Source organism: Theropithecus gelada, chromosome 5 (genome assembly GCF_003255815.1).
Source record: "Theropithecus gelada isolate Dixy chromosome 5, Tgel_1.0, whole genome shotgun sequence".
NCBI classification, from domain to species: domain Eukaryota; kingdom Metazoa; phylum Chordata; class Mammalia; order Primates; family Cercopithecidae; genus Theropithecus; species Theropithecus gelada.
Genome location: NC_037672.1, coordinates 185232300 through 185376478, shown reverse-complemented (window position 1 = coordinate 185376478; position 144179 = coordinate 185232300). Strand labels below are relative to the sequence as shown.

Sequence of the window (144179 nt, the reverse complement as noted above, 5' to 3'; positions counted from 1 at the left end):
TGTCGCCCAGGCTGGAGTGCAGTGGCGCAGTCTCAGCTCACTGCAACCTCTGCCTCCTGGGTTCAAGCAATTCTCCTGCCTCAGCCTCCCGAGTAGCTAGGACCACAGGCATGTGGCACCACACCTGGCTAATTTTTTTTTGTATTTTAGCAGAGACAGGGTTTCACCGTGTTCATCAGGCTGGTCTCGAACTCCTGACCTCAGGTGTTCCTCGGGCTCCTAAAGTGCTGGCATTACAGGTGTGAGCCACTGCACCCAGCCTACTTTTATGTTTTTTTGTTTGTTCGTTTCTTCCAAGCTACCATTTCTCTTAATTATCTCCCTATTTTCCAGCTGAGCTATATATACTTATATATACACATACATACGTGAGCCACTGTGTCCAGCCTCTAGTCGATATTTTTACTGATTTCCAATCGCTGACTTACTTAATCTCAACGGTCAGATCTAACTGGAAGTCAAATAGAGCCCGTGGACTTGGCAGCAAGCGGGGGCTACTAGCCACACCTTGGAGAAAGGTCAGCGGCCTTGTGCTTACAGAAGCATGTGACCAGGAAGCAGGGAAAAGATGCTTCATATCATGGCTGAGAAGATCCTGCCTAGTAGGCCGGGCGCGGTGGCTCACGCCTGTAATCCCAGCACTGTTGGGAGGCGGTGGTGGGCTGATCATGAGGTCAGGAGTTCGAGACCAGCCTGGCCAACATGGAGAAATCCCATCTCTACTAAAAATACAAACATTACCTGGGCATGGTGGTGCACGCTGGTAATTCCAGCTACTAGGGAGTCTGAGGCAGGAGAATCACTTGAACCTGGGAGGCGGAGGTTGCAGTGAGCCGAGATTGTGCCACTGTACCCCAGCCTGGGCGACAAGAGTGAAACTTCGTCTCAAAAAAAGAAAAAAAAGGGAAAAAGAAAATCCTACCTAGTAAAGTTCCTCGGTATTAGTACTAACCATCTTGATGGAGATCTGAGACAGAGAATTTAAAATCAGTGTTTCTCTACAGCATGTGAGGTTAGAGAGAAGCTGCCCTGTGCCCGCTTCTCCTGCTCTCTCCACCTCACATTGAAAGCCCTAGGGAAGAATTCTCATTAATAAGCCATGCCATTGGCAGTTACTCTTCAGTACTCTATATTTTTCTAAATTTTTAAATTTTACCCCTTTTGTTGTTTTAAGTCTTACCTCTATTCATAATACATAAAAATAGAAACAAAAATAAACATTATCTTGAATATCCATTTATATATCTCTGACATTTGGAATTTGCTTCTTTGAAAACAATTAATGACATAAAAGGGCATTTGAAATCTTATTTGGTTTTCCCTATATTGCTCCATGTGGACTAAATGTTCTAGTTTCCCTTTTATTTTCCACATCATTTCAAGGGCATCATGTGAAATTGAAATATTGATTAAAAGTACATCATTTAAGTCAATTATAGAGACTAGCTACCTTTGCGGGTAGAATTACTCATTTTAAGTAGCTGAAGACAATCAGTACAGGAGACCATTTAGATGAGTAAATTAAAAATTTAAAAATCGGAATCCTATATTCACATACAAATCTTACTCCTTTTATAAGTCAAGACTTACTTATATGCTTCAACTTGCCCTAAAGGTCTACATGTAGTTCATAGATTTTAAATAATTATTTCATTTTACCAATATCTCCCAAGAGGTCTAGCACTGCAAGAATATTTGGGGGTCTGTCCTGTAAAAGTTCTCCAAACTTTACTACATATTCTTTTTCTGATTTAACCGCACAGATAGAGTTTTCTTTCTTTGAAACGGAGTAGAGTTCTTTCTTTCCCATAGCCAGGCTGGAGTACAGTGGCGCAATCTCAGCTCACTGCAATGTCTGCCTCCCAGGTTCAGGTGATTCTCCTGCTTCAGCCTCCCAGGGAGCTGAGACTACAGGTGTCCACCACCACGCCTGGCTAATTTTTGTATTTTTAGTAGAAGTGGTGTTTCACCATGTTGGCCAGCATGGTCTCGATCTCTGGACCTTATGATCCACCCACCTCGGCCTCCCAAAGTGCTGGAATTACAGGTGTGAGCCACCACACCCGGCATATAGAGTTCTTTCAGAGAGGAATGTGAGTGTAGTTTTTTTATTTTAAAAGGGGAAAACCTACTGTCACAGAATAACCAAGTCATGAGTCTATAGAATATTCCCTCAAAATATCACTATTGGTTAACTCACATAATAATGTTTAAATTAAATCTCTATTAATGATATCTTATAAAGGAACATACAGATCTCTGTGCAGCTATTTCCTTATAAATCACTTACATAGATTTTTCATGTCACCAGGAAGATAAGGAAAATCCTTCCTAACATATATAATTTAATTATGAGGCTTTGAGTCCACGAATAGAAATCAACTACCAAAAAACTATACTATCCCAGTAAAGTTACAATACCACAAAAGCTTTTACACAGTAAGCTTCATAATATAGCAGCCAGAATAAGCATATGTAAAATATTTTGACAAATAAAGTTCCAATTCTCAATCACATTCAAAAGAATGTACCTACATTTTTTATGTCTTAATTTTAGTTGAGTGCTTTAGGATAACTATTGGGTAACTGGGATGCATGCCACTTTCTACTGAAAATGAGAACAAAGTGTCCTACATGCCAGAGATGGCTTTATCACTTAAAACCAGAAAAAGCCTTAGACACAATAGACCTTTTTTCTAATGCCTGTGCATTGAATATCAACCACAAAAAAGCTGAATTTTTACAAAATTTAAATAGGAAATACTAAGTTTTCCAATAGGACACTTTATTTACCTGCATGATAATATATTTTATTTGTTATCGTATCATTAACTGACTTAAGAAGACAAAACCCAACTGATAATGAAATGCTTCAGAAAAGCCGTATCGGCCAGTAAAAGAAAGCTATTGGCAAACTTTTCAGAAACAGTTATTAGACAAAATTTTTTTCTTTCATATTCTGGTAATCAAATTAAATATTTGTTTAAGAAAATTCAGTTAATCTTTGAGAAAGTACCCGAAGGCAGGTCTATAGCCCACTCTGCAGAAATCAAATTACTCTGACTGAGAATCTGTCACAGTTTTCACATTTTTAATCATCCACAAACGTTACTGACTCTTTGAACTTTATCAGTATTTCATATTTGACAGGTGCATTTTTTTTTTAATTTTGGAAAGAGTCTAAAAGATATATAATCTTCTTTCCAGTAAGAGACATAGCTACATGATGCTGTGTTGTGACCTGAAGACATTTTACTGATGCTTCTTCTGTGTTACTTGCTCAACTTATATAAAGAAGAAACATTTGAAAAGTCCACTTGAAGATAGTTTTGTTTGTTCGTTTTTTGTTTTTGTTTGTTTGTTTGTTTTTTGAGACGGAGTCTCGCTCTGTCGCCCAGGCTGGAGTGCAGTGGCCGGATCTCAGCTCACTGCAAGCTTCGCCTCCCGGGTTCACACCATTCTCCTGCCTCAGCCTCCCGAGTAGCTGGGACTACAGGTGCCGCCACGCCTGGCTAATTTTTTATATTTTTAGTAGAGACGGGTTTCGCCGTGTTAGTCAGGATGTTCTCAATCCCCTGACCTCGTGATCCACCGGCCTCGGCCTCCCAAAGTGCTGGGATTACAGGCGTGAGCCACCGTGCCTGGCCTGAAGATACTTCTAAACATTTAATTTTTGGGAAAAGCTAACTTATTTATGCTATTCATCACCATTTATATAGGCCCAGCATCCTACTTAGAATTAACTACTAGGAAATGAACTTTCTTTATCACAATAAATGTCAACATGTTTCGTCTTTACGTTCATTATTAGAAAACTTGGAGCGACATAAGGTATTCACTACAATAAAAGAATCTAAAATAATGAACTCGTTTATTTGCTTTTTGAAAAAGAATTGTCTTGTTTTTACTGAAAAGGCATATGTAGCTTCAAATATACTTTAAATTTTTAATCTATCTTAACACTTTTTGTGATGTGGACAGGAACAGTGTAATTCATTTTGGTATGTATTGATCCCCGATTCTTACATAGTACATACATCATAAATAAGTGCAAACATGCATACGTAAATAAATAAGACTATATTTCTGTAATGGGTATCTTTAGAGAACAGTTCAAAATATTAGGCTGACAATAACTAGAAAGAACAATAGAGCTACATACAAGTAGGAATTATGACGTAGTTTTGATAAACAGTAAAATATTGCTAATGTGCAGAAATTTATTGTACAATAAAAGTGGCATTTCAAATCAGTGGAGGAAATGGTTTATTTTATAAGATAGATCGTAATAAACGAATTACTATCTGGAAAAGAAATAAAGTGAGATACATACCTCACACTTTGCCCTAAAATAAATTACAGATGTTAAATACAAAATATAAAGCTAAAAGAAATTGCGAAAAAAGAATTTTAAAGTTTGGAATTGGAGAAGGATTTTGTAATATGACAAAATGCTCCAATATATAAAATAAACATGTTTAATTGCATAAAAATTAAAATCTATATAAAAATAATTCCATAAACAATAGGAAAAAATAAAACTTCGAAAAAATTACAACTTTTACAGCTATGGGGTTCATATTCTTAACGTGTCCAGCTTTCATGAATCATTTGGGAAAAGACTAGTAGTCTGGTGAACAAATAGGAAGACCACATAGGAAACCTCAATCTCACTTATAAAGGAAAAGTTACAAATTAAAACTCAATTATATAACATATTTTATCTATCAGGTTAATACAGTTCACAAATATTGATGACATAGTGTGTTGGTGGCAGTTTGAGGAAAGCATGCACTTACATATTACTACGGAAATACAGATTTATATACTATCCACTGAAGCAATTTAGGAATATTTCTTAAAATTAAAAATGCATGATTTCTTTTGCCTAATAATTTTGCTTCTAGGAATTTATCCTATGGATATACTACACACATTCTAAATGATGTCTGCACAAGATTCACTTGCAAATACTTTAAATGTCCAACTGGTCAAATCACTTATGATATATTTTTACAGCCATTTAAAAGTCTATGGTAACTCTTTCTGTGCTGTTGTGGAATAAAGAGAGAGAAGAAAAAAGTGTGTGTGCATGCACATGTGCTTGTCTTTGTGTAAACAGATAAGTGATAAAAGAAAGGCTGAAACTAACGTGTAGGATGAAATCATTTGTGTAAAAAAAGAAAGGAAAACAGAACGAAATCATGCTCAATATCTTCTCTAGGATGTAATTGTTTGGCTGGACTGTTCACCTGGCTACCAGACACAAGGGGAAAACATATTTTTTTTTTTTTTTTTTTTTGACGGAGTCTCGCTCTGTCGCCCAGGCTAGAGTGAGCGGCGCCATCTCAGCTCACTGCAAGCTCCGCCCCCCGGGTTCCCGCCATTCTCCTGCCTCAGCCTCCCGAGTAGCTGGGACCACAGGTGCCGCCACCGCACCCCGCTAATTTTTTTGTATTTTTAGTAGAGATGGGGTTTCACCGTGTCAGCCAGGATGGTCTCTGTTTCCACCCGCCTCAGCCTCCCAAAGTGCTGGGATTACAGACGTGAGCCACTATGGTTGGCCCTGGAAAACATACTTTTCAATTATGTGTTTTTATATCTTTAAAAATGTGTGCCATGTGTGAGTGTAGGCATGTGGGTATTAACTTTAGTAGTATTTCTGATCCTTACTTTTAGATATTTACTAAATGTTGTTTATTGGAATTTGAATTACATTATTCTTACTTGACTACATTTGTTTTGTTGTATACTGAAAGAAAATTTGATGCATATCCATACTAATAAGTCTTACGTATCAAAGGGTATCAAAATATTTTTATAGTAGAACAGATTTTTTTGTTTTACATGATACCTACGTAACTCAGGAAAACATAGCATAGAATACATTACCCAGTTATTGTTTATTATGTATGTTAACTATGGCAGGTCGCTGAAGCTCCATTTCCTTATTGTTAAATAGTTAAAACTTGCTCTAACACTTAATATTGTAGAGTTCAATGATAAATGTCTGTAAAATATCTTCATCATCTAAAAAGACATACAAATGAAAACTATTGTTATGAAAAATGTAAATTTTGTAGAAGGAAAATGTAATAAAGTGTATTAGCTTGTTTTCACACTGCTGATAAAGACATATACAAAACTGGGAAGAAAAAGAGGTTTAATGGACTCAGTGACACATGGCTAGGGAGGCCTCACAATCATGGCAGCAGACAAGAAGGAGCAAGTCACATCTTACGTGGACGGTAGCCGGCAAAGAGAGAGCTTGTGCAGGGAAACTCCCCTTTTGAAACCATCAGCTCTCAAGAGACTCATTCACTATCGTGAGACGGCACAGGTAAGACCTGCCCCCATGATCCCATCACCTCCCAACAGGTCCCTCCCACAACACATCGGAATTCAAAATGAGATTTAGGTGGAGACACAGCCAAACCATGTCATTCTGCCTCTGGGCCCTCCCAGATCTCATATCCTCACATTTCAAAGCCAATCATGCCTTCCCAACAGTTCCCCAAAGTTGTAACTCATTTCAGCATTAATTCAAAAGTCCACAGTCCAAAGGCTCATCCAAGACAAGGCAAGTCCCTTCCACCCATGAGCCTGTAAAATCAAAAGCAAGTTAGTTACTTCCTAGATACAAGGAGGTATAGGCATTGGGTAAATACAGTCATTCCAAATGGGAGAAATTGGCCAAAATAAAGGGGCTACAGGCCCCATGCAAGTCTAAAATCCAGCAGGGCACTCAGATCTTTAAGCTCCAAAATGACCTCCTTTGACTCTGTGTCTCACATCCAGGTCACGCTGATGCAGGAGGTGGGTTCCCATGGCCTTGGGCAGCTCCACCCCTGTGACTCTGCAGGATACAGCCTCCCTCCTGGCTCCTTTCATGGGCTGGTGTTGAGTGTCTGTGGCTTTTCCAGGCACACAGTGCAAGCTGTCAGTGTATCTACCATTCTGAGGCCTGGAGGACAGTGGCCCTCTTTTCACAGCTCCACTAGGCAGTGCCCCAGTAGGGACTCTGTGTGGGGGCTCTGACCCCACATTGCCCTTTCACATTGCCCTAGCAAGGGTTCTTCATGAGAGCCCCACCCCTGCTGCAAACTTCTGCCTGGACAGCCAGGCATTTCCATACATGCTTTGAAATCTAGGTGGAGGTTCCCACACCTCAATTCTTGACTTCTGTGCACCCGCAGGCTCAACACCACGTGGAAGATGCCAAGGCTTGGGGCTTGCACCATCTGAAGCTATGGCCCAAGCTGTACCTTGACCCCTTTTACTCACAGCTGGAGCATCTGGGAAGCAGGGCACCAAGTCTCTACACTGCACACAACACAGGGACCCTGGATCTGGCCCAGAAAACCATTTTTTCCTCCTAGGCCTCCTGGCCAGTGATGAGAGGGGCTGCCATGAAGACCTCTGACATGCCCTGGAGACAGTTTCCCCATTGTCTTAGGGATTAACATTTGACTCCTCATTACTTATGCAAATTTCTGCAGCCAGTTTGAATTTCTCCTCAGAAAATGCGGTGGTTTTTTTGTTTTTTTTTTTTTGAGACGGAATCTCACACTGTTGCCTGGGCTGGAGTGCAGTGGCGTGATCTCGACTCACTGCAACCTCTGGCTTCCAGGTTCAAGCAATTCTCCTGCCTCAGCCTCCTGAGTAGCTGGGATTGCACGCACCTGCCACCAGGCCTGGCTAATTTTTTGTATTTTTACTAGAGATGGGGTTTCATTATGTTGGCCAGGCTGGTCTCGAATGTCTGACCTCATGATCTATCCACCTCGGCCTCCCAAAGTGCTGGGACTACAGGCGTGAGCCACCGCACCTGGCCAGGGCCTTCTTTTCTATTGTTTTGTCAGGCTGCAAATTTCTGAACTTTTATGCTCTGCTTCCCTTTTAAAACTGAATGCCTCGACAGTACCTAAGTCACCTCTTGAATGCTTTGCTGCTTAGAAATTTCTTCTGCCAGATACCCTAAATCACCTCTCTCAAGTTCAAAGTTCAACAAATCTCTAGGGCAGGGGCAAAATGCCACCAGTGTCTTTGCTAAAACATAACAAGAGTCATCTTTGCTCCAGTTCCCAACAAGTTCCTCATTTCCTTCTGGGACCACTTTGACCTGGACTTCATTGTCTATATCACTATCAGCAATTGGGGCAAAGCCATTAAACAAATCTCTAAGGAGTTCCAAACTTTCCCACACTTTCCTGTCTTCTTCTGAGCCCTCCAATTTTTCCAACCTCAAACGGTTACCCAGTTCCAAAGTTGCTTCCACATTTTTGGGTGTCTTTTGAGCAGTGCCCTACTCTACTGGTACCAATATACTGTATTGGACCATTTTCACACTGCTGGTAAATACATACCCAAAAATGGGAAAAAAAAGAGGTTTAATGCACTCACAGTTCCACATGGTTGGGGAGGCCTCACAATCATGGTGAAGGCAAGGAGGAACAAGTCACATCTTACATGGATGGCAGCAGGCAAAGAGAGAGCTTGTACAGGGAAACTCCCCCTTTTCAAACCATCAGATCTCATGAGACTTACTCACTATCATGAGAACAGCATAGGAAAGACCTGCCCCCATGATTCAATCACCTCCCACCAGGTCCCTCCCACAACACATGGGAATTCAAGAAGAGATTTGGGTGGGGACACAGCCAAACCATAACGTAAAGCATGTGTTCAGGATAGATCATGAGCAAAATTAATACAGATGTTCCTATTTCCCAGTTCCCTGGTTCTGCCTCTAGGCATGTGTCCTCACACTGGCCATGCATCAGATGGAAGCTTCACTGTACTACCTCTCTCTCTGTCTCTGCTTAGGAGATCCTGAAGAACTTGCCTAAAAAATTAATTGTACCTCTGTGTTTCTTTCAAACCTCTGTGTTAGGAAAAATAAAACAGGTTAATTCTATACTCAAGAAAAATGCATATTTTATTAGTCTGTTTTCACACTGCTGATAAAGACATAACTGAGACTGGGCAATTTTGAAAAGAAAGAAGCTTATTGGCCTTACAGTTCCACATGGCTGGGGAGGCCTCACAATCATAGTGGAAGACAAGGAGGAACAAGTCACATCTTACATGGATGGCAGCAGGCAAAGAGAGAGCTTGTGCAGGGGAACTCTCATTTTTGAAACCATAGATCTCATGAAACCCATTCACTATCATGAGAACAGCACAGGAAAGACCCGCCCCATGATTCAATCATCTCCTACCAGGTCCCTCCCACAACACATGGAATTATGGGAGCTAGAAGATGAGATTTGGGAGGGGACACAGAGCCAAACCATATCACATATTTACTTATTAATAATGATGAGATTAAACTTCTTAATAAGACATAGTATCCCTTCTTCTATAATCGTATCAGACTTCCAGGGGAGCTATTTTAGGGCAGGAGAGTCTTAAAGAATGAAGGAAGATGCGTGATTACCTTAGCTGACTTAAGAGGAACTACTTGCATGAAAGTAGTTAAGTTCTAAAATTGAAGCACATGTAGATAATTTTTGATACAAAAAAGTTCTATATGAATATCAAATTTGCTAAATGGAAATGACCCAATGTGATGAAAGATTGAAACAATATCACTATTTAAGTGTAACATGATTTTTAATGTCTTCCACAAAAACCTCATCTTACTAGTAATGGCCCTGGGGCTATGAGAAAGCCATACACAGTATTTAAAGTAAAATAATGTCTAAGTAATCTTATAATGTCTATTAGGACAAATTTTAACATAAGCTATACTATTTTAGAAAACCTGCAGAATAGGATATGCACAGTGGCTCACGCTTGTAATCCCAGCACTTTGGGAGGCCAAAGTGGGCAGATCACAAGGTCGGTAGTTCAAGACCAGCCTGGCCAACGTGGTGAAACTCGGTCTCTACTAAAAAACTACAAAAGTTAGCTGGGCATGGTGGCGTGTGCCTATAATCCCAGCTACTTGGGCAGCTGAGGCAGGAGAATTGCTTGAACCCGATAGATGGAGGTTGCAATGAGCCAAGATGATGCCACTGCACTCCAGCCTGTGCAACAGAGCAAGACTCCATCAAAAAAAGAAGAGAAGAAAAGAGAGGAGAGGAGAGGAAGGGAGGGGAGGGGAGGGGAGAGGAGAGAAGAGAGGAGAGGAGAGGAGAGGGGAGGGGAGAGGAGAAGAGAGCGGAGAAAAGAGAAGAGAGGAGAAGAGAAAATGTGCAGTATATTACCAAGCTCTTAGAATAGTACTACTCCGTGAGTGCAAGCAGGATTACCATTGAATGCCTGCAATGGAGCTTCCCTTTGGTAGACAGAACACATCATAGAGTTGAGAACAGAATAAATGTGATTACATTGATCGGATACATTTGAATTAAGTTTTAAAGTTTTAAATGTTTACTTTTCAGGATTGGCAGCATTTATCTGAAGTGTGGAAGTTTTGTTTTAGGCAGAAGGGTCCTTGGAAAGAAATTGGTGATGATGTCCAAATGCAGGATGACAGGGATGCACTCTGGCAGAAACGCTGAGGTTAGCGCTCCACCCGCTTCATATACTGTTATGATATACGTTGTGTCCCAATGACAGCCTCTTTTTCCCTCATTCTTATATGCACAAGCCAACTGCTTTTTACAACACCAGGCCAGAAAGGTCAGAAGAGCAATATTTAATGTGATCTGATGGTAGCAATTTAGATATTTAGCTAGTTTTCTTTGAAGGGAATGGGAATTGGGGGTCAAGGATGTTTAGCTTTTTTTTCCACTTATATGATGCTACACCAGAGGTAAAATCCTGCCCCAGAGGATATAGACTCATTCCTGTAATAGTTACTGATCTCTGTAATTTAGATTATTGATTTCTGAATCACATAAGACTTGGTTACGAAGACTACTGTGCTTATATTGTTATTTTCATCGTATCTAGTACCTCAGGTCAGTTTCTAAACAATCTCTGGCATTCCATTTTCCAGGTGATCCTTAGAACCACCAGCCAGCCCAGCATTGTTACTTATTTAATGTTCCTCTCTCAACCAGGTGGGAAGATGAACATCTGAGTTGGTGTTAAACAGAAACAGAAAATAGAGAGTTAAGTTGGTGCTATCTGTATTTTGCTGTTGTATGGTAAGCGTTTGCTATTCATGAAAGATGTGTCTTGAATTTGTACATGCCATTATTTTAGAGCCCTACGATGAGTCCCTAAGAGCTTAACATGATTCACCGATGTAATGGGTCCCACCTACAGACCAGCCCATGGGTCACACCTACTTGGGGCATTCACATACATTATCACAAGAAACTTATTTTAAAAAAAAACCTTGAGGCAAATAGTTTTAATACTATCCCAATTTACTTTGCAACATAGATCTCGGTGCTGCCTGTGAGATGTAGAAAAGGAATTTTACATCCTAAAATCAAAGAATGTGTAACAGACTCAATATTCATTTTTTATTTTCAGAGTAAAGTAGTTATTTAGCTTCTTCTAGTGATGAACACTTTGAGAATCTGATGAACTAAAGTTATCAGATGGTCTGATGCTCAGAGCCCATTACCTCTAAATTATAAAGATCGATAAATATCCCCAAAGCTTAGCAGTTGACATTTGTATAACATTTTCTACTCTTGGAGGGCCCTAGGTCTTTGTTCTTCCACTAAATATCAGTGTGACCTCCAGCAAATCATTGAACTTCTATTTGTCTCCTTTTTCTTATCAAGAAAAGTATGTGTTAAATCCTTTTGGCTCTAACATTCTATGGTGTTAGCTGCACTATCTTATTTGATCCAACATCCTTCCACTCCTCACCACTGTTGCGATTTCTGCAGATCCTGCTGACAATAACTCTTCCCTCTCTAAGTCTGGTTCACTCTGTATAATTGAGAAATGACAGGATAGAAGCAAGTACTCGCACCCACACGGTCTCACACCGTGTTCCCTGGCCCTCATTTAATACATACTTTTTTCATTACTTGGCCTTATTAATAAACACATTTGTTTTTACCTTTTCTCAGCAACCCTAAAAGTTTTGCAGAATATTTCTCATTGAAATCTCGAATCCTGCTAGCCTTCTGTGAGATAGTCACCTAGCTAGCAAGTAAACCGGGCTATCAGCTCAGTATTCATTCCTTCACTAGCTAATGTCTGTATATTCAGTATATGAATAGTAAAAAGAGAGTTTTTTAAAAAAAGGAAAATTTTGTTTCATTAGGAAGAAATAATAATCAGTTGATAAAGCTTAATACTTAAAAAATTTTAATGAACTACCATGTGAAAAATAACTTTTTTTTTTTTTTTTTTTTTGAAACGGGGTCTCTCTCTGTCTCAGGGCCTGGAGTGCAGTGTCTTGATCTCGGCTCACTGCAACCTCCACCTCTAGGACTCAAGCAATTCTCCTGCCTCAGCCTCCCGAGTAACTGGAATTATAGGTGCACGCCACCACATCTGGCTACTTTTTGTGTTTTTAGTAGAGATGGGGTTTCACCATGTTGGCCAGGCTGGTCTCGAACTTCTGACCTCAAGTGATCCACCCACCTCGGCCTCCCAAAGTGCTGGGATTATAGGCGTGAACCACCGTGTCTGGCAAAAGTAACCTTTTTTTTTTTTTTTTTTGAGACAGAGTTTCGCTCTTGTTGCCCAGGCTGGATGCAATGGTGCAGTCTTGGCTCACTGCAACCTCCGCCTCCTGGGTTCAAGCAATTCTGTTGCCTCAGCCTCCCGAGTAGCTAGAATTACAGGCACGCACTACCATGCTTGGCTAATTTTTTATATTTTTAGTAGAGACGTGGTTTCACCATGTTGGTCAGGCTGGTCTCGAACTCCTGACCTCCAGTGATCCGCCCACCTCGGCCTCCCAAAGTGCTGGGATTGCAGGCATGAGCCACCGCGCCCGGACTTGTTTTTCACAGGCACTGGGATTACAGGCGTGAGCCACCGCACCTGGTCTTGTTTTTTATGGGCATAGCAGCATTGTGCACGTCTGCATTTTAGTTACCTGCAAATATATCTTGGCCTGCTTTCTATATCCTTACACAGAGAGGGGCCTTAACAATGTTTTGGCCCCTTTTTATATTCCAAGTAGGAAATGAATATGCTGTAATTTATGCAACCAGATTTTTTCTTAACAGTGTGGGTATGGAAGCGGGCAGAAGGCCTCTTTGGTGCTATGATGCTCCCAGATAGTCAGTACGTTTGTAGGAGACACTAGATATCCCCTGCTAGACTGCAAGCTGGTATCGTGAAAGACAAAGCACCAAACCATAAAACGACATGTGGTCCACTCTGACAGCTTCCTCTCCTCTTGTACCATATTTGTACCCCTTCCTGGTGCAGAGTGTGTGCTGTCATGTCGTCATCCTGAATGTTAATATGAATGTCATTCACGTTGTCATGAATGACATGTCATCCTGCGTGAAATCTCTGGCTGTGAGAAAGAGGGAGGAGTTGTAGCAAGTGCAGAGAGACACGACCGGGCTCTAGGAAGCCTCCCAACTTCTTTAAATTGACCCAAACTGAGGATATGTTTCTGGTCCCGCTGGCTCCCACCAGACTCTGCTGGTCAGTGCTGACCCAGTAGCGAGGAGAGAACGCCAATGCTGATGTTACCCATTGTACACTCACCCGATTCACATGCTTTCGAGGACGCATTTTCCAGTTTCTCTGCTGTGCCGACACTTTGTTCATCACCCCCAGTTCTCACTAAGTTCTTATTGTTTCACTCTGAATTAACATCTTGGCAACAGGTTAAACAGGAAATAGAGCACAACACTGTAAACCCTGCTTCTGACACCAGCTCAAGGAAACGTTCAGTAGCAGGAGGGTATGGGAACAAAAAAATCACTTTTGAGTATTTGCATATTTAAACTATACAAGTTATCTGAGTTCCCCATTTGGACAAGCAATCCAGAATTATTGACATTTGACTCTTTGAACACTAAATCTAATCTTTTCTGGCCTAAATGGTCTCAAGATGTGAATGAAGTTTCATAGCAGTGATATAATAAATTTAGATGATTTCTAAATTCAAAAGGCTAGAATTACTATGTGAGAATTACAATGTAATTGCAAGAATGTGGTATCAATGTGTGAGGCTAAATTTTATTGACAGACCTGGAAAACAGTTACAATAACCATGTAAATGTATATAATGAAAACGTTGACCTTGTTTGTAAAACAGAGAACATGTGTGACACATATGTGTACCAGGAATGTGCAAAATACGAAGAAAGTTGTTCTGACTACAAATGTTTAGAATGCATAACTTTACAGATTCATGTATTCCACAGAAGTGTCACGGGTTCAGGTATTGTACTCATATATAATTAGATATTGTTGTATTCTTAAAAGGCTAACATTTCAGTAAAGTGTTTTCTTTTTCATTTAGTTGGAATAAAATTTGTTTCCTTTGCCCCTTCTTGACTCCTAAAAAAGAGTCATTCCTTACAGTGAATCCATCCCTTGCACATTTTTTTCAAAGCTATTTTCAATACTATTATCTCATTTTAGACATTTACATGTGATATACATAGTAGGGTGTGTGTTTTCATTTTACAGATATAGAAATTGATGCCCGAAAAGTTATGTGTCTTGCCTGAGGCACTAAAATCAGTATTAGAACCTTATTTTCTCTTTTTTCTGACTGAATAAATTTTCCACTGGGTTATACTGTGTTTTGGAATAGCATTTCATTATATATATAGAGAGAGAATTAGAATAGTATATGTATAGAGACCTTACATGTCTATCAAATATTATAGTTAAAATCTACTATTTGAGCTATTGCAATAAATAGTTTAGATTTTATTTATTCACTTCTCTTTCTCTCTTCTTGTATTTCTCATGTATGCCCCTTATACCTATATTTCTCTTAAACAATCCATTTTTCAGATAACATCTATGTTTCACTGTATACAATTTTATTTTCTTGGTTTCTTTCCCTCTCCTTCTGCTTTATCATTTTTTTAAAGAAAAATCAAATATCCCAGCCTGTGTCTTATCTTTCAGCACAAAAAAAAAAAACTAAACATTTGCACAACTATGGAATATTATGTGACTTTGATTGGGGATAGTATTTAGTCATATTTTAGAAGACAAAGATAAACGTTTTATCAGAACAAACAACCCAGGAAGTTGAGATAATATGCAGAGAAGTGTGCTTGAGATAAACACAATACATATTGTTACTAATGATACAACTAGATCCATAAGGAAATGCCTCCTCAGAATCACAAGGTATTTTAAAAATCACACCTGTAATCTCCATTAGAAACAGATACCCATAACAGGATAAGCTGGGCTTTCAGTGAATTTTATGTATTTTTTCTCTTCAGTCACCTCCAACATCTAGGACAATATCATTTTTTACCTGAACTGGTTTCCCTAATTTCATTATTACTTGTCTCTAAAATATTTTTTATACTGGCCCTAGGATGACCTTTGTAAATTGAAAGGTGATCCTGTCACTCTTCTTCAGTTATACATCTCAGCATCAGGCCTGACTCTGTATTCAACTTTCCATCAGAATGACTCAATGTGTGTTGCAGTCATCCTGAACCAATGGTTCCCGCTGACTGGAACACCCTCTCTCTTCCGGGACCTTATGCTATCACCTCCCACGTGGACATCAGGTAATCTACAACCCTCTCTCTTCCGGGACCTTATGCTATCACCTCCCACGTGGACATCAGGTAATCTACAACCCTCTCTCTTCCAGGACCTTATGCTATCACCTCCTACGTGGACATCAGGTAATCTACAACACCTTTCTCTGAAAAATACAGCGCGGGTAGAGTGTGCTGGTAACACACAGAGTGATTCCCTGTCTTGTACTTTATCTCACTAATTGGGATTATTTGCTTGTCTTTGTACCCACTTGGCTATAAGCTCCTCATGAATACGCAATGACTTGCTCATCCATATATCATGGGATCTAACAAATACACATTCAATAAATATTAGATTAATGAATGAATGTCTATAGCTACATTTTATTTCACTGTTATGAACTGGGAAAACCTTAGTAATTACACTTGCTCTCAGCATCATGGACATTGTGTGTAGAGAATGTAGGTCACTTCTGGGCAGTTAAATTTGTGCATATTTATGAGACAGAGAGGGAGAGAGGGAGAGAAAATGAGGGAGGGGTAAAATTAAAATAATACATGTATAGATACCTTGTTTCATATGTATACCAAATATTATAGTTCAACTCTACTATTTGAGCTATAGAAATACATAAAATAGTTATAGGTTTATTCTAACTCTCAACTTTAGATGTATGTTATATGCATTATATTTCCCAAATTCTTTGTTTTTTTTTTTGTTTGTTTGTTTGTTTGTTTTTGAGACGGAGTTTCGCTCTTGTTGCCCAGGCTGGAGTGCAATCGCGTGATCTCATCTCACTGCAACCTCCGCCTCCCGGGTTGGAGCCATTCTCCTGCCTCAGCCTCCGGAGTAGCTGGGATTACAGGCATGAGCCACCATGCCTGGCTAATTTTGTATTTTTAGTAGAGATGGTGTTTCTCCATGTTGGTCAGGCTGGTCTCAAACTTCCGACCTCAGGTGATCCGCCTGCCTCGGCCTCCCAAAGTGCTGGGATTACAGGTGTGAGCCACCGCACCCAGCCTATTTCAATTTTAATTATAACACAGAAGACACTAAAACCAAAGGTAATAATACATGACTTAATAATATAATACATTGAAATAGCATAAGACAATATATTTTAAAACAGGTATTTATGGCTTAATAATAGTATTCCCCATCAGGTTTCTGTCAGGGCCAAACTGAAATTAGTAAAATAATATCTACTTTATGGTAGAGCACTGATAAAACATTTTCGTGACTGATGATAAATTTGAGCTAGCTTCCTAAAAAACAAATTATTCAGCTACACAGTGATGTTCCCAAAGACCACGTTTGCTGATCCTGGAGTTCACTACTAGACAGATGCTAAATAATAATCAGGTCCTAAAGCCAGAGAAAGGCACTTAGGTTGCCATATATTAATAATTGGAGAACTTTAAGAATGACAGTAGAGGCTGAGCTTTAGTCATCCTTCTTGGGTAGGAATGGAAAGGATAATTAGGAAGGCTTCAAACAGTCTGTCTCTGTAAAAGTTTAGTGTCCTAAATGGGGGAGAGCAAGAGCATCGAAAGCTGTTTAATGGCTTCGGTGAACAGATCTAATCAAGCAAGTTTCACCCTCTGACACAAATCGGGTTTGGCTGATGAAAATTGAAGCTCCTTTTGCAAAGAGCATTTTGATTCTTGCATACTTTTCACCTGTTTGAACAAATTATATTGCTAAGTAGTGATGTACCTGCTTTAAATCACTTGGCCTTTCAAATTTCTTATTCATTTAGAAGCAAACTGGAAATCTTTTCAAAGTGAGCCGAAAGATAACATTTCAAATGTTTATATTAATTTTATAACTTTTCCATAAGTTATATACAGAAATAATAATATTCTAATATATATTTTATATATATATATATATTCAAGGCAGAATCTTGATTTTATTTGAAAAACTAAGTCATTCAATTGTCAGAGGAGCCTTGAACCTTGCAGCTGAATTTCTGAAATCTTGAATCTGAATTTCTGAAACGTATCACTATAGCTTCTACTGAATTATGTATGTCTTTCAGATATTTTCAACTAAACATGTTTACAGAATTTTCATTTTATTAGAGCAAATAAAACCCCTTATCTGAAGCTTTGCTTTTTGAGGTTTCAGTTGCCAGAAGTCAGCATGGGCCACAAATAGGTGAGGACAGTACAATAGTATACTTTGAGAGAGGGAGACCACATTCATATAATTTTATTACAGTTTTTTATAATCATCCAATTTATTAGATACTGTTAGTCTCCTCCTGTGCCCAATTTGTAAATTAAACTGTATCATAGACATGTATGTATGAGAAAAAAGATAGTACACATAGGGTTCAATACTATCCGGGATTTCAGACAATTACTGAGGGTCTTGGGATGTATCCCCACAGATAACAGGGGGCTACTGTATTCTACTCCAAAATAATACTTATCAGCATTAGGAAGAACAAAATCAATTTGAGTTAATGGAAGGAAATCACTCACCTTCAAAATTTGGTTATCTGCTTTTTTACACTATTGGCAACTTTAGAAGTATGCTCCTGGTTTGTGAGCAAGACAGCAATAAAATCAATTCCAACTAGTACTTGACATAACTCAGACCCAACCTGGAAATCTTACGGAGAGCATCCAGTCACCTCGAGCCAGGCCAGCCGCTAAGGGACCTTATCTGAGCACCAGAGTCACACTCACGTCCACGGATCCCGGGTTCCGAAAAGTGTCTCTGCTACCTTGCGTGATCCACTCAGCACGCTCAGGAGCTCAGACCCATGAAGAAGGAAGCATCTTAAAAAGTCTTAAAAGGACTATTCATTCAAACTAACCAATGCTGGCGATTTGACTATTACACTTTAAGCTCTCTAATAATTTTGGATGATGTACAGAATGTTCAGACTTACTACATTTATTTAAAAGTTGTAGAAGGGCTTTCCACAGGTCCTCAAAAATAGGACAAGGCGATTTTGCAGAACCACTTCAGTAATTTTCACCACGGCACTTACTGAAAATATTCAGGTTGAGAATTGTTCCTGTGCTTTTCTAATAAAGAGTAGTCCCTAGTACATAAGTGTGTCCTTCTTTTCTTCTTCTGAAAAATATAGGCAGGAAGAGACCCTTAACAAACTCTGTGTGTGTGTGTGTGTGTGTGTGTGTGTGTGTGTGTGTGTGTGTGTGTCTGCATACACCTTAGAAACACCTATTGGTTTTAGTTTCCAGGAGTAAACTAACGCTGTGGAAATCAGTAAGTGATACTGTGCCATTCCCGTCTGACATGGGATGTCAGTTGAAAGCTTATTGGATTAAGCAACGATTCAAAGAAACACAAACACACGTGCAAAACACACTAAGGGAAAGAAGTAAAGAAGAAAAGAAGTAAGAGCAGAAATTGCTTTTCTGTCGTATTTCCCATATAAATTAATGAGCTATTGTAAAGTTCCTAATGGATCTTTGGATAGTAGGTCTTATAATCCCAATAAAATATTTATTTCACTACGAGATTTGTTATTATTTTCCAAATTTACCAAGATTTTGCAATGGTGCTTTCTCTTGCTGCTTCTTGAATGTGACTTATGGCCTCTTTATTAAATTTCATGTATTTCAAATACATTGATAATTAACATTCAACTGATACCTGACCAAAATCTCTAAGTGTGATTGTCTATAGGAATAAGAATAGTATTTATTCTAGATCAATTATTTTTCACAGGATGTGATCTATTAAATGTTTGTTATTGCATTTCTTCCAAAATTATGAACAAAATGCCTGGAGATTTCCTGTTAGTCCAATTTTAAGAGTTGTGAATGTTTTATAAGCTACTTATTCTCTGCCTTTCTAATGCTACTAAATAGCTTTAGAGCACACTCAAGAATATTATCCTTCTCTTACTTTGAGTTAGGATTGCTTAAACAAAGAGCTACACAGAGCAGTTTTGGAAGTACTAAAATCCTCCTTTTTTTAATTATTTATTTATTTATTTATTTATTTATTTATTTATTTGGACAGAGTCTCACTCTGTCAACCAGGCTGGAGTACAGTGGCACAATCTCAGATCACTGCAACCTCTGCCTCCTGGGTTCAAATGATTCTCCTGCCTCACCCTCCTGAGTAGCTGGGATTACAGGCGCACGCCACCACACTTGGCTAATTTTTGTATTTTTAGTAGAGACAGGGTTTCACTATGTTGGCCAGACTGGTGTCGAACTCCTGACCACATGATCCACCCACCTCGGCCTCCCAAAGTGCTGGGATTACAGGCGTGAGCGACCGTCCCCAGCCTAAAATGTTCATTGAGGCTAAAAATACTTCACCCTGCCCCATGTTGTTTTGAAGCTAAAATAAACTTCCTTAGCAGATCTGAAATGTCAGCATTGGTATGAGTCTTTCGAGAAAACAGGACATAGTGTCTCTAGAATATTATCTAAGTAGAATAGATAGTGTATATGGGGATATCTGTATAAACTCTTCACCCAGATAGCCCACTCTAGCTGGGGGCGAGTCTAGCAATTAGAAAGCTTTTTGATATTTTGAATATAAATCCTCACATTTTCTTTTACATTCCCTATGTCTTTCTGTCTTACTTCCCTCTTTTTTTCCTTCTGTCTCCTAGTTCAGCGCTGTCCAGTCCTTCATTCCACCACCATGTGGCAAAACCCTGTCTCTACTAAAAAAAAAAAAAAAAAGTTAGCTGGGCGTGGTGGCAGGTGCCTGTAATCCCAGTTACTCGGGAGGCTGAGACAGGAGAACCTCTTGAACTCGGGAGGCTGAGGTTGCAGTGAGCCAAGATTGCGCCATTGCACTCCAGCTTGGGAGACAGAGTGAAACTCTGTCTCAAAAAAAAAAAAAAAAAGAAAGAAAGAAAGAAAGAAAAAGAAAAAAAGAAATGATAAGGGCAATGTATGGATTAAACTGAATGCTTAGGGATCCAGTTCCAGGAAGAAATGCAGGGAACAGAGACTGGAGGGCTCTGAAAACTGGGTGGTAGTTGACGCATTAAGGAAGAAGGCAAGATTTTGAAGTACTACCAAAGTGGAGGAGAGCATCCTGTTTGCCTCCAGAATTCTCCGGCTTGGATTGAAGGCAACTTGGAGACAGGAGCCGCCCTTCTAGCTCTGGCCCCAAAAGCTCAGAGCTGGGAGGGCCATCCACCATCCCAAGTTCGCATTCGTCCCTCTCCTCTCTCAAGCCACGTTCTGCAGGGTGGGGACAGTGAACGCAGCAGGTGGAGGGAGCCTGAGCTCCAGGGCTGGGGACCTCTCTTTCTGCTGAGGTGGTGAGGAAAAGCCTGGCTTCCTCTTCTCTGTATCTCCTTCTCAGAGCAGCCGCAGTTGCAGGATGTGTACAGCAGAGCTGAGTAACTAGAAGCCCAGCTTTCTGGCTAGAGGATCAAAATGAGGAAAGGAGAAGCTCTGGCTGGGCAGATCCTAGAAAGGGAGGAGCTTGGGAAGACAGCCTCACAGTGTGGCTTGGGCAGAGGAGCGGATCAATGGCACAGGATAAAGGAACTGGAAATAGATCTGCACAGGCACATTCAACTGAATTTTTTAAAACGAAAATGCAAAGCAATCCCATAGAGGAAGATTAGTATTTGCAACAAAAGATGCTGGGAAAATTAAACACTGTAGGCCAAAAAAGAAAACATACAAACAAAAAGCTAGACCTAAACTTCACACTTTCTATAAAAATTAACTCAAAATAGATCATAGATCTAAATGTAAAATGTGAAACTACAACATTCCTAGAAGAAAACTCAGGAAAAAAATCTTCCTGTGCAAGAGTTAGACAAAAAGTTTTTAGACTTGACACCAAATGCACTGAAAGAAAAAAATTGGTAATATGGACTTCATCAAACTTTCAAACTTCAGTTCTAAGTAGGGCTTTGTTAGGAGGATAAAAAGTTAGCTATTGCTTGGAAGAAATATTTACAAATCACATATCTAAGAAAGAATTTTTATCCAGACCATATAAAGAATTCTGCAACCTCAACAACAAGAAAACAGGCCAAACATTTGTTGACACCTCGTCAAGGAAGGTATAGAGATAGCAAATAAGCACAGAAAAAGATATTCACCATCATTAGCCATCAGGGAAATGCAAATTAAAGCTACAATGGGACATAAATGCACACCTAATAAGTGGCTAAAATAAAAATACTGACAGTACCGTGTGCTGACAAGCACGCAGAGCAGCAGGCTTTCTCATGCACTGCTGATGGAAATGGAAAACGGCATAACCATTTTAGAAAGTGGTATGGCTGTTTCCTACAAAGTTAAAAACATACTTACAGTGCAATCCAGGCCTCCCGGGTATTTATGCTACAGAAGTGAAACACACAGTCACACGGGAATGTGAACACAGATGTTCATTGCTGCTTCACGTGTAGCAGCCCACAACTTGAAACCACTCAAACATCCTTCAACCTGTGAATAAACAGACAAATTGTGATACAAAACAAAACAAACTATCAATGCAGACAACAACTTATGTGGATTTGTAGGGCTTTATGCTGAATGAAAAAAAAAATCTCAGAATGGTGCTGCCTGTATTACTCTAATTATGTACTTTTTTTTTTTTTTTCCAGAGACAGAGTCTCTCTCTCTCTCCCCCAGGCTGGAGTGCAGTGGCGTGATCTCAGCTCACTGCAAGCTCTGCCCCCCGGGTTCCCACCATTCTCCTGCCTCTGCCTTCCGAGTAGCTGGGACTACAGGCGCCGCCACCACGCCCGGCTAATTTTTTGTATTTTTAGTAGAGACGGGGTTTCACTGTGTTAGCCAGCATGGTCTCGATCCCCCGACCTTGTGATCCGCCCGCCTTGGCCTCCCAAAGTGCTGGGATTCCAGGCATGAGCCACTGTGCCCGGCCCTTACATACCATTCTTAAAGTGTAAAATTAGAGTGTGAACACCTAGCAGCTGGTGCCAAAGGTCAGAGTCAGGGAGGAGGTGTGACTGAAAGGACAAAGGATTATCTTTGTGCTGCTCCTTTCAGTCACACCTTCTCCTGAGACTGATAAAGCAGTTCTGTGTCCCGATTCTAATTGGGACCGGGTGGTGGTGGCTGAACAAATCTACAGAAATCTGTGGAAACATCTTTATCCAGAAAGATTTTCAATGGAAGACAGAAAAAGAACTATCCACACAACACAAAAGACAGAAAGAAAAAACTGAACTTAAATGCTGTTGAAATCTGTATGTACATGTGTTAATAGTATTGTACCTATTAACAGCTTCCTCATTTGGACCATGCACTGAGGTCCTGGAAGATATTTTCATTAGGGGACATTGGCTTAAGAATACGCCAGAATTAAGTCTGGGCACAGTGGCTCATGCTTGTAATCCCAGCACTTTGGGAGACTGAAGCAGGAGGATCATTTGAGGCCAGGAGTTCTAGATCAGCCTGGGCAACATAGCAGACCTCATCTCTACAAAAAAATGGAAAATTAGCTGGGCGCGGTGATGAGTGATTGTAGTTCTAGCTACTCAGGAGGCTGAGGCTAGAGGATCACTTGTTCCTGGGAGGTTGAGGCAACAGTGAGCCATGATCACACCACTGCACTCCAGCCTGGGAGACAGAACAAGTCAGTTTCTTAAAAAAAACAAAAAAAAGAATACACCAGAACTCACTATAACATTTTGCAATGTCTGGGAGGCAACATATATTTCAAAAGAAACGCTACAATTTTTAAAAAAAAGAAAGGGAAAATGAATACTTAGGGACAAGTGAGAGTCTACCACACTCAATAAAAATGACTTTACTGAACAACAAGGTCACATTTTCAATTTTCATATTCCCCTAACACTTAGTACAGCAGCTTGAACAAAATTGCATTTAATAATATGTGAATATCAGAGAAGACCAGGTAATTTAAAATTAAATTGCCAACTGAATATCTTAGTAGGATACCAAATAGTAATTATCCTATTATCACCTTTTTATTACTTAAGTTTAGTTTTTTAAGTTTTACTACTTAAAATTATTAGCTTAATTATTAGGTTCTTTAAAGTCAGTATGTTACTACATGCTTTTCCATTTCTGAAAGAATTCTTCTTAAGAAAAAAAATTAGTTGAAAATTTAATATGTCTGCATTAACTAATCAGATAAGATAATCAAATTTTGTGAGGAACAGTTTACTCCTAAGATTCTAATGCATCATGTTAAGCTTTATCCACAAAGATTTTCAAAGGAAGACAGAAAAAAATCTATTTCATATTCAACATTCTGTCAATGACTCCATATAAACTTCTCTGAAATGAAACATTTTCATTTTCAGACCATGTGAATAACCGGTTGAATATGGACACTAAACCCTGACCTCTGGTCCTGAGGTGTCTTTCACGTGTTTCAGATGTGATTGATTGCCTGTTGAGTTCAATTATTCCTCCAACGCCTGTGGGATTCTTAAGAACCCTAACATTTGCAGGAAGTGACCTTACTCCCACTCCATCAGGCAACAGCTGTCAGCGATGTTTCTGTGGCCCACTCTGTCAGACGAGAAGAGGATTTATCAGGTAAAACCTCTGTTGTTGGACAGTGAAATTGCAGGGCTTCATTCTTTTGAGACTCTTATTTTGGCATTAAAGAAGATTCCAGGAGACAATAACAAAGACAAGTGTTAGTGGTTACAATGTGAGATTTATAGATGGTGTCTACGTCCTGCAGTAGTGGAGACAGTTGGAAGATATATAAATCCTACAAATCCCACATTTTTGCTGTATTAATAAATATTTGAATGGGAACTAGGAAACATTTTCATTGTCAATTACTTGACATTAGACTGAAAATTCCTCATGGACAAAACCTCTTATGAATCCAATTGCCCCAGCCTTATGCACACAAAACGGCACTAGCTTGGAGGCCTGAATGGAGTTACAGTGGTGATCAAACTAATGAGAGGAAACCTGAGGGGAAGGGGGTTATCAGTGGCTTTTTCTCCCCAGCACATGAAATGTACATTTAGATCATACTGTTCAGTTTCAACTCAGGTAAGGAAGAGTAGCCTAGGTGAATATGTACCATCTCCATTAAAAAGTAATCTTAATGCTTCTCTTTCCTACCCCTGGTTTTCCTCAAGCATTTGGTGTTCTCTGTCTACCTGTCACGTTGATAACTAAGCTATTGAAATGTATGGCACATGTAACTGGCACAGGTTTCCTTGACAACAGAGTAGGTCTCCTTCCTCATAGTCCATTCCCAGAATGAGGGTCCAGGCAGCAGCTCTCTGAAAATGGGAGTGGGGAGAACAGGGGCTGTCACCTGTAGGGTGACTGACTGAAGAGCAGCAGCCTGCAGGCTGGGAGTCCACAGAGTTTCCAGTTTCAGGAGCACTTTTATCTGTGGGCCAAGGCCTTGAGTGCATTTCCTCTTCAAAGAGAGCTGCTCTTCACGTGTTTTATTTTTGCCTTCTTGCCTTTTGAGGAAGTTCTGCATTACCTGAGGCTGTGCTCAGCCTTCTCTCAGAGTCCAACATCCACACCAGGAGCTTTCTACACGTAGAGCACCTGCTTTACTTAGAGGACAATTCTCCAGGCTTCATTCTGAGGACACAGGCCAGTGGTAGCCAGGCACCATTTTGAATCAGTACCAGTCTTTGTCCTGTAATTTCTTTCTACAAATTTGAGTTATACTGCTTTACAAATTACATCTATATCCGCATGCCATTGACTTTATTTTCTGAAAGGCATTTCTAATAGATGCCTGGTATTCTATTTACTGTCAGTACCAAAGGTTATTTAGTCATGCTCCTGTTAGTGAGCACTTAGGACTATCCCCAACTGTATCATATTCAACATTGTAATGAAAAGCTTTATATAGAAATAGTTGCCCATCTATAACTATTTCCTAGAAATGGAACTGTTGTTACAAAGTGAATGAACAATTTGATTGTAACACAGATTGACAAATTGTATTCTAAGAGTTTATACAAAGTTACCCTCCCACTAGCAGTCTAAGAGTCTCCCTTGTTCCCCATTTTCTTCTGTTCACTTCAGTTTGGATTTTCTCCCCATCAATTGTATCAGTAGAAAATAATATCACTTTATTTAGACTTTTTTATTTAGACTTTTTTATTACTTATACAATTAACATTTTTGCATTTATAGGCCACTTATATACAATTTGTGAATTGGCAATGCTATCTCCTTTTTTAAATGGAGAAATTATAGTTCTTTATACTGGTTTGTAAGAGCTCCTTATGGAAAAGAATATTGACACTCTCAGTCTTGTTTATAATAATGTTTGTTTAGTCAAGTCTATTTATTTATTTATTTATTTTGCTTTTCTGTTTTAAAAATACGTATTTCACCAACATCCAGGCTGAGAGTGAAACCAAGAGCATAACCCCAGTTACAATAGCCACAAAGAAAATAAAATACCTATAGGCATACAACTAACCAAGGAGATGAACGATCTCTACAAGAAATACAAAACACTGCTGAAAGAAAGAAGGGATGAGACGACACAAATAAATGGAAAAATATCCCACACCCAAGGACTGGAAAAACTAACACTGACCCAATTGTCCTACAGACAGTGTTTTTTTTTGTTGCTGTTGTTTTATTTTTTTTGAGATGGAGTCTCTGTTGCCCAGGCTGGAGTGCACTGGTGCGAGCTCAGCTCACTGCAACCTTTGCTTTCTGGGTTCAAGTGATTCTCCTGCCTCAGCCTCCCAAGTAGCTGGGACTACAGGCGTGCACCACCACACCCAGCTAATTTTTGTATTTTTAGTAGAGACGGGGTTTCACTATGTTGGCCAGGATGGTCTTGATCTCTTGACCTCGTGATCTGCCCATCTCAGCCTCCCAAAGTGCTGGGATTACAGGCGTGAGCCACCATGCCTGGCCTAACAGTTTTTTTGTTTTTTTTGTTTGTTTGTTTGTTTGTTTGTTTTTAATAAACATAGTAATTGACCCTTCTGGGCTTAAAGCTTGAAACTTGTATTTGTTTTATCTGAGTTCCTTCCTGAGAAAATGACTGTCAGGCCTGTCACAAAAAGTGTCAAAGAACTGAAACTCACTAGATCATGACATCCAGACAATGAGATGCTTGACCCCTCATTCATCACGATTGCTTCCTGACACCTCCCTAGTTCCTGTTTTCTTACACAATATTACATTCCTTCCCTGCTATATAAACCCCTGGTTTTAGTAGGTCAGAGAGATGGATTTGAGACTGAGTTCTTCTCTCCTCTGCTGCAGCACAGGATTAAAGCTTCTTCCCTGGCAATATTCGTTGTCTCAGTCATTGGCTTTCTGTGCAGCGAGCAGCAGGACCTAGACTGAGCACCTGGTGTTTTGGTACCAAAACCACTACTGTCAAAATGGCCATATTTCCTAAAACACTTTACAGATTCAATGCCATACCTATCAAACTACCAACGTCACTCTTCACAGAATTAGAACATTCACTTAGAAAATTTACTAAAGTTAGAAAACTATTCTAAAATTTGTATCGAACCAAAAAGAGCCTGAACAGCCAAAGCAAGCCTAAGCAAAAAGAACAATGCCAGAGGCATCACTCTTTCCAACCTCATACTATACAATAAAGCCACAGTAACCAAAACAGCATGGTGCTGTTGCAGAAACAGACACATAGACCAATGCAACAGAATAGAAAACAAGCAAATAAAGCTACATACCTACAACCATCTGATCTTTGACAAGACCCACAAAAACAAGCCACAGGAAAGAACTCCCTATTCAATAAACACAGCTGGGATAACTGACTAGCCATATGTAGAAGAATGAAACTGGACCCCTACCTTTCACCTCATATAAAAATTAACTCAAAATACATTAAAGATTTAAATGTAAGACCTCAAACTGTAAAAATTCTGGAAGGCAACCCAGGAAACATTCTTCTGGACATCAGCCTTGGCAAATAAATTTTAGCTAAGTCCTCAAAAGCACTTGCAACAAAAACAAAAAATGGACAAGTGGGACCTAATTAAACTCAAGAACTTTTACAAAGCAAAATAAACAGAGAGTAAAAATCAGCAGAGTAAATGGACAGTCTAGGGAATGGGAGGAGATATTCGCAAAGTATGCACCTGACAAAGGCCTAATATCCAGAATCTACAAGGAACTTAAACAGTTGAACAAACAAAACCCAATTAATTCCGTTAAAATACGGGCAGACATGAACAGACACTTCTCAAAGAAGACATACATCAAATGCGTGAAAAAATGCTCAGCATCGCTAATCAGCAGAGAAATCCAAATCAAAACCACAATGAGACACCATCTCATACCAGTCAGAATGTCTATTACAAAAAGTCAAAAAAACAGATGCTGGCGAGATTGCGGAGAAAAGGGAACGCTATACGCCGTTAGTGGGAAGATAAATTAGTCCAATCCACTGTGAAAAGTAGTCTGGAGATTTCTCAAAACTTAAAGCCACCATTTGACTCAGCAACCCCATTACTGGGTGTACACTCAAATGAAAATAAATCATTCTGCCAAAAACACATGTACACTCCCATGTCCACGGCATCAGTATTCACAGTGGAATCCACACAGGTGCCCGTCAGTAGGAAACTGGACAAAGAACATGTGGTACATACACACCCTGAAATACCATACACCATAAAGACGAATAAAATCATATTCTTCACAGCAACATAGATGGAGCTGGAGGCCATCTAAGCGAATAAATGCAGAAACAGGAAACCAAATACCACATGTTCTCACTTATAAATGGAAGCTAAGCATTGAGCACATATGGACATAGATATGAAAAGCAGTAGACACTGGGGACTACTAGATGGTGGAGGAAGGAAGAGAGGAAGCGAGATTAGGTTAAAAAAGACCACCTACTGGGTACTACACTCACCACCAGAGTGACGGGATCCACACTTCAAACCTCAGCGTCATGCAATAGTCCATTGCAACAAATCTGCCTATGTACCTCCTATATCTAAATTGCAAGTTGAAATTTTTTCAAAAAAGAAAAAACCCTATACAATAAAAAAGACATATTTAGTTTGAGATAAGTCGAATATTTTCTGGTATGTTAGTTAATTTAGAAAAATGTTTCACTGATTAAGCCATTCAAATATTATTTTAGTTTTGCATGCAATATAAAAAAGGGACTCTGATGTATGTGTATCTTAAATATTTATCCAATTTCCTCTCACAGTTTATTAAATTTGTCATCATTTTCCACATGTCTAAAATGCCACCTGCACACTATACATATGGCATACATATTAATATTTTTCTAAAATGTATCTTAGGTTCCATTGACCTATCTATTCTCCAACTAATGACACTTTTAATATTGTAGGTTTTAAAGTATATTTTGCTAATTGCTTTTTGGTTTTGTTTTTGTTTTTTGAGATGGAGTTTCGTTCTGTCACCCAGGCTGGAGTGCAGTGGTACAGTCTCAGCTCACTGCAACCTCCACCTCCTGGCTTCAGGTGATTCTCCTGTCTCAGCCTCCTGTACTGAGTGCACGCCACCCTGCCTGGCTAATTTTTGTATTTTTAGTAGAGACCAGGTTTCACCATGTTGGTCAGGCTGTTCTTAACTTCTGATTTCAAGTGATCCACCCTCCTCGGCCTCCCGAAGTGTGGGATTATAGGTGTGAGCCACCATGCCCAGCCTACTAACTGGTTTATAATTCTTCTTTTATTGTTCATCTTTTCCACATTTTTTCTCAATTATCCTCTATTTATTTTTTCCACTTAATCTTGAGATTACTTTGTCATCTTAAAGATCTAGTGTAGATATGAATTAGAATTGCATAAATATTAATTAATTTGGAAATAATTTACATCTTTAAAATATTGTCACATAATTTAATGGTGTGTCTCTCAATTTGTTTTACTAGTTGCATTTTTGTTATTAAAATCAGCTATTTTTTATATGTCTCAACATATTTCTTGTAAGATTTGTATGTATTTTATAATTTTACTACTATTGCAAAAACAGTTTCTATTCTCCCTTTATATTTTCTATTTCCTAAAATTTCCCACAAATTATAGTAATCTGCTTAAAATCTTGTCATGTGATATGGTTTGACTGTGTTACCCGAATCTCATCTTGAATTTTTACATGTTGTGGGAGGGACCCGGTGGGAGGTAATTGAATTATGGGGGCAGGTCTTTCTCATGCTGTTCTCATGATAGCGAATAAATCTCATGAGGTCTGATGGTTTATAAAGGGGAGTTTCCCCGCACAAGCTCTCTTCTCTTGTCCACCGCCATGTGAGATGTGCCTTTCACCTTCTGCCATTACTGTGAGGCCTACTCAGCCATGTGGAACTGTAAGTCCAATAAACCTCTTTCTTTTGTAAATTGCCCAGTCTCAGGTATATGTTTATCAGCAGTTTGAAGATGGACTAATATATCACGGTTTTCCACTGCAGTTAGGAAATGATCCAAACTTCTTCCCAAAGAATGAACCCTGCCCACCTCTTCATTCTCAGACAACACTGATCTTCTTCTCACTTACTGCTTCCAAACACAATAACCCACTGTGGGGCTGTGCAACTCTTTTCCTTCAGGGTCTGTGCACCCCCCACACCTTAAGCCCAGTTGATCTTTTCCTAGTTCCTGTGGGTGTAACTCTCTCTCACCCAATGTCTCAACTTACAAGCATCTCACTATCAAAGTCTTTCCTGGCCACCTGCCTATATTAAACTTATTCCCCCAGTAATTCTTCATTATATCACTCTGTTTTTCTTCACAGTAACTTTTCAGAACTGGTAACTATAGGTTTACTTGCATATTTTCTTTCTCCTCTTACAGTTCACGATAAATGAAGCTAGCATTGAAAATAGGATTTGTGGAAAAGAACAAGACAGAGCAGGGGATATGGGGGGACAATAAAGCAAGACAGCCAGAATCTACAAAAATTAAAAGAAGAAAAAGTCAAATTATAGCAACACTAGTGCTACTCTATTAACTGTTCTTGTGTTTTGCATGGTTTTATTGATGTTAGCATTGTTGGTCTGTATTTGGATTTGCTTCCTTAGTTTGAGTGTCTAGTTTTCCTTTTTTTTTCTTTTTGAGATGGAGTCTCACTCTGTCGCCAGGCTAGAGTGCAGTGGTGTGATCTCAGCTCACTGCAACCTCTGCCTCCCGGGTTCCAGTGATTCTCCTGCCTCAGCCTCCTCAGTAGCTGGGACTACAGGCGACTGCCACCACGCCCAGCTAATTTTTGTATTTTTAGTAGAGACGGTGTTTCACCATGTTGGCCAGGATGGTCTCGATTTCTTGACCTTGTGATCCACCTGCCTCGGCCTCCGAAAGTGCTGGGATTACAGGCATGAGCCACTGCACCCAGCCTTGGGTGTCTAGTTTTTCTCAGATGTTCTCAAGGGTCTTGTGGTTGGCAAAGCATCCACAGTTGCACACTCCCATACCTGCATGGCACACTCACGTAACTACACACAGACTCACTCGGAGCAAGAGAAAGAAGGGCAAAAGAAGGGATGAAAACAACCAACAAAACAGAAGAAAGTACTATAATTAGGAAAGGAGAAGTAAGGAAGGAAGCAAGATGAGGCCAGTATGGATGAAATAAATGGGTGGAGAAAATTATATGGGGGGGATTCATGATTCCAGTTCATCGTCAAAGGCCTGGAACAAGTATTTGAATTCTGACTTCTGTCACTGAAGTCTATACTCTTAATAGATATGCTATTCTAGTTGTACATTTATTGATTTATTTATTTAGCAATATTTACGCATGGTATACTATCAAACTGTGTAAAAAAGGACACTAATAAGGACCCATCCTGCCTTCCAAAAAGTTAACTTGCCATGACTGAACTTTATAGAAAAAATGTTTAGGATGTTTGGTTATCATTTTACAGACATGTTTTGAGAACCTTATGTTCTAGGCACTATGCAGGGCAGTAGAAATACAAAATGATAGATGATAGATGATAGATAGATAGATAGATAGATAGATAGATAGATAGATAGATAATACATACATACATACATAGATCATAGATACATAGATAGATGCATAGAGATGATAGATGATAGAAGATAGACAGATAGATGATAGATAATAGATGATAGATCGATGATAGATGATAGGTAGGTAGGTAGGTAGATAGATAGATAGATAGATAGATAGATAGATAGATAGATAGAATATAGATGATAAGATATAATTCCTATCCTCAAATGGCATACAGAGTGGCAAGAGCATAGATCAGGTTACACAGGAGAGATGAGAGCTCATGGGAGGAGCTGGGTGTGTGCTGGGTGGTATCCTCAGTGGCTTTCTTTAAAATAAGGGCTTTCTTTAGAATAAGGGCTTTTCTGACTCAGCAGTGTGACTTTCGAGGTCAGCAGGGTGATAACAGCATTGCAGAAGGAGGGGGAAGAGATGGCAAAAAACATACAGAAAATATAGTACACCGGGGACACAGAGAGGTATTTATTATTGCTAGAGACAGTTCCATGCATGATTTTAGGACAAACCAATACACTAGAAATGAAGGCAGTGTCAGATTATGGACCCTCTTGCTGGACACACACAGAAATTCTGCCCTAATGTCTACTTATTAGTGAGTCATTGAAGGCTTTAAAAAGTCTACCATTATGATCAGTGTTGCGTGAAACTTACCTCAGATCTTTCTCTGATAGCAGTGGGACGGTGTGTATCAAAAGGCTAAGACCAGGTCGGAAAGCAGGAAGCAAAGTTGTGAACATCATCAGACATTCGGGAGCTGGTCAGAGGGTGTGCGCGTCTGAACTCAGTGTCCACCCTCCCTTGCAGGCTGCAACAGTCTTAAAACGGTGCCAGTGGGTTCTCCAGAGCTACAGGTAAATGTGGTTTTGCCCTACACTCAAAACCCACTTGATATGTCTCCCTTTTTCTGTTATCTCGTGTCATTTCTGTATCTCTGCTCAGACCTTTGAATAGCTGTTTGACTGCACTGGGTTCTCCATCTTGCCTTTGCTCCGTAGATATCCCTTTGAATAATCTGTAGTTCTATGCGACCTCCAGCTAGTACCCTCTTACCCAATATCCCATTTCAGGAGGGAAACCTTATAGGTAATAGCATATAAAAATTTTTAAAAAGAGAAGATCATTTCTTAAAAAGATACTAATGATTGGGGTATGAGGAGGCTGGTGAATGAGAAATGGTAATTTTTATAGGGAGGGTAGAGAAAGCAGTTACCTCCTGCAATTCTGCCCAGGACAACACGATAAGAGATGGTATCACTCACTGATTTAGAAAATGCGTAATAAAGAATTGGCCTCATACTTAAGGATCAGAAGTTCAGTTTTGTGTATGTTAAGACTGAATTGCCTTTTGGTGATTCCCTAAAAGGCAGTTAAATATGTGAAGCTCTAGAAAGAGAATTGGGAGTAAAGAACATGTTAGCGGTAGTTGAACCCATAGCAATGGATGAAATCACTTAGATAAATCTCATGGAAGAAGAAGAGGGGAAAGCCATATATAGAAATCAAACTGTGCAAGTGTGGGCAAAGGAAAGGGAGCGCAAAAAAGTGTCTGACAAGCAGTGGTCAGAAACTCAGGAGTAGGAAAGCGATTACCATCCTAAAAGCCAACCAAGAAGAGAGTCCTCAGAAGGAGGGAGTGACACACAGCATCAAATGCAAACAGCATGTAAACTGCCACGTGTTCCTCAGAATAGGCCACTAGAAAGTTCCATCGGTGACACGGGAGAAAGGGCTTTCTGCAAAATCGCTCAGCGAGGAAGCTGGATTAAACGAGAAATGATGAAAGGAGGTGTTGCAGGCTATTCTTGAGATTAGACTGCCCGCATTTGTAGGTTAAAAGGTTGAGGGGGAAAATGTTTATCGTTAGAAACTAAAAAAGATGTTGTTTCTATATTGAGTAGCATAATCTATCTATGAAGCAGAGACTGAAGATTTGGAAGAAAGTGAGTACCAGGAGAGGGGCTGTTCTCCAGGAAGTCCAGATGAGATACGCAGAGAACAGGGTTGGAATGACCCAAAGGCGAAGGGAAGGACGGCAGCTCCTCTCAGGCATGAGGAGTGATTTGGCGCTGATGAATGGAACGATGGTAGCATCTTAAAGGAGAAGGATTTGATCTTTAGCAATATGGGGTAAGAGAAACAATGTTTTATCAGTCTTAAATCAAAAATAAGTTACAGTGATGAGAAGCATGTCATTAACAGACTTACTCATTTATTCAAGTCACATTGATTATCTACCACGTACTGACACTACTATTTAGTCATAACAGTTAACATCTCACCTATAAAATTAATGAGAATTAATAATGAAAAATTACATTTTAAAATAATAAGTCTTTCATGTGATGAGTGTTAACAAAAAAGTAATATGAGAAATCAGGTTTGATGACATATTTTTTATAATTTTTTTATTGAAAAATAAAAGTTGTATATATTTATCATGTACCACATGATGTTTTAAAATATACACACATTTTACAATGGCTGTATTGAACTAAAATAATTCCGATACTATCTCTTTCTTTCATATTGTTACCACAAGGAGGAGAGTTGGAGCTGAATGCTTGCTATTTGCACGGAACTCTGTGCATCCGGTCCTCAAGTACAACATACAGTCATAGGCAGAGTGAGACATCTGAAATTGTAGAAATGTCTGAAATAGTTGCTGGCCCAAAACTACTCTGATGAGAGAACAGATGGGTGACAGCCTGGAGTTTCTATAAGCAGTTAGGAAAAATAGTCAATGTTAGCAAACAACATCCATAGTAACAAGCCTGAAATCGCCAAGAGAATATTTTTCATTACTGATGTGTAAACATTTGCCGAAGTTATGACGAGCAGAAGCTGCTTCTCCTAACCTTGTGGTGCCCACTCTGCTGAGTGTCTTTCCGAAAGCATTTCACTGAGCTCAGGGTACCTGTAAAACATCTCGTCCAGGAGCCTTACTTTATCAAAGAATATATGACACTTTATCTAATGGGGTGTGCTTCCAGGAAACGTGTCCCCAGTCGTACACGCTACTTCCTTTCAGGTTCCTGAGGGAGACAACAGAAGAAAACAAAATATTAGTGGATTCATAAGAATTATCACAAAAGCCCCAAAAAACAAAAATTCATTTTGTTTACAAGGTAGGATTTGAGAACAGAAGAACAGTAAGTAATTATTCCTGTTTGTAATGATATTATGTGAATTCCCCTTTTACCGGTTTTCTACTGATACTGGAACAAAGTACTACAGACCTCGTGACACAAACCACCAGAAATGTGTTATCTTCCAGTACTGTAAGTCGGAAGCCCAGCAAGGATCTCCTGGGCTAACATAAATGAATTAGTTGGACTGTGTTCCCTTCGAGGGGCTTTAGGGAGAGTCAATTTTCTTGCATTTTGTTTCTGAAGGCCAACAATGATCCTTGGCTCAAGGCCCCTTTCCTCCATCTTCAAAGTCAGGACTGTTGTATCTCTCTGACCATTCTCACATCAGCACATTTCCTTCTGACTCTGTACTCTGATTCCTTCTCATACCTTTAAGGACCCTCGTGATTCCACTGGCAGGACCATCTCCCTATCTCAATGTCATTAAGTTTAATTACATCTGAAAGTCCCTTCTGTCATGTAGGGTAACATATGCACACGTTCTAGGGAATACCCTGCCTACCACGGCCCCATTGCTTAATTAAAAAGTTGATAACAGGTGAAATGGAAAAGATACAAAAATAATTTAGTTAGTCTCAATTATTTTAACACGTATGTTAAATGTAGATTTTTATCACTGGGATCAAACCAAGCTGTATATTCTATGTGGCCTTTCAATATTCTTCTACTCAAATAACAACTACAGAAGGTAAAAAGCATACAAAAAGATGGTGTAGGAAATGGTCAGTGCACAAGACCAGAAATTGCACACCTGTGTAGTGGTATTGGCTTTCTTATGTGCTGTGAAATCTCGGAAAAGTCATAATTTTAAAGGTCTTTTAAATATGGAAAGTGAGGGGTATTATGCATCATTATCAGCGTATACAAAGATACTTTATAAATATAATTTCTCACTCTGCCCACTCAAAACATTATAAAACTCACATGAGAAATCTGCATGTGAAAGTTCGTTGTAAATTGTAAAACACCATCTAATTATGAGGGATTTGTAAAAATCCCTTGTAAATGTTTTTGAAAGCTTTTCACATGTATTAATTATCATTGATTCAAAGAGAGTTATAATGTATGTAGGACAATTGTTATTATTCTCTTTTCAGTTATACAGCAATTGAGACTGACAGGATGTTTGCTGTCCCCAGCCAAAATAGTAACAGATTTGAGATTCCAGTGCTCCCTCAACGGGATTCTTCACCTCACCTCCTGGGTGTGCGTTCCTACATCCGCTTGTAAATTAAGGGATTAAGCACTCAGGAAAAAAGCACACAATATAATTTCAGTCCATGATTGAAAGCTTGGCCTCTAACAAAATGAAGATTTAAAGAATCATGAGAAGGAAAGGGACTGCCAATGTGAGCAGAGGAAACTCATCAAGAATGACTTGACAGGAAAGAAAAAATTTTAGATGTAATTGATTTCAAAGATTTATAATCAGCCTATGGGTGGGCAGAGGAGTGGACCAGTAATCCTGACAATTTGAAGTTGGATTTAGTGTTTGCTTTGGTGTAGGGTTAGAAAAAATTGTGTAAAGTGTAGAATTATGCCAGTATAATGGTATCTGTTGTACAATGAAGAAAAATTCCCACATGTTGTCACAGAAGTATAAGATGCTCAATAATAATGAGTGACTAATTATCAGAGAAATGCAAATCAAAACTACAATGGTATATCACCTTACTCCCATTCAGATGAATACTACCAAAATAAATAAGTAAAATCACAAGTATTGACAAGAATATGGACAAATGGGGACTCTTGTGCACTGTGGGGGTTGTAAAATGGTTAAAATGGTGCAACAGCTGTGGCAAGTGAAGTATTGAGGATTTACCTAAAAAGATTCAGTTACTTCTTTTTTTTTTTTTGAGACGGAGTCTTGCTCTATCGCCCAGGCTGGAGTGAGCAGCGCGATCTCGGCTCCCTGCAAGCTCCGCCTCGCGGTTCCCGCCATTCTCCTGCCTCAGCCTCCCGAGGAGCCGGGATTACAGGCGCCGCCACCTCGCCCGGCTAATTTTTGTGTTTTTAGTAGAGATGGGGTTTCTCCATATTGGTCAGGCTGGTCTCGAACTCCCAACCTCAGGTGATCCTCCTGCCCCAGCCTCCCAAAGTGCTGGGATTACAGACGTGAGCCACCGCGCCTGGACTCTTTTTTTTTTTTTTTTTTTTTTTTTGAGACGGAGTCTCTCTGTGGCCCAGGCTGGAGTGAGCGGCGCCATCTTGGCTCCCTGCAAGCTCCGCCCCCCGGGTTCCCGCCATTCTCCTGCCTCAGCCTCCCGAGTAGCTGGGACCACAGGCGCCGCCATATCGCCCGGCTAGTTTTTTGTATTTTTAGTAGAGACGGGGTTTCACCGTGTTAGCCAGGATGGTCTCCATCTCCTGACCTCGTGATCCGCCCGTCTCGGCCTCCCAAAGTGCTGGGATTACAGGCGTGAGCCACCGTGCCTGGCCAAGACTCAGTTATTTCAATGTAATCATTTAAAATCGAATGGGGGGTGTATTTTAAGTAGACTCCCTATTTAAACTGAAGGGAGATAGTTGAAACTGGAAGAAACTGTAATATTGTTCATTGAAAATTCTAAATTATTCAGCTATCTGTTGAAACATTGGCTTAAAAGCTATAGTGGTTTTCGAAAAATTGAATATGATCTAGCAATCTCACTCCTGAATATATGCCCAAAACAATTAAAAACAGGGTCTTGAGGTATTTCACACCTATGTTCATAGCTGTACTATTCACAACAGCCAAAAGGTAGAAGCAACCTGAACGTTCATCAGCAGATGAGTAGATAAACAAAATGTGATAAAGGCACACAGTGTGATATTATTCAACATCAAAAACGAAGAAAATTATTTCACATGCTATAACATAAATGAACCTTGAGGACTCTGTGCTAAATGAAATAAGTCACTTACAAAAAGGCAAATACTATATGATTCCACTTATATAAGGTATTTAAAGTAGCAAAATTTATTGAAACACAAGGTAGAATAGTGGTTACCAGGGTTTGGGGAAAGTTGAAAAGTAGGAATTGTTGTTCAATGACTATAAAGTTTTACTTTGGCAAGATTATTCACATGAATATACTTAACATTACTGAACTACACACTTTAAAAAGAGCTCAAATAGCCAAGGCAATCCTAAGCAAAAATGACAAAGCTGGAGGCACCACATTACCAGACTTTAAACTATACTGCAAGGCTACAGTAACTAAAACAGCACAATACTGGTACAAAAACAGACACATAGACCAATAGAACCAAATAGATAATCCAGAAATAAGACCAGACACCTAAATCATCTGACCTTTGACAAATATGACAAAAACAAGCAATGCGGGAAAGAACTCTTATTCAATAAATAGTGCTGGGATGACTGGCTAGCCATATGCAGAACTGAAACTGGATTCCTTCTGTACAGCATACACAAAAATCAGCTCAAAATGTATTAAAGTCTTAAATATAAAACCCAAAACTATAAAAACCCTGGGAAATAACCTAGGAAATATTATTCTGAACATAGGAAGTGGCAAAGATTTCATGACAAAGACACCAAAAGCAATTGCAACAAAGCACAAATTAACAAATGGGATGTAATTAAACTTACGCCGGGCGCGGTGGCTCAAGCCTGTAATCCCAGCACTCTGGGAGCCTGAGGTGGGCGGATCACGAGGTCAGGAGATCAAGACCATCCTGGCGAACACGGTGAAACCCTGTCTCTACTAAAAAATACAAAAAAATTAGCCGGGCGAGGTGGCGGCGCCTGTAGTCCCCGCTACTCGGGAGGCTGAGGCAGGAGAATGGCGGGAACCCGGGAGGCGGAGCTTGCAGTGAGCTGAGATGCGGCCACTGCGCTCCAGCCTGGGCAACAGAGCAAGACTCTGTCTCAAAAAAAAAAAAAAAAAAAAAGAAACTATCGGCTGGGTGTGGTGGGCTCATGCCTGTAATCCCAGCACCTTGGGAGGCCGAGGCAGGCAGATCACGAGGTCAGGAGATCGAGACCATCCTGGCCAACACAGTGAAACCCCATCTCTACTAAAAATACAAAAATTAGCTGGGTGTGGTGGCACATGCCTGTAGTCCCAGTTACTTGGGAGGCTGAGGCAGGAGAGTGTCCAGAGTGACACTCCAGGCTGCTGTGTGGATACAAGGACTCACTCTCCTCCTATTGCAGACATAGAAAGGGTCCTCCTCATAGACACAGCCACCAACCTGGAGAAGTAAAGGAGAGTGAGGCTGGGCACGGTGGCTCACACCTGTAATTTCAGCACTTTGGGAGGCCAAGGTGGGTCATGTCTCTATTAAAAATACCAAAAAATATTAGCCAGGTGTAGTGGCACATACCTGTAATCCCAGCTACTCTGGAGGTTGAGGCATGAGAATCACTTAAACCCAAGAAGCAGAGGTTGCAGTGAGCCAAGGTCACACCATTGCACTCCAACTCCAGCCTGGGTGACAAAGTGAGACTCTGTCTCAAAAAAAAAAAAAAAAAGAGAGAGAGAGAGAAATGAGAGAAAAGTAGAATATTGAAGATTTATCTGAAAAGACTCAGTTGTTCCAAAACAATCCTTTAATATCTAATAGGGAGCTGCATTTATTTTAAATACACTCAGTATTTAAACTGAAAGGAGACAGTTGAAACTGAAATATTATTAACTGGAAATTCTAAATTATGCAGCTATCTGCTGAAACATTGGCAAGAGCAGGTCCATGGTAGAGAATAACAAAACTGTATCTTCTGTGGATACCTAAGTGGAGTGCATGTTAAATGAGTATTCTCTGTCTCAGTTTTGACTGAGGCCCCAGGATAGGAACCATCAATGCTACTCATATTGCAGAACCATCTGTGAATCCATCAAAGCAGACCTTGCCAAGGAGGTGGCTGGGAATAATTTGGGGACCCCTAAAAGACCACTTGCCTCCATTCTTTTAGAAATATTGGAGAGGAAATTAGAAAGTTTTTTTGTGGGGAAGATATCGGTATGCTGCTGTTCCACTACTGGGCCTCCAGGACTTTTCTGAGGGACAAAGGTGCCTGCTAGGGATTCACTTTACTTCTGTGTCAGGAGATGATGGGTCTGTGTTAGTCTGTTTTATGCTGCTGTAACAGAGTACCACAGACTGGGTAAATTACGATGAACAGAAGTTTATGTGGTTCATGGTTCTGGAGGCTGGAAGTCTCAGTGCATGATGCTGGCATCTGACAGGAGCCTTCATGCTGCATTATCTCATGATGGAAAGTGGAAAGGCAAGACAGGGCAAGAGCAAGAGCAAGAGGAGGCTGAGCTTGCTTTTATAACAAACCTACTTTCTTGATAATGAACCTGTCTCCACGATAATGACATTAGTCCATTTATGAGGGCTCTGCCCTCTTGAAGGTCCCATGTCTCAAAACTGTTGCACTGGCAAGTAAGCTTCCAACACATTCAGACCAAAGAAGAGTCCTCAGATCCACCCAGAGATGCCCCCTGTGGAGTGGGCAGATACGTCTCATTTAACCCTTTGTTGTGACTTGCTGGCACCTGTTCCTAGAGCCCATGACCCTGACCATTTGACATGCATTTGAAGTCCTTACCAGTGGCGTCCTCTTTATTGTGATTCTAGATGTGGCAGACAGGAAGAGACAGAAAGTATGACAGTTTGGGGTTCATTTTAGATGTGCTACCCAGGAAGACTACCCAGAAGGACTTGTCAAGAAAAGGGTGAGTCAGCAGCTTCCTAGGAGCAGAGGGAGGAGACAGAAATGGTTGAGGTAAAGAGATACAACCCTGCATTTCTAGCACCATGACCAGAATGGAAGCAATACTTGATTTCCTGACTGTTCAAGGGCATATGCTCTATGTGACATGAGGGGTAAAAAGAAAGGGTTCAATTGTTAAAATTCAGCAGTCACTGGAGTTGAGCATCATGGCTTACTTGGTTCCTGGGGAGGAGAGGTGTGCTGGCCTGCCAGGCTTGCATTGCACAACTAGCATTTCCTGGTCTCTCTGCCCACTAAGAAAGAGCTAGAAGAAGAAAGGAAAACTGCAGCATTCAGAAAGTGGAAACATTTACAGAAGCAGAGATTTTACTATGCCCCCCAAAGAAAAAATTGGTAGACTGAAAACAGCTGCCAATGTCCGCCATGTGAATTAGCATGAACCACCCCAATTAAACAGAGAAATATTTCAATGGTGATTCCAAACATACATATTACATCGAATGTGTTCATATAAATTTTAAGTAATCTGCTCTCCAGAAGGCACTAAGGGCTGCTTTGTACAGCACAAGAAATGGCCCTGAATGCCAAAAAGTTCTTTCAAAAACCACAAAACTACTTGATATACAGCTTATCTGAGAAAGATTTCCACAAGGTATAAACTGAATTCCTTAAACACGCTGCCAATAGACGAAGCAAAATAGTGGTTTAATAAATGCTGCATTCTTTTCTATAAAAGTATATCCAAAAGAAAAAAGTTGGAAATTAAAGATGTTATATTAAAATATGCCATTGTAAGTTGAAACATTTTTGCATTAAATTAAAGAAATTCTCATATTCAGAGAAAGAAGTATGTGAGATATTATCCATAAAGTGGCTGATATGGCATTTTGAATTTTAAAATTGGGTATAAAGAAAACAAGTTATTTTAACTTCAAAATGACTATTCTTAAAATTAAGCCCACCTTATACACAGAAGACTTGGAAATTTAGGGCCCATCAACAAAAAGGGAAAAGTAGATTTATTCAATCAGTCCACTGGTTGCATTTGATTATTTTACAAAAATTTAAAAATCATTAAGAATTGAGGTTGTCTTTTAAAAAATCATTCCTGCAAATGTGTGTAGAATTGTGATGCTATCATGCTACCTAACTTCAAACTATACTACAAGGCTACAGTAAGCAAAACAGCATGGTACTCGTACGAAAACAAATATATAAACCAATGGAACAGAACAGAGGCCTCAGAAATAACACCACACATCTACAACCATCTGATCTTCGACAAACCTGACAAAAACAAGAAATGGGGAAGGATTCCCTATTTAATAAATGGTGCTGGGAAAACTGGGTAACATATGTAGAAAGCTGAAACTGGATCCCTTCCTTACACCTTATACAAAAATTAATTCAAGATGGATTAAAGACTTAAATGTAAGACCTAAAACTATAAAATCCCTAGAAGAAAACCTAGACAATACCATTCAGGACACAGGCATGGGCAAAGACTGAAACACCAAAAGCAATGGCAACAAAAGCCAAAATAGACAAACAGGATCAATTAAACTAAATGGCTTCTGCACAGCAAAAGAAACTACCATCAGAGTGAATAGGCAACCTACAGAATGGGAGAAAATTTTTGCAATCTACCCACCTGACAAAGGAGTAATATCCAGAATCAACAAAGAACTTAAACAAATTTACAAGAAAAAAACAAAACCCCATCAAAAAGTGGGCAAAGGATATGAACAGACAATTCTCAAAAGAAGAATTTATGCAGCCAACAGACACATGAAAAAATGCTCATCATCACTGGTCATTAGAGAAACGCAAATCAAAACCACAATGAGATACCATCTCACGCCAGTTAGAATGACAATCATTAAAAAGTCAGGAAACAACAGATGCTGGAGAGGATGTGGAAAAATAGGAATGCTTTTACACTGTTAGTGGGAGTGTAAATTAGTTCAACCACTGTAGAAGACAGTGTGGCGATTCTTCAAGGATCTACAACCAGAAATACCATTTGACTCAGCGATCCAATTACTGGGTATATATCCAAAGGATTATAAATCATGCTACTATAAAGACACATGCAAACGTATTCTATTCTGGCACTATTCACAATAGCAAAGATTTGGAACCAACCCAAATGTCCATCAAAGATAGACTGGATTAAGAAAATGTAGCACATATACACCATGGAATACTATGCAGCCATAAAAAAGGATGAGTTCATGTCCTTTGCAGGGAAATGGATGAAGCTGGAAACCATCATTCTGAGCAAACTATCGCAAGGACAGAAACCAAACACCACATGTTCTCACTAATAGGTGGGAATTGAACAATGAGAACACTTGGACACAGGGCAGGGAACATCACACGTGGGGGCCTGTCATGGGTTGGGGAGCTGAGGGAGGGATAGCAGTAGGAGAAATACCTAATGTAAATGATGAGTTGATGGGTGCAGCAAACCAACATGGCACATGTATACCTATGTAACAAACCTGCATGTTGTGCACATGTACACCTATGTAACAAACCTGCATGTTGTGCACATGTACCCTAGAAATTAAAGTAAAATAAAATGAAATAAATAAAATAAAAAGGAATTGTGATGCTAAAAGAACTTCCAGATGTAGTTCTGGACTTACGCTTCCATGCATGCCAGCACCGCATAACAAGAATTTCCATCTAGTGCAGATTTGTTTACAACAATGCTTTCTCGGGGACTGCATATGCGTTTGTCTTTTATGGACTTCCGGAATGCCAATGTGGACAGGCTCCTTCCAAGACTGGGAATGTGCAGGAGTCCACTGCCATGGGGACATCGTTCAGATAACTATCCTGAGACTTACACGAATCATACCAGAGTCTCAGCAAATACTTAGCAGACACTCACTGTATCTACTGCCTTGATCATTTTGATGTCCCAAGGGTAACCTGACTGATTTTTCTGAAATACAATTCAACACTCACATCCTCTTCTGTCTCCAAAAATAAGGATAAAACTCTTGGCATGCAAAAGAAACAAGTATTTAGAGGCCCTAAAGCCAGTCTGTAGCAAGCCTGAGTTCTGGAAAGTTAATATACGAAGCCCAAGACCAGTAGGGTACCGCGGTACAGACCAGCTGAGAGATTCCAGAGAGATTTCACAGCAGACCTTCAATACATAGAGAAACACACCGATGACCAAATTCTCCTCTATGAAGAGTTTTATCATTTATTACCTAGAAAGCAAGCTATGCATTTCCATAATAGCATAGTCCTCTGAGACTGGGATCACTGTGGAAGCATGTTGGATGAGATTCAAGTTCTCTGAACTGGGTGTGCATTGAAAGCTGTGGGACATTTCATTTAAAATTTAAAAAGCATAAAAGTATAATTTTATACTTTTAAGAACCATGGATTGGAAGAGTTACTTTCCTTCCACAGTAAGTTATCTTGGCTAAAGGAAGCCTTCAGTTGGCAGGACCCATGGTATCACAGATCCATTCCCTTTGGCGTAAATATCTAAAATGTTTCCACTACCCTTGGAAACCAAAAAATCTGTGAAGGCAGGATGGAGTGGAGAAGAGGAAAGAACTGAGGAGATTCTGCTATTATTAGTTTTTAAATCTTGGTTGATTGCTTTCCTTGATTTTGTTTTGTTTTAAAGTAACTTCACAATAAGTAATAGAAGAAAAAGTATATAACTTAGGACAAAAGAAATAAAAATGATATTCAAAATAAAATTTTGATCAGAAGCAGATTTCCCCTCCTAGTACCAACCTATATTGCATATTTTCATATTTTAAACATGGAAAATAACTATATCTAATAATTATACTTACCAATAACTGTCTTGTGTCAAACAGAAAAAGATGTAAGTAAACTGCATTGTTCAGTGTTACTGTGAATAGTTAGAGAAAAATACTTTTAATAGAACAATGATTCCTAGTTTCATAATTTAAAAAAAATTGACAGTAGTCTTGAGCACCAAATAAACTTAAGTTTAAAGTATGACATTAGGTTCTAAGGCAAGTGAGATACCCCAATCTGCCTTTGTGAATAGAATCTTTAAAGCATGTTTCTATGATTTTTCTTAATGTGACTGATAATATTTTAGAGAATAAACATAAGTAACTTCACTAAAAATTAAAAATTCATACAAAAGTTACCTCGTTCACATAATTTTTCATTCAAAAAATCTGATGAGTAAAAAACATAACTTTGCTCTTGAACTGCAATTTTTCCAAATATTTAACCAACAACAATCAAGACTTTCATTTTATAAACTTGGAAACAAAATCAGCACACCCCAAATTGGTGATGAGAATACAACTTCTGTTATTTATTGCATAAGATTATACTCAGATATTGAGACACATGTAAAGTTCCACCTTAATGAACATAATGGATTAAGAGACACAGCATTCTTATGGCATAATGCACCAAATTTCATAATGTAAACCCAAATTATATTTCAGATTCTGTCTCTAATAAGTCACATGGGATAAGCAATTTACCACTCTTACTTACTTTAAAGAATTTATTATCTCTTCTTCAGCAACCCAATCCCAGAGTCACACTTTGGGTAATTTCATCACCTACTTTGCCTTGCCTCTTCTCAGTCTCCTTCTACCTTCCATATTTCCATTTGTTCTCCATGAATCCACTAAGTCCTCCAACCTCTTGCCTCCCTCCATTTTCTCCTAAGCTGTCAAGCCCCATTGCGTTCCCTTGTTTCTGCACTCAGCCAGGACCAACACACTACATATTATTTCATCCAAGCACACCCAAGAACCCTTGATATCCTTAGTCCTTGCCTATACTACTTCTGAAAATTTCCAGTCCTGGAGCCAGTAAAGTGTATTACAAATGGAGAGTTTTCTGATTCACTTAGGCCAGGTTTATATTTGCCTCACCATTCAGCAGAGTACTTTTCTGCCACGATTCTCATTGATTCCCCATAGAGTGGTGACAATACTGTATCGATTGCAAGGGGGCAGAAATGAACCATGTGAGCTTGTGCCCACATTCTCCAGTGTCGGATATGACAGCTGCTTAATCAAGAATAGCACTTTTCTACTTCTTTTTAAAATTCTCAGGCTGGGCGCGGAGGCTGACACCTGAAATTCCAGCACTTTGGGGGGCAGAGGCGGTGGATCATGGGATCAGGAGTTCAAGACCAGCCTGGCCAAGATGGTGAAACCCCATCTCTACTAAAAATACAAAAAAATTAGCCAGGCGTGGTGGAGGGCGCCTGTAGTCCCAGCTCCTCAGGAGGCTGAGGCAGAGAATTGCTTGAACCCGGGAGGTGGAGGTTGTAGTGAGCCGAGATTGCGCCACTGCATTCCAGCCTGGGCGACAGAGCAAAACTCTGTCTCAAACAAACAAACAAAAATTCTCCAAACCTGAAGCACAAGAGGAGCAAGGCACACACCCTACGGCTAACAGTGCTATGACAAAGGCATTGCTTCCAGAGCTGCATTCTTGACACGGTGCACAGAAGAGGATGTTTATTTGATTAGTTACCATCTTTTCTGAATGTCTTCAGCTACCTTATCAAAGCTTTTCCTTCTCTAGTCTCTTACCCTCTGTCAGCGTTCTGTAAGTCTCAGCAGGTGTGTTTGACATATATTTTATAAAGATGACCAGGACAACCTTCAAAGCATCATAATATCTTCCTGTAACCAGCCCTAGCCATTGATGAATCCTACAACCTTCCACTGCTGGTGTCTTCTGAAGCTGCAGGAAAGGGTCCGTGTTAAGGAATCCGTGTTTATTGAGAAATATATTTCTTTCTCTTATAATGATTGTCATTCTCCCTATTTTTTATATCAAAATAGTTGAATGTATGTAATATTAGGAGTTAGGAATTTTCCATCTGAAGTTTAGATGTTGTTTGGATAGCTCTACAGTATTTGCAGGGTCCATGGTAGGAATGAATACAGCCCAGCAGGGAGGCCTACATTTACATGCGTGAGGTTTATATTTGTGCATTGAAAACACAGAACACTATGTACATTTCTGGTCCGTAAAATACCATTTTCAAAGACATAAGTACATTGAAACTTAAGGTATAATTTTGATGATAGCCAAAACATTTGAGTGTTTGGTTCTCTTACGTGCGTGCATCATTACATACCAAATGAACACATTATGCAGAGCGGGGACTGCAAATATAGCCTGGGGGCTGCCCACGGTCTTCTGACATGCTACCTTCTGTTATTCTACTCATTTCACAACTCTAGACTCTAATGACTCTCTAAATGCCCTTTTGAGGGATGATTGATCAAAATGAAAATGGCAGCCCCCATTCCCGGCTGCATGGGATGATACAAGCACGTACGGCCAGAGTAACAGGGCTAGGAGGAAGAGTTCTGTGCTGCCTTTCGGAATTTGACCCTATTTGAACTTTACTCAAGCTTTACATACCATGGGCTTCCCCACTATTGAAAAGGAAGAAAAGAATGCTGAGTAATGACTTCATGTGGAAAAACAGAAAAGCAGACACTTCTTGGGTCTGCATTGCCACCCGGCACCTGATTTCTTCTCCGATCATTGAGAAGCTTGGCATGTAACAGTCCACAAGCAGCAGATAAGCTGTAATAATACATGAAGCAAGTAGAGCCAATTAACCAGCACATACTCTGTGTTTCTGCTACTGTGGCCACATGCTGGGTTATCATCTAATCACAGAAGGATCAAGGCCACCACCATTAAGTAAGTGCATCTCTAAGGTCATTTTGGAAGCCAATTCAAATATCTATTTATGGAGATAGCCTGTCATAAATGGTGTGATTATATTTCTGCTTGAAGTCTGTACAAATTGTAATAATCTAAATATATTTATAGCTTCCTGAAAGAATAAAATACTATTATATATATCCTGTCTCTGATATCTCCTATGTAGACAAAAAGTTAAAATAGGTGAGAGAACTGACTTTAAAATAACGTAGGAATCACTGTGAAAAATATCTGACAAATACAAGGACATCTGGGCCAAACTGAAGAAGTACAAAGAGCAAAAACCTTACCTTTTAGACACTGAACATGGCACCAATGTCCCTGAGACCTCCAGGGACCTGAGAGCCCAGAGAATAATATCCTATAATTAGAAGAGAGATTTAGGGGTGTCATGATGCCGTGGGAGAAGTGGAGAGCATTGCTCTGGAGTACTCCATTCTGAGAGAGAAAGAGAAAGAGGAGGTATCGGATTTAAGGGAGACTCTGCAGGTTATTATAATTCTTTACCTCAACACAAATCCCAATTCAGAGGTCAAGCACAGAGAAGAAAAATTGCAAAATTGAAAAGAGAACAAAAACTGCAGTCAGCTTTGCATTGACCAGAAAAAACTGAGCTGAAAAAAAAAAAAAAAAAAAGGCTGTGGATTGAAGAGCTTCATTGAGAGACATGCTGACATTTTGTCTGAGGGCGATATGCACAAACCGAAGGAGGCTGTAGCAATCTGCAGAGAGACCTGTCCCTGGAAAACCGACCCAAGTCGCTGTGCCCATCACTGACAGACTGGATGAAGAAAATGTGGCACATGTACACCACGGAATACTATGCAGCCATCAAAAAGGATGAGTTCATGTCCTTTGAAGGGACATGGATGAAGCTGGAAACCATCATTCTCAGCAAACTAATACAAGAACAGAAAACCACACACCACATGTTCTCACTCATAAGTGGGAGTTGAACAAGGAGACACATGGACACAGAGAGGGGAACATCCCACACTGGGGCCTGTCAGAAGGTGGGAGGCTAGGGGAGGGACAGCATTAGGAGAAATACCTAATGTAGATGATGGGTTGATGGGTGCAGCAAACCACCATGGTACGAGTATACCTATTTTGTAACAAATCTGCACGTTTTGCACATGTATCCCAGAACTTCAAGTATAATAAAAGAAAGAAAAAATAGACCCAGATCATTCCTACATCCCACTGAAGTATCTATATATTAAAAAATAAAACTTTTTTTTTTTTTTTTTTCGAGACAGGCTCTTGCTCTGTCACCCAGGCTGGAGTGCAGTGGTGCGGTCTCCGCTCACTGCAACCTCCACCTCCCGGGTTCAAACAATTCCTCTGCCTCAGCCTCCTGAGTAGCTGGGATTACAGGTACGCACCATTACACCTGGCTAGTTTTTGTTTTTTGTAGAGACGGGGTTTCACCATGTTGGCCAGGTGGTCTTGAACTCCTGACCTCAGGTGCTCCCAAACTGCTGGGATTACAGGCATGAGCCACCGTGTCTGGTGAAGAAACAAAACATTTTAAAAGAGATAAATTAGAGTAAATATGTACAACATATATTAACAACAGAACTAATTTCGTGATAAATTAAAATTTCCTGAAAGTAAGGAAAAAAAGGTTATTTAATTATAAATCTGGTCAGAAGAAAAAATTAGGCAAGACACATAAAGGTAGTACAAGGGGGCCAGACGCGGTGGCTCACATCTGCAATCCCAGCACTTTGGGAAGCTGAGGCGGGCAGATCATTTGAAGTCAGGTGTTCAAAACTATCCTGGCCAACACAGTGAGACCCCATCTCTACTATAAAAAAATACAAAAATTAGCCAGGCATGGTGATGCACGCCCATAATCCAGCCTACTCGGGAGGCTGAGGCAGGAGAATCACTTGAGCCCCAGAGATGGACGTTGCAGTGAGCACAGATTGCACCACTGCACTCCAGCCTGGGTAACAAAGTGAGACTCCATCTCAAAAAAGGAAAAAAAAAAAAAATGTAGTGTAAGGATGGGCACAGTGGCTCATGCCCGATTCCCAGCACTTTGGGAAGCTGAGGCAGGATGATCACTTGAGCCCAAGAGTTCGAGACCAGTCTGGTGTTCTCTAAAACAAACAAACAAACAAACAAACAAACACACGATTAGCTGGGTGTGGCGGCTCATACCTGTAGTCCCAGCTACTCAGGAGGCTGAGGTGGAAGTGTAGCTTGAGCCCAGGAGTTCCAGACTGGTTGCAGTGAGCTATGATCATGCCATCGCACTCTAACCTGGGCAACAGAGTGAGACCCTGTTTCAAAAAAAAAGGTGGTAGTATATAAGAAGATGATCTCCATTCAGAAAGTGAGATACGTTCAGTAGTCGTGTATGAGAGGATGGTAATCCTCATTCATAAACTGAGATCCATTCATTTAAACATTCATGAAGCTTATTGAAGTAAGCCATTTGGCAAAGAATCCCGCTGCGTGACCATGTTAAACAGGTTGTGGGACAATGGGCACTTTGCTCTTCTACTGATATTACCATGTGGGGATGGAAACTGAAACAGTTTTGGAGAATCGACTTTGGAGACAAGTTGGTTATCTTTTATCCAGGATTTCACTCCTAACAGAAGCTGGAGCTACCCTTGGAAAGAGATTTGTTATTAAAAATTATGGTACATTTTTGCATTTGTATAATAATACAATATATTGTCACCAAAAACTAATTAGGCAAGTATATATGTAATATATACGTAATACTTGTGAGAGTATAGATATGTGAGATATTTGAGATATTGTTTAACTTAAAAAGTAATTGTCAGAGTGTGTATAGAGTAGTTCATTCATGACAAATTTTATATTGCTATATATAACATACTTTCTATGTATAGAAAATAACTGGAAGTCCGGGCAAGAAACTGTTTCCTCTGAGAACTGGAATAAGAGTAAAAGGGGACATTTGTTTTTCACTTAATCCTTCTCTATTCTGTTCCAAAAATATTTCTTACCAGCATACAAAACCCTCAGAAGAAAAACACATTTTTGGAAATATTTGATGTACTTAAGATAATTTTAGGAAGACATCCTTAAATATTACTATCTTTCAGTTTTAGAATTTTTGTCTGAAGTCAAACTTTGAGAAAATAAAACACATTAATGTTGAAGTTGGTTGTCTCTACTTAGACATATAGATGCATATGAACTAGTTAACTTATGTAAGTGATGAAAGTAATAAATTTGATAATATTTAGATAAACTTTTTTCTCTTAAAGAAAAATATATTTTGCTGTGACAAAATATTTAACAATAAACTTTTATTTCTAATAATCTTCTGTGAATCTGCAGCCATTGCAAGCCTGTTTTTATGGTAATAATATCCAAACAAACAAACCAAAAAATATAGAGCAGGACCAGGATTTGAAACTTAGCACACTAATGATGAAAGTCTATTAAACTATAAAATCCCAGTAGAAAAATGATACTATATTAAAACATGGTACTGTATAAAAATTTGTATTTATTTTACTTTAAAAGGGAAAACATGTTAAACCAATTGATTTGCTAGGGGCGCCGGACTCTTGCTTTCTTCTGTTCCAGATAGGTTATTTTAGAAACCCCTTTTACAAGTGACATTATTTCTTCATTACTTTAGAAATCATGGCAAGAAGAGTTTTTGTTTTGTTTTTCTTTCATTTTTTCTACTTTTTTGTAAACCACCTTCATTGTGACTAGGTGTGACATGAATCAAAGAGGAGTCGTGCTGAATGAAACTCCTGGCACGGGCCTCTGGATTTTACAAAAAACGTAATAAATAATAATCCTACTTCTCACTGGTAGCACTTGCCATATGATGAAATATACTACATTATTCCAAACAGCAGAAAGTCTAAGTGTCTGCATCTGCTGAATAATGAAATTGAGAAAGATACATTAAGAAATACAAAACAAGTGATGACATTTAAAACATATTTTTATTTAGTTCACATATATCTATTACCCTCACCAGTTTTTTGTGTTTTTTTGTTTTTGTTTTTGAGACGGAGTCTCGCTGTGTCACCCAGGCTGGAGTGAACGGCGCCATCTTGCCTCACTGCAAGCTCCGCCCCCCGGGTTCCCGCCATTCTCCTGCCTCAGCCTCCCGAGTAGCTGGGACCACAGGCGCCGCCACCACGCCTGGCTAGTTTTTTGTATTTTTAGTAGAGACGGGGTTTCACCGTGTTAGCCAGGATGGTCTGATCTCCTGACCTCATAATCCGCCTGCCTCAGCCTCCCAAAGTGCTGGGATTACAGGCATGAGCCACCATGCCTGGCCCTCACCAGTCTTAATAATTATTATTATTCCACAAAATGAGTAAGTTGAGGTTTTGAGCATGTCTGATGTTACACAACTAACAAAGAGCAGGACTGGGTCTGTCTGACCCCAAGCCATCTTAATCACAGGGCCACATTCATGGAGGTGAAGCCTTGGTCTACAAACCAGTAAAATTCCACCTTAGTTAATAGGAAAACAAGAACTCAAAAATGCTTGTATATATTCTGATTATATGCCAATTAAAGTTACTTTTTTTTCTTAAAGATCTTTTCTCTTTATCTATTGGGTGATCAATTTTTATCTCCCATGTCCCATATTGGTATGTTATTTACTATGCCTTATACTTTTTTCAGAATAAATGATGCTTAAATGTCCAAATTTTGGTATGTTTTGCAAATAATGCAAATTTAACTATGAATTAGAGAAAAATGCTTTAATCATATTTATAACTAGAACAAACTTTTAATTAATTACATTTAAATTTCCAGGATTTTTTTTAACTTAAAAAGTCCATATAGGCTGGGCGCGGTGGCTCAAGCCTGTAATCCCAGCACTTTGGGAGGCCGAGATGGGCGGATCACGAGGTCAGGAGATCGAGACCATCCTGGCTAACACGGTGAAACCCCGTCTCTATTAAGAAATACAAAAAACTAGCCGGGCGAGGTGGCGGGCGCCTGTAGTCCCAGCTACTCCGGAGGCTGAGGCAGGAGAATGGCGTGAACCCGGGAGGCGGAGCTTGCTGTGAGCCGAGATCCGGCCACTGCACTCCAGCCTGGGCGACAGAGCGAGACTCCGTCTCAAAAAAAAAAAAAAAAAAAAAAAAGTCCATATAATTCTGGACTAATTATGCTAGCTGATTGCCAAAATCTACACTGCTATTAACATGCCTATGCTAATTTTTTTAAAAGTTCATTCACATGGACTATCACATAACATTCTTCTTGAAATAATCGATTGTTGCTTCTTCCTTTAAAGAAACTGGATAAATTCATTGCAACAAAACATTTCTATATAATCTGAGTAATAGTTGACACCAAACCGTGTCAAATATGTACAGAAGTGAAAGGGGTATTTAAGTGTGATTTTCCTAAAAAGTAGATATCTAAGTCTGTACAAATAAAATGAATATTTCGAAGACTTACTTATTTGCTTCCAGGCATCAGAATTAATTACCACAGTCCATTTTATGAAGAGTCAACACCTTTCTTGATGTATAAAAGCAATTCAGCGTGAATAAAGTACCCAGTGTATACAGAACATTGACACTTGGGCCAGACAGAAGTGACCAGCATGATTTCCAAATGATCATTTTTATTAGATAACTGAAGTATTATTAAAGAGAGTATTCCAGTCTTTGAAGTGTGTCTGCCAAACCAGAAGCCCTGCCCCTTTAATCTGCATTTAATTATATTTTCTTAATGGCCCCTTGGTCTGCTCTTTCTCATAATTAAATAATTTTATTAGTTGTAATGCATCATGAATCTAAGCGTAATTCTGGATGTGAAAGTATCACTAAGAGGTATCTCAGCTTCATTCTTTTCCAGGTTGACTCAACATAATTTTAGCAGTTGTGTTTGTTTTCAAAATACATCCTGAATACACTTTTATAACTTCTGGAATTGCATATTTGTCTTTATTTTCTATTCCTACTTTACTAAGCACACCTTTAGATAAAAAAATCATGGCAATTTTTTCTGCAGCATCCTCACAGTCACCCTATATTCCATTACAGTGGGCCTCTCTATTGCTGTCTAATGAGTATAACTTATCACACTCTCTATTTGGTTTTGATTTTGGAAATTTCTGCACGGTGAAAGTTCTTGTATTTGGGTTTGCTTATTTGAAATCACCAAATATTCACTTAAAATAATAAAAGTCAAAGCATGTTTTATGAGTATTCAAAATGATGGAATATACTTGATAATTTGGACTAATCTTACGGAGTAAATTTGTCTTTGGCATAATGATCTCAAGATTTTCCTTTACACTTAGTGCTGTCTTAAAAAATAACACTCTATTACAAAACAAGATTAATCAAAATTAATATAAATTGGCCTAAACTTATTAAACTGAACATTTTACTGTTAAGTAAATTATACTTCAATGTTAAATTCACCCATTCTTCCACCCACCCATCCACCCATCCATCCACCTATCCCAAGTCTTCTTCACTGGAGACCAGTCTTTGATCACAAGCCATCTGGGAATTCCACTCAAACCTGCCTCTGCGTGTTGGACAGTGTACACTACTGGTGGCAAGTTACTAGCATCTGGGGAGTCTGCTGTTGGCTCTGTAAGCTTTATTCTACTCAAGGGAAACCCCTCTTTCCTCTTGGCCACACATGTCCCCAAGTAAAGGCAGCCTCTGCATCTGGAGTCAGGTTGGGTGTAGTTCAAGGGAGGGGAGGATCTTCAATTGGCTGCATTTTCATAGACTTTTTTCTCTTCTTCAAGGGCCTCTATGAAAATTCGTATGTGAGAACTGCATGCACCTTAAAACCTGGGACTCAGTCACAACACCTTATAAACCAGTTGGCCTCATTGGTATGTTTCTTGTTTTCTGTCTTTCCTAGTCGAAATTGTTCTTTTTTATAGAAACAATATACCTTCTTAATTTCTAGCTTCATGCTAGATTTCTCTATCTGTCTTATTGAGCATGGGGTATATAAGAGCACTTAATGATCAAAAATATAAGTTAAATAAAAGATAATGCAGGTTTTCAGATGAGAAAACTAAGAGTCAAGTACTTGAAGTGCATATACATAACTAGAGTAGCATTTAGAGAGAAAAAATACTAATTGACCTGATATTATAAATGTATTTTTACACTTTTCAAAGTGTGCACACACCACACTTATGCACATAAAATTTAACCGACATTTGCATATGTGCCAAATGTTACATGCTTCATAAATATTAACTCATTTAATCCTCATGATAAACTAGAACACAGATACTATTATTAGGCAGCTTTACAGATGGAAGTGTGAAGAGATTTGCCTATGGTTATGAAAACAGTAAGTGATTTGAACTACTATGTCATACTGAGTATCATGATCTAGAAAAAGGAAGCTCACAACATAGGCCATATAAATATTATCATCTCCATTGGGGAAATGTAGAAATCCAGGCAGGGAGCATTTAAACGTTTGGCCCAAGGGTACTTGAATAGATCGGAGCTAATCCAGGAACCCATAATGAAGGTTAGTTCTGATTTCTGTCCAATTTCTTTTCCCAGTATGTTATATTGCCAAAGATTCTGCAGTTTTGATAATCACGCCAAGCAAATATGAGTTTGTTAAATTATTTCTCCAAGATATAATTTATTGATATTAAATTTTAGCATTAGAATAAATGTTTATGAAAACACAACCAGGATTCAAAATAAAAAAACTTAATTTAGTACATAAATGATATGAACAAAATGCATGAAGTACCAAGCTTCAAATGCAGTATTTCAGATCAATAGTTTATACCATTTTAATTCAACAAATGTCTGTTGAATGCTTAATATACTCATGGGCTATAGAATAAAACTAAAAAACAGAGGAAATATAATCCCTGACTTAAAGTTACGAATCATCAGACAAGCACATAGAATTCTATCATTTTTTTTTTAATCTTGGGAAGGAAAATGATTTTGAAGACACTCAGCAACAGGTATGGTTTAATATAGGGCTTGGATTATTTTTTCCTTTCCTAGTTGTACCATATAAATAACAATGAAATTGACGTAAGAAAATATGGTGTTGAATCACAATATATGATCTTAATCAAATCCTGTAATCTCTTTTATATTCAAATCATCCATTGTTAAAATATGATTCATAACGCTTACCTCAAAAGTTAGGAAAATAAAATACTATATAAAGGATTGTGTAAACCACAGCATACTGTGGAAACTAAATTTGATTATCTACGTGAAATTAATATTTATATTTAAAGCATAGAGACCTATTTGTAGTCAATTACACCTTGCTATTACCTGAGGAAAATGCAAAGGAAGATTCATTGCAGTGACTTGTGGAGAGTCACAGGCCATGCCGGAGACTGTAAATACACAACCTCAATTACTCGTCATCATACCTCTACAAATGGTCATTGCATAATATGAGGAAGCTGAGTGTCAACGTGACTCTATGACATCTCTGAGGCCATAGCATTAAAACATAGCAGAACTTAGGTCTCATTTCAAACTTAGGTCTTTCTAGCTTGTAAAGCTCTTTTCCATACCTCCATGCCGACTCCGCAATTTGTGCTGGCTGAATTTCTTAAGACGTGTTAATATTTTAAGTGTGATAAAATATACCTATATAAAAGTTACATAAGTTATCTGAGGTCAGGAGTTTGAGAACAGCCTGGGCAAAATGATGAAACCTCATCTCTACTAAAAATACAAAAATTAGCCGGACATGGTGGCAGGTGCCTGTAGTCCCAGCTACTCAGGAGGCTGAGGCAGGAGAATCGCTTGCACCTAGGATGCAGAGGTTGTAGTGAGCTAAGATCGCACCACCGCACTACAGTCTAGGTGACAAAGCGAGACTCTGTTTCAAAAAAAACACAAAAAAACAAAGTTATAAGCTGGGCGCAGTGCCTCACGCCTGTAATCCCAGCAGTTTGGAGGCTGAGGCGGGCAGATCATGAGATCAGGAGTTCAAGATCAGCCTGGCCAACATGGTAAAACCCCGTCTTGAACTAAAAATACAAAAATTCGCTGGGCATGGTGGCATATGCCACACGGGAAACTGAGGCAGGAGAATCTCTTGACCCAGGAGGTGGGGGTTGTAGTGAGCCAAGATGACATCACTTCACTCCAGCCTGGGTGACAGAGACTCCATCTCAAAAAATAATAATAGTTATATACATTATCATCCTAACCATTTTTAAAAGTACAGTTCAGTGAACATTACATTGTTGTGCAACCATCATCAATATCCATCTCCAGAACCCTTTCAATCTTGTAAAACTGAAACTCTAACCATTAAACTTAAGAACCCACCATTGCTTCTCCACCAGCTGCTGACAACCCCATTCTATTTTCTGTCTCTATGAATGTGACTACTCTAAGTACACTGTGTAAGCGGGATAATTAGCCAAACACCAGGAGTTCAGTCTAGGTTCTTCTGCTGGCTGCACAGAAAGCCAAGAACTGAGACGATGAGTATTGCTAAGGATGAAGGCTTTAATCGGGTGCTGCGGCCAAGGAGATGGGAGCTCAGTCTCAAATCCCTCTCTGACCAACTGAAACTAGGAGTTTATATAGCAGGGAAGGAATGTAACAATGTGTAAGCAACAATGTGTAAGGAAACAGGAACTAGTGAGGGGCAAGGAAGTGATCATGATGAATGAGGGGTCTGGCATCTCATTGTCTGGATGTGGTAACTGGGTGAGTTTCAGTTCTTTTTTCTGAGACCGAATCTGGCTCTGTCGCCCAGGCTGGAGTGCAGTGGTGCGATCTGGGCTTACTACAAGCTCTGCCTCCCGGGTTTACGCCATTCTCCCGCCTCAGCCTCCCATGTAGCTGGGACTACAGGCACCGCCACCTCGTCCGGCTAGTTTTTTTTTTTTTTTTTTTTTTTTTTGTATTTTTTAGTAGAGACGGGGTTTCACCCAGTTAGCCAGGATGGTCTCGATCTTCTGACCTCGTGATCCGCACGTCTCAGCCTCCCAAAGTGCTGGCATTACAGGCTTGAGCCACCGCACCCGGCCGAGTTTCAGTTCTTTAATACTTTTTTTTTGAGAGGCCTGAAGGTCATTTCTTGAAGAAGGAACTCAGAAAAAACAAATACAAGTTTCAAACTTTATTTGTTTGAAAACAAATTTCTATGTTCATCGAAAAATTTAAAAAAATATATGGGACTACTGGGTCTGTTTCAGAATCATACGGTATTTATCCTTTTATGACTGGCTTATTTCACTTACCATAATGACCTACACTTGTAGCATGCATCAGAATTTCCTTCCATTTTAAGGCTGAAAAATATTTTATTGCAAGTAAATGTCGTATTTTGTTTATTCCTCCAGCAACGAACACTTGGCTTACTTCCACCTTTTGACTATTGTTAGTAATGCTGCTTATGAACATAGGTGCAAAAATATCTGCATGAATGCTTCTTTTTAATTATTTTTGATATATACCCAGGAGTGAAATCACTGAATCATATGGTAATTCTATTTTTAATTTTTTGAGTAACCACCGTACTGTTTTCCATAGTGGCTGCACCATTTTATCTCCCACCAAAAATGCAAAAGTTTTCCAGTTTATGCACATCCTTGCCAATGCTTATTTTCTGATTTTTTTTAATAGTAGCAATCCTAATGGGTATAAAGTGGTATCTTAGTGTTTTGCAAGTCACGGTTTTGACTCGCATTTCTCTAACAAATAGTGATATCAAGCATCTCTCCATGTGCTAATTAGCTATGTGTGTATCTTCTTTGTAAAAATGTCTATTCAAGGCTTTTGTCGATCGTTTAATTGGGTTGTGTGTTGTGTGTATGTTTTAAGAGTTCTTTATATATTCTTAATATTAACTCTAATCAGTTATATTATTTGCAAATGTTTCCCATTTTGTGGGTTGCCTTTTCACTCCGCTGATTATAGCCTGTTCTGCACAGAAGTTTTTAACTTTGGTGTAGTCCAATTTACTTTTCTCTGTTATCTATGCTTTTATTGTCATACCAAAAAAAATCATTGCCAAATCCAGTGTCACGAAGCTTTCCCCTTATATTTTTGTTTAAGAGTTTTATAGTGTTATCTCTTATGGGTTAGGTCTTTGATCCATTTTTAGTTAATTTTTTGTATATGGTCTATGGTAATGGTCCAACTTAACTTTTGCATGTGATTACCTTATTTACTCAGGACCAGTGGTTGAAAAGACTGCCCTTTCCCTATTGAATGTTCTTGGCACCCTTGTTGAAATCATTTGACCATGTATGTCAAAGTTTATTTCTAGGTTCTCTATTCCATTTCATTGGTCTATATTCCTGTCTTTATGAGAATAACCACTGTTTTGATTACTGTAGCTTTGCAGTGAGTTTTTAAATCAAGAAGTATGAGACCTCTAAACTTTGTTTTTCTATTTCAAGATGATTTTGGTTATTATAGATTCCTTTAATTTCCATTTGAATTTAACAATGAATTTTTCCATGTCTGCAAAACAGGTTTGAGATTTTGATAGGGATTGCATTGAATCTGTAGATCATTTTGGGGAAGACTAACATCTTAACAACATAACTGTTCTAAGTCATGAATATTGATGTCTTTCCACTTATGTATATCTTTCTTTTATAGTTTTCAGTGTACAAGTCTTTTGCCTCAGTGGTTAAGTTTGTTCTTAAGTATTTTATTCTTTTTAATGCTATTGTAAATTGAATTGTTCTTAATTTCCTTTGAGTTACTCATCATTAACATATATATAAATGCAATTGATTTTTGTGTGTTGATTTTGGGTTCTGCAACTTTGCTGAATTCATTTTTATGTAACAGTTATGGTTTTCTACACATAAGATTATGTGATCTGTGAACAGAGATAAATTTACTTCTTCCTTTCTCATGTGGATGACTTTTATTTCTTTTTCTTACCTAATTACTCCAGGTAGGACTTGTAGTCCTAATACTAATTAGAATAGAAATGGTGAAAGAGGGCATCCTTGTCTTGCTCCTCTTAATCTTAGAGGGAGACCATTCAGTCTTTAACCATTGAGTAGGATGTTAGTTGTGGAGTGTTTATATTTGGCCTTTACTATGTTGACAAAGTTTCCTTCCATTACTAGTTCGTTGAGTGTTTTGCAGTAAGAGCATCTTGTCAAATTTTTTTTTCTGCATCAGTTGAGATTATCACGTGGTTTTTGTTCTTCATTCTGTGAAAGTAGGGTGTTACTTTGATTTTCATATATTGAACCATTCTTGCATTCCAGGACTAAAGCCCACTTTGTAATAATGTAAAATCTTTTTAATGTCTTGTGAATTCAGATTACTAGTATTTTATTGAGGATTTCTGTATCAGTATTAATCAGGGATATTGGTCTGTACTTTCTTTTCTTGTAGTGTATTTGTCTGATTTTGGTATCAGGGTAAATCTGGTTTCATAGATTGAGTTTGGCAGTACTCCCTCCACTTTGCTTTTTATTAAGAGTTTGAGAAGGATTTGTTTTAATTGTTCTTTAAATGTTTGCTAGAATTATCCAGTGAAGCCATCTAACCCTTAGCTTTTCTTTGCTGGGAGATTATTACAGAGTTAATCTCCTTACTGTTAAGTCTGTTTAGATATTCTGTTTCTTCGTGATTCAATCTTGGCCATTTGTTTCTAGGAATTTGTCCATCTCACCGAAGATGTTGTTTGTATAAAATTATTCATAGTCCTCTTTTATAATCCTTTTTATTTCTGTAAAATTGATAGTAATGTCTCCTCTTTCACTTCTGATTTTCAGTTTTTTGAGTCTTCTTTCTTCCTTAATCATTCTAGCAAAAAATTTCTCAATTTTGTTAACCTTTTTGAAGAACCAATTCTTTGTGTAAAAAGTTTTTTATTTAACTTTACTATTTTGTTTTTATTCAAATTTATTATCTTGAAAATACATTTGCATATTAAAATATACAGCCAGATGCAGCAGCCTATGCCTGTAATCCCAGCACTTTGGGAGGCTGAGGCAGGCAGATCGTCTGAGGTCATGAGTTCAAGACCAGCCTGGCCAACGTGGCCAAATCCTGCCTCCACTAAAAATCAAAAAAAAAAAAAAAAAAAAAAAAGCTGGATATGTAGTCCCAGTTACTCAGGAGGCTGAGGCAGGAGAATTGCTTGAACCCAGGAGGCAAAGGCTGTAGTAAGCCGAGACTGCACCATGGCACTCCAGCCTGGATGACACAGTGAGACTCTGTCTCAGAAAATGTGTGTATATATATCTATAATAGAACTAATCATGCATTTAGTAAATGGCACATCCATGATAAAATACAAGCTTTCCTAACTTAAATACCATGATCTGTTCACCCAATATGTGTCTGGAATTTATTTCTTCCCATGGGTTCCTGGTCTTGCTGACTTCAAGAATGAAGCTGTGGACGCTCACAACAAGTCATACAGCTCTCAAAGCTGGCACCTCCAGAGTTGTTTGTTCCTCCTGGTGGGTTAGTATCTCGCTGACTTCCGGAATGAAGCTGCAGACCCTGGCGGTGAGTGTTACAGCTCATAAAGGTAGTACAGACCCAAGGAGTGAGCAGCAGCAATATTTATTGTGAAGAGTGAAAGAACAAAGCTTCCACACCATGAAAGGGAACCCCAGAGGGTTGCCTCTGCAGGCGCCAGTGGTCAGCTTTTATTCCCTTATTTGGCCCCACCCATGTCATGCTGACTGGGCATTTTACAGAGCACTGATTGGTCCGTTTTTACAGAGTGCTGATTGGTGCATTTACAAATCTTTAGCTAGACACAGAGTGCTGATGGGTGTGTTTATAATCCTCAAATTCCCCACACGACTCAGAAGCCCAGCTGGCTTCTCCTCAGTATGTAGTTAGTTCTAACTCCACTTTTAGAACCTTAAATATCATATTTAATATAACTGACGGTAAGGTAAAAGATGAGGTTGTTTAAAAAGTAAAATCACTACTCAGTGAACATGCTCACTTTTAACACATAACTGGGACAACAGAGAATTATGAAACTACCCTGATATGTAGATCCCAGGGAAGAGGAGGGACCAAGAAGTTAGAAAGCAGGTCAGTAAAAATGTTCCTAAAGACAGACTAAGTGTAGACTAATATGTACATAGGGGGATGGGAGAGGTTGATAGGACTGTGTTTGCCTCTGCCATTTTGGGGCTCCATCCCCAGTACCACTTTTCTTAGCAATAGTGGATTTATTCCTGTGAAATGTCAGTTTGTTCTATAGAGCAATTTCTCTCCAAAACTTTATAGACATCATTTTCCAGGATAAAATGAATAGTTACAGAATAAGTATTATAAGGCCAAATCTGTTAAACGCCTCTTAAAAATCAGGCAAGCCTCCGTCTATATGTGTATGTGCCAGACCTGTCATTTCTATCCGTATTTGTCAAAGGATTTCCAGACTATTAGCATACTTGGCATTCGTTTAATTAACACTGGAGCTTGTAAATCAAAGTGAAGACTTAAATGTATCCTGTGAGACTCATGTTTCTCACTGCTGAGAATAACTGCACTTTATAAAGAACTGAAAATTGGCAACTAAGAGTACAAATTTGGATAATTTGACAATAGTCGTTATGCCTATTAATTATCTTTTAAAAAATACATAAAATATTTTATTATCTACAATTAGGTGACACAAATTTTATAGAATTGAGAATATTGATCTTTTTATCTTAAATTTTACGGATTTGGTTTATTTTCATATTACCCAGCAATTATATTTAAAAGCAGAACTTAATCCTCACTCACAAAATCATACAATCATTTAGTAAGGAGGAAGACTAGTGGTTTTCTTGTTCTGCTTTGGAGAGATCTACCCACTGTTTTAATAGAATCTTATTTAAAAACCTCTTTAGTAACCAAAATTTTGCTGCCTTTTTTTTTTTTTTCCAGTGCTAAGTCATTTTAAGGTCAGTTTTGTACCTTTTATCAGATGGGCATTCTTTGTTTCTATTAATAACATGTTCCCTAGTTTTGTGTGTGTGTTTTTTTTTTTTTTTTTTTTTTTTTTTTTGCCACAGTCTCGCTCTGTCACCCAGGATGCAGTGCAGTGGTGCAATCTCTGGTCACTGCAAGCTCCACCTCCCAGCTTAAGGCGATTCTCCTGCCTCGGCCTCCCGAGTAGCCAGGACTACAGGCATCCACCACCACGCCTAGCTAATTTTTTGTATTTTTAGTAGAGATGGGGCTTCATTATGTTGACCAGTGTGGTCTCAATCTCCTGACCTTGTGATCCACCCGCCTCCGCTTTCCAAAGTGCTGGGATTACAGGCGTGAGCCACCAGGCCCTGTCCACGTTGTCTAGTTTTTTGAGATTTCATAAATGTATCAGCCTATCCAGTTTCCAAGCCTTTGTGCTGCTCTGTGCCAGCAGGGGGCGCCAGTGAACCCGATCCAGGGGTATCATTCAGTCCCAGAGCCTGGCGTGAAACAGCCTGGAACGTGTGAGGGAGGGAAACGAGCTTGCTCAAAGATCACTGTCCCTTAGATCTGTTCTTAGGGTTCAGTGGGGCAAATCACGGGACCACCATTCTCCCAATCATCGAGCTTGGGCTCAGCGTCCTCTTTTCTCCTTTGGACTCATATGTCGTCGGCTCTAATTTACCGGATATTGCCTTCCTCCTAGCTGTTCACATTGCCATTGTCTTCACCAGCCCCTGCTTGGCACATAGCAGTAAACACTGAACACATCTCCCTTCTTCAGCTCTATACTAACAGAGTTCTATCTGTATTTGTCTCTAATCAAGTCTTCATGCTTCTTGGTGTGGATTCTTTCTTATTCTTAATTTTTGCCTTTATTAGTTGGTTGGTCTTATTGTTCTTTGCAAAACACAATATGTTTACATTTGAAAATTAATTACCAAGTTGAAAATCAAGAGTTTTGCATGAAATTCTAGATTTTTAGGTTCTTAAAATGTAACCAATTACCCCCATTTTTCTGTTTTTGTTTGTTTTTTGTTTGAGACAGTTTTGCTCTTGTTGCCCAGGCTGGAGTGCAGTGGCACAATCTCAGCTCACTGCAACCTCCACCTCCCGGGTTCAAGCGATTCTCCTGCCTCAGCCTCCTGAGTAGTTGGGATTACAGGCACCTGCCACCACACCCAGCTAATTTTTGTATTTTTAGTAGAGACAGAGTTTCACCATGTTGACCAGGCTGCTCTCTAACTCCTGACCTCATGATCCGCCCACCTTGGCCTCCCAAAGTGCTGGGATTACAGGCATGAGCCACTGCACCCGGCCCCAAGTACCCCTATTTTTCTACGGGTGATTTAATTATATTTTTCCTTCTCTGCTTTTAGTTAGCTCTGCTGAAATGCAAATATAATCTCTCACTTCTCCCTTACCAGACATTGCCTGCACAGCAAGTTCCTCTAACTTCATGCTCCAAGACAGATGTCTCCTCCAGAGCTGACGGTGGATTTACAGACCGAAGCATGCGCCCATGGGACTCTCACCTCCAGGGGCGTGCCGCAGAACTGCCATCCTCCAGTGGTGACCTAGGAACTCACACCCACCAGGACAGCATGTCGAAAGCATACCCACTTGGCTAGTTTTACAACTTAACTCTGCACAGGAAAGTGCCAGTTCAACTGCCTGGTAGTGATAGGTGACAAAGTGCTAGCTGCCCTCACTCTCAGGGCCTCCGGCCTTGGCTTCCATACTGGCAGCGCTTGGGGAGCCCTTCAGCCCGCCACGGCACCACGGGAGCCCCTCTCTGAGCTGGCTGAGGCCGGAGCCTCCTCCCTCTGCTTGTGGGGAGGTGTGGAGGGAGAGGCACAGGTGGGAACCTGGGCTGTGCTCACAGGCCGGTGTGAGTTCCGGCGGGCGCGGGCGCAGGCTCCGCAGGCCCTGCACACTGAGCGGCCTTCAGGCACTGCGGGCCCAGGGCAGTGAGGGGCTCAGCAGCTGGGGAGGTTGCGCAGGGTCCTCCAGCAGTGCCTGCCCGCCTGCGCTGCACTCAAGTTCTCCCGGGGCTTAGCTGCCTCCCTGTGGGGCGGGGCTCTGGACCTGCAGCCTGCGGTGTCTGAGCTCCTTCCCCTGTGGTGGGCTCCCATGCGACCTGAGCTCCACGTGACCTGCTTCGGGGCGCCCAGTTCCATCCACAGCCCAGGGGCTGAGGAGTGCAGGCCAGTGGCTTGGGACTGGCAGGCAGCTCCACCTGCAGCCCCACTGCAGGATCCACTAGGTGAAGCCAGCTGGACTCCTGAAGGGGATGGGGACTTGGAGAACTTTTATATCTAGCTGGAGGATTGTAAATGCACCAATCAGCACACTGTCTAGCTCAAGGTTTGTGAATACACCAATTGGTACTCTGTATCTAGCTAACTCTGTAGCTAGCTAGCACTCAGTGACTCTGTGTCTAGCTCAAGTATTGTAAACACACCAATCAGCACTCTGTCAAAACAAACCAATCAGCTCTTTGTAAAATGGACCAATCAGCACTCTGTGTCTAGCTCAGGGTTTGTGAATAAACCAATTGGTACTCTGTATCTAGCTAACCTAGTGGGGATTTGGAAGACTAGCACTCTGTGACTTTGTGTCTAGCCCAAGGATTGTAAATGCACCAATCAGCACTCTGTATCTATCTCAAGGTTTGTAAATACACCAATCAGCACTCTGTGTCTAGCTCAAGGTTTGTAAACACACCAATTGGTACACTGTATCTAGCTAAGTCTGTATCTAGCTAACTAGCACTCTGTGACTCTGTGTCTAGCTCAAGGATTGTAAACGTACCAATCAGCACTCTGTCAAATCGGACCAATCAGCTCTCTGTAAAGTGGACCAATCAGCCAGACGTGGGTGGGGCCAGATAAGGGAATAAAAGCAGGCTGCCATAGCCAGCCAAGGGCGACCTGCTCCGGTTCCCTTCCACACTGTGGAAACTTTATTCTTTTGCTCTCTGCAATAAATGTTGCTGGTGCTCAATCTTTGGGTCCATGCTGCTGTTGTGAGCTGTAGAGCTGTAACACTCACCGTGAAGGTGTGCAGCTTCATTCCTAAAGCCAGGGAGACCACTAACCCACCTGGGAGAACAAACAGCTCCAGACGCACTGCCTTTAAGACCTGAGACACTCATCACGAAGGTCTGCAGCTTCACTCCTGACAGCAAGACCACGAACCTGCCAGAAGGAAGAAGCTCTAGATACGTTTGAATGTCTGAAGGAACAAACTCCGGACACACCATCTTTAAGAACTGTAACACTCACCCTGAGGGTCCGTGGTTTCATTCTTGAAGTCAGTGAGACCCAGAACCCACCAATTCAGGACACCGTAGGTAACTGACCAGAGCAGGGGGACCCTGCCCTTGCTCGTTTCCTCCCTTACCATATGAAAATGCCCACTTTTTGTAACAGAGGAGAAGCGGCACATTCAAGGGCAGGATGCTTTGCCCCTTCCCCCAAGCTAGCTTCAGAATAAATTCACTTATTTTGGATCAGATATCCCTCTTGTGAACTGGACTGTACGTGCAGTGAGCAAGTAACGTGCATTTCAATTACAAATTATAGAAGACCTGGCCACTCAGAGTAGATGGCCTCATCTAGTTTCATATCAGAGAGAGCAATGAAAGTTTCTGCTTTTTAAAGAAATAAATAAACGGCTTGTCTTGAGACTAGGAGAATCGGGCATTCTACCCCTTTTCGGCATGACTTAAACTTACTACCAATGTAAAGACTTACCTCGTTCTTGGATACAAACAAGCTCTGAAGAGCAAAGGCTGCCTGAGCAGCTTATTGCACGGAGGAAGCAGGAGAAAAGATTATGTGAATATCATGCAGGTTGCGATGAAGAATAAAAACAGGAAAGTATCAATCGAAGATGTGATTTTCCCTATGTAATCAATAATTTAGTCATTCTTACTCCATGAGGCAGGGTAAGTACAGAAGAAGGTAACAGTGGCCAGAAGATTCCCTTTAGTAGACATCTCCTCAGGGATCTGTGAAGACAGGAATCTCAGCTCGTGTTACGAATCAAAGGCCATTGATGACCATGGTGTCTGAAGTTGCCAATAGCCCACCCCTTTAATTCTCATAATCACTTCAATTGTGCTCATTGTATGTAGTTACTGCTTGTCTCCTCCCACAGAATGTTAAGACCCATGACAGAAGAGACCATATCCATCTTTTTAGAAAAGTCCTTGACCTTATAATACTTATTCAAAAATGGTTATGGAATTGATGAATCCTACAATCTGAAAAAAAGTTAATACTCTGTCTTCTGAAAAACAAAAACAATACAAAACAATACAAAACAAGTGCATTATCTTCGATGGCCTGCAGTATAATCAATGGCCTGCAGTATAATAATATTAAAAATTCTAGCATTACTTTCCAGGTCTTGAGGACCTGAATGATCTGTTCCAAATCTAGTATCCTATGTTTCTTTCCAAATCCTTCTGTCTAGACATCCTGTGCTCCAGCTGCAGAGAGCACTTTCATTCCCTTGGCTTATTCTTTTTTTTTTTTTTTTTTTTTTGAGAGGGAGTCTCTCTGTCACCCAGGCTGGAGTGCTGTGGTGTGATCTTGGCTCAATGCAACCTCTGCCTCCCAAGTAGCTGGGACTACAGGCACGCGCCACCATGCCCAGTTAATTTTTTGTATTTTTAGTACAGACGGGGTTTCACCATGTTGGCCAGGATGGTCTCGATCTGACCTTGTGATCTGCCCACCTTGACCTCCCAAAGTGCTGGGATTACAGGCGTGAGCCACCGTGCCCGGCCCAGGTTATTCTTCTAAACTGTTCAGATCATCTCACATTGCATCTTTTGCTCATGCACTCTTTCGCTTAATCTTTACCTTTTCTCTTCCACATCATCTTACAAAAACCACCCAGATGGCATGTTCTCACTGACATTTCCACCATTCCCCTTAGAATGAACCTCTCTCCTCTGATTTCCTGTGGTATATCACAACATGCATTTTAATCTTTCCCACACTTACTGCGTTGTATTACTCTCTCCTCCATCTAACTGGAAACTCATTGTGAAGAGAGAGATTTGGATATCCATCTTCCTATTTACTTGCCCAGATGTCTATCATGGTGCCTTCCTTATCCCAGGAGGACGATGAACATTGGCAGGCATGCCCAGCTGAAAGCTGATGCAGCGAGAACACTGGCAGGCATGCCCAACTGAAAGCTGATGCAGCGAGAACATTGGCAGGCATGCCTGGCTGAAAGCTGATGCACCGAGGCCTGCTCCATGCTAAGGCTGTAATTCTTCTCCCCAAGAATCTTCATTCTGGTCTTCAAGTATGCAAGGTAAACAGTCAGTTGTAGGCAATAATGTCATGTGACTTCTTCTGTAATTCCTCCTCCTTTTGTATCTATTTTTGTCTGGGTGGGGGAGGGAGAAAGGTGTGTGAGAAACTCAGGCCCTGATGTCACAGTTTGCTCTTCCTTTTCAACACCACTCATAGACCCCAGGTCCCAGTGCCCAAAGAGTCTCTTTCTTTTGTCTACTAATTATTAACTGGGGATGCAAAGCAGAATCTCCAGCTTGGGGCACCCAGGCAGGTGTCCCCTGTCAGAGTGACATTTCAATAGTACATGTTATGGTTTGAACGTGTCCCCAAATGTTTATGTGTTGAACACAGGAGTAAATTCATTATGGGGTGAGTGGGTTTGTTATAAAAGTGAGTTCAGCTCTCTCTTGCAGTCTCTCTTACGTGCTTTCCTGCACTGCCGCCTGGCACCGTGGAAGGATGCAGCGAGAAGCCCGTCACCAGGTGCTGGCCCCTAAATCCTGAACTCTCAGCCTTCAGAACTGTGAGAAAGCAAATTTCTGTTTATTATAAATTACCCAGTCTGTGGTATTCTGATATAGCAGCGCCAAGCACAGACAGCGACAGCACTCCTCTGTCTGAGCGTCCACATTCTCCTCCCTGAATCCTGATGAGCATATTGTCTGTCCTCCCTCAGGCACAAGTGAAGCAGCCTACACTGTGACACAGTGGCTCCTGGAGGGAAACATGGAGCAGGGAGCCCCTGCGTGTGCTGCTTCACAATCCCCAGGTGCTGGGAAGCACTGACAAGTAAGATCAGAGGGACAAATGAGAACATGGGGACAAGCTGTCAGATGAGGGACCTATAGCTCTGGAATTGTATTTCTGGGAAACTGCAAGCAAGCTGTGTGTGTGTGTGTGCGTGCGCACATGTGTCTGTGTGCATGTATTTGAAAGAAAATAATAATAGAGAAATTCAATCATACTGGTATCTCCAACTGCTTCAGAGTCTGTAACTAGACCAATGATAATAAATGATAAAGAACTACCATGCATTTATTTATTCAAGAAACATTTACTGAACACCTGCCCTCATTCAAGTAAAAGGCTTAGTGGTAGGAAAGTCATATATTAAATAAATTCAATTTTTGTTACAAAGAAATACAAGACTGCCATTAGAGAATACACAGGGGACCTGATGTGTCTGCTCTGTGAGGGAAGGTTCTCCCTAAATGTAATGTCTAAGATGAAACCCGATGGACAAGCAGCTGTTATGAGAGGGAGGATTAGAGGAACATTACAGTGTAGAGGAAATCTTTGTATCAAGAGACATTTTGAGGCCGGGCAAGGTGGCGCACGCATGTAATCCCAGCACTTTGGGAGGCTAAGGTGGGTGGATCACCTGAGGTAAGGAGTTCACAAACAGCCTGACTAACATGGTGAAACCCCATCTCCACTAAATACAAAAAAAATTAGCTGGGCGTGGTGGTGCATGCCTGTAATCCGAGCTACTTGGGAGGCTGAGAGTAACTGGGAGGCGGAGGTTGCAGTGAGCGGAGATGGTGCCATTGCACTCCAGCCTGGGCAACAAGAGCAAAACTCCCTCAAGGAAAGAAAAGGAAAGGGGAAAGGGGAAAGGAAAAGAAAACACATGTTGATCAATCAATAGAATTTTACTGTGGTTGGAGCAGAAAACAAGAAGAGTGATAGGATTAATGCAGTGGGTAGGACTGGAGCACGGAAGCTGTTCTGGAATGGACTTGGTCTGTATCCTCAAGGAGATAGGGGCCAATAGAGGATGCTTAGCAGGGAAATTAGAGGTGCAGGCTTGCATTTTTAAAGCTAAATCACTATAGCAAGGCAAGAGAGGCAAGAGGACAAAACTAAAATTATGTTTCAGAAGTTGAATAGCAACATAATGGCAGAGTCTGTGTGAACTGCAATGCCATTCAAGCCTATTTGCTTTATCATATTGTAAGTTATGTGTGTCCTTTTATATATATATATATATATTTTTATATATATATATATATCAGATTAACAGTATGCTTGCTTGCTTGGCTGCAGTACTAACCTCTGAAAATGTGTACTCAGTCTGCATACATAATATGGTAATGGAAAGTTATTAACAGAACTAGGTGTAGGTGAAATGTTTTCTGAATTTTCCTCTTGCTTCCTCTCAAGATTATGATCCAGTTTCCCTCATCTAATTTACCTGCTCCACTCATTCATATGGATGAGAAATCTATTTAATTTTTGAGCCTATGCATTACTGATTATTTGTACGCTTAAGGAACCTGTCCCAGAAACTCTTCTGCTCAGTGTAAGGGTCAGATAACAGCTATGAAAACATTACTGACTGCAAAGAAGTACATGTTTCCTGCCCAAGAGAAAGAGCGCAGTGGCCCCAATTCAATCTCCTAACATAGCTATTAGAAAAGAAGAATGAGTTTTCCGCTCAGAAAGTATTCTTTCTTCTCAATAGCTCACTCCATGGCTAACTGTCCACTTTGTACAGCAGAAGTTAGTTCTATCCAAGTACTTCAATTTGGCAGAACAGACTTTAAGGCCAAAATAATTTAGTAAAAAACTTCACTAACCTTCCATTTAATGGCAGGGAATATTGAAGATCAATTGATAAAAAGAAACATTATAAATGTCAGGTAACAACTATCAGGAATTGAACTGTGCGATTTGTTAAGGGAATTCATATATGCCTTATTTCTTCTTATAAACTGAAATTCAGCCACATCTCAGACTTGTAAAAATAGAATTTTAAAGATTATAAGATTTATAATAAACAGAAATTTCAGAATAGGAAATATAGAATCTCGAGACTGAAACAAATGACCACTAGTCCAACACTACCTGATATTTCAGTCTTCTTACAGGCATTCTAATCAATCGGTAGTTTTTCCTGTGTTTAAGGATTTGAAGTGTCAGAGGTCTCAGTAACTTCAGAAAAGGACTTCTAGAGAGAGCTGCTATCTCTCCAGTTACCCCCGAGATCAAGCGAATCGAGTCGGCTTCCTCTGGACCAAACAGTCTCGTGGCAGACACACCCCACTCTCCACCTGGGCCACACTGGACACGGTAGTTACTTCTCGTTTCATCCTGGCTGTGCTCCTGCGCATGGAAACTTCATTTCTTCCCTTCAGCTTCCTTGATTTCGCCAGGCCTGACTTTTAATGCTTACTGTAAAAGCAATTAACAGGATTTGAAAGGTCAATGGGAAGCAGAACTTCAAGAGCATTCTCTAAATACCAGCACCCCGTGAAGCGGTTTGAAAATGTGCAGGGTCGCCCTAGAGACACTGTGACCCCAGTCAATTATTAGGGGGATTATAAGAGTCCAAACAGCATTTATCAAACTGACAGAAAAAAACAAAACCCTGAACTAGTACATACCTTTTATAACAAGTTATTTTAGTAGAAGAAATTTTGCTTTTGAAAATGTGGAATGAAACTACAGGTTCATTTCTCTGCTTGGTCAGAATATGGGATAATAATGAAGGGGCCACTTTTTACAGAAGCTTTCCAATAGCCTCACTTGCTACTGCTCCTCCTTTTCACCCTGACTCCTACACCAACTCCAAAGATAAATTCCCAGCCCTGGGCAAACAGTCTTCCAGAGGGTAGCACCGTTACAAGAAGCTAGAACATATCATAAGTGCTTCCTCATAGCGTGGCCCTCGGGGACACCTGATGTGTGCCTTTAGTGTCAATTAAAAATTCCCCTTCCATCCTATAGCACCCATAGCCTTGGATTATTTCAAATTAGACCTGCTATTTTCCCAATTGAAAATGGGGTACCATCTGTAGACACTTTTTTGTCTTGTTAGCATGGTATAATGATGTAATGAGAATTGCTGGGTTACAAATGCATAGATTCCTTTTATTCTTTTTTTCTATTTGATAAAATTATCTCAAGAGAACGTCACTAACACTTTTATTTCCTTTGGGGGAAATAGTTTATCTTTTTACTGATCAGAATAGCTAATTTCAACTTTACTTTGTCATCGTCCTAGTGTCTCTTTAAGCTACTACAATCCAGTACGTCCCTGATACCCTCAGTTTACTCAGTAATTGTGATAAGTTGAATAGAAACAGTGCCTTCATCTCAAAAACTGTTTAACATTTTACTGTTCAATATACTACTCATGGGAGTACCAAGAAATAAGATTTTAGAAATCATTATCAGAAGAAAGATACTCATCAAATATATAACCGTTCTTAAGGAGAAATGGTGGATTGATTTTTTTCTCATTTGAAGCATTGACTCTAGACTCATTTATAACAAAATGATTTATTTATCATTGCTGAGCAGAGGAAATTGCTTTTTAAAAAATCAGCACTCCTTTATTTTCTAGAATAATCACAGTAGCATACAAGACACTGAGACTTTGCACTGTCCCCTGAATTCTCGTCTCTAACCTCCAAACCTGCCATTTCCCTGGGAGCTTTAAGATCAGCTTGAATTGACATTCTCAAGAGTTGTTTTTCTGTCTTTTCCCTAATTTCCTGAGGTTTCTGTATGTATGCCTAAAAGCCAATAATTGTCTTGAACAGACTGACGTAAAAATAAATGAGATGTCTAAAATTCATTTTTATCTCATAAAAGTTACACCTTGTCAATTAAAACAAATATTCCTTTTCTGTGCCAAGAAAACATTTTCTGTTACATTCACAATCTGCTTCAACTGCCATCGGGTACAAGAAAAACCTCTAACAGATGGAAATTGGTAAATGGCAATTGCAACCAGAGCTGACTACATGAATAACAAATGGAAGATGTATTCTGTGGGTTACCTTGGAAGGCAAATATGGTTATGAGAGCTTTGTACCATGTTGTGACATCGGTTCTGAGAATAAGATTGAGGCCTGCAAATTGAATCAAAGGAAATGTTATATATATGTAAATGGATGTAATATATATACACATGCACACACACATACACATCGTGTATATATGTATATGTATGTATATATATATATGTGCATATGTGTGTGTGTGTATATGTGACGTGTATATATATCACCCTTTAGCTCACATTTCATAGTCATCAAGGTTGTCAAGACCTTTCTGTTGTTTTTAGAAATATTTTGAATGAGTAAAAAAGGTATGACAATGTTCAAAGCAGGAAGGATTATACAGTCATCCTAAATTTATGGGCTGCAATGTTTTTACATTAATCTTTAACCTCACTTTTCATGAGAAAGGGACAGAAATATTTAGTTGGGTAAATGCAGTGATTATTCTTTTTCTAGGAGCACAAACTGCTGTAAACTTGGGGCCTAGAGAAAGGCTTAGATCACAGCCGTTCTCGGCTTTGATTCCGGATGTTTGAACAGACTTAGTAAAGTGAAGTCTCTGTCCTCTTTCAGGGCAAAACCATAAAATTGTCCATCTCTGCTTTTCATTCCTCCCCAAACCTGCTGCCTGTTGCTCCTCTGACACTTTTCTTTCGAGTCTTCCCAGTACTTGCCTAAGAATGCCAGTGGCAAGAGGCGTGCATCCCATGAAGAACAGTCCTGGGTGAAAGCTGGACTGGTCGGGGAAGAAAGCACAGGATGCATTTCCTCCATTTTTTTTTCCTCCATTCCTTTTGCTTTTCCCCATTCACCTGTGCTTCTGTAATCACAGCCTGGAGTTTTTAGGAATAAAGCAAGTAGTTACCACTGCTGGTTACACGGACTGGTCCCAACCCGAATTCTTTCCTACCCTTTCAATGAGAGACGCATGTCTGGGAGAAGGGACTTGACAGGAGACACAGGTTTACTTTTCTCCTAGGACCTTTTGTTTGTTTTCAGAAATTAAAAAAAAAAAAAAAATGCTATTATTTTCATTGACCTTTAAAATGGATTCAGTACACTCCTATGAAGTAATGGAACACAATTTGGGATGAAAATTTCTCCAAGTGAGATTCAAATTATCATTATGGCTGTCAAGGATTTAGAAATTAGGTTTTTGCTGATTGCTGTTCAATCGTTCAATCAACAAAAAGGTATGCTGGGAACATAATGAGTTTTCTTAACCTCAAACTGATGATGAACATCAGTTTGTTTTTTATGTTTTTGGTTTCACACAACATCATAATTGAAGAGATCATCACAATCAAAGTATTTTTGCATTCAAAATCATCATCATCAACATCATCATCATCATCAACACTTAAGAATACTTTTTCAAACTTTATCATGCTTTTCTATCCATGCAGTACCCATGTATGCTGAGTCACACTGATAACTCAACAGAGCAAGCCCTGATTTTCCCTGTCATCTCCCTATGCTGAGTCACACAGATTAACTCAACAGAGCCCCTGATTTTGCCTGTCATCTCCCTATGCTGAGTCACACAGATAACTAAGCAGAGCCGCTGATTTTCCCTGTCATCTCCTTATGCTGAGTCACATAGATTAACTCAACAGAGCCCCTGATTTTGCCTGTCATTTCCCTATGCTGAGTCACACAGATAAGTAAGCAGAGCCGCTGATTTTCCCTGTCATCTCCTTATGCTGAGTCACACAGATTAACTCAACAGAGCCCCTGATTTTCCCTCTCATCTTCCTTGGGTTTTGTTTTTCAGTTTCTTCCCTTGAACAAGTCTCCTTCTATTTGCAGGGGCCCCTCCTGTCCTCATGCTGTTTCCTACCTCCCCAGATGCCCTCTGTGTGCCTCATCCCATCTCTCTGTGCCCCTCACAGGGTATTGCCCAATGGCTCAGCAGATAATGCTAAACCAACCTGTGCTTTGTAGAGCTTCATAAATGTGCAACCTTGCTCAATTGTATGGTCCCAAGTGAATATTTTTAGGAACCTCCTTATATTCTATGTTATGTTTCCACCACTGCATCTGGGAATGATCTGCTAGACGGTGGCAATATTCTTTATCCAGCATCCTCCCCCATGTACAGCATATGTGCACCTGCTCACACACCTCACAAGCACACTTAACTATAGGCCATAGGAAAAACTTTAATTCGTAGAAATGCGGACACGTGTTATAAAGATTCCATGTGTTGATTACATGTAGACAATAACATGCCCATAAATCATATCTCCATCTTGAAGTGACCTAGCAGCAGCACTGCTCATCCTCGAGTGACAGAGTCTACCTTGTCCTCAGTACCTTATCCGCAGGCCTCTGCTCTGTTCCGTGACTGCCTATCCTACTCTTCACAACTTCTGAAAAGGTTTTGCTGATGGTCCCCTGGAGCTGGTGCTCAGTTGTCCTTTGTCTGTGAATGGCCTCACTTTCCTAAAGTTAGCCAGGATCAAAAAGCACTTACTCTTAGGCCAGAAAAGAATGAAATGCCTCGGACCTCATTTTTCTTCCCATTGCATCCCAAAAACAGACAAAAACGCAGCCTACGGGTTATGTCTTCTTTTCTTTCTTTGTTTCTTTTCTTTCAAGTTTGTTGTTCAACACCCAATGTTGAATAGCTCCCACTTGCAATCTGCCCAGCACTGTTTTACCAGAAAATTCCTTACGTGTAGATTGATAAAGACATTGCGGCCGGGCATGGTGGCTCAGGCCTGTAATCTCAGCACTTTGCGGGGGCCAAGGCAGGTAGATCACCTGAGGTCAGGAGTTCGAGACAAGCCTGACCAACATGGAGAAACCCTGTCTCTACTAAAAATACAAAATTAGCTGGGCGTGGTGACACATGCCTGTAATCCCAGCTACTCGGGAGGCTGAGGCAGGAGAATCACTTGAACCCGGGAAGCGGAGGTTGTAGTGAGCCAAGATCATGCCATTGCACCCCAGCCTGGGCGACAGGGCGAAACTCTGTCTCAAATAAAAAAAAAAAAAAAGAAGACATTGTGCTATTGCTATTCTCCCTAATAAATCCCTGTTATTTTAACAAGGACTTTCTTGAAATACATAACTTGAAACACAGAGGCGTGTCACTAATGGTGGATATTAGTTATCACTTCCAGATAACGGGAAGTTAGATATCCACTTCTGGATAATGATGGGAAATTAGATACCCACTTCCAGATAATGGGGAGATGTTAGATATCACTTCCAGATAATGGAGAGATGTTAGATATCACTTTCAGATAATGGGGGAATGTTAGATATCACTTCCAGATAATGGGGAAGATGTCAGATATCACTTCCGGATAATGGGGGGATGTTAGATATCACTTCCAGATAATAGGGGGATGTTAGACATCACTTCCAGATAATGGGGGAATGTTAGATATCCCTTCCAGATAATGGGGAGATGTTAGACCTCACTTCCGGATAATGGGGGAATGTTAGATAGCCCTTCCAGATAATGGGGAGATGTTAGATATCACTTGCAGATAATGGGGAGATGTTAGATATCACTTCCAGATAATGGGGAGATGTTAGATATCACTTCCGGATAATGGGGGGATGTTAGACCTCACTTCCAGATAATGGGGGATGTTAGACCTCACTTCCGGATAATGGGGGATGTTAGACCTCACTTCTGCATAATGGGGGGATGTTAGGCTTCACTTCCGGATAATGGGGGGATGTTAGACATCACTTCCGGATAATGGGGGATTGTAGACATCACTTCCGGATAATGGGGCGATGTTAGATATCACTTCCGGATAATGGAGGATGTTAGATTCACTTCCGGATAATGGGGGGATGTTAGGCATCACTTCCGATAATGGGGTGATGTTAGATATCAATTCCGGATAATGGAGGATGTTAGATATCACTTCCGGATAATGGGGGATGTTAGACATCACTTCCGGATAATGGGGTGATGTTAGATATCACTTCCGGATAATGGGGGGGATGTTAGATATCACTTCCAGATAATGGCGGGATGTTAGATATCACTTCCAGAACACGATCCCTCCAGTGAGGGTGCGTCTAACCCTCCCCTGCCCAGCATGTTGCCATGGCTCCCTCTGAACCTTCACCTACAGAATTCTCCTGAATGGGAAATTTCTTGACACATATTATAAAGATTCCATGTGTTGATTACATATGGACAAGACCATTCCCATAAATCACGTCTCCATTTTTAAGTGACCTAGCAGCATTCTCTCTTTCTCTCATGTCTGTAATATTTATTAAAGACAGCAACCATATTCCTCTGTGACATCACATCATCATTTTGGTTGCTGTTGTGGTTTAAAACCAACTTTTATAACAATTCTTTAAACTAATATATAAATATTAACAATCTATAAATATATAATATAAATAATATGATATAACAATATCAAAGATAGAGAGAGAGATGTCCCTCTGTATGCATGTGCGATTTGTTCCAGGACCTCCTGCTAATATCAAAATCCGTGGATACTCAAGACCCTGATATAAAATGGCACAGTATTTGCATATAACCTATGCATATCCCCTTGTATATTTTAAATCATCCTTAGATTACTTATAATACCTAATACAATGTGAATGCTATGTAAATAGTTCTTATACTGTGTTTAGGGAATGTTGACCAAAAAGGTCTATAGATATTCAGTAAAAATAAATTCTTTTTTTACAAACTAACAGCAAAGAAAATAAACGTTTTACACCAAAAAAGAGTATTTTTCGCCACACAAATAAAAAATGGTATATATATGGTGTGTATATGTATATATACACGCACATACCATATGTATACCACATATATATGCACCATAAATACATCAAATACATATATACATACACACCATATATATGCACATATATGCACCATATATAAATACAAATAAATATATATGGTGCATATATAAATAAATATATATGCTGCATATATGTGCATAAATATATATGGTGATAAATATATATACAAATATATATATGGTGAGGATATACAAATCCTTCTGTATGAGGCCAGTAAGAAAATCTCAACAATTAAAAAGCTCATTTTCAGTGGCCAATTAATCACAGAGCAATTTTAAAACTATATAAAATTAAACCTACACACATATTAGAAATACAGTCCAATTCACTTATAAACCCAACAAACTTTAAAGTGGATACAGAAAAATTTTATTTACAGGCTTAAAAAAATACATATTAAACCGATGTACTGTTGTTTAAAGAGTATCCACAAAATTCTCACCTCAATGTTTCTTTGCAAAAGAAGTGGAAATCTATAATCCAAAGACCCTTTTCAAAAATGAGCGACTGATAAACCCGATAGATTTATAGCTTCTGTAACATTTCATTGATGTTGTGAATTTTCTTGAGCATTATATTTTAATTAACTTGCAAATGCAATTTTTAAAAAATATTTTTATCCTTGGTTGGTTGAATCCATGGATGCAGAACCATATGGAGGGCCGACTGTGTGTTTTTCACCACAGAATATGCACCTGTTAAATTTAATCGCTATTTGAGGCAGATAGATACCTTCACACCTTCAAATCACACTGTGTAGGTGGCCTCCTGACTTACCTACATGCTCAAGCACTACACAGAAAGTGCTGGTACTGAGAAGGCAACATAATGAATTCTAATATGAAAATGCACAGCCACTTAATTAGAATAGTCATATTTATATTCACCATATACCCTAAGAAAACTGACACAATAGAAATATAAACTGACATATTCCAGGACGCCCCCCCCCCCCCCACACACACACACTGGTCTTTCTATATTGTCAGTTTCATGGAAACAGCAGAAATGGATGAATAATGTAAAACTGGGTCGTATTTTTTTAACAGCATGACGTAGAAGTATCTCGTAGTGCTTGTGTCTCTTGTGCCCAGTTAGGAAAACAAAGCCAATTCTAAGCATTTCAAACACACTGGATTTGAACATTGATTTTAAGTATTACAAAAAAGCAGCCAGGCAGGAACAAGAAGGGGATGAGGCTCCCCAGAGATTGGTACCCGAGGAACTCCTGTTAGTAACTGCAGGATGCCACAACCACTCCTTGAGCCAAAAACAACCCCAAAGAGCAATGGTGTGACCCTAAGTCCACGCGGCTGTGGGCTGAGGATGCCAGAGCTCCTGCTCTAGCCGCTGCCGGCTGCAGTGAGCACTGCCGCTGCCACTTCGCAGGAAGCCGGGAGCTCGCGCTCCTGATACAGCAAGAGCCAGGGCCCAGGAGTGCGGGTGCTTGTGAAGCTGTCAGAGCGGCCGCTGCTGCCCTTGGAACTGTGCTGCCTTAGAGGGAACCCGGGCTTGCCTCCACTTATCACTGTGGTTACTGCTGCCAAAGGCACTACCAGGAAAAAAAAAAATGACTAAAAATACGGATTTGCCCTTTCTCCCACCTTCCCATTTCTTGCCAGTGCCTCCCATTATCAAAATCTTATTAAATATCAGTCAGAAGGGAGTCTGGAAAAGGTAGCTTGCGGATATCCAGTCCCCCGTGATAAAGAAAGAGCACAGAAGGAGGGTGCGCCGACAGACCAGTCACTGCCCTGCCGCTGTGGGTGCAGAGCTCTGCAAGCAGACAGCTCGGTAAGAAGCCTGGACACGGGCCCCTGTGCCCAGATTCCAACTCATGTCACTGCTAGATGCTTTTTTCTATTTCTGTGCTCCTTACTTTTCTCTCTCTTTTCTCTCTCTTTTTGTTACCATGCTCTATCCCTGAATCCACCTAGATTTCCACTCTTTTTTTTTTTTTTTTTTTTTTTTTTGAGACAGAGTCACTCTGTGGCCCAGGCTGGAGTGAGCGGCGCGATCTCAGCTCACTGCAAGCTCCGCCTCCCGGGTTCCCGCCATTCTCCTGCCTCAGCCTCCCCAGTAGCTGGGACCACAGGTGCCGCCACTGCACCCCGCTAATTTTTTTGTATTTTTAGTAGAGACGGGGTTTCACCGTGTTAGCCAGGATGGTCTCGATCTCCTGACCTCGTGATCTGCCCGCCTTGGCCTCCCAAAGTGCTGGGATTACAGGCAGGAGCCACTGCACCCGGCTGGATTTCCACCCTTGTTCAGGAACTATGTCAACCACTCTAAGACCCCTGGAGGCTCACTGACCACTTGCCACATTTTCTCTTACTCTGTTGTCAAGAAAGTAGGTGGATCCTCATAGTAACTGTAGTTTTTGTGGATCCTCATGGAAACTGTAGTTTTTCTTTTTTTACTTTATCTGGTTGGTTCCCTCACAAGAAATCCACCTTATTACTGACCTACCTCAGTACACAATGTGAATAGGGTTAACTACATCATAAATTGTAAAAGTAAGAACAATAGACTTCGAAAGTTTTCTTTGTAAGTGCATGGCACCAGTAAAGGAGTGGGAGAACAAGTTTAGTTTCTGTAACTCTTTGGCCTGTAAGCCATACATTTCAGTACACGTGGTTATGTTATTTTTTCTCTTGATGGTAAATGAATGCTTCAAAAAAACATATCACTCAAGGGAGTTGAGAAAAGGAAATTAAGACTGTTAGAAAAGGACATTAATATTTACTGGTAACACTGAAATCAGAATTATATATTAAAATGAAGTTTCTAAACTAATTTCCATATTTGACTAGAACAAAAACAGCTTCTCTGCAAGATAATACCACACGTTTCCAGAGCTCGTCCAGGATTCATAACAGCTGCATGTTTTGTTGTTTAGAATCAGTATTTTGGTCACTGCATAATTCAATACTTTAAAAAATTGTTTCTATTAAGCAACATAATAAAACAAATGCTCATTTTTTTTACATATCCAAAGGCCTTGAAGAATTTTAAGCAAAAATAGAAGGAAGGAAAATTATAATAAACAACGGCAATATGTTCATTTCCCATATTTTGAGGTCCACCTGTTTAAATGTTTCCAAAGCCATTAAACACATCTGTTATTTTTTCCTCTAGATAAACAAATTATATGAAAAGGTAAATATACGGTTTCTAAAGCCAATTCAGATAGGATTTTCACACTGGGCACTTCACTTCCCTGTGTGCTTCATTTTCATCCTCTACAAAAATCGGTTTCTCTTATTTACCTCTCTGAGTCCTGTGAAGTGTTCTTGGTCCGTGTAATGCAAAGACAAGGCCCACCGCCATCCCTCAGTTAATAATGGGCATGATCATTAGAGTGGGAGCAGCAGCCAGGGTGGTTCTCCATGCAGGCATTCACGCATATGTCCTCTTTTCATATCTTTCATCTTGTGGAGTCTCAACAGGCTGCAGCTTCTCTCACTAGAATATTCAAAAGAGCATTTAAAATTAGGAGGTGGTCTCTAACGTGCCTTGTAGCTCTAATATTCTGGGAATCTTTGAGGCTGTATCCTATACATGGTTATTTTTGTTTTATTTCTATATAACTATTACCTGCCTTCTACCTGTAAAGATATTCCACAATCAGGAACACATCATTTTTTTAGGTATAAAGCAAGACTCCTGAATGGCATGCTTGCATCAGCATTTAATAAGCGTCACCTTGATACTAATTGCATTAAACTTCTGTGGGGAATGTTCTATTTAATATCACTGTGTCATCTACATGGGACCCTGTTCTATTTTGCAGAACAGTTCTCATTATTTCACTGTGTCCCTCCCCTCAAGAAAGAAGACCTGGCCGGCGCAGTGGCTCACGCCTATAATCCTAGCATTTTGGGAGGCCGAGGCGGGCGGATTACTTGAGGCCAGGAGTTCAAAACCAGCCTGGCCAACATGAGGAAACCCTGCTCTACTAAAAATACAAAAAAAATAAAAATAAAATAAGCCAGGCAGGGTGGCGGGCACCTGTAATCTCAGCTACTTAGGAGGCCGAGGCAGGAGAATTGCTTGAACCCAGGAGGCAGAAGTTGCAGTGAGCTGAGATTGTGCCATTGCACTCCAGCCTGAGTGACAGAGTGGTCTCAAAAAAAAAAAAAAAAAAACCTACTGTAACTCAGTTACCAAACCAAAAATGTTTCACTCTTTATTTTCCTCTTCCTCATATCCAGTTATCCCATCTGTTCCAATTCTAAAGGAGCTCTTGTAAACGCTTATTTTTCCATCTGCATTGCCACCATCCCAATCTACACCACACCATCTCTTGCCTAACCTCTGCCATTAGTTTCTTAACCTGCTCTTGGGTGTCTACTCTTCTTCCCCGATGATCTCTTCTCCACATGGTAGACAGAAGAATCTTTATGTGAGTGAGTCTGACTGTGTCATTCCACATCTGAAATTATCCAATGACTTCTCACGGGATTTAAAATGAAGCGAAACTCTTGTCCCACGCCCTATAAGGCCTCATGTAATCTGACCCCGCACGCTTCTTTACTCTCTTCTTAGGCTGCTCTGCTCCACCCACTTCGCCAACTATATTCACTCAGTGATTCGCAGTCTTTAGACTAGGCTGTGATTTTTCTCACATATTTCTATCTACACTGTTCACTGCCTCCACCATTACCACCCTGATCCATAACACTACCATTTCGTGACTGGCTACCCAATTTCTTATCTGGGCTTCCTGCTTCTATTTTTCCACATAGCAGCCAAAGTGACTCTTTCAAAATGTAAACCAATTTATGTTGCTCTCCTGCTAAAATCCCTCAATAGCTCCTCATCACATTTAAAATAAGATTCAGTACCCTGACCCTAATTAACCAAACCTCACAGACCTCACTGGCTCCTCCCGGCCTCCGCTTCCTCCTGTGGCCCCCGTTCCGCCACCCCGCAGCCACCTGGACTCCCCACGGTTCTTCCACATAGCAAGGCACCTAAGAACCCCACTGCTCCCCCGCCAGGAGCCCTCTGTCCCAAGACATCTTCAGGGCTCTCGCCTTCATGTCAGTTTTCTATTCAAATAGCATCTCCTTAAAAAGACCTTCCCTGGCCTCCCCAAAATCCTTACACTTCCCCCAATCACTTCATCTTTTTTTTTTAAAAGACCTTTATCGAGGCTGGGCATGGTGGCTCTTGCCTGTAATCCCAGTACTTTGGGAGGCTGTGGCAGGCAGATTACTTGAGGACAGGAGATCAAGACCAGCTTGGCCAACATGGTAAAATCCCATCTCTACTAAAAATACAAAATCAGCCAAGCGTGGTGGTGCACATCTGTAGTCTCAGCTACTTGGGAGGCTAAGGCAGGAGAATCGCTTGAACCCAGGAGGCAGAGGTTGCAGTGAGCTGAGATCGTGCCACTGCACTCCAGTCTGGGCAACAGAGCAAGACACTGTCTCAAAAAGGCAAAAATAAAATAAAAAGATCTTTATTGAGATGTAATTTACATATCATAAAATTCATCTAATTTTAACATATGATTCAATGATTTTAGTAAACTTGCTAAGTCTGCAACCATCACCAGAATCCAGTTTTAGAACATTTCCATCTTTGCAGTAAGTTCCCTCAGGCCAGTCAGCAGCAAATCCCCTTTCCCTCTCTCAGCCCTGGGTAAATGAAACTGACCCAGGGGTCTCACAGATATTTTTTGATAAATATAGGAATTGACCCTTCTAATCTTAAAGCTTGAAACTTGTATTTCTTTAAACTGAGTTCCTCCCTCAGAAAATGATCATCAGGTCTCTCAAAAAAAAGTATCAAACAACTGAAACTCACCAGATCATCGCATCCAGACAACGAGATGCCAGACCCCGCATTCACCATGATGGCTTCCTTGCGTCTCCCTAGTTCCTGTTTCCTTACACACAGTTGCATTTTTTCCCTGCTATATAAACTCCTGGTTTTAGTGGGCCAGGGAAGAGATGGATTTGAGACTGAGTTTCCATCTCCTCAGCTGCAGCACCTGATTAAAGGTTCTTCCTTGGCAATACTCATGGTCTCAATCACTGGCTTTCTGTGCAGCGAGTAGCAGGACCTTGACCAAACCCCTGGTGTTTTGGTAACATAAACACTCATCTGCCTTCTTTTTCCATAGATTTGCCTTTTCTAAACATCCCGTATAAATAGAACGGTTAAAATATGTGGTCTTTAGAACCTGACTTCTTGGTATATTATACTTAAATAACGTGTTCAACTAATTCTATTGAACATCCACTTTATGCCATATATATGCAATAAAATATATATAAAATATTACATATATATAACCCCATGCTCTACTGAGGAGAATAGAGTGAGCAAATAATCATACAAACAGTGTCAAATTTCATGGAAGTTTCATGATGCTCTGGGAGCATGGCTGGGAGTGGGGAAGGCTTGCCTGTGGAGCAGTATTGGACTATGACTGAAGAATAGCAGTTACCTAGGCAAAGGGCAAAGTGTTTCAGATAGAGGGATCAGGACATGCCTAGTAACAGAAGGGAGTGTGTTTAACATGACTCTGGAGAAAATACTTGGCTGGAGCACTGACAGGAAACAAAGGACGGTGGAGACAAGGCTTTCTCATCACTTTCTATCCCTGTATGTTTGTTATTTCACTATTGTTTCCAAAGTTATCACTAGCAGACATTGCAGTGTGTATATACTGTTTACATCCTTCACTACAACATAAGCTCCTTGAGGGTATAAACTTTGATTTATCACTATTATTCCAATATTTAGAAGAGGGTTTGCCATAATAAGCATTCAATAAATACTTGTTGAATGAAATATTCAAATAAGAGACTGGGGAGCCCTAATAATTAACACATTAAGAATGCAGACATTTGTTAATTAGAATAAATTAAATAGCTACTGAGAGCCATCTTATGCAACATCTTAATACATCTAAGCTATGTTCAGATGAGAGGAATTCAGTGAAATAATGAATTTGGGGGAAAAATACTAGCAGATTTACTTTTTAACTAATAATAGACTGGAAATATTTAAAGTATAATGAACTACTTAACATTGGTATATGTTAATAACTTATTTAAATGTATCAATGATTTTTGTTAGTGATAGCTCTTGAATACTATAGTTATTTCACTCTTTTTTAACCTCATAGATTAATTTCATAAATGCAATCAGCTGAATGTAACTTAATAAAGATGTGGCTTCCAACATTTATATGTTGTCAGGAAGAAAAAAATGACTTTCTCAGTTATTTTTATAAAACAAGATGACTTTCTGTGGAGTAATTCTCTTGAAAGAATAAGTACTGGGTGAATAAAATATGCTAGAAATATGTATCTATTTCAAACATATATTTAAATAGGTTTTTTTAAATAATAGGCCACATTTTAGGTCCATGGATTTCAATAGATTTTTTCTTTAGAAAAAAAATCAAATTTTTATGACTTCATTTAGTTTTAATAAAAATACTTTAATAAAATCATATTGTATAAGGTCATTCACACTATATTGATGATTGCTCCAATTATGAAACCTAGCCAAATTTAGACAGGTTTAAAATAAATCAGTGCTTTTAAAAAAGTAAGCCTCAGTTGTACATTGTGTTATAAACTGAAGGTCTTATGTTATGGAAACAAAGATGTTACTTCTCAAAAACAATGTAATTATCACTTCAAGGTGGCAAGTAAATCTAGAAATCAGATTCCACTGAGATGCTATAAAAGTTCTGCTTATCACAAAATAAGTCAATAGACTCAAAATAGTCTGTAAACAACAGATCAATAAAAATGCCTTAAAATGCCATTTAATTGATTCCAAAGTATTTCCTGAGGACTTTCTTCTTGGGAAAAGCTGCTTGCTTTAGGATTCCAAACAAAGGGAGCCCGGAAGCTGCCCGGAAATCCCTGAAGGTACGTCTGGAAGAACGTGCTCTCCGCGGCTGGGTGAACAACGATGTTGGTGCAGAATTGGAAATGCTCATTTTTGAAAGGGACCTGCAACCAACCATTTGATACCAGCACATTCCCTGATATTCCCACTAAATATCTAGTTAGTAAATTCTAGTAAGAAAAATATCTTCCTCCAAAGGACAAGTTAGACCTTTGTATAGTGTCAATAGTTAAAAGTTTTTCTGTATAACCGCAAATCATGTCGTCTCCAACCATCCAATCTATTTTTACCCCTTAGGGTCATTCAGGAAGAAAAATAAACTCAGCTTGGGGACGGACTAGTCACTGGAGGTAAAGGAGAGAATGGAATCTAGGGTGGCTCTTAGATTTACAGCTTGTATTTATATGAGACTGTGCATGGTAAATACGGTTTTTTTAAGCGGCATGTGTTATAGTTGTCAAATTTATATAAACATACAGATTGATGCATTATAATTCTGCCTTTAAACAAAGTGCTTAATGCCATATTTAAATTGCAAATGTTGACTTCAATCGAATCTCCTCATGTTAATAAAATATTAGGAACTCTATCAAATATAATTCTGATTATGATAATATAGTTTTTCAGAAGCCAAATTTTCTTCAGGTCCAAGAATCCTACAGCACGTGTATGAGGAATAGTTCTATCTTAATAGATACCTTTGTATCCAGCAGAAAAGCATCCACATGCCACTTTGCAGTAAGTATCAAATAAAAATATAAAGATGCAAACACTTCACACAATGCAATGTCCTTCCTTGATTTTCTGTGAAGAAAACTATACATGTGTTTGTGGACTAGCTGTGTATATAATCAGGTTCTAAAATTAACAGAAAACAAAAGAACTGAGGTGCAAACAGGGAAAAGGGAAAACAGACAATGCAAGAAAAAGCTGAGGATGACAGCAGGGAAGGCTGTCCAAAGTGACACAAGGTGATAGCATGCCTCGGTAAGAATGCTGAACCGTAGACTTTAAAAACAGAGAGAGCCTCTTCTGAAAGTATACAACTTGAGTATCTGTAAGAGTGTGCGTGTGAATGTGTTTGTGTGTCATGACAGTGAATAAGGAGAGTTCACACACAAAAATTTGAAATTAATTGTCCCTATAGTATATATTAGCCTGCTATTGCTGCCATCATACATTAACACAACACCTATTTATTATCTTATAGGTGCCATGAGTGAGAAGTCTGAGTACAGCATGGCTTGACTGGGTTCTCCATATAGGGGCACACAAGGTGCAAGTCAAGCTGTCAGCTGGCCTGGACTCTTCTTTGGAGCGTCTGAGGGACAACCTGCTTCCAGGCTCATTGAGATTGTTGGCAGAATTCGGCTCCACGGTGCTAAAGGAGTGAGTGTCCTCATGATTTTGCTAGCTATTGGCTCAGCTTTTGAAGCTACCCACTTTCTGTGGCTTTTGGCCCCCTGTATCTTAAATGCCAGTAATGACATCTCCAACCTTTTCACTTATAATCTCTGATTTTCTCTTCTACCCTCCTCTTCTGATGTTTAATGAGCTCGTGAGATTAGATCCAGCTCACCTGGATAATCTAGGTTAATCTCCCTATCCTAAAGTCAACTGAGGAGTAACATTAATTACATCTGCAAAGCCTCTTTGCCATGTAACAGAACAGGACGTAACACTAGGTGGCTGAGATCACGAGGACCAAAGCTCTGCCTACCACAAGGTAGCAATACAATATGTTAAAGATAAATCAGCATGTTCGTCAAAGGATGCAAAATGTCATCCAGACAGCAGGGACAGGTCTAAGAGATCTGTTGTACCCCATGCTGATATACTTCAAAATTGCTGAAAGAGTAGGTTTTAAGTGGTCTCACCACAAACAAAAAAATAAGTATGTGTTTAGCTAGATTTATCCATTTCACAATATATATGTATTTCAAAACATCATGTTAGGCCAGGTGCAGTGGTTCATATCTGTAATCCCAGGGCTTTTGGGAGGCCAAGGCAGGAGGATTGCTTAACCCAGGAGTTTGAGACCAGCCTGGGAAATATAGGGAGACTTCTATAAAAGGGCTCTACAAAAAATAAATAAATACATACATAAATAAATAAATTATCCAGACACAGTGGTGCATGCCTGGATGGCCCCAGCTACTTGGAAGGTTAAGACAGGAGAATCGCTTGAGCCCAGCAGGCAGAGGCTGCCGTGAGCTGAGATCATGCCACTGTACTCCAGCCTCAGTGACAGAGCAATACTCTGTCTCAAAATAAAAAAAAAAGAAAAGAAAAAAGAAAAAAACACACACTGTGTTGAATGCCATAAATAGACACAATTATTATTTGTCAATTGCAGTAAATAAAGCACATGTATATTAAAAAAAGACAAATCAACAGTGCAACAGAAGGGACTGAGAAGGGACACAAACATAGAGGCACGGTAGGACAGTGAATAAGAAAAGCAAAAAGCAAGACTGACCTCGACTCAAGTGCTGCCTGGGCCACTTATTATCCATGGGACTCTGAGCAAGTTATGCAACTTCTGTGAGACAGTTTTCTCAGGTATCAATAAAGCGTAATGAGAACTATCTCACAGGACTATTGAACACCAAGCAATAAGAGCTCAAGAAATAATAAATACTGCATCGCTAGGTATGCCGCATGGTTGCCTGACTGCTCTTCACTGGGGGCACAAAGCTATCTTTTACAGTTTTGCTTATAATATCTAGAGAACGGAAGCATGCTTTCATTTGACATGGATTATTTGGATAAATTGTCTTAGATAGCTATTTGGTTTGAAATGTATAGAAGACTCATTTTCTTACTTGTGGTTTTATTGTTTCCTAGTCTCCTAAGATCATGGTGTGGTAAAAGATCAACTATAGATAGGGGCAGCATGAAGCAGCAAATAAAAATTGACTTGGATAGATTGAGATTTCAGTCCTAGCATACAATTATTTTCCTAGTATGTTTGAATAACTGATTTATTTTCTGAGCCTCACACCTCATATCTGTAAGACAGAAATAACCAAGCATCAGTGAGCGTAAAATCTGTTAATATATATAAAAGCAATTATAGTCTTAAAAGTGCTGTAAAACACTGTTGTGATGATGTGGATAATGGTGGTGGCAGTAGTACACTTTATCTGTGTATCAATAGTTGGGAACTAAAGAATACAATTTTTTTTGCAGGGGGACGGAATTTCACTCTTGTTGCCCAGGCTGGAGCGCAATGGCTTGAGCTTGGCTCACTGCGACCTCCGCCTCCTGGGTTCGAGCGATTCTCCTGTCTCAGCCTTCTGAGTAGCTGGGATTACAGGCATGTGCCACCACTCATTTTGTATTTTTGGTAGAGACGGGGTTTCTCCATGTTGGTCAGGCTGGTCTCTAACTCCTGACCTCAGGTGATCCGCCCTCCTTGGCCTCCCAAAGCGCTGGGATTACAGGCATGAGTCACCGCACCCAGCCCAGAATGCAATATTTAATTGAAAAATTCACTGGATTTAAGAGCATACTCAAAACTGTGAAAGGAAAGATCGATGTACTTGAAAATATTGCAACAGACACTATCCAAACTGAAGCAAAGTGAGAAAAAAAAAGACTAAAAATAAAATACAAACTCAGTGAACAGTGGAAAAACAGCCAGCAATCTAACATACATGCAAGTAGAGCCTGAGAGAAAGCAAGAGTAGGATGGGGAGGAAGGAGGTAGGAAGATACGGAAAAGAAAATAGCTAAATATTTTACTGGTTTAATGAAAGCTATACACTCACCAATCCAACAAATTCAGCTGACTAAAATCAGGACAAACCACAAAGAGAAGCACCACAAGCTATATCAAAATGAAACTACTGTAACCTAGTCATGAAGAAAAAGCTTGAGAACAACTGGAGGAAAAAAACGTACTGCACACAGTGGAACAAAAATGAGAATGACTGAAATTTATCAGAAAGGAAGCAAAAACAAGGGATTAGAATTTTACTTTAAAAATTTTAAAAACTGTCAACCTAGAACTGTAAATTCAGCAAACAGCAACACCATCATTCAAAAATAAGGATAAAACAAACTTTTTAGAAAAATAAAGCTGGGGTGATTTCTCAACAGCAGACTTTACAATAAATGCAGAAATAAATTATTTATAATAAAAGAAAATAATATCAAATAGATACTTGGATTTACAATATACAAAAAAGATAGAACACAAGAATGCTACCTTGGGGGTAAATGTAATTTTTTTTTATCATTTTAAAAAAATTATTTAAAATAAAATTAACAGTTAAAGCAAGACAAAAGTGTAATGTGAAATTTATAACATATGCAGAAATAAAATGCATGGTAATTCTCAAAAAAAGATAAGAGAAAATTGGAAACATTCTCTTATAAGTTTCTTAATTATTATCAAAATGGGTAATATTATTTGAAGGTACATTGTGATAAAAATGGGCAGGAGACAGAAGGTACACTGTTTAATGGTCTTATATGCAAAGTGGTAAAATATTATTTGAAAGTATATTATGATGAGTTAAAGATTGTAAACCCAAAAACAACATTTATAAAATAAAATAAAGAGCTGTAGCTAATAAGGTCATAGTGTACAAACATTAAATAATATTCAGTCAACATGAAAAAAGGTGGACACCCAAAAGAAATAAGAAAAATATGGAACAAATAGGAAATGAATAGCAAGATGGTAGATTTAAACCCTACTATGCCCATAATTACATTAAAGGTGAATATTCTAAATACTAAATTTGAAAACATAGATTTTTTTTTTCATAGACACAACATTCCATCTAAAAGAAATTCACTTTAAAAGTAAGAGGAAGAACAAAAATGTACTACATAAGTTCTAATAATAAGATATCTAATTAAATCAGGAAAAGGAGGGATGTCAGGGTACAGAAAGCCATTTTATAATCGTAAAAGTGTTAATGCATCAAGAGGACACAAGAATCCTAAATGGAAGCATCACATAACAGCTTCGAAATATATAAAACATTTGATAGAAATGAAAATAAAAAGACAAATCCAGAATTATAGCAACAGAGGGCAGAGAAGGCAGAAAAAAAACAGTTAAGAAGAATTAATGTATTTCTTTTATGCTTTCCAACTCCCTTCTGGCATAAGTTTTCAAGATTTTGTAGTTCCATTGATGTACATGGTATCTCTTCCCAGAGCAGATCTTCAAGCCAAGAACAACTTAGGCAGAGGTGATTCTGGCTACAAAGAACTTTCAGGAGATTGGCGGGCTAGATTTCTTAACTTTATCTCGGTTTGCCATGCTAAATCTTATGGTCCCTTTCCTTTATAATCAGTTGCTCAGCCATTGCCAAACTAAATCAATGGAATTATGCATTTAACAGGTACCGAAACTACACAATCAATGTAATTAGTTTTGATGTTTTCTCCTTTGTGTAGCTGATTTTCAGATATACAAGATATCTTTTAAGATCACCACAGTGGCTTTCTAATTTTCCACCTGCATCTTGAGTGGAGATTTTAAATCCTAAAGCTTATCTTTTGGTTTTCCTTTCTATATGTTTTCCAGCACAGCCAAAAGCAAGCCTTCTACCACATCATGCAGTCGAAAGCAAAGAGAAATTAGACGACGTCTTCTCTGCTCCATTGCTCCTTTGCCATTGCTTCTCTGTGGACAGCTGCATCCCTCTGCTAATTCAGGTACTCCTGGATAGACCCTCACAATTCCGGCCTCATGGAACTTCAGTAATTCTATTTCCACATGCTGTCACTGCAGCTCTGAGTAGCGCAACATCCCGTGTCTTTCCTCAACCCTGCTTCACTTCTGTAAGTAGTCCCTTTATCACATTCTCTTTAATAAACTATTTGAGTGACTCCAGTCTCCTGTTGTAGCCATGACTGACAATCAATTGGCATCAGGAGTTGGTATTCTCCAGATGGGATCTGCATCTGAGTCACTCATATATTAAATAAGTATATAAATAACTTCTTTGTTGAGGAAGTCAGCACTGACAATTTGTGGCATGCAGTGACATCTTTACTAGTCAAATTATTGGCGGAAACAAGGAATGGGATGCAGATAGAGGGCGAGTGTTTGATGATGAAGGGGCTGTTGAATTTGGTAACTGGCCAGGCCAATAAAGGTGATTTAACAGCAGAATCTAGATAGGATGCTTTTGGAAAGATCCTCCTTATGGTGTAGAGCAGAGTAGAGAATTACAAGATATAAAATGTGAAAGGGCCAGGCGCGGTGGCTCACACCTGTAATCCCAGTACTATGGGAGGCCGAGGCGGGCGGATCACGAGGTCAGGAGATTGAGACCATCCTGGCCATCATGGTGTAACCTCATCTCTACTAAAAATACAAAAATTAGCTGGGCATGGTGGTGTGTGCCTGTAGTCCCAGCTACTTGGGAGGCTGACGCAAGAGAATCTCCTGAACCTGGGAGGCGGAGGTTGCAGTGAGCTAAGATTGGGCCACTGCACTCCAGCTTGGGCAACAGAGCGAGACTCTGTCTCAAAAACAAAACAAAAAAAATGTGAAAGGCTTTAATATTTTTGCCATGTTGCTAACTGAAACAATTCAATAGACTTTTTCACAGCATCAGCAAAAACTAATATATGTATATAGTCAATGGCCCTTTGATATTTAGCTACACATTAGACAAAAAGGATAAGAATATATTTACAAGAACTTGTGAAAACAATACATTTTTTCTCACAGTCTATGTGACCTTTTATCTTTATCACATTTTCCACATGAAAATAGTCTTTAATCCAAATTTTACTGGTGGAAAATCATATTTATATAATTTTGCATTGTCGTTTTGCCTCATAGATGTAAAAGGAATGAATAAAAAATCATTTTAGGTATCTTTTAATACCAAATAATTACGAACTATAATTCTTTTCACCATAGAATTGGTACGGTAACTCCCAAGTTAGAAGTTAGAGATATTGTTTCTAGGACTAACCAAACTTGCTTATTTGTTAAGACATTTTCCTCAAACTGGATAAATTCAAATGTGTGGGGGGGGGTTTCAATTTCCACAAATATGACTGACTAGGTATCTTGCATTTCTTCTGATTTTTATTCATATAACACATCAAAATGCTAAGTTGGGACACACAAATGGGCTTGCATAACATGTAAAGCATGGATGAGCCTGCATGAAGGTGAAGGAAGTCCATGTGGGCAGGACCTAGGCAGGGCCACAGCATGAGGAGGAAAGCTAGCATTGAAGCCACCAGACTCCCTGGGACCACACCCAGTGTCCTGTGGCCTAGAGTTCAGACCTGAGACCATCTGCACAAAGCCAGACCCCTGAGAATGGAAAAACAATCTACCTAACTCCTGTCTCCATTTTCATAAAGATGGAGAAAAAGTAAAAACTTCCCCCCTGCTGATGTGGTACCCACTGGGCTGCCATGGTTGGGAACCTCAGTCCATACTGTTTATGTGGACCTCAATACACAAGCCAAAATTGTAGTATAAAGAGGACCTGCGTCTACAGTGCCCAAAGGGACCAAGAAGAAACAAGCACAAATCCTGCGAAGGAACATTCCGACTGACAGCTAGCTGAACTACAAAAACAACGAGCAAAGCAAGAACACAGTGGGACGCCCTCAATGTATTCAGAGAAAATAATGGGCAATGAAGAATAGTTTATACAGCTAAAGTATCTTTCAAGAATGAGGACAAAATAAAGACAAATGAGCAGATTTTGAAAGTGTTTACTTCTAAATAACCCTCAATAAAAGTTTCTAAAGGTTGGGCTTCAAAAACAAAGAATAGGGTCCCATAAGGAAGGTCTGAAATGTATCAAGGAAGGGAGATAAGGAACACAGAGTGGATCTAACTGACTCTTGCTTTTGTTCAGTATTAAACAATGTCTAATTTGTGAGTTATAAAAGCAAGGCAGAAATTTTAAAACTACAACAATTGCAGATGTGATTTGAAAGGAATGATAAGAAATAAATCATTCTAAGGTCCTTGAATCTGAGGGTGAAGAAAGTAAAGACACTGATCAACTTTAGGACTTACGTTTTATACACACATTCAAATTTTAAGAGTGACTATTACAATAGTATAACAAAGGACATAGCTTCCAAACAGTAATGGAGACGTAAATTAAATACTCTCTTCAAAAGGAGCCATGAGGAAGGGGAACCAGGGGACAAGAAATACAGGAAAAGCAAGACACACAGAAGGTTCAGTAATCTCATAACCAAGACTCATATATATAGTGCTCTGAATATACAGTGCTCTGAATTTTTCAGACAATGTTTGAGACGTGTTAAATAAACCAATTCATTTAATGCTCACAATGAACTTGTGAGGTGGGTACTATGTCCAGTTTTCTAGAGAATTTGTCTTACTGGATTGGAAAATAAAAACCTGTCCACTTAGAAGAGACTTACCTAAAAGAACATGAGATCTATGTTGTTGATTCATTTGCCCATGTCTGTGATTTGATGGACATTTGGATTGTCTCTCATTTGGGGCTATGATGAATCAAGCTGCTGTGACCATTTTTAGGCAAGTATTTTTGTGAACCCGTGTTTCAATTCTTTGGGACAAATATCGAAGCCTGAGAAACCGTCAAACAATTCTCCTAAGTGGTTGCACTGTTTTATAAACCTGGTCAGCAGCATATGAGAAGTTTTGCTGTCCCATATTTTTGCCAAATTTTATTACTATTGGGGTTTAAATTGTAATTATTTTAGTGTGTGAATGGATAAATTGCTGTGATTTTAATTTTCATTTTCCTGATAACTGATGATGTTTAATCTGCTTGTGGGTCATACATCTTCTATGGTAAAATGTATCTCAATCTTTTCCATATTTGTAATTTTTCTTTATATTGTTATTATTTAATTGCAAAAGTTATTTATACTTTTTGGATACAAGTTCTTTGTCAGACATATGTTTTACAAATAGTATCTCCCATTGGTGGTTTGAATTTTCTTATGAATATGAACTTTAAATATTTATATCAGAACATCAAGACTATGTCATATTTAGGCCACAGGTGGCGGCTCACGCCTGTAATCCCAGCACTTTGGGAGGCCGAGGCGGGCAGATCACGAGGTCAGGAGATCGAGACCATCCTGGCCAAAATGCTGAAACCCCATCTCTACTAAAGTACAAAAATTAGCCTGGCATGGTGGTGGCGCCTGTAGTCCCAGATACTCGGGAGGCTGAGGCAGGAGAACGGCGGGAACCTGGGAGGCGGAGCTTGCAGTGAGCCGAGACGGCGCCACCACACTCCAGCCTGGGCAACAGAGCGAGACTCCGTCTCAAAAAAAGAATATGTCATATTTAGAGATAAATTTAAGAAAATAGGTGGAAAATGTCCATACTGAAAACTACAAACATTGCTGAGAAAATTAAATTTCTACATAAATGGTGAGGTATACCTTTGTGATTGGGTTGGAAAACTCATTATTTTTAAATATTAATTGTCCACAAATTAATGTAATAGATTCAATGCAATTCCAATCAAAATATCAGCAGGATTTTTGTGTGGAATTTGGCAAGGTGATTCTAATATTTAAATAGAAACACAAACAATGATAGAATAACTAGAATCTTATTTTTTTAAGTAACAGATTTCCATCTTTATTAATTTTACTTATAAAAATTCCATTCAGTGTATTAACAATATTCTTTGATTAAATTAATGAAAAACTATTTTACAGAAGCTCTATAGAGGTACACGTTCTTTAACAGATAGAGCAAAAGGGCATAAAAGTTCAAGCAGCCAATAACTGGAAATTGAGGAACTTATGGATGCTTTTGCTGAAGCTAATGTACAGTAAATTACATCTTTGTGTAAATGTAAAATTATTTCTATGAATATAATATTATACTATTTTGTCTTTTTTTTTTTTTTATGAGATGGAGTTTTGCTTTTGTTGACCAGGCTGAAGTGCAATGTTGCAGTCTAGGCTCACTGCAACCTCAACCTCCCGGGTTCAAGCGATTCTCCTGCCTCAGCCTCCCAAGCAGCCAGGATTACAGGTGCCTGCCACCACTTTTGTATTTTTTAGTAGAGATGGGGGTCTCACCATGTTGGTCAGGCTGGTCTCAAACTCCTGATCTCAAGTGATCTCAAGTGACCCACCCACCTCAGCCTGCCAAAGTGCTGGGATTACAGGTGTGAGTCAACGCACCTGGCCTATTTTTTCATTTTTAACTTTAGCTTTTATTTAATATTTTTATTGAAACAATGTGATTTAATTATCAAATATTTATATAGCTATATGAAACCAAATCAGATGTGGCCCCACAGCTCCTCTTCATGCTGCTGCTGGTCGCCATGTACAATTCAGGGAGGAGGGAAAAGAGATTAGAGACAATGAGTGCTTCTCCTTTTGCTCAATATCATTGATCAAATAATTTGTCTGCGCCCATATAACAGGCCTGAGAAAATGGTGTCGTTTTATTAGCGGTAACTTTCCAGAATCGATAACTTTGCTAATGAATATAAAAGCCTGGGTGCCTTGCAGCCCAAATTCATGCAATCGGATGGCTTGCTGTAATCAAGCACTGGCATTAGCGTTCTGTTAGGATGAAATAAGTGCTCCGTAATTTAGTCCTCAAGTGCTTCTGGCATTTCAACTCTTTGTTGGCATATAAAGCATACATTTCTCCTGTAGTAGTAAAAAGTAATTTATTGACTTTTAAAAAAAAAAAAAACTTTCTCACCTGTGATGAACAGACTATTGGCCTCATAAGCCTTTCTATTCAAACACTACTGGGCAGAAGCTGGCTTACTCAAATCTTAGCAAATTGAAATTCAATCCAGATCAATAAGGTTTTTTTTTTTTTATTCAATTTGGTTCTGGAATGGAAATAATCATCACATTTTATAATAAGTATGTCTAATTTCAATTTTCATACTCTGCATTTATTCTGTATAATCAAGCATAACTGCTGTCCTTGTTCCTTTGCGCTGACAAATTCATAGGATAGATGCGTGCCTAGCAGGTAACTGCTTGGGAGGTAGTAGGGAAAGACTTCTTAGACATAATAATGAAAATTTGATAAATGTCAACCTAGAACTTATCTGTGTCCCTAGGAATTTAAAACAATTCTATTTTCTCATCGTCTACATAGGTAACAAAAATGTATGCATAATGGTGCATTATTTTACTTAAACAGCAACTAGTTTGTCTCTATGAAATGCTTCCAACAGAGAAAAATATAAAGGACTATAAATTAGATGAAGTAGTTCTTACCTAAAATATTCTATGATGGGCTGTCAGAATTGAAGTAGTTAGATACATTGTATCAGTTAGCTTTTGCTGTGTAACAAACCACTTTACCTTACTGGTTTAACATGACAACCATTTATTAGCTCATTCTATGAAAGCAATTTCAGCTGCACTCTGCTTGGATGTTCTCGTCTGGGCTAGACTCACGTGACCATCTGTGATAACCTTGGTCAGCTCGTGGATCATCAAAGACCACCTGCCACTCAGATCACTGGTAGTTAAACCAAGGTTGGCTCAAGGTTGGGCACAGTGGCTCACACTTGTAACCCCAGCACTTTGGGAGGCCAAGGAGGGCAGATCACCTGAGGTCAGGAGTTTGAGACCAGCCTGACCAACATGGTGAAACCTTGTCTCGACTAAAAATACAAAAATTAGCCGGGCATGGTGGCGGGCACCTGTAATCCCAGCTACTCAGGAGAGCGAGACAGAAGAATTGCTTGAACCCGGGAGGCAGAGGTTGCAGTGAGCCAAGATCTCACCACTGCACTCCAGTCTGGGCAAAAACCAAGACTTCATCTGAAAACAAAAACAAAAACCAAACAAAACAAAACTACGCTGGGCTCAGTTGTTGGGGGCAGTCATCTCATCTTCCAGAGGGCTGGTCGGAGCATATTTGCATAGTGGTCTCAGGTCTCTAAGTGTATCAATAAACAGCCTCAGTGCATGGTGCTTCTCAAGTTGCTGCATGTCTCATATTTGCTAATGCCTCATTTGTCAAAGCAATCTGGTTTCCAATCCCAGCGTCTGTAAGAGGATACCACCAAAGTGAATGGAGACAGAGAGTGAGAGCAAACTGGAGTCACTGCTGCCATCAGCCTGCCTCTGCCTGCACTGTCGCACGAGCTGTTCTTTCAGCACTCCCTCCTGGATATCCGTAGATGCACCACTTCCTCATTTCTAGAGTTGGGTCGTATTTGTGAATATCTCAGCAGCCTTTGCCTAATTCCTGATAACAAAATAAAGTTACCTTTATGAAAATATTTTAATTACCTTGCTATAATTTAGAAGTTCCAAAATGTTTCTAATATATTAATTTTGAATTTTCCGTTTATTCTCTAGCTATTTTTCTAATTCTGTATTTATGAGACCGTAACAAGATTTCCTACTTATTTTAGATATATTTGCAACATTCTAAAATTATTTCAAGTTTTGACTCTATTTAAAATTGCAATCCCAAACGATGTAGTTCCTCTCCTCCTTACCTTTTACTATTTTCTTCTCATGACACTCATCCTCCTTTAAATTCTCTGTAAACTATTGTGTTTATTGTCTGGTTTCCTCACATTGGGATGTATGTTATTTATACAGCCCGAACCCTGAAATGCGGCCATTATTTGGTATGTGCTCACTGGATGCTTCTAGAGGTGAATTAAATTGAGCTCTGCCAGAACACCATATACAAACCAGATGTACTCAAAATTCATTCTTAAATTTAACTTAGATTGGATAGAGTCAGGCGTTGTAACTCAGAAGCTTATGAAGACAGTTGACTTCCTCTAGAGAAGTCTTGATAACTATTCTTTCCCCAAATAAACACACAAATTATAAGAGTGATAAGGAAAGAGAAATCCAGGGTAAGAAACATGTATATATTCAGACATACATGTACATGATGTTTAGCTTTATGTGTCCACTTGACTGGGCTAAAGGATGCCTAGATAACTGGTAAATCATAATTTTTGTGTGTCTGTGACTGAGGGCCCAAATAGAGCAAAAAGACAGAGAAAGGGAGAATATTCTCTCTGTTTGAGCTGGGACATCCCTCTTCTTCTGCCCTAGAGCACTGGTGCTCCTGATTTTCTTTTTTCTGTTTTAGAGCTAGGGTCTCTCTATGTTGCTCAGGCTGGTCTCAAACTCCTGGCTCAAGTGTCCCACTTCAGCCCCCCAAACAGGTGGGATTACAGACACCAACACCACACCCAGCTAGTGTGGTCGTCCTAATTTGTGGGCCTTTGGACTCAGACCGAATTGTATCACCGGCTTTCCTAGTTCTTCTCCAGATCATGGGACCTCTCAGTCTTTAGAATTATGGGAGCCAAGTCCCATAATAATCCTATAATAAATCTCTCTCTCCCTGTCATTCTTATGTGTGCTCTCTCTCTCTCTCTGTATATATACATGGAGTCATGTGTCACTTAACAAGGGGGGATACATTCTGAGAAATGCGACGTTAAGCAATTTTGCCTTTGTGTGAACATTCTAGAGTGCACTTACACACATCCAGCTGGCACAGCCTCCTACACACCTGGACTATCCAGTATAGCCTATTGTTCTAGGCTGCAAACTTGCACAGCAGGTTGCTGTGCTGAACACTGCATGCAACGGGAACACAATAGTATCTGTGTACCCAAACATAGAAAAGGGACGGTAAAATTGTGGTATAAAATATAAAAACTGGTACACCTGTGTAGTTCACTTCACACGAATAGAGCTTGCAGGACTGGAAGCTACTCTGGGTGAGTCAGTGAGTGAGTAGTGAGCACCTATGAAGGCCTGGGTAACAACTGCAAACTTCACGAAAACTATGTAGAGGCTACACTACGTCGTCAAAAAAGAAAGGCTCTTTCTTCAATAATAAGGTTGGCTGACGTAACATTTTCACTTCATAAACTTCTAATTTTAACCTTTTGACTGCTTTATAATAACAGCTTGAAACACAGGCATATTATACAGCTGCACAAAAATATTTTCTTTCTTTATATCTCTACGTTTTCCTCTATGTTTATTAATTTTTAGTTTTTAAAACTAATACACAAACACATGTTAGCCTAGGCCTACACAGGGTCAGCATCATGAATATCACTGTCTTCCATCTCCATCTTGTCCCACTGGAAGGGCTTCAGGGGCCAAACACACATGAAGCTGTCATCTCCTGTGATAACAATGCCTTCTGGAGGAGCTCCTGAAGGAGGTACCTGAGGCTGTTTCACAGTTAATACTGTTTTTATAAGTAGAAATACACTCTACCATAATGATAAAACATATGATGTAATAAACACATAAACAGGTAACAGCCACTTATTGTCAAATATGTACTGTACATAATTACATGTGTTATATATATCTTTTTAGATGGGGTCTTGCTCTGTTGCCCAGGCTGGAGTGCAATGGTGTGATCTCAGCTCACTGCAAGCTCCACCTCCCAGTTCAAGCCATTCTCCTGCCACAGCCTCCAGGGTAGCTGGGATTACAGGTGCCCGCCACCATGCCTGGTTAATTTTTGTATTTTTAGTAGAGGTAGGGTTCCACTATGTTGGCCAGGCTAGTCTCGAACTCCTGAACTCAGGTGATCCACTAACCTTGGCTTCCCAAAGTGCTGGGATTACAGGAGTGAGCAACCACGCCCAGCCTGTGCTATGCTTTTATATGACCGGCAGCACGATTTGTTTACACGAGCATCACCACAAACACGTGAGTAATGTGCCACTATGACTTTATTCTGGCCACAGCATCACCAGGCAATAGGAATTTTCCAGCTCCACTAGAATCTCATGTCATGGTACCACCATTGTCTATATGGTCTCCTGTTAACTGAAACATTATTACAAGGTGCTTGACAGGGTGTGTGTGTGTATGTATGTATGCATGTGTGGATGTGTGGATGTGGATGTGTGTGTATATCGGGGGATGTGTGTATATGTGTGTGTGTGTGTGTATGTATGTTGTCTCTGGAGAACTCTCCCTAATACATTGTATATAACATATACATTTATGGGTATATCTATGTAAAGATGTGCATATATACAGATGCGTGTATATATAATACACATGACATTTATATCTGCAGAAAATGTATTTTGGACCAAATTCAATTTTTCCATTTTTATTTCATAATTAACTTCATCATTCCCAAAAGCCCTCACCCAGGAAACAACATTTGTAAAAAGTAATGATTTAATCTGGTTGAAATTGGGATTAGATCCAATAGTTTAAAGAGCCTTTGTTACCAATTCTTAGTGTTTTGGAGTAACAGCTCTGTGTCTGGCCATATGCATCGTGGTTAAATGCACAGATTCTAGAACTGAATGGCCAAGGGCACATCCCTTGCTCTTTCACTCACTAGTGTGACCTGGAGCGAGTCATTTACCACCTCCATACATTCATCCCTCCCACAGGGGAGTGGCTCTAGGACCCCCAAAGACATCAAAAACTACAGAATCTCAAGTCCCTGATATAAAAGGGCACACTATTTGTATACAAGCTACACACATCCTCGCTTTTTCTTTAGTCATCTCTAGATTACTTAGAATACCTAATACAATGTAAATGCTATGTGAATAGTTGTTGCACGATTTCCTTTAAGGAATAATGATAAGAAAAAAGTCTGTACCTGCTCAGTACAGATGCAATTATTTTTAATTTTTGAATATTTTCAATCTACAGTTGGTTGAATCCAAGGATATGGAGCCCATGGATCCAGAGAGCCAACTGTACTCAATACGAATTTTTACAGATTCTTCCATATTTCAAGCACTGTGCAAGGCTCTAGAATAGAACAACAGACAAGACCTACAACAAGCCTCTTGGGGCTGGGTGCAGTAGCTCACGCCTGTAATCCCAGCACTTTGGGAAGCTGAGACAGGCGGATCAAAAGGTCAGGAGTTTGAGACCAGTCTGGCCAACATAGTGAAACCCCATCACTACGAAAAATACAAAAAATTAGCCGGCGTGGTGGTGTGCACCTGTAATCCCAGCTACTCGGGAGGTTGAGGTAGGAGAATCACGTGAACCCAGGAGGTGGAGGTTGCAGTGAGCCAAGGTCACGCTATTGCACTCCAGCCTGGGCGACACTGTAAGACTCCATCTCAAACAAACAAACAAACAACAGAAAAAGAAGCCTCTGGGACTTAATCTGGTGGTAAATAGACAATGACAAGGCAATGATACAAGTGTTATGATAACACAGTCCCAAGCGCTATGGGATACTGTGGACACACATGTAAGGGTTTCTTCATTTGAACTTACGAATTTATGGAAGACTTTTCCCAAGTCTATTACTCAAAATGAAGAAAAAAATGAGGAATAGAAGTTAATTATATAAAGCATGGGCTGTAGGTAGGAAGGAAGAATGTTGTAGACAAAAATGCTTGATGCTTGAGATCACATGGTGTGGTTTAGGAACTGAAAACAGGGCACCTGGATTGGAACTAGACTGAGAGTGGGCTGCAAGAATGGAAGGAGTCAAGACTGAATAGTACAGAAACAGTGTGTAACATAGAAAAGTTCATTTGAGTTTTATACATTCTGACTTGCCTTTCAGAATCAATTACTTTAAAAATAGCTAATTTGAGCTGGACACACTGGCTGATGCCTGTCATCCCAGTACTTGGAGAGGCCAAGGTGGGAGGATTGTTTGAGTCCAGGAGTTTGAGACACAGCCCGGGCAACATAGTAGGACCCCATCTCTACAGAAAAAAAAAAAAAAAAGAAAAAGAAAAAATTAGGTGAGCGTGGTGACATGCACCCATAGTCCCAGGTACTCAGGAGGCTGAGATGAGAGGATCGCTTGCGTGGGGTAGATGGACGCTGGAGTGAGCCATCATCACACCACACCCTGTCTCAAAAAAAAAAAAAAAAGTTTAATTTATGTACATATTTGCCTATGTACATGCCTATGCACACACGTGCACACACACACACACATAGTTACCTCGGCTACACAGGCTGCTTTTGGAAGGGTACAATCTTTTAAAAGAAAAAAGGTGGGATGCGGTGGCTCACGCCTGTAACCCCAGCACTTTGAGAGGCTGAGGCAGCAGGATCACCAGGTCAGGAGATAGAGACCATCCTTGGCTAACACAGTGAAACCCCGTATCTACTAAAAAAAAATATATATATATACAAAAAACTAGCCGGGCGTGGTGGCGGCGCCTGTAGTCCCAGCTACTCGGGAGGCTGAGGCAGGAGAATGGCGGGAACCCGGGAGGCGGAGCTTGCAGTGAGCCGAGATCGCGCCGCTCACTCCAGCCCGGGGGACAGAGCAAGACACCATCTCAAAAAAAAATAAAAATAAAAATAAAAATAAAATATATATACACACACATATATTATGGCCACGAAAACACCTGGAGTCCAGAGGATGGCACCAAATATGACTTCCCTTTTCCTCTCAAGTAGACAGCGGTTCGCCACAGACAGTTCATCGAGACGAAGCGGCATGAGGAGCCGAGTCCCCTGGACGTTGCCTTCCACTCCCTGTGCTTCCTCTCATCCAGCTTTTCCTCCCTGCTTCACGTCTCCTCAGTCGTTTCTAGTCCTCTATCCGCCGCCAAAGGGCGGAGGTGCCGCCAGGTCGTGCGCAGAAACCCCAGACGGTTTGGTGGATCTGTGAGCACAGGGTGCGCGTGAATCCCGAGTAGGTTCCAGGACAGCGGCAGCGCCCTGTGACCCCGCGCGGCCCCGGGATCAGCGAGCAGAACGTCCGCCTTGTCTGTCTCAGCCGTCAGGTGCCAGGTTCACACAGCCCCGTACCTGGTAGCCCGAGAACCCTAGAGGGCCAGGGAAGTCGTCGAGTACTTCAGCTTGCCAGAGAGGGATGGAGAAGCCGCTGACGGAGCCGTGCGACCATGAAGCGGGCCTGCGGCCAGCAGAGAGGGTTCCTCTGGCCACCGGCAGCTGAGACCAAACAAAATGGCGGACACCTCCACAGACGCCCCTGTGCGGAGCAGACGGTGCCGGGCGAGAAACCTCCTCCTCCCCTCACACAGGTGGCGCCAGGCGGGCCGCCAAGAATCTGACTTGACTCTGGCCAAGAGGGTGCTTAAATGGCCAGAGGAGACTCTGAATATTTGTGAGTTTTCACTACTTGATGGAAAAAACCACAAAATAAAAATGACATCCAGCTATGTAAGAAATAAATTGGCCATCTTTCACTCATGAAATTTGGCTGGGAATTTTTATCTGCTCTACCCACAAAGCCTCTGCTTATGCATTTGCTCACGCGCTCTGTCTCTCTCCCACTGTCTCATAACCAGGACCCCGCTCCACCAAAGCAGAAGGCAAATACAGACAGTAGGATGAGATACACAGAAGATCACCTTGTCAAAAGCAATTTTGAGGGATGGAAAAAGGAGTATTCTTATGATCATTATTGCAGGTATGTTTTTGTATCATATCCAAAAGCATATGTTGGCTACAATAATTAATGTAACATCATTAGGAAAAGAAAACCTCAACATGCCTCCTCTTCCTTTCTTCACTCACAGAATAACGGAATAAAAATGTCTGTGAATAAACTCATTGTTTTCTCAACGATAAGAAAGCATTTTTTCTTTAAAAAAATTAGAATCCTCCATTTTCCATTCCTGCTAATTATTCGAATTTAACTCTTGGATCTGCTTTCTAAACTTAAGTCTACTAGGATGTACTGACGACAAATGTAAGGATTTAACAAAAAATATCATTAATCTAATTACAAAGAGCAGAACTTTGTTGGAGAAATTAACAGTTAAAGAAATATCCTATCAAAAGTATTTTTAATTTCAAAATGCTGAAGTCAAAAAACCGATTATGTCCTAAAAGGAAATAAAGACTCATCAGTATTAACTGCTTTTTCTTAAATTTCATTATCATTTCGAAGAACTTTTCTACATACATTATTGTACCCAGAATTGGTGGGTTCTTGATCTTGCTGACTTAAAGAATGAAGCCGTGGAGCTTCATGGTGAGTGTTACAGTTCTTAAAGATGCTGTGTCCAGAGTTTGTTCCTTGAGACGTTCAGATGTATCTGGAGCTTCTTCCTTCTGGTGGGTTTCTGGTCTCACTGACAGCAAAGCTGCAGACCTTCCTGGTGAATGTTACAGCTCTTAAAAGCAGCACATCTGGAGTTCTTCATTCTTCCTGGTGGGTTCGTGGTCTTTCTGGCTTCAAGAGTGAAGCTGCAAACCATTGCAGTGAGTGTTACAGCTCATAAAGGCAGCAGGGACTCAAAGAGTGAGCAGCAACCAGAGTCACCACAAAGAGCAAACTAAGAAACCTTCCAGTGTGTTGAAGGTGACCAGAGCGAATTGCAGCTGGCTGGCCCCCGCAAACTGCTTTTATTTCCTTATCTGGCCCCACCCACATCCTGCTGATTGGTCCACTTTACAGAGAGCTGATTGGACTGTTTTGACAGGGTGCTGATTGGTGCATTTACAATCCTATAGCTAGAGGTAAAGTTCTCCAAGTCTCCACTAGGTTAGCTAGATAGAGAGTAACAATTGATGTATTTACAAACATTGAGCTAGACAGGGAGTACTGATTGGTGTATTTACAAACCCTGAGCTAGACACAGTGTGCTGATTGGTGCGTTTATGATCTCTTAGACATAAAAGTTAACCCAAGTCCCCACTAGACTCAGGATCCCAGTTGGCTTCACCCAGTGGATCCCTCACCTGGGCTGCAGGTGGAGTTGCCCCCCAGTCCGGAACCGTGGGCCTGCACTCCTCAGCCCTTGGGCAGTGGATAGGACCAGAGGGGGCGGTGCCCGTGGGGAGGCTTGGGCTACGGGGGAGCCCACGGCATGGACGGGGTGAGGGGTGGGGCTTGGGGATGGCAGGCTGCAGTTCCTGAGCCCTGCCCCATGGGGAGGCAGCTGAGGCCAGGCAAGAATTTGAGCGCAGCACCGCAGTGCTGGGGGACCCAGCTCAACCTCCGCAGCTGCTGGCCCGGGTGCTAAGCCCCTCACTGCCCTGGGCCTGCAGCACCAGCTGGCTGCTCCGAGTGTGGGGACTGCCCGGCCCGGGCCCATGCCAGCCAGAACTCACACTGGCCCGCAAGTGCCATGCACAGTCCGGGTTCCCGCCCGCACCTCTCCCTCCACACCTCCCTGCAAGCAGAGGGAGGCAGCTCTGGCCTCAGCCAGCCCAGAGAGGGGCTCCCACAGTGTGGTGGCAGGCTGAAGGGCTCCTCAAGCGCTGCCAGAGTGGTCTCCGAGACCAAGGAGGCATGGAGAGCGAGGGCTGCTAGCACATTGCCACCTCTCATTATCAGAATTTGAGAGAAAATACTGATTTATTATCTTGACCCACTCAAGCTAAAAATATATTACTGAAACTATTTTAATGAAATGTTTGCGAGTTATACATTGCTTGAATTTTCAAATGACATTTGCTTTAATAAATACTGATTTTTAACAAAAGCTTATTTCTTGAAAGTTGACAGATACTTTTAGTTTATTTTCTTAAAGACAATTAAATACAACAACAAGCTTTGTGGAAAGAAAATATTGGCAAAATTCAAATAACTATAAATACAACCAACCTCCTGAAAGGAATATTATGGAGACTAACAAAGTCAGAAACAAGCAAATGCACAGTGGTTATTATTCCAGTCCAAATTATGATTAGAATTGTGTACAATTTCCTAGTCAAAACAAATTTCTTATTTGTTCCCAATTCTGGATAGAAACCATAAAGTAAATCACAAGTATGAGCTAAGTTTACTTTGCCAGTAGTGTTTGGCAAACAATCGCCTTCTGATCACTGTGGCTGATCAATTTAATTAGATGTCAGAATCAATGAGCCACAGGTGAGTGAGGTGAATTGCAACCATGAAGTCTAACCCTTTTTCCAAGGCAAAAATACACTGAATTTGAGGTGTTTATTGTTTTAGCTTTCCATGATTTAAGACTATCATCAGAAGGCATAGCCTTCTCTCTTTCGAATCTACGGTTCTACAGTGCCTACAAACTGTAAATGACATATGAAGCTTTCACAGATTTGCTCTGAATTACTGGGTATATAATCCAAGCCCATGTGAAACTTTCCCTTATAGAACTCCTCAGGGCTGAGCGTGCCCCACATACCTGCCAGCATGATTGAACTGGGGTTGTACAGAGAAGTAAGGGCCTAGAAATATAATGGATGGACTTTAGCCACAACCTATCTGATATGAGCACACAATTCCAGAGTCAGTAAGTCAGGCTGATTAATGGAACTGAGCAGCTCAGAATAAGTGGCAGTTCAAAGACAATAAATCTCACAGTGTAGCCAAGCTCTAGCCCACTTTTTTTTTTTTTTTTTTTTTTTTTTTTGATGGAGTCTCTCGCTCTGTTACCCAGGCTGCAGTGCAGTGGCGTGATCTCAGCTCACTGCAACCTCCGCCTCCCAGGTTCCAGTGATTCTCCTGCCTTAGCCTTCCAAGTACCTGGGACTATAGGTGAGCACCACCACGCCTGGCTAATTTTTTGTATTTTCAGTAGAGACAGAGTTTCGCTATGTTGGCCAAGATGGTCTCCATCTCCTGACCTCGGGATCCACCCACCTCGGTCTCCCAAAGCGTCAGCATTACAGGCATGAACCACCGTGCCTGGCCTTAGCCCAATCTTTTGAAGACGACGGGGAGGCAACATGTGGCACAGTGATGACTGTGAGAAATAGAACTGTCTCAGACAAGTGTGCGTACTCTAAATACAAGTACAGAAAACATCCAAGACTACTAACAGAAATCATGAAAAATAGCAAATCAGAACATGGAACACTGCAACTTCTCATTTTAGAAAAAGACAATGTAGTTATTTGAAGTAAAAACATTTTCAAATTTTCAATGTATTGCTTTAAAACATGAATGCACTGAAGACAAATATAAGCATTTAACAAAAAATCTCAATCTGATTCCAAAGAGCTGAACTTTCCTGGAGAAATTAACAATTGAAGGAATATTGTATCAAAGATATGTTTAATTTTAAAATGCTGAAGCCCAAAGACAGATTATGTCCTAAAATGAAATGAGCTATACTTCTTTTCATCTTGAGGGAAGAAACGCTTTTTAGAGATGAGAATCTTTTCTGAAAAATTACTATGTCTAATATTCAAATAGCACACACACATGCACACCTGGTAACTCTTTTTTTGTTGATCTTGGCTTCTTCAAATGCTTATGATGATTGTAACAATCCATCTGGGGAAACAGGATCTTCAGTTTCATTCCATTCTGAACACCGATTGATAGATTTCACTTGGTTTCCTCATCGCTGATACTGGCAGATGCAAACTTTTAGTGAAAGTGATCTGGTTGAAGGGGCAGAATGCAATACTCAGCACTAGAGGAAACATTTTAACTGTGTGCAAGGCCAGAAGCCCAGGGATACTGGAAAGCAGGAAGACTGGAAGTTCTGACTTTGCCAAGCCTGTGGCCCTCTCCCTCTCTTCCTAGATAATGATGTATCCTGTGGTTATTGGGAGTCATAGATGGGAGGTTGGTAGGGTCTCCCCTCAGACACAGAATAAAGAGCAAGAAAAAAAAGAGTTAATTCTCTTTTAAAAATCTATTTTTTTTTTAAGAACCAGAACAGCTGGAAAATATTTAAGCAGGGCTCAGTCAGCCCTGAAAAATCTTTTCTCAGTGTCCTAGGGTAGTTTTATCAGAGCAAATGTATGAAAGCAGCACGGGATTGCAGAGTAGATAATCCTAGAATATCCTGGCAAACTTTAACATCTACACAGATGATAAAAATGGCCACTACTTCTGGAGTGCTTCTTATCTACCAGGAACTTTAAGTACACTGTATCATTTAATCCTTTCAACAACCCCTGGGGATAGGATCCCTGTCCCAGAGATAAAGAAGTAAAGTGAGTTTCCTACTTTCCCAAGATTAGACAGCTGGTGAGAGATGAGGCCTACATTTAGGGTCAGGGCAGCTGATTTCAAAGACTGTGTGAAGGGATGCTTACGTGGGGGGAGCCACGCTCGGGTCAGAAACACCTCCAATCTAAAGCACTTGGAACTAACATTTTAAAATCAAGCCAGAGAAAAATCAGTTCTGTACTTATTTTTCACATTTTAATTTAATTTTAATTCTGTGTTATTATTTCTGTACTACTACTTTCCTTCACCTTTAAAACAATCAGAAGACAGAGAAACAGGCAAACAAAGAGGAGAAAAAAGCGAATCTGTTGCTGGTCTGACCGAAGTCCAGATCCAAGGGCTGCAGGCAGTGTTCTAACATGGCAGAAGCAGGTGCCATCAGACTCAGTGAGGCCAACGTTCCCTCCAGGACGCAGTGATCATTGCAAAAGGCAGGTTGCAGGCTATTCAGTGAGCAAGCAGTTGGGGTTTGTGACCAAAACGATTTACATTTGAATTACCCACACTACACAAAATGAGTACAAATGGAGGGAGAAGGGAACATGATATAAGGTTAATAACCTCAACTTGAGATGTCCCCAAAAGATAGGTGGAACAGACAGAATGAAGGTGACGGTAGGGAGGATAGTGCTGGTGGCTAACACCTCAGGAACTCTTGGTTTTAGCATCAGATTTCATTAACTGAAAGCAATAAAATGGGGCAGTAAAACAAATGCTTCAGGAAGAAAGAAACCAGTATTGGGTAAAGCTCAAAATCCTAGTGATGCCAATATACTGAGTTAATTAGGTTAGGAAAAAAGTATTCATGAATAAGGTAATTGAACTCTACAACTTTGTACCTTTTTTTTTCTTTGAGAGTATCTGATCTACAGTGTATCATTTGCAAAATCTCTGTATCTACCAGTGGAAACGAAACAGAGTTCCCTGACCCACCTCACAGGACATGCGACAGGGGTGTGGCTCGTATGTTCTGCCCCTGCACGCTTAAACCCCTATGGGAGGGGGGCACACACGCAGGTGCAGGAGCCAGGCTGAATGTGTTTTGGGCTCCGGCCCTACGGTAGCATCTAAGGGTGGGTACTTACAACTCCCAAAGCCCAAGTGGGTGTGTGTTACAGCACTCTTTTAGCTTTGCTGTCTGCAGACGGCTTCAGTGTTAACCAGCTCAGTGTCCTGTCAGTACCCAGGTCCTTGTCCAGAATCCAGGAAGAATCAGGTTGTACACAGACTTGAAGGATGAATGTGGGGGTTTTATTGAGTGGTGGAGGTGGCTCTCAGTGGGATGGATGGGGAGCTAGAAGGGGGATGGAGTAGGAAGATGATCTTTCCCCAGAGTTTGGCTGTCCAGCAGCCGATCTCGTCTCCAACCATCCCAAGCTGAACTACTCTCAATGTTCAGATGTTCCTTCTCTTCTCTCTGCCACACTGTTCTGCTGCTCTTCTACTCTTCTGCTGGTCACTTCCTCACCTGCTTCTGGAGCCTGGGGATTGGGGTTTACATGGGTACAGGATAGTGGGGCATGGCAGGTGAAAAGGTAACTTTTGGGCAGGAAAACAGGAATGCCTGTTCCCACTTAGGGCCGTGGGCTTCCAGGCTTGAAGGTGGGGCCTTTGCCAGGGCACCATCATCTTCTACCCAGTATTTCCCTGTCTCCTGTCTGTATCAGAAATATCAATTTTTGTTCTGTATTAATTCAATGGGGGAGAAGGCATTAGCTAAATCTTCCAACCTTACAGTTGAATGTTAACATTTAATTTCACTGCTAAAATAAATGATTAATATCACCAACCTGAAACTTGATAGATTTTAATATTATATCTCTGCACTCACACACACAGTTTCAAGTAATAAAAACACTTAAAAAAAAAAAAAAAAAAAAACTTCTAGAAAGAGAATGGAGGAAATGTGAAACTCTGATATAAAGTTTTATTTAAACTATCCCTGATTGAAATTTTGGTTAAACGTGGTAGTAGAAGCACAAATGTTATCTGCTCTCCCTTAAGAAAATCAACTAAGGCCAGGCGTGGTAGCTCACACCTGTAATCCCAGCACTTTGGGAGGCCAAGGAGGGCAGATCTCCTGAGGTCAGGAGTTCGAGAGCAGCCTGGTCAAGATGGTGAAACCCCATCTCTAATAAAAATACAAAAATTAGCCAGGCGTGGTGGCGGGTGCCTATAATCCCAGCCGCTCAGGAGGCTGAGGCAGGAGACTCACTTGAACCCAGGAGGTGGAGGTTGCAGTGAGCCAAGATCGTGCCACTGCACTCCAGCCTGGGCAACAGAGCAAGACTCTGTCTCAAAAAAGGAAAAAAAAAAAAAAAAGAAGAAGAAGAAGAAGAAAAGAAAGAAGAAAGAAAGAAAATCAACGAAGAGGAGAGCAAATAAATTAAAACATCCATAAGCCTATTGGGACAAAAGAATGGGAGAAGTAGTATTAGAAGACATAAAATTTAATATTTCTTTGACGTTTAACAGACTAGTAGGCATTGGTTTAGTAGAATAAAGAAAAGCTGAAACCTAAGAAGAAAAGAAATGTGATTTACTCAGAGAATCTCAGAAAGTTTCATAGCTTGGAGTCAGCAAAGAAGCAACCATGGGGGACTCGGTGAGTCTAAAATTCGGAAATAAAGTGATTACATGCATTCTAATTGCAGGGACACAAGACCGTTTCTGTGACTCCCAGAAGGCTGCGGTCAGACGTTATCTCCAAGGAGGAAATTATCCTTTAGACGCTGGAGTCAGGTGATGACCAACAACAAAGGCCCACTCTGTTAAGGGGACCACTGGCCAATACACACCCTCCCATGAGACTCCCAGTCATCTCCCAGTGCATCACACTTACTCATGAATGCAGAGCCACAGATCAGGAGGCATTTGGGAGAGAGTTTTCACATGAGTGGAACAAAATCAATCTGACAGATTACAGGAAACACAGAAGAAGGGAGAGTGCAGAAACAGAAGAAGTTTTATTCGGAGCCCTATTTCTAATATCTCTGAAGATACAAGACCTACAGTAAGAAAAAGATAGCAAGAAGCAGCAGCTCTTTCATAATGCATATATAGGAGGTAAAATTATAAACACAGCTAAGACATGATGACACTGAAGGCAGAAAAGGGTGTGACTCCTGGGGTTACTGGGCTGGGAGCATGAGGAGGAACACCTGGGGGACTAGGTTTCAGGAAGACTTTATTTCTTCACCTGTGTGGCTGTTGCACATTATATGGCTTTATAACCACTTGTTAAATATACATTTACATTTTGCACATCTTTCTGTATGTGTGCTGTATGTCTCTCTCTCTCTCTCTCACACACACACACACACACAGTGATAAAGCGCAAAAATGGAGAAATTGAAAGGATTCTTGGAAATACAACTCCGAAAATATCCCACCTCCTTCCAAAAAAAGAAAAGATTGAAAGTGGAAGATAAAAGTCGAGGTGGGAAATAAGGGAGCATATTTGCAGATGATATATATATATATTAAAAAAGAAAGAAGAAAAAAAGAACATTCTCCCAAAATCATCCACAGAACTTGAAACAGAAAGGAGAATTCTACGTTGAACGAAAACGCAGTGAGGTAAAACGCCAAACCACAGGACAGGGAAAAGCCCGCCAGCCCAGGGCAAACGGAGCACGGCCACTTGTGGGGAGGAGCCGAGCACGGACACTGAGGCCACAGACACCAGAAAGCCCAGAGTGAGGGGCCCCCCACAGTGGCACTGGAGGCACGGGCTGTCTACTAATTTCCCCTGATCCCGGGTCACAGTCTAGAAACAGAGGTAGAGTTAGACGTGGGCCACCAAACCCACCACAGCCAAATGGCAGGCTGGGGCAGAATAATGGCTGCTGGAGACCGAATATGACTCTGTGGCTCTATCTTGTCCTAGCCAGGGACCTGGCCCTCCATGAAATGCTGCCTCTACCTACAAGGAAAGAGACGGTTCAGGAAAAACAAAACATAGTCTGAAATGAGGAATCAGAATTAATTATAAATGCCTTCAAACAATGCAAAATAAGCAGAGTTACACCAGTCCAGTCCAGAAAGTGCATCTGAAACTGTAAAATGTGGCCATTGAGAAGCTGAACCAAATATTTTATCATTATTAACAACAGGCCAGGCGCGGTGGCTCACGCCTGTAATCTCAGCACTTTGGGAAGGTGAGGTGGCTGGATCATTTGAGGCCAGGAGTTCGAGACCACCCGGGCCAACATGGTGAAACCCCACCTCTACTAAAAATACAAAAATTAGCTGGGTGGTGGTGGCACTTGCCTGTACTCCCAGCTACTTGGGAGACAGAGGCGGGAGAATTACTTGAGCCTGAGAGACAGAGGTTGCTGTAAGCTGAGACCATGTCACTGCACTCCAGTCTGGGTGACAGAGTGAAACCCTGTCTCCAAAAAAAATAATAAAATAAAATTTTAAAAACCCACAACAAAAAACAACAACAGAAGAATGCAAAATGATGAAACAATCACCACGCTGAGCCAGAGGCAAATGGCCAACCACCAGATCACAGGCAGGCTACGAGGGGCTAGTCGCCCTCCGCCATCTGCTACGGCACTGCAGACACGTGAGCAAGCCTGGGCGAGATTAGCGGGAACCAGTCTAGACCACGGGAACTCTTCAGCAGATCCTTAGGTTAACAAACTGTTGCTGTTTTAAGTGACTAAAGTGGGGATAATTTCCTAATCAACAGAAGCTAACAGACACACTTGGAAATGACAGATTTGAAATAGATGTGGAATGTCTCCCTCATCACCTATGTTCCACTGCCCTTGGAACAGGGGGGCTGTTAATTAATATGTGGCTTGTAGCTTGGTGTCTAGAAACAGTATAAAAAATTGTTGGGAAATCAAGGCTGTGTTTTCTGATTATCCAGGTGGCCCACAAGCACCCTGACTCATGTTTGTGGCAGCCACACAGGCCCTGGATAGGTGAGAGGGCAAAGGGAGCTGTGGGTGCCCCAGGGCACGAGCTGTGTCTCCTGGCCTGTGTCCTCCTTTAAAGTCCAGTAAATGTGGCATCAGATTAAAGTTGTCTGTGTCTTGCAAGGCTGATGGCAGCTTGAATCTGCAATCACAAGGTCAGTGTGTAGCAGTATTCAATATTGGAAGAGCTGAGACCTGTGAAATTTTGCACCAAGAAACTGCAACCCAGAGATGTTATACTAACTATTCTTTCAATCAAGTCTAAAAGCAACACAAACTGATTTTTGAATGTTTAAAAATATGGGAACACTGTTTATATGGAACTGCTTGAAAAATCTCGCAAACAACAAACATCAGTGAACCAAATGTTGATAGGGTATGAAAAGTTGCAGCCAGGGGCCTGGTGATGAGCATGGAACCTGCCTGATGGTGGGAGAACTCAGTGAAAGAACAGGAACAGAAGGTCAGCACCACAAATGTTAAAACCATCGCTGTGATCTGACTACTACGGAGTGTTTTGTGTGGCATCACTGATTTTCTTCTCTTTAATACACAGGGCAGAAAAAGCACAGAAGTAAAAAAAGGAACAGAAAAGAAAAATTAAGTGTGTGATTCACAATGAAGATATGCCAGTTATGAACTGTAGAGATTAAATAACAGAACATCAGTGCTCTTAAAACAAAAAGTAGGCTGGGCGCAGTGGCTCACACCTGTAATCCCAGCACTTTGGGAGGCCGAGGCGGGCAGATCATGAGGTCAGGAGATCAAGACCATCCTGGCTAACACGGTGAAACTCCGTCTCTACTAAAAATACAAAAAATTAGCCGGGCACGGTGGGCGCCTGTAGTCCCAGCTACTCGGGAGGCTGAGGCAGGAGAATGGCATGAACCCGGGAGGCGGAGCTTGCAGTGAGCCGAGATCACACCACTGCACTCCACCCTGGGCAACAGAGCAAGACTCTGCCTCAAAATATATATAGATATAGATATAGATCTACAGATCTATAGATAGGGTATGAAAAGTTGCAGCCAGGGGCCTGGTGCAACTATATATACATATACATATATATAGATCTGTAGATCTATATATAGATATAGATAGATATAGATCTATATCTGTATATAAATATAGAATGCTTTTTTCTTCAGATTCCACAGATCATAAAAAAGACTATATTTCAGACCACAAAACTTCAATGATTTCTAAAAACTATTTTTTTATTCTTTAATTAAAATGCAGTGAAGTTAAATAAGCATTAAAACTCCAAAACGCTATAAAACATACAGTTTTTGAAAGTTTTCTTGTATCATTAAGGGCCAAAGAGAAAGACGTTGAATATTTGTAAAACAACTGACCACATATGAAAACTTCTGTATGACCCAGGTAGATCTGCACTCAGAAGAAATTCTAGAGCCTTAAATAATCATATTAATAAAAACAAGAAAAAACTTTAAAATATCAACAAAATATAGACAAAAACATAAAAAACAGACAAAAAAAATCAAGGCAGAACTTAGTGATTAAAGCAAAATGGTAGTAGTAGTAGTACTTTTTAATTCAAGAGCTGCATCTTTAGGGAAGAATTTAGTAAGTAAACTACCTTATTGAAGAAAAAAAACAGAGAATATAGTGTCAGGTCTCTAAGCTGAAGCTCAGCCATTATAACCCCCTGTGACCTGCACATACACATCCAGGTGGCCTGCAGGAGCCAAGAAGTCTGGAACAGCCAAAGAAAAACACTACAAAGAAGTGCAACAGCCAGTTCTTGCCTTAACTGATTAACTAACATTATAATATTTTACTATTGTGACTTGTCCCTGCCCTACCTTAGCTGATCAATCGACCTTGTGACATCCTTCTTCTGGACACTGAGACTTACGATCTCCCCACCATGTACCCCGTAACCCCCTCCTCTGCTAACAATAGATAACCACCTTTGGCTGTAATTTTCCGTTACCTACCCAACTCCTATAAAGCAACCCCTTCACCATCTCCCCTCGCTGACTCTCTGTTCGGACTCAGCCCACTTGCACCCAAGTGAATCCTGTTTGGTGATCTCTTTGCACGGACGCGCCTGACATATAGATAAGTACATAAAGCAAGAAACACGTAAAGGTCAATCACAAATAGAGACCCCTGCAATGGACCACTAAGACTACTTAATTTCATGCAAAGAACAAACACAGGCTTTGCCTAATCTCCAGGACCTGGGGGTCTGAACCTGAGAGAGGGAGGAGTCCCTTCTCCTGGCCCAGACAGTCCTGGAGAATCTGTGGGTTGAAGGTTCCGTTCACATGTTCCTATCTCATGTCTCAGAGACCTTCTTTCCATTGAGTGCCCTCACTTTGTGTAGGACCCTCTTTAGGGCTGAGAATTTAGCCTATAGTGAGTTAAATCACAGTCTCCAAAAAGATATATCCATATTCTAGTCCCCCAAAACTGTGCCTGTGACCTTATTTAGGAAAATGTTCTTTGCAGATATAATTAAATTAAGGATGTCAGGATGAGATCATCTCGGGTTATCTAGGTGGGCCCAACATTGAATGACATACAGAAGAGAAGGCAGAGAGTATAAGGCCATGTGAATATCCAGGCAGAGGAGAGTATTGCAATCAAGAATCCAGAGAAGAGAAGACAAGGGTATGTTCCAAGGACATTTACCCAGTTTCTTGTTCTAGGCAATTCTCTGTGTTGAGCTCTTCTAGGGCAGAACCAAAGAGTACTGAAAGTATTGTTGTCTCTCTGGACCAAAGCCTGTACTGACCACAACACAAAGTCCTTCTTGGATTCACCCTCAGCCCACACACAACATGTGGGTCCATGGCAAGAAGAGACATGAAAAGATAAAATGAAAGAAAAGGGCCTCTTTGTCTCAAATCCCAGAGAGCTGAAATCATGGCCTTCCTTCCGGATCAGGCTGAATGGTGGCCCCTAGGGAGATAAGTCCGTGTCTTATTCCAGGAACCTCTAATTAGACCTTATTTGGAAAAAGGGTCATCAAAGATATAATTAAGGCTTTGAGATTAGATCATCTTGGATTATCTGGATGGGCCTTACATCTTTTGAAGACACACAGGAGAGTGTGATGTGGTCAGTTTTAACATGTAGGTTGTAATTTTTATTCAAGTATGGTGAGGCTGTGAAAGGAATATAAATATCTCAGGACCCCAAACTCACTACACCAAAGGGAAAAGTGAAGCTCAGTAACTGCGTCTTGCAAAAAACTGCCTTCCATTTTGTTCCTAAGTAGATAGCTGTGAAGACAGAAGGCCTACATGTCTCCGCCAGCGGCCTCCTTCACAAATTGCTCACAAGGAAATTCCACGTGGGCCCCAAGATCTTTACCCTAAAACAGAATTCTATTCTATTTCACCTTGGCATGCAAACTAACAGCTTATCTTCAAAGGTACCTTGACAAACACAGGCCTAGAGGGCATCCCTTGGCTCACCTGAGAGGAATGTATATTTGAGCGCCTCCTCGATGTTTACTTTATCTTATGCAAAAATGCAGACACACTGAGCACGAGCCAAATGCACAATTCACTGTTACACTACCCACTGGTTTCACAGGTAAAATGTAGATCCAGAAAGTGTTACTCAAAGCCTCCGAAAACTGTAACCACTTACCGCTTTTGTCTACCTTCTCTCTTTTTTTCCCCTTTCCTCCACTGCCCACCCCTTTTCCCTTTAAATCAAGAGTGTCCAATCTTTTGGCTTCCCTGGACCATACTGGAAGAATTGTCTTGGGTCACACATAAAATACACTAACACTAACAAAGCTGATGAGCTAAAAACCAAACAAAGCAAAAAACGGCAAAAATAAAAATTTAAATTTAAAAAATCCCATCATTTTAAGTAAGTTTACTAATTTGCTAATTTGTGTTGGGCCTCTCTCAAAGCCATCCGGCTGCACGCGGCCCATGGGCTGTGGGTTGGACAAGGTTGCTGTAAATACTGGAGTCCTCAAACCCTGTTTGCATGGCCACACTGGTGATTTACCTTGCTTTATATATGAAGTTAAGTTTGTAAATATTAGTGAACATACCTAATAATTTATTTATAGCATTTGCATCTAGAAAATGCTTTAAGTCTCAGTTTGTTAGCCAATGGTGTAGTCACTAGCTGTATTTTTAAAATAAAAAATGCTATTGGTAAGTTGTGACTACTGACCTGGCACTAAAAATGTTTAAACTTACATATTTTTGTCCCAGGAAAATGGTGATACTTTTCTGATTATGAAACAGAGACATGTGTATCCACGTCCTGCTTGTTATAAAGACCCACACAAGGCTGGTGATAGATGAAAACTCTTCAGGAGCTGTTAATGCTATTACTACCTAAGTCCATGCAGTTGGGTCTAGAACTGATGAGCAACTCCTATTCTAAGTGGAGGTTTCCCTGCAGTCACATCCCTCTCCTATCCCTATCCCTATTACAGCTCTCTGTGAAACGCCAATCTTTCTCTTTTACAGGGAAAAGCGTGATTAAAGTGTCCTTGTCTCCGTACTGGAAACTGGCCCTGACCAGTGGGGCAGCACGTTGAATTATGTGATAAATAATTTATGAACCTCGGAGGTCTGGTGTGGGGAGATATTCACCTTTTCTCCTTTCGTGCACCACAGGTCATGCGTCGGCACCAACACAGGCCCATGCAGTTCTGCCTCAAGGTGGGTAAAGCTACACGTTAAACAAACCCAGCAGGCAAGTGCGGCAGTGGAGCTCTGCTGCCCACCAAGACCACGTCTGGGAATTTGGGAGCAAACTGCTTTGACCAGGAACATTGGGAGATTATCACAGACAAGAGGTGTTGGAGGCCGGGGGCAGGGAGTCACGCCTGGAATCCCAGCACTTTGGGAGGCCGAGGTGGGCGGATCGTGAGGTCAGGAGATCAAGACCATCCTAACACGGTGAAACCTGGGAGATGGAAGTTGCAGTGAGCTGAGATCGCGCCACTCACTCCAGCCCGGGTGGCAGAGCAAGACTCCGTCTCAAAAAAGAAAAAGGTGTTGGAATTCCTTTTTATAAATGATAAATATTACCACAAAATGACAAAAATGGAAGGTGGTTTTGAATGTCGGCAAAACTGCCCGAGAACTGTAATTAGGACAATGTCGCCCCAATGACTGCCTTCAAAACCGTAACTTTCAGAACGCTCAGGGCACCACATGTGCCGCATGAGGCTTGTTAATGCAATTTCCACTGTAACAAATAGCCTCAAAAAAAATAAAGTTGCACATGCATCAAATTTGCTTTTTAAATTATACAGGATTTAAAAGAATTTTATGGCCAGATATATTGACCAGAGCAAAAACTTTTAACAGAATACAGAGAATAAACAGAAACGATTCACTTATACATTATTCACAAATATTCCAAGTTCTTGTTTATATTATTTGCCTTTCATAAAAAGGTTCAATAATAACACAGTGTTACCGGAAACACTTTAGCTGAATTAAATTTTGGGGTTTTTTGAGATGGAGTTTTGCTTTTGTTGCCCAGGCTGGAGTGCAGTGGCGCAATCTCGCCTCACTGCAACCTCCATCTCCCAGGTTAAAGTGATTCTCCTGCCTCAGCCTCCCGAGTAGCTGGGATTACAGGCGTGCACTGCCACACCCAGCTAATTTTGTATTTTTAGTAGAGACAGGGTTTCACCATGTTGGTCAGGCTGGTCTCGAACTCCTGACCTCAGGTGATCTGCCCTCCTCAGACTCCCAAAGTGCTGAGATTACAGGCGTGAGCCACCGCACCCAGCCAACTGAATTAAATTTAAAGGAGTTTAATTGAGCAATTAATGATTCGTGGATCAGCCCCTAGAATTGGAGCAGATTCAGAGAGACCAGCACAGCCACATGGTGGAAGAAGATTCATAGACCAAAAAAAGGAAGATGATGTACAGAAATCGGAAGTGAGTTACAGAAACAACTGGATTGGTTACAAGTTTGCCTTACTTGAACAGTTTGAACACTCAAGCAATGTATGAGTGACTGAAGTATGGCTGCTGGCTGGATTGGCGATTGTTCCATCAGCGATTGTTACAGGTGTATACTCCTAAATTAATTTTCAACTTTGTCGACCTATTAAGTTAGGTTATGGTTCATCTACAGGGACTCAAATGTAGAAGTATAGAGTCCTTCCCAGGCCATATTTAGTTCGCTTTAACAATAGATAACTCTTTTTTACAATTTGAAGTGGATGTGTTCTTATGAACTATTCCTTACATTTCTTTATATTAGAAATTCCTAGCTTTTAAAGTAACAAATGATACCGTTAATTTATTTTCATTAGTGCTTTCTGGGCAACAATACTGTAATATTTATTAGGAACTCATAAATTAATTTTATCTTAAAAATTATTTGATAGTTTATTTGATAAGATGTGATTTTACGTGTAACTACACATTAAAATTGTAAGTGCTTTAACATACATAATAATAATGGTCTATATTTATAAAAACATAGTTATTAAGAAATGTCCAAAAGTACATTGAAAAATGTGGGGCATTTATGATTTTTTTTCAAAGTAAGATTCACTTTCATCACTGTAAAAAAAATCAGACATGTCTATTTAGGTATTTGCTTATTATGTGAGTAAACCTTTATTGTGACAACTGCAGGATAAGTAAAAAGGAGTAAGACACAAATTATCTTAAAGATGTATTTTTTATATATATAATTTTTTTTTTTTTAAACAGAGTCTCACTCTGTCACCCAGGCTGGAGTGCAGTGGCACGATCTCAGCTCACTGCAACCTCCATCTCCCGGGTTCAAGCTATTCTCCTGCCTCAGCCTCCCGAGTAGTTGGGACTACAGGCACCCGCCACCACGCCTGGCTAATTTTTTGCATTTTTAGTAGAGACAGGGTTTCACCGTGTTAGCCAGGATGGTCTTGATCTCCTGACCTCATTGCCCACCTTGGCCTCCCAAAGTGCTGGGATTAAGGTGGGAGCCACGAAACCCAGCCCTGTTCACAATATGTTAACAGATTGTAAATAATATTATAACGTGATAAGATGACAAAACAAAACTATAGATAAAATTCTACAGGAGCAGCCAGTAGAAAGTGATAGATTCTAACTAAAGTTTAATAAAGATTTTATTGTAAAAATATCATTTGAGGTAGCTTTTCACAAGTCAGTCGAGCTTCATACACAGAGAAATTGGGGAAAAGGGAGGGAATAGCGGAGAGATGAAAAACAAGGCATGGTTTAGTTACTACAAATATTGAATTTGAGTTAATGCATACTGTAAAATTTGCACGCTACCTACCTAATGCACACAAGTAGATGACTGAATAAAAGGGCTAAAGAAACAGTGGTAAAATAAAAGTATTAACTTATCTCAACAGTGGGTTTTTTTTCCTATTTTATTTGTTTATTCCTGGATGGATTTAGTGGATTCCTCTCTATATCCTTTTACTCCACCCACATCAATGCATACCTGACTGATTTGTAAATGCCAGCATGTACATTTTCTGCATGAGGGCTTTCTCCGACTCTGAAACCTTCTTGGCTACTTTTTCTAGGCCCAAAATGCTGGAGAGTGATCACGCACAGGTAGAGCCACAACCAATGGCTGACGGAAATTGGTGTGTAGATATTACAATTCCCTCACTCAGCTACACATTTTACCCTGGCTCCTCGGTTTCCACAGGAGGATTAAGCTCCTGTTGTCCATAGTGATGACGCCCTTGAAAATAAAGCCTTTTTTGTCATTATTTTCTCCCTATCTCACTTCCTGTTCTTCTCAGATCATTGACAAAATAAACCATTTGCACTTGAATGCCTATTTTGGTCTAGGTCCCAAATTGAAATGTACGTTGGGATAAAAGTACATGAAATAAAATTAAATTACAACAGCAAGAAATAAAGTTTATTTATTGTTAGCCAGTGAAACTTTGAGGTCGTTTGCTTGGAAGAATAACAGGGTCTGTAATGACTAAACAATAATATATTAGAGAAAAGAAGTCAACTACAAAATTGGAATAAAAAGCATTGTGTTGTAAATAACAAAGAAGACACTTGGAAAACAGGTGCTTGTATTTACTGTCTGAATTCACCATGGACACAGGTTGGGCCGAAATGTGGAGATTTGGAAAAGAAAGGAGAACACCACAGGTTGTTCAGCAGAAAAACAACACAACCAAATTTTGGATGAGTGTGTTGAAAGAAAATTAAAAGGAAGTGAATCTATATAAAGATGAGCTCAATTTCTTAACTGAACCCACCACTAAAATCTGCTTATCCACTGAATCTTCTGTGTCAAACATAACCACTGTTCTCCCAGTCACCCGAAGCACAATTGCACCATTTGCTCCTCCCATCCCTTTACTCTGGCTCACTCCGGCCTCTCAGGGCCACTCCCCACCCCTACTCAATGGATTTGCTTCTCCCATCCCTTTACTCCGGCTCACTCCAGCCTCTCAGAGCCACTCCCCACCCCTACTCAATGAGCAGATCTTACCAATTCCACTACCTCGGTATTTCTCAAATCGAGCCCTCCCTTTCACTCCATGCCTGCTCTCTCAGTCAGATCCTGACTTTCTCTTGTTTGATCCGTTATAATATCTTGGTTCCTACTCTTTTCTCCTTGAATCCTGTGTACATCAACTCTATGTTCCACTGTGAGGAGTGACTGAAAACATAAATCTGACCAAATCATTCCCCGTGTTAGCACCTGGAAGCAGCCTAAATGACGGGCCTCAAGGAGAGTGAGAAAGACAATCAGTTGAGATGTAGCAGAAAATATTAGCAACTTTATCTTTTTTTGTTGTTTTTTTTGAGACCGAATCGCTGTGTCACTCAGGCTGCAGTCCAGTGGTGCGATCTCGGCTCACTGCAAGCTCTGCCTCCTGGGTTCAGGCCATTGTCCTGCCACAGCCTCCTGAGTAGCTGGGACTACCGGCACCCACCACCATGCCCAGCTAATTTTTTTGTATTTTTAGTAGAGACGGGGTTTCACCATGTTAGCCAGAATGGTCTCAATCTCCTGATCTCGTGATCTGCTGGCCTTGGCCTCCCAAAGTGTCAGGATTACAGGCGTGAGCCACTGCGCCCGACCAACTTTATTTTTATTTCATTCTATAAAACAAAATAATATACTTACATGTAATACATGGAGAGACCACACAACGTGCAGAGAAATTTATAAAGACATACAGATACATTAGAGGAGACTGCTTGAGAAAGTTTTACTGAATAAGTGTATAATCAAAAAAGTATGAGGCCTGCTGCTCACACCTGCAATCCCAGCACTTTGGGAGGCCAAGACAGGTGGGTCACAAGGTCAGGAGTTCAAGACCAGCCTGGCCAAGAGGGTGAAACCCCGTTGGTACTAAAAATACAAAAATTAGCTGAGCATGGTGGCGGGCACCTGTAATCCCAGCTACTCAGGAGGCTGAGGCAGAGAATTGCTTGAACCTAGGAGGCATAGGTTCCAATGAGCTGAGATCGCGTCACTGCACTCCAGCCTGGGCAACAGATCGAGGCTCCGTCTCAAAAAAAAAAAAAAAAAAAAGTCTGGAGCAGCTAGTATAAAGGCTAAAATCTGAGTTCCTTAACACGGCATGCATAGCAACCTCCAGCTTCAGCTTCCTGTCGCTCCACACAAGGAACTCTACAAACTAGTAACAGCAGTTTGTGTTTAGTTCCTTGATTCACATCGCACTATCTTATGTTTCTCTTTGTGTCCTTCCATCAGAAACACTCTTTTCACGTGTTTTTGAATGATCTTTTCAAGGATATTTGCATTGTGAACAACCTCGGAAGGTAAGGTAGCTTTTCAAATTCAATCTCCTGCAAAACCGCATTCAGTGACCATCATCTTCAAGAACCCTCTCCTGAACTTTCACAACAGGCTGAGTGCACCTCGGTGTGCCCTCAGAGCACCTGAATGTTGCTGTCACTGGCTGGGTGTGGTGGCTCACACCTGTAATCCCAGCAGTTTGGGAAGCCGAGGCAGGCAGGTCACCAGGTCAGGAGTTTGAGAACAGTCTGGGCAATATGGTGAAACCCCATCTCTACTAAAAATACAAAAATTAGCCAGCATGTTGGTGGCGGGCACCTATAATCCTAGCTATTCGGGAGGCTGAGGAACCAGAATCACTTGAACCCTGGAGGTGGAGGTTGCAGTGAGCCAAGATCACACCACTGTACTCCAGCCTGGGCAACCAAGCAAGACTCCATCTCAAAAAAAAAAAAAAAAAAAAATTGTTGCTGTTGCTGTCATCGCTTATATCCCATGCTATGAAAAATACTCTTTATACCAGGCACAGTGGCTCATGCCTGTAATCCTGACACTTTGGGAGGCCAAGGCAGGCAGATATCCTGAGATCAGGAGGTCGAGGCCACCCTGGCCAACATGGTGAAACCCCGTCTCTACTAAAAATACAAAAAAAGTGGCCAGGCATGGTGGTGCATGCCTGTAATCCAGCTACTCGGGAGGCTAAGTCAGGAGAATCACTTGAACTCGGAGTCAGAGGTTGCAGTGAGCCAAGTTCGTGCCACTGCACTCCAGCCTGGGTGACAGAGTGAGACTGTGAGAAAGAAAGAAAGAAAGAAAGAAAAAAGAAAAGAAAAGAAAGAGAGAGGAGAGAGAGAGAGAGAGAGAGAGAGAAAGAAAGAAAGAGAGAAAGAGAGAAAGAAAAGAGAAAGAAAGAAAGAAAGAAAGAAAAGAAAGAAAGAAAGAAAGAAAAGAAAGAAAGAAAGAAAAGAAAGAAAGAAAGAAAGAAAGAAAGAAAGAAAGAAAGAAAGAAAGAAAGAAAGAAAGAAAGAAAGGAAGAAAGAAAGGAAGAAAGGGAGAGAAAGACTTTCTGTGTCATGTGTCTTATGCATGTTTCTTCTATTCATTGGAAGCATTTTGGGTCAAGAATCATGTTTTATTTATCTTGGGATTTCTAGGATCTATAAGAGTATCTGTTAGAAGATTGGGACCCAGTAAATGTTTGCTGAACTCTTATATGCTAAAGAAGAAATAGTTAGAAAGCTATTATAAAAACCCAGATGTGAAATGTAAGGAGAAAAAAACAAAATTCTAGGTGCCTTGATTTTTCAATTTCATGTAAACAGTGGAGACACACTGTTAATTGTAAAGGGTCTGACGTTTACTCTGCTTACAATCTAATTAGTTACATTATCATTGTTTCATAGATGTTGGCAAAAGACACAAGACTCCTAGGTTAAAAAAGGAAAAAGTTGTATATTAAGTGGATTTGCTTCATAGCTGCGGAAGCTGGAGCTTAGGAAACTCCAATCTTTTATAACGGACATTTTACTAGTCTGTTTTCATGCTGTTGATAAAGACACACCTGAGACCGGGCAATATACAAAAGAAAGAGTTTTAATGAACTCACAGTTCCACATGGCTGGGGAGGCCTCACAATCATGGCTGAAGGTGAAAGGTACATCTTACATGGCGGCAGACAAGAGAAGAGAGCTTGTGCAGGGAAACTCCCCTTTATGAAACCACCAGATCTCGTGAGACTTATTCACTATCACGAGAATAGCATAAGACCCACCCCCATGATTCAACTACCTCCCACCAGGTATCTCCCACAACACATGGGAATTGTGAGAACTATAATTCAAGATGAGATCTGGGTGGGGTCACAGCCAAACCATATCAGGCCTCAAGTAAGTTTGCTCAGACTTTGCCCTAAAAGTAGTCATCATTTTAATTTTCCTAGACACCAAGAAAACTGCCCTCTACTGCAGCGGGAAAAGCTACCTTAACTTCCAAAGCTGTTCACAATGGCAATATCCTTGAAAAGATCATTTGCAAGAAAAGCTGCCACAGCCTCTGTTTACACAACATGTGAATATATTAAACACTCCTGAGGAATCATCTCCCAAATACAAGTAAAGTATCCTAAAATATACCAGAAGGTCCTAGAGCATTTGATTTGACTAAGCCTGTGAGAGTCTACTTAAAATGAACTGTTCTTATTTTTTCGCTTTAACGGGACTTTCACTCATTTATTAAGTTGAAAAATGATCCTCCCAGAGATCCAAAATTAATTTGAAGCTTTGAAAAATGAACTACTTTTATGCTAGAGAACAACTATTTTTACTGCCCTCGAACCCAAGTTATTCAATAACTATATTATCTGTGTATATATTTACATTCTTAAGAATAGGGATCTTTGACTCTCCCACCATGCCTACAAAAGAGGTTTTCCCTGAAGACTTATCTGAAATGGACATGTCTTGTGAAATCAGTGAGTGCCGAAAAACTGAGACTCTTGAAAACTTGTATCTGGATTTTGATGGTGATGTTGCAAAACTTGGAACTTTTGGAGTAACCACCACCAAAGCATCAAAGCCACCAAGTCCAGCAAGTACCTCCACAGCACCTAACATGACAGACTCTCCCACAGCCCCCAAAGCAGGAACTACACCTGTGGCACCAAGTGCACCAGACATTCCTGCTAATTCTAGAAGTTTATCTCAGATTCTCACAGAACAATTGCAAAAGGAGAAACAACTGGTCACTGGTATGGATGGTGGCCCTGAAGAGTGCAAAAATAAAGATGATCAGGGATTCGAATCATGTGGTGAACAGGTATCAAATTCTGACAAGCCTTTGATGCAAGGTAGTGACTTGAAAACATCTGACGCCTTACAGTTAGAAAATTCTCAGCAAACTGAAACTTCTAATAAAAATGATATGACTACAGATACGGTACACGCTGATGCTGAAGACCTGACGTTCTGGAAAACCTGGACAACTCAAAGGAAAAGGCTGTGACATCAGAAGCAGCTAAAACTGAAGACACAGTTATCTGCAGCAGTGATACAGATGAGGAGTGCTTAATTATTTGATACAGAGTATAAAAATAATAGTGATGGAAAGATAGCTGTTGAGGGTTCTACCTTAAGTTCTTGACCAGCTAGTCCAAATTCTTCCTCAGGAGAGCCTTCTGTAGGAAGCCAGACTAATACTACTTATAGTCCAGAAGAGTCATGTGTTTTTATTTTTTTTAGTTTTATTTTTTTGAGGAGGAGTTTCGCTCTTGTTGCCCAGGCTGGAGTGTGGTGGTGCGATCTCAGGTCACTGCAACCTCCGTCTCCCAGGTTCAAGCAATTCTCCTGCTTCAGCCTCCCAAGTAGCTGGGATTACAGGCATGTGCCACTGCACCCGGCCAATTTTGTTGTTGTTGTTGTTGTTATTTTTAGTAGAGACGGGGTTCTCCATGTTGGTCAGGCTGGTCTCAAACTCCTGATCTCAGGTGATCCTCTGGCCTTGGCCTCCCAAAGTGCTGGGATTACAGGTGTGAACCACTGCGCCTGGTGAGACTTGTATTTTTTTAAAAAACCTATCAAATGAGTATACAAAAAATTTGATCCAGTTGGAGAGATTTTTAAAATGCAGGATGAGCTCTTAAAGCCAATTTCCAGAAAAGTAGCCAAATTGCCCTTAATGAATTCAGAAAATTCTAAACAGTCTTCTGTTTCTGAGCAATTGTCTGTTCCTTCAGATGCCTCCGGTTGGCCAAAATTGGATGGCCTTCTGCATTTCAGAAGCCACAAGGACGACCGCCATGTGCACTTCAGGACTGTGTTGAAGACATGTCGGAACACCTAGCTCCTCAGGAAGCAAATTTTATTCGTAAGTTATTTGGCCTGCAAGACCTGTTGTTACTCATGCGCCCAGTGTCGAGAGGATGGAGACAAGACCACGTTCTTAAAACGGAAGAAACTCGGAAGACCATTTCCAGTTTATGTGCTACCAGAAGCAGAGAATCAAGCTGGTCACGGAGCTGAAGCTCTGACTGAAGGTGACGTCATTGCTCATGGACTGAAAGTTGACTGCATTCCAACAGCTATTTTATGCTGACCATATCAATGCATTTACTTCAAAGCTTTTTCTACTGGAAGGAATTACCTCAGAAGCATTAAAAGAAAAGCTTTCAGCACTCAAGATTTCCAATGTATTTAACATCCTCCAACACATTCTAAAGAAATCAAGTAGCTTACAGGAGGGTTCCTACTTGTTATCCCATGCAGCAGAAGATTCTTCACTCCTGATCCATAAGGCCTCTGATGGAAAAGTTACTAGGACAGCATACAACTCGTATAAAACACATTGCAGCCTTCCTGGTGCACCTTCCAGTCTCTCAGAGTTCCCTGGGTCCCATTAGATCCCAGCCTGTCATGACCGTATCATATCCATCATGATAGAATACCTTGTACGTTTGCACCTAAATCACCGGATACCACAATACAACAAAAGGTTGGTGGACCGAGAATGCCTACGGGAGGCCACAGGAATCCAGTTTCCATAGACACCAAAAGCAGTTGTTTGCCTGCTCAGCAAGTTGAAACTGAAGGAGTGGCTCCGAATAAAAGAAAAATAACTTGAGGACTGCACCATGGAAAATTAAATTAAAAAAAAAAAGTTATAGCAATGTTTGAGAAAAGTCTGAGGGAAAATATGACTAAAAGCTCAGCAGGCAAGAGGAACATTTTTCCTGTAGTATCCTCAAGAGTTCTTAGAGTGTTTGAAAAAAACCTGTTGGCTCTGTGAAGGAATGCTTCAACTGAAATGGAATGTTGGCCGGGCGCAGTGGCTCACGCCTGTAATCCCAGCACTTTGGGAGGCCGAGGCAGGTGGATCATTAGGTGAGGAGATCGAGACCATCTGGCTAACACGGTGAAACCCCGTCTCTACTAAAAATACAAAAAAACTAGCCGGGCGAGGTGGCGGGCGCCTGTAGTCCCTGCTACTCGGGAGGCTGAGGCAGGAGAATGGCATGAACCCGGGAGGCGGAGATTGCAGTGAGCTGACATCGCGCCACCGCACTCCAGCCTGGGCGGCAGAGCCAGACTCCATTTCAAAAAAAAAAAAAAAAGGAACGTTATGCTGTTCACTCTTAAAGTTTAAAGAGCATGTTGACATGTTTTAACATTATCATGGCAGGGAAATCTATAAAGAAGAAAAATATTTTTACATTAAACCTTTTCTAGAAATTATAAATAGAAAAATAATTTGATTTTTTATCAAGAATGAAACATCAAAATATATTATGCTATATTGCCAATCTGTTGAGACTGACTCAAAGGATTAAATATTGCCACTGTTGAAGATAATTATGAGCATCGCAAACCTTGTTTCTGACCCATTTTGATAGTTTTTATATACTCCTTTAAAATGATGAATGTTGGCCGGGCGCGGTGGCTCAAGCCTGTAATCCCAGCACTTTGGGAGGCCGAGACGGGCGGATCACGAGGTCAGGAGATCGAGACCATCCTGGCTAACATGGTGAAACCCCGTCTCTACTAAAAATACAAAAAACTAGCCGGGCGTGGTGGCGGGCGCCTGTAGTCCCAGCTACTCGGAGGCTGAGGCAGGAGAATGGCGTGAACCTGGGAGGCGGAGCTTGCAGTGAGCCGAGATCGCGCCACTGCACTCCAGCCTGGGTGACACAGCGCGAGACTCCGTCTCAAAAAAAAAAATAAATAAATAAAAATAAAATAAAATAAAATAAAATGATGAATGTTGCAGGTTAATAAAGTTAGTACCTTTAAAACTTGGTGAAATACCATTACAGAAGCCAAAACTAAAGACTCCCTGCCTCTGAAAAAAAGGGAATGTTTTTCTTCCTTTCCTTTATTTATTTTTGGTTTACATATTTAATTATAACCTGTAACACTATATTATTTATTCAAAATTGCTTCTAGACATATCATTGATCAATATTGTCCTATCCAGATGTCATCAAGAACGCTGATTAGAGGTGCCTAGTGCTCTCCTACTCCACAAAGGACCAAAACAATTAGAAAAGAACACATCAAATAGAGTATATAGGAGGAAACACTGTAATTCAGCAAGAAAGCGATAAAGACCTTCTGATGCATGGAGACTGGAGATGGCAGCATAAAGAGGGAAATGAAGGGCCTGGCTGGAATTGGCTCATCCCAAGAGATACTCCTCACCACAGAGAAAGAGGTAAGTTGAGCCCCAGGAATAAGTTTATAGAAATAAATGCCTGCATTTAAAAAGTAGAAAGATAGAAAACAATCTAACAAGGCACATCAATGAACTAGTAAAGGAAGAACAAACTAAACCCAAAATTTAAAACTAGAAAATAAATAAATAAGATCAGAGCAGAACTAAACATAGTAGAGACTTTAAAAAATTATAAAATGTCGATGAAATGAAAAGTTGGCTTTTTGAAAAGATAAACAAAAATTGATAAATTGTTAGCTAAACTGAGAGAAGACCCAAGTAAATAAAATCAGAAACAAAAAAGAAGACTAACAACTGAGACCACAGAAATACAATCATTAGAGACTATTATGAACAACAATCCACCAGCAAATGAGAAAAACTAGAAGAAATGAATAAATCCCTGCACACATAGAATCTACCAACATGAAACCATGAAGAAAAAGAAAAACCTCAACAAACCAATAATGGGCAATATGACTGAAGCCATCATCAAAAGTCTCCCGTCAAAGAAAAGCCCGGGACCTGTGGCTCCACTGCTGAATTCTACCAAAGATTTAAAGAAGAACTAATATCAGTTTGACACAAGCTCTTCAAAAAAAATGGAAGGGAGGGGAACTTTTCCAAACTTATTCTAGAAGGTCAGCATTACTCAGCTACCCAAACCAGGTCAGGACACAACAACAGCGACAAAACTGCAGGTCAGTATCCCTGATGCACACAAATGCAAAAATCCTGAACAAAATACCAGCAAACTGAATCTAACAGCACATCAAAAAAATGATATACCCATGTTCAAATGGGATTAGTCCTAAAAACGCAAGGATGTTTCAGTACATCCAAATCAATAAATGTGATACATCATATCAACAGAATTAAGGGCAAAAGCCAGAGAATCATCTCAATAGATGCAGAAAAAGCACCTGATAAAACTCAACATCCCTTCATGATAAAAACTCTCAATAAATTAGGCATAGAAGGAATGTACCTCAACATACTAAAGGCCATGTAACAAACACACAGCCGACAGCATACTGAATGGGGAAAACCTTTTCCTCTAGGAACTGGAACCAGACAAGAATGCCCATTTTCAATACTCTTATTTAACACTGTACTGGAATTTCTAGCCTGGGCAGTTAAGCAAGACAAAGAAATACAATACAGCAAAATTGGAAAACAGAAAATGAAATTGTCCCTCTTTGCAGATGACATAATCTTATATAGAGAAAAACCTAGAGACTTCACCACACAACTCTTGGAACTGATCGATGAGTTTGGTAAAGTTGCAGAATATAAAATCAACGTATAAGAACTAATAGCAAGTCTATATACGAATAACAAACTAGCTGAAGAAATCAAAAAAGCAATCCCATTTATAATAGTGACAAAAAATAAAGTACGTAGAAATAAACTTAACCAAGGAGATAAAAGACCTCTACGATGAAAACTACAAAACACCAATGAGATAAATTGAAGACGACACACCCACCAAAAAAAGAAAAATTCCATGTTCAGATTGGGACAGTCGATATTGTTAAAATGACCATCTTAATCAAAGCAAGAGATATATATATGTGTGTATATATATATATATATTTTTTTTTTTTTTGAGACGGAGTCTCACTCTGTCACCCAGGTTAGAGTGCAGCGGCGTGCTCCTGGCTCACTGCAAGCTCCACCTCCCGATTTCACGCCATTCTCCCGCCTCAGCCTCCCGAGTAGCTGGGACTACAGGCGCCGCCACTATGCCTGGCTGATTTTTTTTGCATTTTTAATAGAGATGGGGTTTCACTGTGTTAGCCAGCATGGACTCAATCTCCTGACCTTGTGATCTGCCCACCTCGGCCTCCCAAAGTGCTGGGATTCCAGGCGTGAGCCACCGCGCCCGGCCAAAGCAAGCTATACATTTAGTGCAATTCCTATTGCTACCAAAGCACAGGGGTTCAGTCTCGGTCCTGCTGCTGCCACACAGAAAGCCAACCACTGAGACAGTGAGTATTGCCAAGGAAGAAGGCTTTTAACTGAGTGCTGCAGTAAAAGAGATGGGAGATTAGTCTCAAATCCAGCTCCCTGACTGGCTATAACTAGTGGTTTATATAAGCAGGGAAGAAATGTGACAACGTCTAAGAAAAGGGAGGAACTAGGGAGGGGCACGAAAGTAATCATGAAGAATGAGGGGTCTGGCATCTCACTGTCTGGATGTGGTGATCAGGTAAGTTTCAGTTCTTCGATACTTTTCTTGAGAGCCCTGAATGTCATTCCTGAGGAAGGAACACAGATAAAACAAATGCAAGCTTCAAGCTTTAAGAACAGAAGGATCAAATTCTATGCTTATCCGAAACAAACTATCTGTGAGACTGTTGGACTGGTTTCTCTAGCAAAATACAAATAATATTCTTCACAGAAATAGAGAAAATATTCTAAAACTTGTATGGAACCACAAAATACCCTGAATAGCTAATGCAATTCTAAGCAAAAGGAACAAAGCTGGAAATATTATACCACCTGTCCTCAAAATATACTACAAAGCTCTAGTAATCAAAACACCATGACACTGGTATAAAAGCAGACACATAAACCAATGGAACAGACTAAAAATCCCAGAAATAAATTCCCTTATTTACTGTCACCTGACTTTTTTACAAAGTCACCAAAAATGTCGAAAAGTGGATATCCATGTGCAGAAGAATAAATCTAGACCCCCCCTCCACCATACATAAAAATAAATTCAAAATGGATTAAAGACTTAAGTTTAACACCCAAAACTATACAATTCCTAGAATAAAACATGGGGGAAACACTTCAGGATATGAGACTGGGTGAAGATTTTATAGGTAAGACTTTACAAGTACAAGCAACAAAAATAAAAATGGACAAATGAGATTATATCAAACTAAAAATCTTATGTACAGCAAAAGAAGTAATCAACAGAATAGAAAGACAACCTGTAGGATGGGAGAAAATATTTGCAAACTATTCATCCAACAAAAGATTAATGTTCAGAATATACAAGGAATTCAAACAACAGCAAAAGAATTAAAAAGTCAAAAAAATCTGATTTTACAGTGGTCAAAAAATCTGAAAGACATTTCTCAAAAAGGGACGTACAAATGGGCAAAAAGAACATTTAAAAAATTAACATCACTAATCATTATGGAAATGCAAATCGAAACCACAATGAGATATTCTCTTATCCAGTTAAAATGGCTACTATCAAAAAGACAAAAATAACAGAGGCTGGTGAAGATGCAGAGAAAAGGGAGCTCCTACATACTGTTGGTGGGACTGTAAATTACTATGGCCATCATAGAAAACCGTATGGAGTTTCCTCAAAAAACTAAGAATAGAACTACCATATGATCTAGCAATCCCTCTACTGGCTATTCATCCAAAAGAAAGAAAATCAGTATCTCAAAGAGATATCTGCACTCCCATGTCTACTGAAGCACTATCCACAACCGCTAAGATATGGAGTCAGCCTAAAAGTGTATCATCAAATGAATGGATAAAGTGTGGTAACTACACACAATGATATACTATTCAGTCATAAAAAAGAATGAAGTCTTGTCACAGCAACAAGGATGAGCCTGGAGGACATTATGTTAAATGAAATAAGTCAGACACAAAAAGATAAATACCACATGTTCTCAACCATATATGGGAGCTAAAACATTGAGCTCTAGAAGCAGAGAGTAGAATTTATTGTATATTTTCAAATAGCTAGAAAAGAGGATTTTGAATATTCCCAACACAAATGATAAATTCTTTGTGTCACAGATGCTAGATATGCTAATTACCATAATATGATAATTATACATCATATCCATGTATGGAAATATCACTTTTTATTCTGAAATATGCACAATAATTACATGTCAATTAAAAATGATTTTTAAAAATACAACTAAATTTGAGAGCGGGGGTGGAAATACAGGTTGCAAGTGACTGGAGCTGAAGTCCCACGGAAGGAAATTCAGTGGCGAGAGGATCCATGAAGATTCGCTGCCAAGGCACCTGGAGTTGCTCCAGTCCCTCCTGCTTCTCTATTTTACCACATCTCTGTGAGAGAGCTTAGTGTTCTTTCAACAGGTTCACTCAGATTCGCTTTTTGTTTAAATCTAGTCAGAGTTGGTTCTTTTGCTTTAAACCAAAAGCAAAACTAAAATACACAGCAAGTTGGAATGAAGCAAACTGAAAATGAATAGTAGACTTTGATAAAATGCCTTCCTGGGTTTTGCAAATAGCTGTCAATAATACCTAATCTAATATCTTGAAATAAAGTGTGGTATTTAATTAACAAAAAGTATCCTCTCTACTGCCCAGGATTATGGTTCTCTCACTTTAGTGTACATGAGAACCACGTGAAGTGATGGGTAAAGCACGGGTTCCCAAGCCTCCAAAGGCTCTGATTCCCCGATCTTAAGTGGGGTCTGTGTCTTTAACAAGATCCCAGCTGGGCTCGGTGGCTCATGCCTGTAATCCCAGCACTCTGGGGAGGCCGAGGTGGGCAAATCACTAGGTCAGGAGATCAACACCATCCTGGCCAACATGGTGAAACCCTGTCTCTACTAAAAATACAGATATTAGCTGGGCATGGTGGCATGGGTGCCTGTAAATCGCAGCTACTTGGGAGGCTGAGGCAGGAGAATCGCTTGAACCAGGGAGTAGAAGGTTGCAGTGAGCCGAGATCACGCCACTGCACTCCAGCCTGGCGACAGAGCAAGACTCCATCTCAAAACAAAAAAACAAAAAAACAAACAAAAAAAAGATATCTATATGATTCTGAGTTAGCATTGTGCTTTTAAGACTACAGACACAATTATTACAAATTAAAAAATAATAATGTGCCGTGTTTTAGGTGAAATAACTCTTAACAGATTTTTTCTTAATGGAAAAGTCACAAATGGTAACAGACTCTAGAAGCCTTGGGAAGAAAGGAGGGGAATGGTTAAAGTACAGAACTGTTGGTTCATATATTCAAAAAGAAATGTCCAGAAGACAGCTTGGAAATTCTAGATCTGATCACAGCATGGAGGTCCTGCTGGCTACTTTGATTTGAGAGTCATGCGTGTGAATGTCACCCTGAGAACAGGGATCTTCTAGCAACTGTAGTGATGGATGAGCGAGGAAAGATGGACCTCAGCAACACCATATAGAGGCAGGAGCATGGGAGAAAGGAGCCTGGGATCGATAACGGTGGGTAACAAGAGAGGCAGAAATAAAACACAGCAGTATGTTTTCACGGAAGCCACAACAGGACCTGCAATCAAGAATGGATGATAGGGCTGGGCGCGGTGTCTCACGCCTGTAATCCCAGCACTTTGGGAGGCTGAGGCAGGTGGATCACGAGGTCAGGAGTTCAAGACCAGCTTGGCCAAGATGGCAAAACCCCGTCTCCACTAAAAACACAAAAAAATTAGCTGGTGTGGTGATGGGCGCCTGTAATCCCAGCTACTGGGGAGGCTGAGGCAGAGAATTGCTTGAACCCAGGAGGTGGAGGTTGCAGTGAGCCGAGACTGTGCCACTGCACTCCAGCCTGGGAGACAGAGCAAGACTCAGTCTCAAAAAAAAAAAAAAAAAAAAAAAAGAATGAGTGATACCTGTATAGCCTGTCATTAAATGAATAACTAAATAGGTGGAAAGGAACATCTCTTTCCTACAGTGGTTTCTAGCCCTGGATCACGCTCTTTACACCTATGAATACATTTCAAAAATGCAATTCCTGTAGGATGTATATAAAATTAGAATTCCTATTTACAGTTGATGAAACAGAAGCAAAAAGGAAGATTAAATAAACTGCCCAAGTTTACCTAGAAAATAAGTGTTGGGGCCAGGATCAGAGCCCAGGCAGTCTGGCTTTGGAGATAGAGCTCTGAAGACAGATCTAGGCTGCCTCTCATCTGCAGAGAAGTTTCAGGAAGAGGAGAAGAGGGCACGTGCTGTTGGCTTCAGGAGAATAGGTGTGTGCAAGTCAGAGCACACACAGGCCCTTGGGGACTCAATGGTAAAAGGTAGGAGATGGTGCGGACTGCTTCGTGAAATCTGTGGTAAGGTAGAAAAGAGAGATGAGTGTAACACTTTAGGCTGTGGGGGCCTGAACAAGCTTAAAGAGTAAGAAAAAGGAGCCAGAAGGCGGAGGGAGAAAAGCTGAGGTGAAGAGGAGGAGGAGATAATTATACAAAGTTTCTGAAGTGGTGGAAGGAGAAAGATTGGAAGTCACACATGGAAGAGTTATTCTTGAAATGAAGGATCAACATCTCCATTGTAAAGTGGAAAGGGAAGAAGTTAAAAGACTTATGGGGGACACCATTTTCTTGTCCTCAGTAATTTAAAAGCATCAATCGATCATCTTACAGCAGATAGATAGATAGATAGATAGATAGATAGATAGATGAGATAGATAGATGAGATAGATAGATGTTAGGTAGATAATAGATGAGATGGATGATAGATGATAGATACATTGACAGATGATAGATAAGATAGATGACAGATGATATACAAGTAGATAGGTGATAGATACATAATAGGTGATAGATTGAGTGATAGATGATAAAGAGATACATGATAGATAAGACGGATAAATACATGACAGATGATAAAGATATGACAGATTGATGATAAACAGATGATAGATAGACTATAGGTAAGAAAAGATGATGGACAGACAATAGATGATAGGTTGACAGATGATAGAGACATGATTGAGAGGCAGATGACAGATAAATGAGAGATAATAGAGACATGATCAACAGGTGATAGATGATTGATATATAATAGAGAGCTATAGAGATGTAGCCATAGATATAGATACAGACAGACATAGATACATGTGTAAACAATCAGAGCACAAACTATATGCAAGTGCTTTAATTTTAGGAAATTATATGACATTTACACCCAGTTACTAAGATAATTCAGTTAAACTTTTCCACTCTTCCTATTCAAACTTTAAATTTATCACCTCTAACATCTTGTTATAAAGCTGTTTTTTTAAATCAAGTTTAGTTTTCTTCTGGGTTGAAAGGCACTCAAAAACTAATAACAAAAATATAACATTTCATTTCTTTTGATGCAATTAAGGTTTTCTTTCTAATACACAGTTTAGGGCCTTGGAAATGTTCATCCATCTTAGATAATAGAATTCTAAACCAAACTTCCAGGGGTACAATTTAATCAAGTAATTTCCTCCTTAAAATACCCAGTCTAATCAAGTGATACTTAATTTCCTCGCTTTGTATGAAAACATTTTCCTCCCATGCCACCTTTCTCTGTATTCCATGAACACATTATTCTAAAGCACTGTGAAGCCCCCAAATGAAAGCACTGCACAGACATGAGGAACAGGGACCGTCCCCACCCGTGTTCTGGTGCACCTGTCCCTTTCTATGTGTGCCTCATTCATCACTAGGTTGACTCTTCCCATCTCTTTGAAGACAGCTACTATTTTCTACATGGTTCACTCTGTACTATAAAAGTTAAAAAAGTAAACGTGATGTTACGGAAAGTGTTTCCTTGGCCAAAGCAAAGATATTGAACACAAAATACCCTCTGCATTCTTGGTTCACCCTGTTGTGTGACTGATGGTTACCAGCATGTTGAGTGAAATGGCTACGCTCAGTACCACAGTGAGATGCAAATGATTCCCTTTGTGAAAGACAGACAGACTTACTGTGTAATTTTCTTTGTTTTGATGGCCACTGGCGCCATTAAATTGATAGTTATTCCTGACAGACGACTGCTGTTTGAAAATAGAATAGCCAACAGCCTTGTCCATAACCAGTGGTCAAAGTACCTTAGGGGGCCAGGCAAGACAGAACATTAGAAACCGGGAAGTGGCCATTTGTAGTGACTTTTCCCTACTACACAATGAGGAAAGAGCAGATACTAACAAGCCTTGCCCAAAAAGGATCACACTGTAGGGATCATTACCTCTTCAGATGCATGCAGCAGGGTCAGTCCTAGTCCTTCTCCGGGGAAGCATGTGAGCATCATTCATCTCATGACCGGAATCCTGGAATGCACAGTTCCGGAGACATGCCACCCAGAATCACAGTGTGCATTCACAATGCGAGGTAAACAAGGGCTGGGAGCGGAGACTCTGCATGGTGCTCAGACAACATGCTGCACAAACACAAAGCGCAGAGCAGGGCACAATGAGGAGGAAAAGTCCATTGTGAAAACCTAGAAGATCCAGAATCTTAGTGAACCCAGAGAGAGGGCAGAGCTGGACTAGAGATGGAAGACTGAGGCCTTGAAGAGGATTCTCAGGCTCCAAGAAAGCCCAGGAGTGAACTTCTCCCTGAAGACTCTGCTGAGTGCAGGGGCCTTCTGTGCAGGCTAAGGTGCTCACCGAAGAGCTACAGGCTACACTCAGCAGAGCGGAAGGCCCCATCAGTGGCACCCTGACAGGAGACCAGACACAAAAATATCAGACCCTTGCATTTCAAACAATAAAAGTCAAAGCTCCGTACAAGCCTCTCTGACTTCAGTCTTTCTCCTTCCATTAGATTTAGAGAGGTCAAGCTGCGATATCAGAAAATACAGGGCAGTAGAACAAGACAGATCTGGTGGACACCTTTGCACTAAGGATGCAGCCATCCTTCATGCTGGGAGACACTGTTTCTTTCCCCTCGTGTTTGGGGAAGGAAATCCGAGATGAGGTATGTGCTCGCGCTCGTGCTCGCTTGCTGGCTTGGCACCCATTGAACAAGTCAAGATCGGCCACCTTAAAGGTATAGGACTGGCTAAGAATATGGGCTAATGACAATTTATACTCAGCTCTCATTCCCTGAATATTTTTCAAAAGAAAAGAAATAGGGCGAAAGACCTTGGAAGTGAGTCCCTTGGTAATTGAGTGTGCAGTGGGAGGAAATAGGAAGAGCTAGTGCATGTTTTGTGGTAATTAAGTTACGCAGTATAGGGGCCTGGGTGTAGTGACTCACGCCTGTAATCCCACCACTTTGGGAGGCTGAAGCAGGAGGATCACTTGAGGTCAGGAGTTCAAGACAAGCCTGGCCAACATGGTAAAACCCCATCTTTACTAAAAATGCAAAAATTAGCCAGGCATGGTGGCAGGTGCCTGGAATCCCAGCTTCTAGGGAGGCTGAGGCAGGAGAATTGCTTGAACCTGGAAGGCAGAGGTTGCAGTGAGCCAAGATCATGCCACTGCACTCCAGCCTGGGCGACAAAGCGAGATTCGTCTCAAAAAACAAATTAAAAAAAAAAAAGTTATTCACTATAGAAAAACAATGTGCAGGAACCATCTTGAGTTTTGCTCTAATGTAATGACTAATTATCACTCTCTTTCTCCTTCCACATGCTTCGGAAGTCCAATATCCCATAGCTAAAGCCTCCGTGACACTGTACGTCGTGTGTGTGTGTGTGTGTGTGCACATGTGCACGCACATCTTTCAGTTAGTGTCTTATGAACAGCTGCTTAAATAAAATTTTCTATCCATATTGTAGATCCTGAATGTGAAAGGGCACCACCAGGAAGACGTTTGTTGGTAGGACACATCTGTGGCATATTCAGAGTGGTTGGAAAGGTGGTTTACTGACCCACAACAGAGCAGGCGGCCAGGGTGATGTGTGTGGAGACACAGGGCTGGAAAACGCTAACGGATAAAGCAATGTCAGATGGGAGGCGGGATGTTCCGTTTCAGAATTTTAGGTGGGGTTTCCATGAATTCAGCATTGTTCATTCATTTGGGTCACAAAGTGATATGCCAGCTCCGAAGTTTCCCCTGCCATCTCCCTTCCACGCTACAGAATGTTAAAGGAATAATGCATATCAACTTTGTGAGGATGCCTAAATTTCAAATCCAACTTTCCACTGTGATTTTCCAATAACTTCTTTACATTAGAAATGCCATCCATTTTTATTCATTTATTTATTTAGAAAAAATGTCAAACGCCGACTATGTTCCAAGTACTGTTATAGCAGCTAAGAACACTGCAATGAACAAAACAGATAAAATAGGGAAATGGGTTTCAGCTCATCGATGACTACATACAAATCTATAGTGCTGATTTCTTTCATACGTCCCTTCTGTTTCTGATGGAATCCTAACCTCAGTTCCCCCTTGAGGACCCTGCTTATGTTTCATAACTCTCTGTGGTAGGCTGGACTCTACCCCCCACCCCACGATAGCCAGTTCCTAATCCCTAGAGCCCTAGAACCTGGGGAAATTTCCTTATATGGTGTAATGAGTAGTCTGGCCTCCCTCCTTTTTTTTTTTTTTTTTTTTTTGAGGCAGGGTCTCACTCTGTCACCCAGGCTGGAGTGCAGCGGTGTGAGCTCAGCTCACTGCAACCTCTGCCTCCTGGGCTCAAGCGATTCTCCTGCCTCAGCCTCCCAAGTAACTGGGACTGCAGGCATGTGCCACCACCCCTGGCTAATTGTGTATTTTGGTAGAGACAGGGTTTCACCATGTTGGCCAGGCTGGTCTCGGACTCCTGGCCTCAAGTGCTGGGCCCCACAAAGTTCTGGGCCTCAGCTTCCCAGCTAGGATTACAGGCATGAGCCACCAGGACCAGGCTGGCCCCATTTCTTGATGTTTGACTACTGACAGCTTCTAGACCTCACCCCTTGGAATCCCTTTATGCCTGCATCTGGATAAGCCAACAGGAAAGGCGGGGAGTCCCCTCCCTTTGCACTGGTGGGAGAGTCAAACCGTACAAGCCCTTCCCACACATGGGAACTCTGACCCCACCCCAGCCCCACCCCTAACCATTATAACACCTCGGGCCAGTCTTCCCTTGCTTTCTTAGGTCACATTGGATCTGCTTATGAGGCCAACCTGCTGTCCCCAGAAGCCTGAAGTATGTGAGTAATGAACCTTTCATACCCCCTTAGCTTGTGTGTGGCATCATTAGCCTCAATATTCAAATCAAACCTCAGGGGCCCATATGTCTTTGCAGGTGACCATAATATATGGCAAGAAAACAAAGCCTTTGCAGATGTGATTAAGTTCTCAAGGTGGGGAAATTGTCCTGGATTGTTCACACGGACCCTAAATGCAATCACACATATTCTGTTATGAGACGAGGAGGGAGATTTTAGGGCACACAGAGGAGAAAGGGACATGAAGACAGAGCAGAGGGAGATCAAAAAATGTTGACCTTAAAGATTGGAGTGATGTGGCCACAAGCCAAAGAATGCTGGCAGTCACCAGATGCTGAGAGACAAGGAACCAGTTTCCTTATGGAGCCACCAAGGGAGGGTGACAGTGCTGACACATTGACTTTGGCCCAGTGATACTGACTGCAGACTTCTGGCTTCCATAATTGTGAGAGAATAAATGTTTGTTGATTGAAGCCATCAAGTACGTGGTGTTTTGCTACAGAAGCCCTAGGAAAGTACTACACTGTCAACTGATGGCCGTTTTTCCCTTTCACACCCTGCACACTACTGGGCTGCCTCAAGCCCATTTGCCCTGGTTCCCGCTAAAAGCTCCATCAAAGCTCATGTCAGTTCCATCAAAGCTCAAGTCAGTTCCATCAAAGCTCATGTCAGGGGACTGGGCCTTCCGTCACTCTCCCTAGTCATTTGCCATCCCCTTCATTATGGGTGGTTCTTGTGTCTAGCTTGCTGTTTTTCTCGCCATCACTATTCCTGGTGATTTTTCTACCCAGGTAAACAATCTGTCTTAGTCCATTCTGGCTGCTGTAACAAAATACCATAGATTGGGTGGTTTGTGAACAACAGAAATGTCTTCCTCACAGCTCTGGGGGCTGAAGAGTTTGAGATCCAGGTGCCCACTCCCTTTGTCCTTCACAGTTACGTAGATGGACCTTGCACATCACATCTTGCTTGGCATCTGCCTCTCAAACACAAACATGGTTTACCTGTGCCTGATGCTAATATTTCTCCTTCCTCCCACTATAGCAGCGAGAGGTTGCTGTGTTTAAAACAGAAGACCAGTGGTGTCCTATGACCCTTATAACCAAGTCTAAACATGGCCACAAAAGCTTTAATATATGGCAACTTCTCCAAATGTCTCCTTTGCTTCTCTACCCCTGTTACATTGGCCTCCTTGCTGTTACTGGGATTCCCATGGCATAGACCAGACCCACCTGTGCACATCTTTCTTCCTACAGAGATCAGCCACATTCTTCTCTGAGATACACATACTCCATGTGGCCAGTCCTTCATTTGAGTCCCTGCCTTCCCCCGTGGAGACCTCCCTGATGCCGACTCTTTCTAAAACAGGAAGTGTTTTCCACAAATGTCACTTGAGACATAAATCAAATGTATTTAAACATCCAAATATGCAGGCACTTTTCCAATCAAATAATCCTTGAATAAACCCCAACTAAATGTCAAGCAAGGACATAAAATAAAGGGATAGGACTTTTGATAGCACAACATATTAGATATTCACATTCTCTGGGAAATATTTTCTTCTGAGATTAAAGTTGCGCTTTTCTTCAAATCGTAAGAGATTGAATATTATTTCCACTAATCTATCTATCAGTTATTTGTAAAGTAAAACAAAAGCACTGTGCAAATGGATGCAAATGAACTGTGACTAATTTTGTTTGTTTTGTATCCTGACTACACTGACCATAGTTTTCATTTTAATAACCTTTCTGGTAGCTCTCTGAGAGCACTGTTAGAGACAAAAGGTCTTTAGAAAAGCACACATTATGAAGATAAAGATTTGATAAAGTGTTTATTATCTTTGTGGCCAAACTTTAAGGACTCATGCCTGACATTAAGAGTATTTGTTAAAAGTGGTCAAAATGTGATTTATTTCCAAATGTCTTCTATTGTGTCATCTGATATTATCTATAATTTTTAAAAATCGTATTATGGAACTATGTGCTTGGCATGTACTATCAAGAGTCAAATTTCAATACATGGATTACCAAGAAAATACCCTCAGGCACTGAAGTGTACTAAAGATGAGTCGTTTTATAACCTGATATGTACCCAGAACATTCAAGCAGAGAAAACGTTCAAGCATCAAAAAGGAATTGATTTAATAGTGCTCTTTATGAATAAGATTTGCTTTAACTTTCACCTCTGTTTTGTATTTGGGCAAATTCAGACTTTGAGTCATATTTTCTTTCTTAGAATAGACTTTCTTATTGAAAAGTGATACAACTTTAAAAGGGAGAATACTGGAGACGTCACCTGACCCAGTCACCCTGTTGTAAAGTGAATTAAATAAGGTCTTGAGAAGTAGGGAACTTGCTTAAAGCCACAGAGCTAATGGAACTTAATCAAGATGCACTATTTGGAGATTGAACCCCCGCGTAATAACTTCTAGTTAATGTGTTTTCATGAAGCTGTGGTGTTTTGATATAACAGTTTTATGAAAGAATGAGTCACTCAATTTTCCCTCCAAATACTTACATAGCAAACCTCATACAAGACAAAGTTTCTGGCTCAAAGAGCTTTGGATTTAATTTAAAAGATAAGACACATTCACAGAAACTAGTAACAATAAAGTAATGTGACGTGATTAGTATAGATATTGTAACATCTAAGTTGTCTGATTACCATTCTAATGACATTTCAAATACAAAGAAAATACACGTACATATAATATCAAGAATATTGAGAGGCTGGGTACAGTGGCTCATGCCTGTAATCCCAGCACTTTGGGAGGCCAAGGTGGGTTGATCACCTGAGGTCAGGAGCTTGAGACCAGCCTGGCCAACACGGCGAAACCCCATCTCTACTAAAAATACAAAAAAATTAGCCAGGCATGGTGGCGGGCACCTGTAATCCCAGATATTCAGGAGGCTGAGGCAGAGAATTGCTTGAACCCTGGAGGCAGGGGTTGCAGTGAACCAAGATCGCACCACTGCACCCCAACCTGGACTGGACAGAGCGAGACTCAGTCTCAGAAAAAAAAAAAAACACCACTCTGGAAACTTGTAACAAATAGTTACGCTGATTCTAAATAGGAAATCGAATTTCTATCCACTGACAGATTCAGGCCAAGTTTCATGAGGGGTTGAGCCCTGAAGCCCACAGAACACCTATGCTAAGACTTTACACTGCTGAGACTGAAATTGTTGCATGGAAGTTCAGGAGGCAGGTTGGGGACTGGCCATACAAACCAGAGAAGACCCCAGAGGAAAGAGCTGGGGACATTTGTTATAGACCAGAGAAGGGCAAGCTGAGCTGCATTTGCAGAAATGAGAGAGGGAATGGCTGGGCTTCAGTTTTAACCCTTTCAGTCTCACTAAAGCTGCAGCAATCATTGATGATTTAAAAGGCAAGCACGTGCTCTGGGAGGAACGCCGGATGGAATGGAAGGAGTTCCCTGGTTAGGTGAGACGGTTTTTGTGTAATACATAATGTATTTGTGCAGCCAGTCAGCGTTTTTATTCTCATTTGTAGCACACTTTCTCCTTTTTCAGGTGCATTTTACAAGAGTTGCTAATTTTTTCCAAGAAAAACAAGTTATTTTGTAATCACTCACATTTTATATTCTAACCCACTGATTAAGGAAATAGATACTACGTCATCTGATCAAAAAAACTGCATTTATGTTCACAAATATAAACAAAGTATCAAATGCTTTTTCTAATGATCCAGTTTTTTTAGATTTGATCAATATTTCTTATTGCCTGAAGTAGAAATACTCCGAAATCTATTCCTCAAATGTAATAAAGTACTTTCTCAGGTTTTTAACCAGAACATATATGGTAACATCTATTAACATAATTTTATTTATTTTATTTTTTATTTATTTATTTTTGAGATGGAGTCTTGCTCTGTCACCCAGGCTGGCACGTTCTCAGCTCACTGCAACCTCCGCCTCCAAGGTTCAAGCGATTCCCCTGCGTCAGCCCCCCGAGTAGCTGGGATTACAGGTACTCACCACCATGCCCGGCTAATTTTTGTGTTTTTAGTAGAGACAGGGTTTCAATGCGTTGGCCAGGCTGGTCTTGAACTCCTGACCTCAGGTGATCCACCGGCCTCAGCCTCCCAAAGTGCTGGGATTACAGGCGTGAGCCACCACGCCCAGCCTACAATTTTTAAAAATACATAGACAGTAGACTATGTAAAAGCAAGCAACCCTCACTCATTAAACTTTCAACGAAAATGCTTTCAGTTGAGAGGCTATGCATGTTTGGAGGTGGGGATATATTGGAACTCTAGTTTCTGCTCAATTTTGCTATGAACACAAAACTGCTTTAAAAATAAAGGCTGTTTTAAAATATCTTAAAAATGATATTTACATTTAAAGTTAAACCTCAGGTCAGATAATAAATCATGTAGTTGTTGAATTATCATTATCGTTCACTTATTAGCCAAGAGAAGAAACACTGGTTGTATATTTAAATGGTATGCTAGATTAGTAAGGTAAAAATGTTACATATTTTGATTTTTAAAAGTGCATCAAATAGCAGATATCCAGAAAAGTCACAAGACTGTTGAAAGATATAATCATTTCCTTCAAAATGTTGAATATTTTCTTAACAATAAATAGTAAGAGCTAAAATTCATAAAGTAATAACTTTTTATTTATTTATTTATTTGAGACTAAATCTCGCTCTGTTGCCCAGGTTGGAGTTCAGTGGTGCTATCTCGGCTCACTTCAAGCTCCACGTCCCGGGTTCAAGCAATTCTCCTGCCTCAGCCTCCTGAGTAGCTGGGATTACAGGTGCACGCCACCATGCCTGGATAATTTTTGTATTTTTAGTAGAGATGGGGTTTCATCATGTTGGCCAGGCTGGTCTTGAACTTCTGACTTCAGGTGATCTGCTC

General features: G+C 40.4%; 1 long non-coding RNA gene and 1 pseudogene across 1 annotated transcript; one reads left to right on the top strand and one right to left on the bottom strand.

Annotated features, from left to right (window-relative positions):
• Positions 1 to 34446: 34446 nt before the first annotated feature.
• Positions 34447 to 115266, bottom strand: LOC112625452. The gene is made up of 5 exons (XR_003119597.1): positions 115167 to 115266; positions 80138 to 80333; positions 44174 to 44232; positions 42995 to 43283; positions 34447 to 34534 (listed from the first exon to the last, which is right to left on the bottom strand). It is a non-coding gene; the product is annotated as an uncharacterized LOC112625452 (long non-coding RNA).
• A 9388-nt stretch (positions 115267 to 124654) lies between these two features.
• Positions 124655 to 126859, top strand: LOC112624406 (annotated as a pseudogene).
• The last annotated feature ends 17320 nt before the right edge of the window (positions 126860 to 144179 follow it).